The following is a 139206-nucleotide window of genomic DNA, read 5'->3' on the forward strand; positions in this document are numbered from 1 at the left end:
TGTAGATCACGTCGAGAGCTACAATTTTCATATAAAGATCGTCTCCATCTGACTCGGTATGAAAAAGTTACAGGCTCTGAAAAAAAAAAGACTCGGATAGTCTACCGATATATCCAATTATATTCCCAGATATCTGACAGATACTTGTCTCCCTATATCTGAATCCGATATCCGTTAGAACTATTCGACTCCGATATTAAAAAAATTCCCAGATATCTGATTTTCGCTTTGAAATACTATCTGAACCCCTTTGGATGGGTGGGTAGTCAGGAAATATCCGACCCGTTTTCACCCCTACCTATTAGAACATGCGTGTGATGTGGAGGCAGCACAACCGCCCACCCTGCCCTAGCCAGGGCGCGAGCACGCGTGTGTGGGCTCAGGTGGCAGCGCAACCTCCTCTTCCAATCTCTATTTTAGGGGCTCGGCTCCATTGCTCCTCAGACAGCTCAATCCCGAAGCCACATTCCTCCACTCCACCTATTTATCTCCAATCTCTAGTGAAAAATTCGGCATGCTCCGGCCTCCCCCATCCCCTTGTTGACTTCACGTGTGACTGTTGGTGCAATCCCCCTCGTCTTGTGCCCGAGCGCACGGTAGGGCCAAACCCTAGGAGATGGCGGCTCGATGTCTAGCTCCGATGGCGGCACACATCATCCCCTGTGGCCTCGTGCAATCATGTTTGTGCTAGTGGTGGTGAGGCTGTTGGTCTTGGTCGGTGTTGTCCTCTCGGTGCCGTCAACCCGCTCCTCCTCCTCTCTGTTGACCTCCGATCATTGACCGCCGTTCCCAGCGAAGTGTTATGTGGTCGTGCCCTTCCTGGTCCTCGGTAATGTGCAATGTACATCTACTTCTTGGGCTGCTGTTGAGGATGATCCCCTGCAACGACAGTAGCAGCTCTAGTATCTTCGTTGACCTCGGACATGAGCGATGGAGTAGGTTTTCTCGAACAGGTCAATCTTCGTTTGCTTAAGCCTTCTCCATGCAGACAAACTGCATACTATGAGTTACTTGTTGCTTTACTCGGTTTATTTAATCTTGCAATATGCTATTTTTATTGAATTGGGCGTGATTGCATGATGGTGAGCCAAATTTACTTGCTCAATGATGATAGCAGCTTGGTGAGGCTTTGAGTGACAGTCTCTAGCTCTACCCAGGGGATTTTAGTGTGCTCTTGCTACTAGCATTGATCAATTACCTGCTTAGAATTGTCATTTCATTGACTAGCTAATTACTTGTTGCACTACCTTTAATATTATTTATTAAATTGCAGTTGAGATTACCTGCTAATTCTCTTAAGTAATTCAGCTATTGTTCTAGCAATCATTTGTATTTCTAAAACCTTAATTAGGTAAAACTTGAGGTAGGCTACATTTAGTAGTAACCCACGTACCGAGAGAGATTTTGATAACATAATCACGTGGTTAATATTTTTTTCCTATGTTTTTTAATTGCCACGTTTAATGATGCTTTAAACACAAGTAGCTTAATTCTTTTAACTAAAGCCTATGAAATGCTCTTGTTCATACATATGACAATTATTGTGTTCAAATAACTGTTATATTTATATTTAATTATTTAAATAAAGATAGAAGCTTATCGCTTATTTCTCCCAAACTACGACAACTTTCATTTGGTATTGACCGTATCGTTGCAGCAAACACGGTTAGATCGAAGGACAAAACACCATGAACCCCCATCAATTCACGGGCGAACCCATCTTCTGGCCCGGCCAGTTTATGGGGGCCGGGTCCGCGAGCCCGCCGCGGTACAGCAGCTCGGCCATCACGCCGTACGCGTGCTGCGTCATGTGGACGCCGTCCCAGCTCACGTACCCGCCCGGGTCCGCGCACGCGCTCGTCCCCGGCGCGCCGCACATCCTGTCCACATCGAAGTTGTACGGGCCGCCGCCGGCCCCGCAGCACGCCGTCCGCGTCCTCGCCGCGTCGAACCCGAGCGCGCGCGCCTCGCGGAGGATCCTGACGTACGCCGCGTAGTAGTCCGCGTACGCGATCGTGGCGCGCGGGTACGACCGGCGCAGGTCCGCGACGGCGCCCTGCAGCCGCGCGTTGTGCAGCTCGGCGAAGACGTTGAGGGCGGCGAGGCAGCCGTCGTCGTCGTACGCGATCGGCTCCGTCACGTTCACAGTGGCGAGGTAGCTCGGCACGCACCCGACGGGGAAGTTGCCCGGGATGACCAGCCGGACCGCGCCCATCTCGAGCAGCTCCTGAGATGACATGGTAACACGATGAGTCGAAATGTTTGAAAACTGAAACCTCGCACAGACATTGAGTGCTTGGTTTGCTACAGATGATATATACCTTGGCTGCATTTGCTATGGATTGCACCACTTCCGGTACAAGCTCCACGGCCTGCGCAACGCTTTTGATCACGCGGGTGACGTTGTAGAGGCCATATCCGCCGTCCGCTGACCATGTCTGGAGGAAGGCGTAGTTGTAGTCGTTCCCACCGATCTCCCCCAACATCACCAGTGAAGTCTCTAGCTTTTTACGGATCTCTGTAAAATTGATGGGTCGGAAATACTTGCAATAACTTACTATTATGAGACAATAATTAATTAGACATGAGAATTTAAAAGCGAAATAATTACCTTGAGTAGAGTTTGTGGTGGAGCCCATGAAATCCTTGAACCATTTGAGCTGAACATCGAGGGAGCTGTTGGTGAGGGAGATGGTGATCCCCCTCTTGGCGAGGGTCGTCGTGTCGAGGGCGGTGGCTCCGGCGACCGCAAAGTTCACGCCGTGCGTGAAGTCCAAGCTCTTGTCAAGGTACGGGTTGAGGAGAGGGAGGCAAAGATCTTTGGCTGCACATTGCATTCGATTGATCACTCGTGCATGCAAAGACAAGGATAGCGCTAACGGTCACACGGAATTATCACACAACTTATATACATATACTCTTCTTTTTTCCTTCGAGGAATCGACAGCGCAGAGCCTACCGAGGAAATCGATCATGAGGTATCCATCGGAGCAACGGCCGGTAGGGTCTCCGTGCATGTCGATGCCGTAGGGGAGCTTCGCGATGTACTGCAGCAGCCCAGGAGCGCCTTCTCGGACGAGATTGCCCGTGTCCGATATGGAGTCCCCGAAGTTGTAGATGGTCGTGATGCCGTCCACCGTCGACGTCGCTGCCGCTCCGAGGCAAGTGGAGGAGGAGGCGCCCGCGAGGAGGAACGCCACGAGCACGCGTCCAAGGAGAAGATCCATAGCCAGGCAAACGACGTCGATCACAGAGGCAGAACCAGCGGCAAATACCCCCGCACGTCAATTATGTTTGGTTCTGGGATCTAGCGAATTTAATACGTACGATCCTAGCGTAACTCACGCCGAGTTATGGGAGGACGACGTATCCGAGCAAGCTGGAGTTCGGCCATTTTGGTAGTCTGCATTTTGGGATGCAGTGCACGCTTGACTCCAGGCTCGCCGCTCGCGTCGCGCGCCGGCGGCGTAGGGTCGATACGCTGGCCGAGGACTAGGCGAGCGACCGCGACTGCGCGCGCGACGCGGGCATCGGCGTACCAAGTGGATGGAGGTCACATGAGCGCAGGGCTCAATTTTCTGGTGATGCACCGACCGGCCCAACAGCAGTGGTGAAGTACGGGAACAGACGCACCCAGCCGGCCCGGCGCAATTTACCCGCGGTCAGGCTCTTTCCACAAATCTGAAGACGTCGTTGAGGCGAATTGAGAGTACTTCTCACCCGTGCTCACGGCCACGAAGTCAGTCCCAATATAAGTTTCTTAGTGTAATATCTACCTACTTCCACCTTATATAGGTATTAGTATAGAAATTATCTCTCTGATACAAAATTTCTTTCACATCTCAAAATAGGTGTCAACATATACTTTTTTTATTAGTATTCATTTATTACTTGTCTCATGCAACACGTAAAGATGGATATCAAATACCACATTGCATTTCTTAGCTTGTTTCTTGTGTTGGATATTATGCCTACTTCTTTTCTTCATGAAACAGCTAGCTCCATCTCTTTCTTTAATTCATTACCACCTCATAAAAAATCTATGTGGCATGATTATTTAATATATAAAAAATAAGCTAAGTGAAGCATTGAAACGTGAGTGTTTAAAGGTCTAAAAAAACTTGCCATTCCGGACTCCGAAGACATTGCATAATAGTAGTGTATTGTACGCGTCGAGGTACGGGTTGAGGAAACGAGGTCCGGTCATGTTATAACAAATAGCGCAAATTTGAGAAATTGCACAGATGGAGTTCAAATTGGAAGCACGCAAAAAGACCCCTATGGAAAACAAACAGTGTACTAAGATTCAGCTAGCTCAATGCATTATTTTGATTTATGATCTAAACACATATATTTATACATAGTTAAACGACCGTGCAGGACTGAAAAAAGTACAGTAGGAATTCGTAACCCCAACTAGCCATTAATCGCGGACTATTATCTTCAGCTCTTCACACGCGGGAACTCTACTGGCGCAGGGGACGCGAAGCCCCTATGGTAGAGCAGATCGCTCATGACGCTGTACGCGCGCTGCGTCAGGTGCACGCCGTCCCAGCTGATGCGCTCGTCGGGCCTCGCGCACACCAACGCGCCCGGCGCGCCGCACATCCGGTCCATGTCGAAGTTGTACGCGCCGGCGCCGGCGCCGCAACACGCCTTGGTCAGGCTCCCCTTGTCGAACCCCATCTTACCAGCGTCCCTGAGCATCTGCACGTACGCGTAGAAGTAGTCGGCGTAGGCGATCGTCGCGGACGGGTACGACGCGCGCAGCTCCCGGATGCCCTGCTGCAGCAGCACGTTGTGCATCTGCGCGAAGAAGTTCAGGCTGGCGAGGCAGCCGTTGCCGTCGTACGTGGCGGGGTCCGTCTCGTTCACCACGGCCATGTAGCTCGGCACGCACCCCAGCGGGAAGTTGCCCGGGATCACCAGCCGCGTCGCGCCCATGTCGAGCAGCTCCCTGGCCGCGCTCGTGACGGAACGCACGACGTCCGGGACGAGCGTCATCGCCTCGACCACGGCGGTCACCATGCGGCCAACGTTGTAGAGGTTGCGTTCGCCGCCGGTCGCAGGCTTGTTCGCCACGAAGGCGTAGTTGTAGTCGTTGCCGCCGATCTCTCTGTTGGCGCCCAGGAACGCTAGGATAGCTTGCTCTCTCTCTCACTCACGACGGCAGCGCGAGGAAGAAGATGAACAGTGATTTTCCGGCGACGAACGCCGCGGCGACGAACTCGCCTGTATCTTGGCTATCTTATTCACTGGACTTGACGACAAAGAACGGTGGAGTACAAGGGCTATTTAACAGCCAGGGGACGCACACCTCGGAGCCACGAACTCCCTGCCCGGCAAGCTCGCCATGATTCGCATGATTCGGTCTTCAACGTCCCGAGCACCACACGCTCGTTCACGGACGACTCGGCCTCCTCCCGTGCTAACCGGCACCATGCATGCCCTTCTCCTGCCTATTCTCACGCACAATCCTAGGACCTATCCTGGACTTCCAACTTGACAAGAACAAACTCACGCGCACACGCGCTAGACACACACGCCATGGCGTGGTTATTCCAACAAACTCCCCCTAAACATGACATGGCGTACACCGCCATCACAGCAGCGTCGGCTCGTCGTCGGCATCGGCGAGTAGCGCCCTCTCCCTCCTCGACTTGGGGCAATCCCTCGCGATGTGCCCGCGCTCGCCGCAGTTGAAGCACCTTCCTCGATGACGCCTGCTAGCGCCTGAGCTCGTGCTGCTCGTGTCCTCGTCATCCTTGTCATGGCCACCGCTACGGCCAGCGCCCATCTTGCCGCTATGGCCGTGCGCCCGCTCCTTGCCGCCGCGTTGACGCCGACGCGTCTCCCACTGCTCCTCAGTGAGCAACAGCCGCTCGACGCCGTCCGTAGCTTCTTCGACGTCAGCATCCTCCGCCACACGCAGCCGGCCGACGAGCTCCTCCACAGACGTGGTGTTGAGGTCCGTGAGCATCTCGATCGCCACCGCCACCTGCTTGAACTTCTTCGGGACCACGCGCAGGATCTTTTTCACCACGCGACCGTCCTCCAGCGTCTCCCCCATCTCGCGCAGGCTGCCGACGAGGCCACTGATGCGCATGGTGAAGTCTCCGACGGACTCACCGTCGCGGAACACGACGTTCTCGTACTCCTTCCAGAGGCGCTGCACGCTCGCGGCCTTCACACGATCGTCACCAACCCTCATGGACTTCACCGCATCCCACGCCTCCTTCGCCGTCTTCTTCACGGCGAGCCCGGCCTTCATCTCCGGCGGCACCGCGCGCAAGATGACGGCCAACGCCCGCCGATCCTTGGCGCGCTCCTTGGACACGGCCACCACCGCGTCCCACAGCTCCATGGCCTCCAGCGACACCTGCATGACCAAGGCCCACTCGTGGTAATTGGCCTTGGTCAGCAGCGGTAGCTCGACGGCGCCGGAGTTGCTGACGACGCGCTCCACGGCGACGACAGCCTTGCCGCTGTCTCCGATCTTCGGTGGGCTCGACGGCGACGACATGCTCTCCAAACCAAGCTCTGGTACCAATTGTTGGCGCCCAGGAACGCTAGGATAGCTTGCTCTCTCTCTCACTCACGACGGCAGCGCGAGGAAGAAGATGAACAGTGATTTTCCGGCGACGAACGCCGCGGCGACGAACTCGCCTGTATCTTGGCTATCTTATTCACTGGACTTGACGACAAAGAACGGTGGAGTACAAGGGCTATTTAACAGCCAGGGGACGCACACCTCGGAGCCACGAACTCCCTGCCCGGCAAGCTCGCCATGATTCGCATGATTCGGTCTTCAACGTCCCGAGCACCACACGCTCATTCACGGACGACTCGGCCTCCTCCCGTGCTAACCGGCACCATGCATGCCCTTCTCCTGCCTATTCTCACGCACAATCCTAGGACCTATCCTGGACTTCCAACTTGACAAGAACAAACTCACGCGCACACGCGCTAGACACACACGCCATGGCGTGGTTATTCCAACACTCTCCCACCATGACCAGCGAATGAGCCAGCTTCTCGCGGATCTCTTGAGGGGACTTTGCGTTGGCACTCATGAAGTCTTTGAACCATTGCAGCTGGACACCCAGGGAGCTGTTGGTGTGGGGGACAGAGATCCCTCTCCTTGCGAGCACCGCCGTGTCGAGGGCAGTGGCGCCCGCGACAGCGAAGTTGACGCCGTGCGTGAAGTCGGCGCCCTTGGCGAGGTACGGCTTGAGCAGTGGCAACCCGAGATCCTTAGCGAGGAAGTCTATCACGAGGTATCCGTCGGAACATCGTCCGGTGGCGCCGCCGATGGCAGAGCCGTAGGGGAGGCCCATGGTGTGCTGCAACATGCCGGCAACGTCACCTTCCCGGAGGAGATTCCCGGTGTCCGATAGGGAGTCGCCGAAGTTGTAGATGGCCGTGATGCCGTCCACCACCTTCCCTTGCGCCGCCAACGACGCCGTCTGTTGTGGCACCGGCCTTGCGTGGCACAGGCCGAAGACGAAGAGCAGCGCCGCTAACGCGACGAGCAGGACACGAGACATTGTCGCCATGTCACGTACTTCAAGTGTGCGGTGTTGGTTCGTGGCTTCGGTGAGCATTGTCAGAGTCGGAGACCGATCAACAAGAAGAGTCGACACGTGGACCGAGTATCTGTACGAATCTCTAAGCGTCAGGGAAAGGAGTCAACCTGGAGTTGCCGCATGTACTTGCACGGATCTCCAGGCAACAGAGGAGGAGGGGTAAAGGCCAAGGCAGAAGGGCTTGTTTGGCTTCCTCTCCTCTTCCTCGGCGGCGCCTGCGAAACTCATCCGCCCGCCGCCATGGCCAAGTTCAACGTGGTGCAGAAGAACAGGCGCGAATGGAAGCAGGACCGCAAGCGCCGCGCCCATGGGGAGCCCGGCACCGGCAAGCTCAAGCAGCGGACCGCGCCCGTCTCCGTGTCCGGCAAGCGGAAGCGCAAGCTCGAGCGCCGCCTCAACCGGGTACGTCCGATGGCTTTCTTTACTTGCGGGGACGCGGTTGGTGCTAAGGTCCGGCCTCTCTGACGCTTGCTTTGATGGGTTTTTGGCGGTACAGGAGCAGAAAGAGGCTGCGATGATTAAGGCGCTGGAGAACAACATGGGGGATGTCGTTATGGTATCTGCTGAAGGTGCGGTTCTTGGCTTGCATTCTTGTTTTTGATCTGAGTGGGGGAAACTGGGCCTCTATGGCTTCAGTTAGGTAGCTATTAGGAGAATTTGGTGTGCAAATGGTTTGGTATGATTGACCCAGATTAGTTGTTTGGAGGGTTAGGGGTAATTGCAACAGTGAAAGATTGGGTTTCATCTGTTTGTAGTATAATCGGTGGTGAAAATGTAATGCTGTATGCTATAAAGATGTGTAGTTGCCCCTTTTCTTTTGACAGCAGGTTGGATTGTTGAATGTGTTGGAAGTTCCACCACATCATGCTTGCTTCTCAGTTTGTAGACTTGAGAGTAGTCTTAGTAGGCAAACTGGATATTACTGGCTATTGCATCCTTATTTTTGACAACTGATTGTGTTGTTGCCGTCTTCCATTGCATAATGCTTGCTAGTATTTTATTTAGTTGGAGTTAGGAAATGAATTGTGATTTCCTGTTAGATCCACTGTAATGCTAGCAGTGATACCTGATTTAATGTTAATATGAATCATTAATCCCTGATTGGACTTATACAGTGGTGGTCAGATTGGAGGCACAACCTGTGTCCTTCTGGCAGATATAGAGATTGGAAAACATTTGTTTCTGTTTAATTTTGTGTTGCAGATCAGGAAAGTAAGAGTGTAGTGTGTTGTGCTCAGAGTACTTCAGATTTACCCCTTGCTTTTTTATAGTGAAAGGTTAATTTTGTTTGTGTTGTTGACTTTTTAGTCTCTTTACATGAAAACAGAGAACCTCTCTGAAACATACCAAGCAAAGCAATTCTGTTTCATGTGATGAAATACGTTTCCAACCAACAACTAACCTATCTATTCATAGCCAATTTCTGTAGCACGGTTTTCTGTAGACAGACATCTAAAGATCTTTACAGATAGAAGAGTTTTGCTGAAACGTTTTAATGCTTTGCACCATTACAATTCACAAGGTTATACTTATGGTTGAATTATTTGAGCATGTCCAAAAAAGAAGAAAGATGCACTGATAGTTTCTTGTTGATTTCACGAAATATACCCAATTTTTATGTTTGTCTATTTTAATTGTCAGAGCTATAAGCATAACACATCATGCTTTATGTGAACCACTCATTGGAGAGATGCCCATCTAGGTTCGTAGTCAAACTAGTCCCAGTAGTTTGCTCGCTGTGATAAACTGTAACCATCATTTTTTTACAAAGTTGGTTTTGTTTGCCTCTCTGTTTCTGACAGATCCATTGGCTTGTTTACCACATTCTAGACTTCCCAGTATTGTTTGATGTGGGATGTGATCCTTATTTTTCACAAAGATGCAGTTGTTCCATACTAGGGCATATGTGTGTCTAGACTTCTAGCATGAGTAGGGATTGTCCTAAATCGACCTGCCTACCTAGTGAATTGCATTGCCTTCTGTTGCCTGTTTGTCATATTGTCTCAGTGTGTTGTTTGATGTTATTTCCACATATGTTTGGTTCAGCACCATCTTCCATATTGTCGCATATATGTTGTCTGATGTCATTTCAGCATATATTTGTTTTGGTACTTTCTTCCTCTTTTTTAACCTGATGTTAACCTCAAATTATTTGTCTGATTATTACTGCAACACTATTTCTTACTTTTTTTGTATTTTTATGGGCAGAGTCTTCAGAAGCTGCAAAGGGTAAGTCTCAAGTGAAGTTCAGTGTGAAGAAAAACTCAAGTGTACAGATCAAAAGATTAAAAGGCAAAGGTAAGTTCATTGTTGTTCAAGTTTGTAATACATCAGACACCAGTTCCTGCTTTGGAAATAATCGAACAGTTTTCTATTCTGCTTTGGTGCCAGCAGAGGAGACGTCTAACCGTACTGATTCACTCTGCAGGTAGAAAGAAAGCCAAAAATGCAAAGCCACCTACCAAGGAGAAAGTTGACGCCATGGTAGAATGACTGGTACTGTGATATGAGACTTTGTACGTTTTCTGAGAGCACCAGTAGGGACTGCAGTGACTGACCTTTGTCGAATACCCGAGCATGAACTTACCTTGCTCCTCTACCGCCTGAATGTTCATTAGAAACTACATAGCTTTGGTATTAATGTATCGAACTTAAGACATGAATCAAGACTTGACTAGTAGAACTGAATGTATGGTTTCCTTGTTTCTGTAAACCTTGAATCCAGCTCTTGGTTTTGTGGATTTGGTTGTGGCTGGTGGGCCTTTGGTTTCTACGATCTGCATATTTCGTAACTGTGTTTTGTGTATCTAAATGAGTGGTTCAGTGAGAACTGCATTGCCTCCCTGCTACGTTCAAATGTGATTGTTGAGCTAAGCAGACCAGACCTGAAACGTCTTTTGAACTCCGTTCCTGTTCTGAACAGATGCGAGCATACATCGCAGCCCCCACATTATTCTGCTAGCGCTGCTGAAGTGCGTGCCAGTCGCCCAGTACCGAATCTCATCTTCCTCTCTATTTCTTCAGCATCAAGAGTAAACCCAGCTGCGAAAACGGGTCTGAATACAGGAGGTGTTGAGCTGTTTTCGCGACAGATGAACCGAGACTCGGGTTGGGTCGCATGATCGAAGCTTGGATGGTTGCTGTGTTTCTCTGTTTGACAAAAGGCTATTTGCTGCCAAACACTGCCAAGTAAATTCTGTGAGAATTCCCTTGATGTACTGCTGCATTGCCCATCTGCTGTTACTGTTGCATTCTCTTCTCACTTATCGGAACTGAGCTCGGATGTGAGAATCGGGTCAGTAATGCACGGCTCAAAAACTGACGCGCAGTATAGCTTTTATAGTGCTCTCGTTTGCTGAACAGTAATACAAATTCCACATGTGTTCAACAACTCGATCTGGCTGTATGAGAGCAGTCTACAACAAGATGAAATCATCGAAACTTGCACAAAAGCGAAAGAAACAAGAAACGCTAGTTGGCGTCAACTGAATGGAACTGAAACAAATAGCTCAACATGCCACATGACACAAATTCACGGCATCAGAAATGTCCATTGCACATTGAGAGCTCCTGTGGTAATGGCATGAAGCCTACAACTATCCTACTCTACTGCTCCTCGATTGCCGCTATGCGTCGGGCTTGAGGAAGAACCCCAGCTGCTGCAGCTTACTGGGACGACGACCGCGCGAAGAGTGAAGCCCTCCACCGTCCACCCGGGGCCGTGCCGTGCTCACGATGTACTCGAACGCCGCGATGACAAGATCCTCCAGATCCCGCGGGTGGATGCTCTCGTCGGGCAGCGCCGCCCTCTACACCTCGAGCAGCTTCCGGCGGAACTTCTCCCTTTCTCACCCCTTCCCCTTCTGCCGCCGAATCTCCAGAGCCTCCCGCGCCTTGGCGATAAGACTAGCCATGTCAAGCGCCTTCGGCGCCGGCGCGGCGCGCTGGTCCTGGAGCTTCTCCGGTTCGGTACTCTGAACCACCTCCGATGCCGGCTCCGGCGGTGGCTGCGCAGGGGTGCCGTTCACCTCGGGAAGAACCGCCATTGGAGCTGGGCTGCCGACACTCTCGTCATGGGGCATCTCTGGTTCGGTATTCTGCATAACCACCAATGCCGGCTCCGGTGGTTGAGCAGGGCTGTCCTTATTCTTGGGCGCAACCGAAGGTGGAACCGGGCTGCTGACACTCTCGTCGGAGTCGCTGTCGGACTCGCTGTCGGACTCGCTGTCTGAGCTGCAGCTGCTTGCGGAGTCTGAATCACTCGCAGATGAGCCGGAGTCGTTGCTGCTGGATTCGTCGGCCTTCTCAGGGGACCCGAGAGGGGAGGCACCACCACAGATGTCGACATACTCGTCCTCTTCCTCCGGGTCCAGAACGACCTCGTTCTTCCTCTCCTCGGCAAACGTGTCTACCTGCTTCTTTAACTCGAACTCTTCGGCAAACAACCTTGTTCTTCCTCTACTGGAGTCGTTGCTTGAGCTCGGGCTGTTGCCGGTTTCGCCGGCCTTCTCAAGGGAAACGAAAGGGGAGGCGTCCCGGATCGTGATGGGAGAAACGTCGCCGCAGATGTCGACGTACTCATCCTCTTCCACCTGGACGACCTCGCTCTTGCTCTTCTCAGCGAACTCGTCCAACTGCTTCTTCAACTCGAACAAAACAGAGTTTTCCATGGAGTTGAGGTTAATCTCGAACTCGCCATGGGGATCGGCATCGCCACCGCATTGCTTCTTCAAGAACTCCACGATGTGAACCGGCAGCGACGACGAGAGTGCCGCCAGGCGATCGGCAAGCTGCTCCCGCTCGTCCGACGACATCCTTGGCATCTCTATCTGCTCCACGAGTGTTGGAAACGAGCCCTCAGTTCTCTCTTTCTCTCACGCCGAACAGAGGTAGAAGATGAACAGTGGATATGCAAGAACTTGGCGACGAACGCCCCGGCCGCCACACGGCCTGTATGTTGGCTTGCTATTCAACTCAATGGACTCGAGAGTTCAGCTACACAAGGATAACATGGCCATATATAGACCCAGCGGCATCACAGCGCCCACACGATCCACCATGGCGAGCTTGACGCGCACGGACGCATCATCTCCGGCAGACCCGGTCTCCCCCTGCGTACGAGCCACGAACTCCTCCGCACCACCCGGTCTTCACCTCCACTCGTACACCTGATCGTGATCCTTCCGCTTTTGACGCCTCGGCCAACGACTCGATCATCCCTGCTGCTACAACTCTAACAGCCTGCGCGCGCACCACACACGCGACACGGACACAGACACGCACCACGGCCATGAACACCATGGCGTGGTTTATTCCAACAATCTCCCCCTAAACCACGACACGACCGCACATCCCGACCTACAGGAGCGTCGGCTCTTCATCGGCGTCGGCGAACAGCGCCTCCTCCTTCCTCGGCTTGGGGCACTCCCTCGAGAAGTGGCCGCGGACGCCACAGTTGAAGCACTTTCCCTTGCCGGAGCTGCGTCGACGTCCGCTTGCACCGGAACGGACGCTGCTCGCCCCGTCGTCGTCGTCGCTGCTGTCATCTTCACGGCCGCCGCTACGGCCTCCCTTATTCTCACGTCCGCTGCCGCGGCGCGCACGCTCCTTCTCGCGGCGTTCCCGTCGGCGCGCGTCCCACTGGTCCATGGTGAGGTAGAGTTTGCCGTCGGCTCTTGGAGGCGGCGGCCCGTCGTCCTCGGCCTCAGCTTCCTGCGCCGCACGCAGCCGCCCACTGGCATCCTCCAGCGATAGCGTGGCGAGGTCCGCCGTCACTTGGATCGCCACGGCCACCTGCCGGAGCGACTTGGGGACGACGCGCAGGAGCTTCTCCACCACCCTCCGCGGCGGGATCGTCTCCCCCACCGTCTCCAACGCCGCGACGATGTTCTGTAGCCGGAGCGTGAAGTCGTCCACGCCCTCGCCGTCGTTGAAGCGGATGTTCTCGAATTGCCGGAGAAGACGCTGCGCCTCCGTCTTCTGTACTTGGTCGCTGCCGACGCGCCGATCCTTCACCGCGTTCCACGCCTCCAACGCGGTCGCCTTCGCCGCCAGCGACGCCACCATCTCCGACGGCACGGCGCTCGTGATGGCGTCGAGCGCCATGCGGTCCTCCTGCAGTGACACGCCGCCGGGCTCGATCGCGTCCCACAGGTTGCGGGCCTGCATCTTCACCTTCATGACCAACGACCACTGCGTGTAGTTGGTCTTGGTCAGCATGGGCCAGTTCGCCGGCCCGCTGTACTCCCGAACGACGCGTAGCACCTCCCCCTTGTCGCTGCTCCCGGCGCCGTCGCCGCCCTTGCCGCCAAACGGCTTCTTCGGGGAGCCTGGAGGAGTCTTCTCGCCGTCGCCCGCCATGGACACAAAGCCCTGATACCAAATGTTGGAAACGAGCCCTCAGTTCTCTCTTTCTCTCACGCCGAACAGAGGTAGAAGATGAACAGTGGATATGCAAGAACTTGGCGACGAACGCCCCGGCCGCCACACGGCCTGTATGTTGGCTTGCTATTCAACTCAATGGACTCGAGAGTTCAGCTACACAAGGATAACATGGCCATATATAGACCCAGCGGCATCACAGCGCCCACACGATCCACCATGGCGAGCTTGACGCGCACGGACGCATCATCTCCGGCAGACCCGGTCTCCCCCTGCGTACGAGCCACGAACTCCTCCGCACCACCCGGTCTTCACCTCCACTCGTACACCTGATCGTGATCCTTCCGCTTTTGACGCCTCGGCCAACGACTCGATCATCCCTGCTGCTACAACTCTAACAGCCTGCGCGCGCACCACACACGCGACACGGACACAGACACGCACCACGGCCATGAACACCATGGCGTGGTTTATTCCAACAACGAGAGGATACACCTTCCTCCGCTTCGCCGACGGCATCTTGCCGCCAGCCTCCATCGGCGCCTCCGGTCGCGGTTCGGCGGCCAAGAACCGCTCGTTCTTGCCGCGGGACAAGAGCTCCGCCTTCTTCAGGAGACCGCGCAAGGCGTCGAGCTCGGACGCAATCCGCTTGTGTAGGATCACAACAGGAGGTTGGACGGGCATCTCAACGACGACGGGTATGACCTCCATCTCGACGACGACGCCGTTGCGAGTCACCTTGTTGCACTTCGGCACGGAGGACTCCTCGGCGCCGGCGCGACGTGCCGATAACTCCCGCGCCATCTCGCCGCAAGCCGCAGGTGCGACGCCGCGCCGCCGCTTCAAGAACGGGCTCTCGCCCGCGGTGGCGTTAGGGACGGGAGCGGCGCGACGAAGGGCGCACATGATTAGCCGCAAGCGAGCGAGCGATCAAGCAAGGGAGCTGTCGCCAGGGAACCGAGTCGCTCGCCGGCCGCAGCGAAGGGAGAGGGGGAGAGAGTGGTGGAGACGTATGGATCGAGTGCTATTTATCGCCCTCCGCGGCTGCTCGAAACCGAGTCGGTCGCCACAACGCGTTGCTGGATGCGAAAATCCTGATTCACGGACTCGCGCGAGGGAGCCGGCCCACACGATCTCCACAAGGTAAAAGATGAACTCGTGGACGTTGGCTCGATATCAAACGGCTCCAGTGTGTCGACTAAGAGAAATTTCAAGCGCCTGAAAACTAGCATCGCCCTTATATTAGCTGTAAATGAGTGGTTCTGTAAGAGTTGCATTGCCTTCGTGATACGATCGAGTGAAACTTGTTTAGTCAAGCAGAGCAGACCGGAAATTAGAACAACAATCCTTGTGTGGCCGGACGAGGGCATTCCTAATGGCTAATGGAACTGAAACAATCAAACGAATCGTCTGACATGTCCAGTACTAAAACACATTTGCTGTCAGGTGTAATTTGATTCATGCTACATGACATAAAAGGCATTACACATTGCGAGGCGAGCTTCAGTGTTATCTCCACTATTTAAAAAAGACGTAGTGGTCATTCTAAGATCAGACAGGACGTCCTATCTCTTCCTCCTTCTTCTATGCTGATAGGTGATCCCACCCTAAATCACGCAGAGCCAAATGTCCCACCCTCCTCGCATCACACGTATGCACTCCCCGTTCTGCTCCTGATGGTCCTGGCAAGAGGTGGCTAGGGTTCCTCATCCCGCCGCCACCGGTGGCCGCTGACCCCCCCATCTCACTCAACGTCCCCTACTCGCCGGCCTCCACGCTTGCGAACCACCTCCCCTGCTCTGGGCCGTGGCCTCGCTTCTGCACCTGCACCAGAGCGCCGCTCCTCCGTGCGGCCCCTGCTCCTCCATGCTCAACAGTGCCTGGCCAGATCTCCTTCACTACAGCCTACTCCGCCCAACTCTCCTCTGCCTCCCTTTGCCTTGATCCGCCCTGTCACCCTCATTCCAGCCCTCCAAGCCGCCGCTACACTTTGCGTGTTTGGTGGCGGATCTATCTCCCGTTGCGCTACCCTGGCCAGATCTCCACGCTAGCGCAGTGGCCATTGACCATCTCCAATTTCTCTTCAGCCAGGCTCACCACGTGGGATCCGAACTATAGTCAATTGGGGAACGCATCGTACCTTGTGGTTGTGGACGACGCGTCCGTTGCGCTGACGGATGAAGAGGTGCTGCGCGCGCTATGCGCAACGGTGAGTGCCAGCCGGTGGGACAATGGGAGCTTCTAGTGAACGACCCATGTTGCTCCACTGCCAATAACAACCGCTTCCTCGACGTCGTCGAATGATACTTTGCCCGATCCGCCAACACGAAGCGCCTCAAGGAACGCCCCCACCTCTACTACTAGGTACCTGCACCATTGGCCCCTCCCCTTCCTATTGTGTTTGTGAGGCAAATTCACCATGCGGTTTGATGGGATCGGAGGTTTGAGTTTAGGAATTTGGACGGCTCTAAAAGCTAAATCGGGATGTTGGGATGGACACCACTTTTGTTGGATCTAGACCACACCAATGTGATAGATTGCAATACTAATTCGTAGATAGTTAGATTATGTTCAATGAAGATTATGCTCAGATACATTCTCATATATTAAGATTATGCTCAATGTGTGGTAAAATCCTAAACTGATGATGGCTTTTGTTTATGCTTGTTCATGAGAAGGTTGGACCGTTGGAGTGACACCCAAAGGTGTTGAGGTTCCTCGCATCTTGGTGGACAGGACATGCATGGGAGGATCAGGAGTATGCTCGAAGAGTTTCAGCCAGCCACCCCTAAAGGACCGAACCGTAAATGGTTGTACATGTGGCAAGTGGGTCCTTGTCCCGCGAGTACCCGCTTCAAGGTTTGCGATTTCTATGTGGTTTTTTCTATGTGATGTTAAATTCTAGAAACTAACATATGCCATGTATCATGCATGGTAATTAGGTGTTCCTTATATTGAGCTATTAAATAACCTTGGTTAGGAGCTGAACTCAAAACTTATTATGGTTGAAGGATTATCTGAGTAGAATGAGACAATGGATTCCTGAGGTTCAAAAATGATCTGTGCAATTGAGTACATATACCACTCCTAGCACCTTTTTCTGAATAAATCCATGTTTTCTGCAAATATTGTAATTCTTTGTGCTATGTTGTAATTTATAAATCTACTTGAACTACAAGTTCTTGAAATAATCCCAAGTCCCATAATTTTGTTTACTTAGTAAATTGAAACTACCTTGATGGGTTCTGAAGTTCAGTTTAAACTGGTGCCCATAGCTGGATGAATACTTCGCTTTCTTAATGTTCCTATTGCTAGCATCCACAGTCTGAGATGATTGCTTGCATAACGCCAAAAGATGAACCAGAGCAGTAGGAATATTAAGGAATTGAAGTATCGGGCAGGCCAACTCATATGATTTTCTGATTTTTATATGCCATGGTACTGTATTGGTACCAAATTCCTGATGCGTTTGAATTTTTTCTTGCACATGATCTTTTGGTTGGCGAGAACCAAGGAGTCGATGGAGCCCGCCCATGGAGCCCGTCAACTATTTTATCTCACTAGATCTTAGGGAAAGCATGTTGGTCTTGGCCTCCCTATCCGATCCCTTCTAATAATTAATTTTCAATGATTTCAATGATGATAAAATAAGTCCTATATGATTTTTACCATTTTTGCATGAGAATGCTTACATTATTTTCATAACTCCTATAGGATTTCATAGGAGTTATACTATTTTTTTTCTATAACTGAACAATTTCTTGCGTCAGCCTTCCTATTCTCGTTACAATGAGAGGGCATTTAGTTCAGTATGTATCATATGGCATAAATTAATCAACCATCTATTTTATAGCAAGATTTTCTTTTGGATGAAGTCAATAACCTCACCTAGATGGATGAAGACAACAACACTGTTGAGGCACGTTAGACTTTTTAGAGTCAATGTATGTGAAGCGTATGAATTGATAGGCCTAATATTTATCATTGCACTCTGTAATGACATGTATAATCTTAGTTTTTATATCCACACTCTTAAAATAATTCCCAAAAGGCTCCATAATATTCATGGATATGTATACATGATATTCTACCATATTTCTATATGTGGTTAATTTAGGGCTATTGATGGAAGTGGAAGGGAGAAGGCCTTGGTGATACGATTTACTATGAAGATAACATGGAAGAGAAAGAGGTTAGCAGTGATACGTGGTCCTCTGAACTAAAGATATGAATAATCTAGGAAGGAACAGAGTTGTTGCTACAGGAGTCGGATCAGATGAGGTTTGGAATCGTGGCTGCATGGCTTTAATTTCCGTAAAAGATAATGCATTGTATTAGCGCTACTCAAACGCTAGGCCTGGGTGCTTAGGATGTTACCCTGATCTATCAATGCAAAATAGAAGAGGCATATATTTCTAGTGATGCAGCATTAAGGTTACATAAAATTTTCTCCTACTGCTCGTAATGTTTGTTATCTGATTCTGTATATACCTATTTTCTTAGTCCATTTGTATAATGATTTGAATCCTTGAATACCTTTTGATATGTATGACATTTCAGAAGTTGTATATTATGTTGTTTGTCAATTTCATATAAAGTGTTATTAGTAAGGGTTGATAGGGGATATTGGGATGTAATAACTATCAATATAGATCTCTATTGTGGCAATCCAAAATCAGGATTTGAAATTTCTAAAATAGCTTGAAGATTTGGTCTCCTGACCTATTGTTTTTTCATTCGCATAATGTAACCTCATTATCATGTGAATTACATCTGAATGCACTATTGTTGTCCAGTTGCAATGCATGAATAATTTACTATTTCTTATAAAGTGGCTTGAATATTTGGTCTCCTGACTTATTGGTTTTTATTCCCATGAAGGTAACCCCATTGTCATGTGAATCAACTTCGAATACATTTTTGTTATCCTGTTACAACACACGAGTAATTAACTAGTATTTTACATAATCAAGGATGCACGTATCAGTGCATGCATGTCACCTACAAACTATCCTACTTGTGCTCCTCGCCGCTATGCGTCGGCTTTGAGGAAGAAACCCAGCTGCTGCAGAGCGCTGGGACGGCCACGCGTGGCGCGAAGGCCGCCACCCATCACCCGGGGCCGCAGCGTGCTCACGATGTGCTCGAACTCCGCGATGCCGAGCTGCTCCAAGTCCTGCGGGTGGATGCTCTCGTCGGGCAATGCCGCCGTCTCCACCTCGAGCACCTCCTGGCGGATCTTCTCCCTCGCGCGCTCGCTGGAGCGCGCCCTCTGCTCTTGCCGCCGCCTCTCCAGAGCCTCCTTCGCCTTGTCGATCAGATTGGAGACGGGACGCGCCGTCGGCGCGATGCGCTGGTACTGGGGCTTCTCTACGCTCTGCACCACCTCTGACACAGCAAGCTCCGACGTCGCCAGCTTCGGTGGCTGCGCTGAGCTGTCGTTCTCCACGACATGAACCGCCGGAGGAGCTGGACTGCGGACACTCTCGTCGGAGTCGCTCTCGGTATCCGAGCTGCTCGTGTCGGAGTCTGAATCACTCGCGGATGAGCTCCCGGAGTCGCTGCTCGAGCTTGGAACGAGAGGGGAAGCGTCCCGGATCGTGATGGGGGAGACGCCGCCGCAGATGTCGACGTACTCGTCCTCTTCCTCTTGGACGGCCTCGCTCTTGCTCTCCTCGGCGAACTCGTCCAGCTGCTTCTTCAACTCGAACAAAACAGAGTTTTCCATGGAGTTGAGGTCAATCTCGAACTCGCCATGGGGATCGGCATCGCCACCGCATTGCTTCTTCAAGAACTCCAGGATGTGGTCCGGCTGCGACGATGAGAGCGTCGCCAGGCGATCGGCAAGCTGCTCCCGCTCGTCCGACGACATCCTTGGCGTCTCTATCTGCTCCACGAGAGGAGACACCTTCCTCCGCTTCGCCGACGGCGTCTTGCCGCCAGCCTTCATCGGCGTCTCCAGTCGTGATTCGGCGGCCAAGAACCGCCCGTTCTTGCCGAGGGACAAGAGCTCCGCCTTCTTCACGAGACCGCGCAAGGCGTCGAGCTCGGACGCCATCCGCTTGCGGAGAATCACAACCGCAGGTTCGACGGGCATCTCGACGACGACGGGTATGACCTCCATCTCGACGACGACGCCGTTGCGGATCACCTTGTTGTACTTCGGCGCCGAGGAATCCACGGACCCGACGTGGCGAGTCGAAGGCTTGAGCGCCATCTCGCCGGTCGCCGCAAGCGAACGAGGGGAGCTGTCGCCGGGGAACCGAGTCGCTCGCCGGACGCCGCGCAGGGAGATGGAGGGGGAGAGAGTGGTGGAGACAGATGGATCGAGTGTGGGGACGTATGGACCGAGTGCTATTTATCACCCCTCCGCGCTGCTCGAAACCGAGTCGGCCGCCACCACGCGCTGCTGGATGCTCCGTTCGGCGGTCGGATTCCGAGAAGACCTCGCTTCGGACTCGAAGTGCTCCATCGGCTTCCCTCTCCGTTCGCTTGGTCACCAAGTACCGCGAGCGCGAGGCGGGAATCTGTTTCCGCCTCAGTCTGTCCTCCTGAAGTTTCGGAAACAGCAGGAGGCCATCCCTATTCACTAGGCAACCGTCATGAGCTGGTCGAGGCTGGCCGGAGCACAAGACCGAACTCCTGCGGAACTGGTAGTATTCCAGAAGGGAGAAGACGGACGGGACGGGTTGAGGTTGAGGTTGAGGGCTCATGCACCCCGTGGTATGTTGCAGTTGATCTCATCGATGAATAACTGTCCATGACGGTTGTTGCCTTCCTAATAGGTCCATCATGTATATAAATATAAGTGTACATCAATGAATGAATCAATGGAACTCATTTTTATCTATTCGATATACTGTGTCAATCTTGAGTTCTAACACGTTATTAATGGAACTCATTTTTATCTATTCGATATACTGTGTCAATCTTGAGTTCTAACACGTTATTAGCACACTCGATCCACTGAGCATTCGGCCGATCGAGAGAAGGAAGAACAACGCCATCGTACACGAAGAACAGAGGATCATCCCACGATAAGCACATAGATGGAGCCCTCACTTTCGACAATTGGCGATGTTCTTCGCTCCCTGATGGTATTGGAGGTTGTAATCATCCGTCACATCTCATCGGTTTGCCGTGTTCATCATCACCAGAACACCCATCGCGTTCGTCATGGTTGTACAAGCCATGTGCATCTTCTCCAGTGTGACGGACACCTTGACATGCACGGCTCCGTCCGTATCTTCCGCACTGCACTCTGTGTGGTTCAACAGCCAATCCAGCGAGCTATGCCCCCACTGATGACGGCGCTCGTCTCCTCGGCTGTTCCTTCAGGCTCCAACATCGCCGGTGGATCTTCTGTGGCAGTGCTGCCCTCAGTGTTGTGCTGCCCGATTCATGGGTATGCGTGTTTCCCGGAGCATGGACCGATGGCACTTCACGCACTGGGAGGTGTTGCTGCTCCACTGTGTGCACCTCCGGCGCATGTGGCCGAGTCACCTTCGTCCATGCCAACGGTTGGATCCCTCTTGCCAGCTCATACACCCATGGTTGGGTCTCCATCGCAGGCATCCGCGGTCGGCTCCTCTTCGCCGGTGTTTCTCACCATCTCTGTACCAGCCCCCTCGATGGAGACGTCCCCTCCCTATTGCCAGCTTTGTCGCTACTACCAATCGCCGGCCCGGACTTTGCCACTTGTGGAATCCCACGGGCCTTGGTCTCACTGACGGCGTCTTCCCTAACTTTCGTCGGACCAAGGAGCAGGCGGATGTAGTGGCCGCCCACGTGAAACATGCTGGCAATCGGTTCTAGGCCGGCACCACCCTGGTGGTAGGGGGAAGGAGGTGGCGATGCACACCGACAGCCAATCACCGGCCAGCTAGCCGGGGCACTCCATCGTCGGGCAGCACGCTTTAACGCGATGTCCAGGCCAATAGCTGGCTGGTCGATGGCATCGGTGGCCCTACGATGCAAGTCAGCCATCAGGTGGCGACATCACTCGGTGGCGCCTAAACTCGGTGCTCGACACGATCCACAGAGGCATCCTGGTGTTGGCGGCAACACTCAGTGGCGACGACAACTGTATAGGGAGGGGTGCTGAAACCCTAACCAACCCTCTTCTTCCCCTTATATTGGTGCCTGCATGGACCAAGCCAGCCTTCCCACTAGAGCCTAAGCCGGCCTGCCTTCCAAGCTGGCCTACAAATAGGTATCTGAGCCTAGTTCGAGTCGAGACAGCGGCTCAAGCCGAGCCGGAGCTACATGAGCCACCCTAAATTTAACAACCCCCTCGAGTTTATATATATTCACGCGCTCTTTTATATAACCTCTGTTATATTATATTTTTCTTGCATCTAAGGCCCTCATGACTTCATATATTTCAAGAATGTGTGTATTTATGTATTGTAACTATATTACCTCTTTAATATGTTCAATATATTGATGTTTAATACACACTTGTTTATTCCATGCAATCTCTTATTGCTTCTATTTGGAATATTAAAAAATGTAATTTAATTGATGATTACCTTTATAATGTTGGCATAACACAAGATATTGGAGACTTTGATATTGACTGCGACTGTAGCATTGTTTGCCTTAATTGGACGGAGTCCATGTCAATAACAGCGAGTTATCTCACCCAATATTACGAGGTCTATACCATTTTGGTGATTACCTTCAATGTGTCTATCCCACATTTTGTACAGAGTCTATATGTTGGTAGTGACTATTGTCACCTATTCCATCGCGAATAGAGTCTAACATTATAGCAGCGATTTATCGGCTATACCATATCAAGGTCTACATCACTTGTCTTTTAGACATCTTGCATTTTTATACAAGCAATTATAACATTTGCTATTAATTTACTCTCTTAGTAAATTAATACATATAATTTCATGTAGGACATAGTTGATCTTCCTAAGAAGAGTTTCCCAGAGCTTGCTATGGATGGTAGATTGGCAGCAATTACTTGACCTGGGCACAAGATGTCAAATTCAATTCGACTACCCAGCGGATCCTTGCCACCATAACTCCACAGGCAAATGATGCACCTCCAATACCTGAGCATTCTAAATATGCTACTTTGGTCTTTCTGCGACATCACCTCCACCCTGACCTAAAAAATGAGCATGGCATGGAAGAAGATCCGCTTGCTTTATGGACCTCCCTCAAGGAGCGTTATGAGCAACAAAAATCTGTCATCTTACCAGAAGCTCAACGCGACTGGTCTCTACTTCGCTTTCAGAATTTCAAATTCATATCAAATTGCACCTCAAGTTCACAAAATATGCACCAAGCTGAAGTTCTGTGGTCAAATAGTATCGAATGATGACATGATTGAAAAGACTTTATGCACTTCTCATCATCCGTCATTTTGGGTATTGCAATTTGCAACAGCAATATCGCCAATAGAAATACACTAAGTATTCCAAGTTGATTTATGCATTGCTACATGCAGAAAAACATGACGAACTTCTTATGAAAAATCATCATAGCTGCCCAACGGGCTCTACTCCACTTCCTGAAGTACATGCTAATACTCAGAATACTAATAAATTTTGTGGCCGTAAACAGAACAACCGAAAGGGTAAAGGAAAGTGGAAGTCTTCCAATATGCAGAGAAGGCATGGCATTGCCAAAGACAAAGACCAATTCAAGAATAATGTCAAAGACAACTCTCAAGCTTGTCAGTGTTGTGGATGTAGGAATCACCATACAAACAAGTGCTGGATTCCTAGGCACTTGGTGGATTTATATCTCAACTCTATTGGGAAAGGCAAGCAAGTTTGTGGAGACAAATTTGAGGCACACTTCAATGAAAAATCTGCTGATGATATGGTCGCGGGATCTTCTCAAGATATTCCTCTAAACAATTAAGATCTGGTTCATCAGAAGGAGAAGGACCCTTTCAATGTGGATGATATAATCGTGGAATGTCATTCCCAAGACATATTCAGAGATCTCTCTTAGATCTTTGACATGTATATTAGCCTAATATTATCCTATTAAATGTTGTATATTGTATAGTTTGTATCTAAGCATGTAACTCTGACATGTATTAAATAATATCAGCACTCTATTCTATATATAAGTTAAAATCCTATTGAATTTTCTCTTTTATATATATATATATATATATATATATAGGACACCTATTCTATACTCCTAGGAGTATGTACTCCTACATACAATATACCACATAAACAAACACTTTATACTCTTTTACCATTTTTAGTATACTCTAATACTAATTCTAAGATACTCCAATATAAGTTGTATGAAAAAAATTCAATGTTAGCCTTTCATTTTTGCTATATACTCTTTTTTATACATAAAAGAAGTATATACGTAAATTATGATAAAAATCATGGAATTTCATAAAAATTTTCGTGGGATTTGTATTGTAGTATCTTATAATTACTAATGAAGTATATTTAAAGTGATAAAGAAGTATAACACACGTGTAAAAGTGGTATATGAGAGGTGGGAGTACATACACCCAGGAGTACATATTCCTATATATATATATATATATATATATATATATATATATAATCTTTTAAAGGACGCAAACAGATGGAGGAAGAAGAAACTTGTTTAGTGGATAGCTGTACCACTAATACAATCTTACGGGGGCAAAAATATTTCCATACATTACATAAGAAACATGGAAATGTTATGACCATCGCCGGTTGCTATGCGTGATTGTGGGTTCGAGTTGAGCCACAATAAAGCTCCCTATAGGTACAAAATTAGTAATCGAGGATGCACTCTTGTGTCCAGATTCAACTCGCACCTTACTTAGTTACAAAGATATTTGTCTTAATGACTTCCATATTGAAACTCAAACTGAGAATGGTGATGAATTCTTATTTCTCACCAAATTCAATGGATTTAACAAGGAGATACTTGAAAATTTTCCTTCGTTTTCACCTGGATTGTACTATACATACATCACACATGTAACACGTGTTGCGTTTAAAATAATTTTTCAAAATTTTGACAAGTTCAAGACTTGGCATAATCGCCTTGGTCATCTCGGTATAGTGATGATGCGAAAAAATATTCATAATTATGTTGGTCAGAACATAAATATTGCAAGATTCCCATAATCATCTAATTTTGTGTGCACCACCTATGCCATAGGGAAGTTAATTTTAAGGCTTTTTGCCTTAAAATTAAATATGAACATATTAATTTCCTTGAACATATTCAAGAAAATATATGTGGCCTAATTCAACCTATATGGACCCTTTAGGTACTTCATGGTGCTTATTGATACATCTACTCGCTGGTCCCATGTGTGCCTCTTGTCCACATGTAATCATGCGTTTGCAAAATTAATAGCTCAATTTATCAAATTACGAGCTAATTATCCTAAACAAAAGATAAAATCCATTAGAATGGACAATGCCGCGGAATTCTCTTCGTGGACATTTATGATTATTGCATAGCTCTAGGTATCAATCTAGATCATTCAATATCATATGATCATACTCAAAATGGTCTTACTGAAGCTATTATCAAGAGAATAAAATGGATTGCTCGACCTATTTTTATAGAATTGCAAATTGCCTACATCATGTTGGGGTCAAGTGATCTTGCACGCCGCAGATTTGATTCAAATCAGACCAACTGCAGATCATGCAACCTCCTGTTGCAATAGTACATGGAAATCAACCAAGTATTTCTCATCTGCGAATTTTGGTTGCGTTGTGTATGTACCGATTCCACCACCGCAACGTACTTCCATGGGCCTCCATAGAAGATTGAGTGCACATGTGGGGTATAATTCTCTGTCAATTATTAAATACCTCGAGCCCCTAACAAGAGATTTGTTAACAGCTCGGTACGCTGATTGCATCTTCGATGAAGATAATTTCACGGTATTAGGGGGGATTTTTACCATAATGAATGCTAAGAAATCAATTAGAATGCCACTGGTTTTCAATCTCTAGATCCATGTACTTTAAAATCTAAACAAGAAGTTCAGAGGATCATAAATTTGTAACACCTTGCAAATAACCTGTCAGATGCATTTACTGATCACAAATGTGTCACGAAGTATCATATTCATGCAGCGAATGCAGTAGAAAGAGTGGAGATACTTCATAAAACCATTCATCTCCCAAATCCTAGTAAGAGGAGGAGAAATCCGATTGCAAATAATGCTTCTGAAAAGCAATCGTGGAAGCAAAAGAATATATCTTCTAAGTCAGTAAATAAAAATCAACGTATTGTTGATAGGCACCAATTGGATGCTCTTCATCTAGAGCCCAACGATAGGCACCAATTGGATGCTCTTCATCTAGAGCCCAGCACAACTATGTGCACTAATATTGGTGCTAGGACATCGGAACAACCTAACTCCATGATGATGAGAAATCCTGAGGAGTTAGAGGAAGTACATAAAATTTCCACAAACTATATTCATTTAGGAAAACCTTATAACCATAAGACTACAGTTGTCGACATCTATTCTCCTCAAATATTGCCAAAAATCTCGAGGTAGATCCAGAACCTAAGACCATGGGGCAGAGTGCCTTAAGCGCTCAGACTGGATCAAATGGAAGGAGGCTATTGAGGCAGAATATAGCTCACTTGCTAAAAGGGGGTATTTACATCTGTAATACCTACTCCTTCAAATATTTTTCCCATTGGATCGAATGGGTTTTTCTTCAGAAAAGAAATCAAAACAATATGGTGGTGAGACACAAAGCGATGCTTATAGCACAAGGGTTCACGCAGAGACCTGTTATCAATTATGATGAAACCTACTATCATGTTATGAGTGAAATAACATTTCAATACTTAATCTCATTGGTAGTTCAAATGGATTTATCCATGCAATTAATGGATATGGTGACCGCTTATCTACATGAGTCACTTGATTCAAACATATATATATATATATATATATATATATATATATATATATATATATATATATATATATATATATATATATATATATATATATATATATATATATATATATATATATATATATATATATATAAGTCCCTGGAGGGCTTAAGATTCCGAATCAAAAGGCAAATCGTAAAATGTTTTGTGTAAAGTTGCAAAAGTCACTCTATGGCTTGAAACAGTCGGGTAGAATGTGGTACAATCGACTAAGTGAGTTCTTTCTTCTAAAGGGTTACTCTAACAATGATGATTGTCAATATGTGTTCATCAAGAAATCTCTTATTGGATTCTGCATCATCTCAGTTTATGTTGATGACCTCAATATTATTGGAGCCACACAAGATATAAAGGAAGCCAACAATCATCTAAAGACGAAGTTTGAGATGAAGGATTTAGGTAAGACCAAATTATGCTTAGGTTTACAACTTGAGCATCTCCCATGAGGGATATTAGTTCATCAATCTGTCTACATTAAAAGGTATTGTAGAAGTTTAATATGGATAAGTCATATCCATCAAAAAGCCCTATGATCATTTGATCTCTGGATATAAACAAAGATCCATTCTGACATAGGGAACAAGGTGAAGAATTATTGGGACCTGATGTCCCATATCTAAGTATTGTAGGAGCACTAATGTACCTCGAAAATTGCACAAGGTCTAATATTGCATTTGCGGTCAATCTTTTAGCTAGACATAGTGCTGCTCCAACTAAGAGGCATTTGGTTAGTGCAAAATAAATCCTTAGGTATCTAAACGGTACTAGAGATCTTAGTTTGTTTTATAAAAAAAACAAGATATGACCATGATAGGTTATACTGATGTTAGTTATATATCTGATCCTCGTAATACCAGATCACAAACTAGATTTGTTTTCCTATATAGTTGTACTGCTTTCTCGTGCAAATCATAAAAGCAAACTCTTGTTGCTACTTTCACCAATCATTCTATATAGCTCTATATGAAGCCTCTCATGAATATGTATGGCTTTGCAGAATGATAAACCATATTCAAAGATCATATGAGATTAATTTATCAGAATCTTCTAACATTATCTATGAAGATAATGCTGCTTGTATTATCCATATACAAACATGTTATATAAAGAGTAATATTACAAAGCATATTGCTCTTAAATTATTTTTTCCACATGAGCTACAAAATAGTGAAAAAATAAATATCTTGCAAACGAAATTATGTAAAAATCTAGCAGATTTATTCACTAGGTCATTGTCCACTTCTATATTCTAGAAATATATTTGTAAAATTGGCATAAGAATACTTCAAGAATTGCAAAGCTTAGGGGAGTTAATCCCTAATTTATAATCAGTTTATGATCATTAGGTTATACATATTGCACTCTTTTTTCTTTTATGAGTTTTACTTCTAATTTTCTCATATAAGATTTTTAACGAGGCAATGTCAATACAAGCATATATGTCATATCATTTTCTTCTAAATTTTTTTCCGCTAGGTTTTCAAGGAGTTTTTTCATAGTATATTACAATCATAATTCTCCTCATATTTTTTCTACAATATTTTGAGAGAAATTATTCATTGATCAATATACATATGACGAATCGATTAAAATGGAGTGCTGCAGATGATCTCATCGATGAATAACCGCCCATGGCGGTTGTTGCCTTGCAGCCTGTTAGAGAGATGTCTCCCTAACTAACACTCCTCCATCAAGTGTATATCATTGAATGAATCGATAAAACTCATTTCTATCTATTCGATCAATGTTGAATTCTAATATGGTACACAAAATGGTACGGTTGTGTGCTGCAGGGGTCACTGAATGAGAACTTCAATCTCCCCAACTGCACCTTGCACTTGGCCACCGAATTACCGTTTTGCACCAGCTGCATGGCTAACAATCTATTCAGAAAGACGTATATCTTAGGGATGTTTGTTTTAGTCGGAGATTAAAAAAACAGCTTATAGAGTATTGTAAAAAGTTATATAATAAGAAACTTTTAAATTGTAGATTCTCGAAAACTTTGATAGACCGTTTAGTAAAATAAACTTTCACGATGTATAAAAAGTAAAAAAACAGTTTATTAAATACCCACAATTCAATAAGCAGATTATAAAAAACTATAACAAACTATCTGATTATTTTAGCTTCAAACAGTGGCTTTCAGCTTCTACAATCAAGCAACAATTATAACATTAACCAACATCCAAAAAGTTATTGAACACGGTAGGAGAATCTGGCAACAATTTTAACATTAACCAACATCCAAAAAGTTCCGCACAAAAAGAATCTCATTGGCACTGCTCAGTATACAGCTCCAGGAAAATTTTTGGTTACAAGTATGATATCTGTGACTCCCTATTGAATTATATGTCTATCAAAATATATGTCGGTGTGCCACTCCCACAAGCCACAGCTGGCCACCCGCCTCATCCCAAAAAATGAAATAAAATGGAAAACATGTTGAAACTTCTTTCTTTGCCTTTACAGTGTACGTACAATAGTTTATTCCACTCGTAATGCTACATGAAATCTGCTGCTCACACGGCAAAAAAGAAAGTCTTCTATCCTACCTGCAGAACCAAAAGAACACGAGTTCATGTGCTTGAAACGTGAGATGTACTAATTCAGTACTAACTTTTAGGAAATTTATCTCGCCTTTGTAGATTACATGCAAGCTGCATGCTTATCATGTCAACTGAGCAACGCCATCATAGAAATTCTGGGTAAAAGAAGCTACATATACCTCAAAAATAAGTTTATGTTGGCAGCAGCGGCTGCCTCTCTTCAGCTCCAATCCGATGGCTCGCCTGAAATGACAGGCAACTTAGACGTAAGTCTTCTAAAATGATACATCTATTTTATTTAAAAATAAATAAACAAAACAAGTAACGTACATCATCAGCGGCACCAGCAGTCATATTTACAAAAGAAGATTCGGGTGACCTGTGAAAAAAATAAGCACCTTATGACTTTATGAGGCCACTCACTAAGAAATACTTAAAAAGCAGCTTGCTACTTTCTATAACTTCGTGAAAAGAAACCCTAGAAGCAAGTGTCAAAGAAAGAAGCCTAGAAGGGGATCAAGGACTCGGTGCAAAACAACACTTCTTCAAACAGCAATCTCTAGATACAACTAAAAGAAGGTGAACACTAAGTGAAACCTCAACCAAAAATCGTAGTAATACTCTTAACCATTTGAAACAAGAGAAAAACTTACCGTTGATTTTGTGTATCTTCCAACTCTATTAATTCAGTTGGTTTGTCATCTTTGACTTTAGCCATTGGAGAGAAGAACTGAGGACAGATGACAGTAAGATACGGAGTATAAGGAAGAGGAAGGTTTGGCTCAATGAAATTAAGTTAAAGAAAAGGCATCTTCACCTGGTGCATAGAAATAAACACCACTGATATGCCCAGGAGAAAATTAATGGTCAACTTATGTCCCAAAAATGCAGCAGAAGCTAGGCCAGTAAAAATTGTGGCGACAGTTGATGAATACTTCTTCAAAATTGTGTCTGTACATTAATCATTCAGAGATGTGAATTTATATAAGAAAATAGAAGAACCAAAGAGAGTGCCTAGTCAAAGGAAGCTCATGATTAATGAATTAGGAATGCACAGCACCCTTTACCTGCATACTTAAAGAAGAAAGATGAGAGGATGCCTTGTGCAGCATTGTTACATATGAGAAACATTGTAGCCCTTGAGTGTCCTCGAAGGATATTAAAACTCTCTGGCCCTGCAAACAGATAGGACATGATTACATCCTAAACACTGGGTGTCAAGACATAAGAGAGAACACACCTATCATGTTGCCCCAGAAATTGACACTGGTCATCACTAAGAATGAGTGGACATATCTAGCCCCAGGGTTACTAATCATTAGTTAATATTTCAAATTCTACATAAAACCAATCAGGTGGTCACCGCTTCACTTTATAAGCACGAAGGAATTAGTTATAGTCATGTCCGTTTGGTTGGCACAGCTTGGAAAGCATAAAGATAATATCATTTAAAAAATCATTTTCACCTCAATCTAGGGTCTAGAATGATAAATATAGTGAGTGGACTTGTCATGCAGCATTACGGCATTGACTATCATGGTAAAACTGAACTTTCATTGAAGGTGCACACCTTGGAATAAGGCAGTCCCAAGGATGCCAAGGAAGTTGAATATTGCGCCATATCCGTACAGAAACAAGTTCTGCAAATATATGGAAATAGCATTAGAGGAAATAAGGGGCAATAGAAGAAAAAAAATAACAAGAAAAATAACTTAATGCCTTTCAAAATTAATTTAGAAAACAGAAACAGAACTACCACAAGATAAATAGCTGGATATAAGAATGGACAATACTTGCAACGAAATTATAATTCAAGGTACAAGCTACTTAAATTACCTGGAGATAAATGCTAGTATCATATTGGCTTTTCAAGGCATATTCATTGTAGACAGAAGCCATTGATGGAACAGTTACCTAAAATTTACAGTTTTAAATAAATATAAATAACTTATAACGGTTATACTCTGCTTAGAGAGCTTATTAAAATAAGTCAGAACAGACACAAAATAAAAGAGAGCTGATAGTCTAGCAGCAACTTACAAAAATCAATGTATATATGTACGCAATAGCAGTGACAGGAAGACCAAACGTGGTATTGCCTGCAGGTACAGTCCGAAGTTGATTGATGCTGATTCCGATAAGCAATAAAGCAAGAGCTTCCCACTGCCAACATTTGAAAACAGTGGGGACATGTTAACATAGCTGAAAGTCAGAACTGTTGCACGAGAAATTCGCAAGAGGAACTACCTCATTTACCAATTATCTTTATGTTAATAAAAGGCAAAAACATCAGTTCTCATCATTTCTAATAAATTCATGGCTTCACCTATAACTACAATCATCTGCAGTGACCACCATGACTTATATGGCAATTTCAGCAAGGCAGGGACAGCAGCATGAACCCAGCTCTATGACACAAACTTACTTGCAACACACCCTGACTTCCAAAATAAGCTGACACTACGCCCATAGTGAGAAGATCAAGAGCTATCCGTTTCCAATCGTTAAGCAATATTTCAACTTTGTCATGAGCATTTGGGTTGCGAAACATTTTCTTGTACAATACTAATACTTGAGATTAGACTTCATTTTAAGAATTGCAGTGATGGTTATAATCCATTTCTAAGAAGTCCAGAGTCCATTGATAACACTGTTATGATTGGATAACAAAACACAGAAGAAATGGCACTGGTAAAACTTAATCCAGTAGTCCATATATTGCATCGTAGAAGACAAAGACATACTCCAAAAACTTTAAATGATGTAGTATATCGCCAATCACAACCTAAATATAGAAATAACAGTAAGAACAGATATAACCAGTACCTGAATTACAGAGAATCTCCTCCTCATTATAAATTTCAGAAGAACAGCTATAACCAGTACCTAGAGAAATTTGGAGTTTGGACCACGAGTATTGTGAGATATGTGCATACAAACTATAACTAAAGCAGCACATCTGCGTAGTACAAGAAAAGTGTACCTTTAGGTTGCTTAGCATTTTTACAGTTGAAGGATTGAAGTACAACTGCACAATTGGCTCAATATGTCAAGTTATAACAATATCGCTAGGCAATATCAAAAACTACTCAAGACAAATGCAAAGACTCTGCCTAAACTGAACGAAAATTACCTGCATGATAAATTTTAGGTAATTATTGATGGCATATAGAAGAGCAGGAACAGCTAGAAGTGCATTGTTACGGGCTGCCTACAAAACAAAATGGTGAATGGTCAAATAGTCATGCTGTGACAAAGAGTTGAAATGAAGCAATCATATCTATTTTAAGTAAAATATATCTCCGGAGTATAGGTACAATAGAAGCAAATCATTGGGAGAGAAACCAATGCGATATACAAAAACGTGGAACTACTTAGAAAGAAGAGGCCTAGCATGAGTCATTCAGAATTGAAAGTGGAAGCAACAAATACATTTGGAACAGAAGCAACAAAGGAAATGCAAACTACTGTTTTGCAACTAGATAAATCACCTGTATGAAGGTTGAGCGTGCCAGAAGTGGCTTTTCTCCAACCTTTTGCTTTCTAGACTGTCATTACAAAAAAGAAGATGTAAACATAATAAAAGGTAAAGAGAAAAACACTGCAACAGTAACTATCTTGCAGTCCATCCATCAAGCATTATGAAAATCCAAAAATTTTGAGGAATACAAAAAAATCTAATATAATCTGCATATACAGAAAAAAAAATTTAGATCAAACACGGAGTACCCATGATGCAAGGTCGCCACTCCACAGTTTAAAAGGTAGTAGTTGTGAACTAGGCTGGTCTATGGCCCTGCATTAGGTGAGTTTACCGATTCAAAATATGGCCTTATGTTCTGCAGGACTAACCCTTTTACCGTTTCCTTTTACGTGTAAATACTTCTTGTCCTATGATTCTACTCTAGGACCAACAAATTGTAACAGGATGCTTTCAGTAGGCTACTTTTTTGGAGGTGATATATGTGATCAGACTCAATTAATGAACAGAACTCACATATGACATATGAGTTTTCATTTCTAAGGTCGATAGGACTAAATGGAATGTAAGTGCAAAAAAGGAAAACATAAACAGCAATAACGGACCTGAATTATTAGCATGACGATAGCAAAAATAACTTTCATAACCTCCGTCAGAAAGTTAACACTGATGGGACTGAACTGAAACTTCCCATCAACCTTTGACATGAACACTAGGATGGGCTGCATAAACAAAGCCAAACATTAGCAAGACTCCCCAACTTCGCTTGTTGCCCTACACATGTACGTAACACTACAACAAATGACCAAGTAAAGCATGCGTAAATAGCATCAGTCTAACTCATCGCATAACTTCTGTGCCAATTTTGTCAGGCCATTCCACCGACACGTCGATCGCACAAGTGTTAGCACGCGAGGGACTAAACACGGAGCGCTTAGTCACACACCTGGAGGCCGACGAGGATGCAGTCGCCGACGACGAGAAGGACGTTTCGCGCGCGGAACTTGGACGATATCTTGCTGCGGTGCTTGTCGTAGGCCCTGGACACGCTCCGCGGGCTCGGCACCACCAGCCGGGAGTGGCACACGCTGCATTCGACCACCCCGTTCCGCTGCATCTCCGCAGACCACCAGCTACGCAGGTCACGCCGCCGCCGAGATGCAGCTCGGTCCCTGCGGCCCCCGAGAGATCACGAGAGCATGCACCTACAACGACCACACCATTCTCAGCAAACCAACCGCAATACATCGGAGACGACCGCATACGCTAGCAGATCTGAGGGGCTCCGCTCGGCCTCCGTACCTCGGAGAAGGCGCGTTGGTGTCGGTGCGGATCTCGCAGATCTGGCACGGCCTGGGCGCCGCGCGCGCGGCGAATCGGGCTTGGTCTGGCTGGGCTCCTGCCGAGGATCCCGGTGAGAGCACGGCGGCTTGATCCGGTGATGGGAGCGGGGACGCGCGTGGGAGGCTCGCTCCGGGATCTCGAATTCCGGCAGGAGTCGGGGGAGGGGGAGAAAGGCGTGACGGAGGGAGGGAGGGGAAGGTGGGGCGCTATGGGGACGCGGAAGGAAGGCGGGTCCGCGGGTGTTTCGGTCTATTTATATTTTGCTCGTATCACAATTTGTTTGTGTTTTGTTTTACACTCAACTTGTCCAGATTGCTAATCGTCGACGGTGGAATGCCGAGGGCGATGATAAATGATGATGATGATGAGAAAAGAGACGGAGGAGTAAGATTAGGTTGTGTTGTCGTATGTGACGATGACCGAAGCCACTGAAAAGATGTTTGTGTTGTCGGATAAGATGTATTCTAAAGCTTCTTAACTTAGATAACGAAAATATACTCATATTTGCAGACCGCAAAGAAATGACATATAAAGGAAAGGAAAGAGCACGAGGTCGAGCTAACTTCCAACATGCTGCATAGTGAGGGGGGATCGAAGTTGATGTGACCATACATGGTATGAGAGGTGATTGGTTGTTACCTAGAGGAGGGGATTAAGGAATCAATTATGTTTCGTATTATTGGGTCTAAGTACAAATATAAACTGTGTGATTAAGTCGTGTGGACGGTAGATAAAAAAATATATCAAAAACTCATACATAACTCTTACATTCTATATCTAATTATTATATAAGATATATATTAATTCTAGTTTTTGATATAGATGGAAAGAAATAATGTCATTAATAATTTTTAATGCTGATGGCGTCTAATAATTCTATGTTTTCAAATTGATTGGAGCTTTCCAAACAATTGAGAGAGGATGAGACATGGGACCAAATTTGATTGTGACATGTTTGATCATGTGAGATGTACGGTGAAAATTGTTTAAATTCACCATTACCCCTATATTTCAGGGAGTAGAGATGCAAAAGGTCAAAGGGCGAAGGCCATCCTCTAGAGAAGAAAAAAGTAATTTATGGCTCCATTTGGATGCGAGAAAACGGTTCCGTTTCTTACCAGAATTGCTTGAATCCGTGCTATACGCACCTACTAGCAATCGATCAGATGAAGAAATAGGTAGGAACATTTCGCAACTTTTGCCTACATGAGAGAATCGGCAAAAAAAAAATGAGTTTCACATGAGAATCAAATCCCCTCTCGCATACAATCTCCAAAAATCTGAATTTGCTGAACTAGTCAAACAATTATACAAATTGGTTCTAATTTATCAGAGAAAACTTTCTAGGAAAAAACCGAATCCGAAACTTCCCTATCTATACCCGTGAAAAAACATATATTTTTAATACTCAACTCCACTGTAACATTGTGATTCGTACGCGCATATACCTCCGTTTCTGACATTCATATCCTAACTACATCTATCCACCCTAAATTCAAACACAACGACAGAATAATGCATTGAACGCCTCATGGCATCCCCTCCCACCCCACCCTCCAAATAGATTCAATGCACCGTTATGGTTACCAAGTCGCGTGTTCCACATGAAAGACTGAGATTCCAAGTGAAAAATGTTCTTGTAATCCAGTTGCACAATCAAGGAGGGGGCAATTTTCATTTCATAGCCGGAGGTTCCTGGATGAAACTGTCCTCAAGTACCAGTTGAAATCTGAACTTTCGAATTAAAATTTGAAAATCCTGTTGAATTTTTTTCGTTTCAGATGGAAGTTTCCACAGCCAAGTTGGAGTTTGAAATTCTAATTGAAATGCAAAAGTTTTAACTAAAAGTTGTTAAAATCAAAAGTTAGCATGGGACGTACCCTTTGTTTGACATTGATATACCCTTGCTATTCTATTCCTTCGCTTTTCATATATTTCTTTTCCATATCTCTAGAAGTACCCGATAACCTTCTTAGCTTAATTACTATTTCATATATTCCATTTCGCACCTTCAAAAATACCCTCATCACTATAACAAGCTACCAGTATTAACAACTCTCTGAAAACAATAAAAAAATATTACCACATTCTGTGAAGAGTTTTATACTTTTGTTATTATAAACACGAATATACGATCGCAGAACAAAAACATTAGCAAATAGCAACCAATGAGAAAAAAACACATAGTGCATATTAAACTGGCGCATGTTTAGCAGGATGCAGTAAACTTGGGGACTATTAAGAGACAATGTGCAACCAAACTATGAACCCATCTTCACAGATTAGAAGGTAGTTGTCGCTAGCATTACATTGTTTCTCAATAACTCCGTGCTAAGGTGCTTATCTGATTATTACATTGGAAGGATGAGAGGAAGGAGCAGAGGAAACACTACGACAAGGACAAGTTCTCGAGTCACTTTGAAGGTTCAAGAACAACCCTGTCAACTACCTTTGCACCCCTTCCTTTGGCCATGTAAAGTCCGATATGATGCATAAGATCCTGCAACATAAAAGGGTAAGTTGACTCATTGTGAGGTTCTTCCTTCAGCATCTAATGGAGCATTCAGTTTCTATCTAGTAATGTTCCATTTAGTTCCAAAAGAGCTAAGGAATTAGATGCTATTTGGGCGAGATTACTCTCATCCTTTCTATGGATCAACCATTTTGGTGAAACTGAACCATACATACAGATGCTTATAATAACAAACAATGTTCTTCACATCTGACGACTATGAAAACATAACACAGATTTGGTGTTTCAGGAGGACAATATCTTTGACCCATTTAAGTTTCCAAGAGTCATGCAGATGGTATTGCCCATCCGTATAATGAAACAGTCCTCTTTCTTCTGTAGGTGGAAATTTTCCTTACTATCGGCATGAAATAAATGTTCACATGGTTATGTTCTAAAGGTGCTGTATGAGAAATAATGGTAGCTATCAACCAACCCATTCCGAAAAAAATGAGTGACCAGTTTCATCTTGAAAACTGTCAGATGCCAAATGCCCACATGGTTATCTGAAGATTACAAAGTGTATTGGTTGATCATTTAGTTAGTGCAAGTTCATATTCCTGGTCAATTTATGACTTAAGTAGTTCTTTTCCTTTATTTTCCTTTTTGCCCCCTGCTTGGGTGCCTCTTTGTACAGTGGTTCATTTCCTTCTTTATATTAATATATTTACCACAGTAGGGAATTCCCCTACTGTTTCCCCTTCAAAAAAATTATGACTTAAGGATTTGAAATGTATAGACATCAGTGATTCGATACCTGTGGATGGGCAAGAGCTCCTTTGATATTCATAGCAACCTCAACAGGAAGGTCATATGTAGCACACCCCTCTGAATAAATCACAACGTCCTGTAACGGAGGCACTCGGTCAATATTTCGAGCAGCAAGAGTTGAGCTTGCAAAATCCAAAACGCAGATGTCTGTGCATATTCCGAGCACCAAGACCTGCAGATCGAGTCAATGCTCAAGTCATACACAATAGGATCTATTACTAAAATCCTTCGGTCGTAAGCAAACTCACAGTTTTGATCTGATATTTTCCAACCCAATCAGCAAAAACACTGGACCCATCCTTCTCTATGCAGCTGATGTAGCCATCGATACAGTTTTTCCTTTTTATAGTCACATTTGGCTCCTTCTCCAACCACTCCAGATCTGCAAAATGCAGATTGAAATTTGTCAACACTGAAATTTAACCATAGGTTTGTTGTTAATCTTCTCCTGTATTGTCAGCATCAATCATTAATCTGAGCAAACACTTCCAAAATATAAAGGGTAGTTTTGGTTTGGCACCTACCTGGAACAAAATTTTCCTCACCAGTGCCAATGATACAATGAGGTGGATATGGTGGTTCGGGCTTATCTGGATAATGGGTATCAAGAAACGCAAAGATTGGCCAGTTTCTCTCACAGAATAGCTTGGAGAGCCTAGCGGCCTCTTCCACCATCTTCTCTACCTGTTTATTTGGTGCAACAGGAGCCTGCAAATGAGAAGGACAAACCTTTCTGTCAGTAGAGTCTAAGCAATTAGTCAGAACTGCTAGTACACCCAGTGTTGGGGGGGGGGGGTGGCAAGGTGATTTCCCTAAATAACAAAACGGCCTCAGAGAAAAGGGGGAGATTTTCGACCCTATATCTCATTGACTCATTGCATTAATTAGCACTAGCTGATTTGATCATCGCGCATAGATATCCAAGCAATTGCTGACATTGGTAACCAAAGAATTAAGGGTTCTTACGTTGATCAGCAGATTAAAAAACAAACTATAAAATAGATAGGAGAACAGAACAAGGAAAAATACAACAGTACAGCCGAGGAGGGCATATTTCACTTCTGTCCCTATCCCGGGAGGAGACCGCTCCACTGCGCACACTTCCTTCTCACGAACCGCACGATTTAGTTTTAGGATCAAGGAACCGAGGCACACCCAACGCGGAATCACGATCCACATACATCCTACCGGACCTACCGAAGCTTTCTGAAACCGAAGCAGGCGAGAGGTGCGAGGGAGAGGCGACCACACGAGAAAAATGGCGAGGCCGAGGCAGGTAGGTAGGCTAACGAGGAAGAGGAGAGGAGAGGAGGGCTCACAAGGTTCCCGGCGCCGACGGTGCAGAAGCCGTTGCAGAGGTCGACGAGGACGAGCCCCACGCCGTGCGGCGGGAGGACGAGCTCCCCGTCGGTCTGGAATGGGATCTGCGACCGGAGCAGGTCAACCGCGGCGGCGGCCTCCGACCCCATTCCCGTCGCCTCGCCTCGCGCGTGTTGTATGGGTTCGGCGCCGCGGGTTCTGGCGGTTGACCTCTCACAACGGCAAGGTCATTAGTGTCAAAGCGGAAAGCCTGTGAAAAGTCAGGGAGGGAGAGCGATGGGAGGTAGGGATGGCACCGGAGTCTATCTCTGTCGGGAATGCTTTCACATCTCTATCCTTATTTAATTATTATAAGAGAAAGATTTTTCTTATTTTTATTTTTGGAAATTTTGTAGGAATCAAATTAATGTAAAATTAAATTATATTTGATTATTTTTATATTAACAATATGTATATAGTATAAACAAAGAATTTATTGATATAAAATCAATATAAAATTCATTAAAAGTCATTTATTATTTTTATTAATAAATTATTTTTATTCTCTTTTATCTATCTACGATGTTTAATGAATTTTATATCAATAAATTATTTGTTTATTAGGAAATAATAAATTATTTTATTAGAAAACGAGGATGAGAAGATTTTATTGGAGGACGAAGATATTCCTAATAAAATAATTTTTCACGGGGAATCTGAGATCGTAATAGGAGGTGAGGCCTGACTCCTGAGGCGTGTCTACAAATATTTTTCGCGGTCACGCGTCCACACCTGATGCTCGGGCGGCCGCGCGAATCACAATCACGCACTCCACCTGTGCGCCCACTATTTGGTTGCAGAACTTTGGCCAGTGACGTAGCTAGTGCTAAGCTACAACATAAATGGATGTAACCGGCAAATTGTTTATCTACTTGTAAGCGTGCACATTACAATCATATAAATATATCTGAAAATCAAATTTTCCTAAAAAAATTAAGATTTTCACATGACTTTAAAACAGAACTCTATCCTTACTAAATATAATCTATACTAAGTTAGAGATAACAATATTATTTGTCACCACAGTAAATATACCCCTAAACAACACTCACTCTTAGATCTATCATACTCACCCTCAGATCTAGGCTCATCCAACCCACCTCCTACTCTACGTAAATCACCTCCTATACATCTAACGTATCATATTTCGTTTGTCAATCCATCATACACATTCAATAGGTGAGATTTATACTATCGTCATCCCATAAAAATCTTATGTCTACCTACCAACTCCCAACCCACCCGACGCTCCCCGCCCACTGTCGCCCATCATACCTCCCTGTTCGTCACCCACCCCATTCTTCTCAGCAGGTAGCGGCAGGGAGTGGTGGCGCGCTCGGCAGCAGAGGCTATGCTTCTCCTCTTCTCTGGGCAATAGCAGCACACGGCCGTGGCTTCGCAGCAGGGTCTCCCGCCTTCATCTCCTTTTGTACCTCCCCCTCTGGTAGATCAAGGATGATGGGCGATGGTTGTAGATGAAGAAACAAAATTGAGTTTGTTGCGATTTCGAGGATTCAGATCGGTTTAGGACTCGACGCTAATCCCGTCTGAGAGTCTAGATAGACTTTGACTTGTATGGAGGTTGGACTCGGATAATTTTTGGAAGCTATTTTGGTTTCAGTTCATGGAGATAGAGAAGGAGGCTGCTCTGTTGTGACTCGGCTGGAGGTAGGAGATAGGAGCCAAAGCGCTGTTGGCCTCCAAACCTCGTCGAGCACACGCAAGTGCTCGATCACTTCCGAGCACACGCAAGCTCTACTTGACCACTTTCGAGTAGTGCTTGACCACTTGGAAACACACACAAGTGCACATGACCACTCCCGAGTAGTGCACGACCACTGTGGATAAACTAACACTGTGCAAAAGCTAGCAAACGGATAACACTATAGAGAAGCTAGCAAAAACGCACATGGAAGATTTTTTCAGGCTCTGCACACCAGGGGGCTGATCACATATGCTTAAATAGGCACGCACACACTAAACAACTAAGCTATATTTGGCTGCACGACTCGACCAACCACTCACGTAGACCACTAACAAAACTAAATTCCTCGCATAACTCTTGTACGCATGCAAGGCGCCATTAATTCCTACGTGCAAGGCTCCACTCATTCCTACATGCAAGGCTCCACCACTAAACACAACGTGCACACATGCACCATGACTAACTCTAATTAGCACACACACTTGTTCTCATCTATTGACCCGTCGATACACCTAGCCATGCACACACACACACTTTGTGTGCCTCAATAATGTCTAATCAACTCTCTAACACATGCGCGTACAACTAACTTGGACTCAGTCCACTACTCAAACTAGATTCATATGCAGAACACCTAAACAATAAGATTAAGTCTAACAAGTGTGTGAGCCTAGGCCGCAGAGAGATGAAAGAGAAAAGGCAAATGTAGGCCAGCATCTGAGGAGAGATTTCTGGGTGTTCACTCCAAATAAAGTCCATGATTAGCTCTAATAATTGATTGCCTTTCCAAACATATTAGCCCGACCAACCATGCAGTCGTCAATACCTCATTGAAATTGTTGGTTCCCTATCTCCATGTCCGTCGCCCACCAAGCGCCATAGACGACAACCGTGCCGACGAGCCCTGCTTCAAGGAGACTATCCACAGTGCCGATCTTCCCGACATCTAGTAGGTCGTTCATCGCACCTAGCTGCCCCATCCAGGAGGCTGGACCTCCCTGCACAGTGAACGGGGCGTCGATCGACTCATCACCTGCGATCGTGCCTGCGTGTCAGCGAGGGAGGAGCTAGCGGGGACTGGGTTCCATCAACATGATCACTCATTGACCAATGGACACTTGTTCACTGATCATCCTCCTGACTATAGGTGGATCCACCAATAGGTCAAGGTGGGGCGACCACCCTACCTAGCATCGGCGGTGAGGTGCCCCCTGCTCCCAAACCCATTTTTCTCCAAAGTCCAACAAATTGGCCACCTGGGTCTACACCTTATATATATATTCGGGCTACATCCGCCACTGTGAGTCCTGACAAGCGATCTCGTAAGTGATCAGGGGTAAGTTGATCCTACGAGCTTATGTTAACATTCTTTTCATCCTGATAATGTACAATTGTATTCATTATTCCGATGAACTCGTGCAATCTAGGTTCGTCGATATACAAAACCGGTGTTTTTTTTTTGTCCATGGTTGATGGTCATCAGTTATGGACCAGAAACATTGAAACAATGGCAGACACTCAGGTAGTTAGGGTTGGCAATTCACGACATGTGTATGTAAACTGTGGTTATCGGATGTCTAGTTAATATATGCACTTTTACGTTTGCAAATGGAACTCCCACCAACGTGAACAGCTCCAAGCAAACTTTTGGCAAGGATGAAGAGGAGAAACATCGAAAGAAGCGTGAGTATCAACGTGAATGGTGATAGCGGAAGAAATCTGCTTCATTGAATAACAATGTTTTGGGATCAGTGCAATCCACACTCACAGCCGTGTAGCCGCACGGTGAAGGAACACTAGTGACGACAGGTGTGTTACGCTGTACAAACATGGTTACATGCATTAGTTGGGTTATATTATATTGTGGAAATAGGTTTTATAGTATAGATTTATTTTTAAGTATTCAGACCCGTCCATGATACCACTAGGCGAACATGTGCCATCTCCATTCAAAGACGTCACAAATTCTTTGAGCACATGCACTATCTTCATTTGTGCTCTACTAATTGAAATAGTCGCATGGACCATCCTAATGCACATGTTACGAATCGGCATAGCTGCTCGTGAGGACATCGATGTCGATGATAAGCTTGCAAGCAAATGTGAGTATCAGCGCGAGTATTGTAAACGGAAGAAGGGTGCGATTGTGAATACCAATATAGATCAATTACCGACTCCTTTGTCAGGTATTAATTTTTATGTATAATTCAATAGAATATGGATGGTCTAACGACCTTTAATGCATGCTACATGACATTTTGAATTGACGGGATTAGGGAGTATATGATCCACACTTTCAGTGCCCGAATCACCCGCTAATGTCACAAATGTGATAAAAGGTATACTTATTTGTGGTGCTCCAGGGTTCCAGGCGGTGGCGGTGGCGGGGGTAGGGAGGTGGCGCCAGGGAGGTGGCGTCTGGGAGTGGGCGTCAGGGTTCCGGGCGGCGACAGGGGCAATGTTGGGTGCCGCAGGGAGTTGAGCGCAGAAGAATACAAGAGTCAGTCGCAGGAGAATAGAAGAGGTAGGGGAAAAGAAAAATAACGTTTCGAGGGTACATAATGGTAGTTGTGGGTAATTACAAGGGGTTTGTGTGGGCTAGGAGTGAGGATAGAACGTGGGGAGGACATGACGTAGAGGCGGAACATAGGAAGGTGCAGAACTACTATGTATTTTATTATAATAGAGATTGGGTTTGTTTGAACGAGTTGTGCATAATTTGTCATAATCAATTAATACTAATTATGTATACAATGTTGTCAAGGTCAACTGGAACTCTATTTGTTTGGTTTTTATAATTTCTGGTGTTTTAACGCGTACTACAGCTCAATTTTCATTTTTTGGGTCGCAATGTTTATTCTTGATCGAATGGGCCTGTTTAACAAAAGGATGTTCACGTTGATGTTCTGTAATTGACTATTGTTCACATATAAGTTGTCAAGTGACTGCCTATATAGCACACATTTTATTTTCTCTATTGTCACGAAGATAACTGATTTAGTGAGACAGAAAAATGTAAAATTTATCATTAAAGGTTTCAATTATTTCTGTGTTGGGAACAGAAAGGAGAAACAAGATATGACAAAAAAAGAGAAGGAAATGGATGGCTTTCCATCTTTAATGCCTATTTTTTTTACCACCATTTTTTTACTCTCTTCAGACTATATCTCAAATTTCCATTGTTCGAAACATGTGCGACATGAAGCAAAATATCAAAATGTACTTCACCTTTTGTTCATGGTGTACCAATATTAAATCTAAGTATAAATCTTTATATTTTATTGGCTAAAACTTAATTATCTGGTATGCCATTAAGTCCCACACGTCAATAATTAAGGTGACACTATGCATCAAAGACACACGATGATATATCAGAGATTTAAGAGTTTTACAGATGACATATAAAAAATTACCCCTTAAATCTAATAGTTATTTAGGAAACTGGAATTTTGATGTATGTTCAAGTGAGGGTGTAATGTACATAAATTGACCGGGGCAATTGTTTGCAAGCAAAGAACATTGTAGCAATGTGAGCCTTTAGATTCAAGGGTTGTACAACGGAGATACTTTGGATCACCCTAACATGTACTTTGAGTGAGCCATTATGCTCATATTTTAGACTAAAAACAAATATTTAAATCATCTTAATTTAACATATAAACCCTATTTTCTGCAAGAACCATGGAGCTGGAGCTCTACAAATAGGCCCTATATAATGAGAATATCAGAAAAATTCGAAAAATATCTGAGTTATAACATCCACATCCACATCCACATCCATCATGGAAACAAGGGTCCTTCATCCCTTTGTAGATGAGTACGGACATTAGCCTGACACCATCACTTGCGCAGGACTAGGAAGGTGTTTCAGCAAAGCATAACGAACAGGAAGCGCTGTCGCTTCCGCTACAGTAAGTACTACGACAGGTACTGAAATTGTGAATCCTACATCATTCACATCCACCAGAACAGAGTTGGGAAGAACATCAGATCTACTAGCGCTCTAGTCTAAACATTATACTACATAGACTGCTCCTGACCAAGCAGAGTTGCCAAACACAGCAGAAGCATAGCTTTCAGTCTTAGTGGGCACAGATTTTTTCAATTCACTCCTAGCTCATCTCTCAGCTCGAACTCAACAGGCTTGTTGTCCAGAAATGGGTACTGGTCAGGCTCATCATCAGTAAGAGCGTCTTCATGCAACATTGCTTTATCGCCTGCACGGGAAAGTGCACGTCACATGCAAGTGAACTGATGTATTTCGAGGACAAGAAGATAAAAAGGATAGCAAGAGCAGCATATAAAACACAATAAACAATACATATGTCAGAGAGAGAGAGAGAGAGAGAGAGAGAGAGAGAGAGAGAGAGAGAGAGAGAGAGAGAGGGAGGGAGAGACCGACCTGAGCTAGAGAGACGCCTATTGATGTCTGGGAGAATCTCTGGTTCCAGCTCCAGCCCTTTCACTTCTTCAAAAAACTTGGCAACCTCCTAAATCATAAAGAGACAGATGACATACATTTCTTGTATAATAATACATGAGGGAAAAGAGAAAAAGGCAAGAAATGCTGTTGTGTGGAACATTATGTTTCTAGTAGTATGCTGCTTACCTGCGTTAAAGTTAGACTGAATGGATTACATAATGTATAAATGGAGCTATGTATAACAAGAACAGATAAGATGATTAATGGCATAAATTTAAGCAGTTGCTGACCATTTTGTTGGTATCAACAACCACTAAAATACAATTAAAGTTGGATATAGATTGTTTCCATCTCTTGTAAACTCTTCGACAAAACAGGGGGAGCATAACGGAACTATTGGGACAAGTATTATAATGCTCTTAAAGAAAGAAAAGAAGCCAGAAGTGTTGCGGACATGGTGGAACACACAACTGGTCTCTTGAAATATTCTGTTGCTCTAGAGTGCGGATGATTGACGAAGAGCAGGATATAACTCAAAGTGCATACAGATGATAACAGGAACACACAAGATGACCAAGAAATAACATGAATAAACTGTTATTGAACTTCTACAGACGCTACATGTCATCAACCACTAAGGTACCTGGAAGACAGGGTTTTCTTCCTTAGAGAGGAACATTTAGACAAAATAGGCCAGAAAAAAAAATACCAACTTTGGTTAATACTAGTGGCAGTGTCATACCAAATGACAATCAAGATGTATACGACTTCTTCTGATGTCACGAGATATTATTAGGCGAGAAACAAATAAAGAACCTACAATGGGACAAGATGTCCATTTCTTGTGAAGCAATACATATTCATAGAAAAGCAGTTTCTTTCAGTGCTTGTGGCAAAGGAAAATTTCCAATATCCAGAAACAGGTTGATTATTCAAAAACACTTAAGATTTCAGAATATGCTTCTTAACAAGTAAATGTTGCAATTAAAGAGCCCGATTCGGAATTGCCAGAAGTACGATCTCACAAGTATAGCTTGTCAAAATTATTACAACTGGAGCAACAGAACAAGATCAAGCTTGTCAGTCAATAACACTATATAATCTTCTGTGATAGAAGACGACATGGTATGGATCCAGCTGTCTAATCACCATTATATCAGTTGTCAAGGAGAACTAAGCAACCAAATGGCAAGAACATATACTTCTCCAATTTCCTATTTAAGAATAACAAGTTTTGTTTGCCTGATTGCGAGTTTGCATGGTCATAGTCTTATAGAAATGGAGACATGATTATTTGAAAAATAAACATCCATTTATCGTCTAAATTCCTGGTAAAGTAATTGAACCTGACAACCTGCATGAATTGTGAAATATTGTGCTCTCGGGCCACATACCGTAGCTGGAAACATCACAGGATCAAATACCACATCTGACCAGCCATGCAAGGTTGACATTACTTTCTCCACTTTCTTCTTGACACCTATATAATATGTGCAATCAGCCATATGTAACTATAAAAAAAATACCACACGCATATTGAAAAAAAGAAGAGTAATCATAAGACTTAAATCTTACGTTTGTCTTGCACATCCTTATCCAACTTCTGAGAATCATTTCCTGTGAAGTGAGCGCCCTCCACCCCATCCTTAGCCCATTCATGACACTTTTTGGTCTCTTCATCAGCGAATATTGTCACTGAGTTCTTAATCGCTTCATGGCTGCGTAGAGCAGACCTCTCTTTCCTCTCTTTCAGGACGGACCTGTCCTTTAAAGTGTTAGACACATTCTGAAGAGGCTTCCGCTCTTCCTTTAAAGCAGTGCCTTTAGAAATGTTGGACAAATCCTGAAGAGCCTTCCGCTCTTGAAGCCCAGGCTTTGCTGATGGCTTCAGTGGTTTGGCCCTTGGTGCATCAGCCCTCTTGCCTGAAAATGCAGATCAAACAAGTTGCTTATTTGTTTCAGGAAAATTCCTAGTCAAAACTAGTTTTTAGAAAAAGAAATCTCACCTCGATGTATGTGCAGGTTCTCATCAACAAAAACAGCTGCGGGAGTTGGGAAAGCCATGACCGAACAGAAAGCTTTCTTTTTCTAACTTGAAAGCCTGACTGAAGTTCAATTGTTTGATAAGGGGAAACTAATCAGAATACAGAAACAATAAAAAAACGAGTTCCCTACGCTATCGTGTTGTACAGAAACTGAACAAGATCCGGAAATGAGCTCTGTGGGTGCTAGTTTACGATAGACTTAAAGTATCACTAAATTGCAAACGAACTAAATCAGAACAAAAGTACATAGCCGGGGGCAGAGTTGTATTTCATCTTACAGATATAGATTTTGAAATTTGATATAGCAAAAGTACATAACTGGCAGCAGAGCAATTTACGCAGAGGAGAGGGTGCTTATATAGGATCCTGGTGATGTGACTATACCAGCTTTCTTTGAGCACCTACGTAATAGAGCTAACCATTGCTAGCACCAAGCTTGGACCAGTCACTAAATTAGTGCAAGCCCTAGCCCAAGAACATCAAAACGCACATATAGTCTTTCAAATCGACCAAATCTAACTGAGATTTTACATAAGCATCCGTTCCGGTAACAGATTAATAACGAAAGATTTTTTGCTTTGCACACCTAACTTCAGATTAGAACACACACGAGGATGCACCTATTGTCCTTATGTATCACAATCGGCACAGAGATCTTAGGGGCGCCCAAGAAACGAGCCGTATGGAACGAATACATCGAGTAACAGCGAAACGAGAACAGATCCCCGAACAGTGCGCCCCCGACGCGGGCGTTTACACGAATGGGACCCAATATCCCGGTAACCTTAGGGTTTGGATTTGTGCAAGCCAAGAACGCAAGGGCATCCTCGGACGAGAGAGAGAGAGAGAGAGCGCTAGGGTTTACCAGCACAGGAGAAATCAATCAGCCCGGACGATCTCCGCCCCGGTGTCCCGAAGCGAGGAGGACGCGGACGAGGAGAGGAGAAAAGAGCTCGCGGCGGCGGCGTGCTCCGGTGGAGTCGTCGGCGGACGGCGGCTGCGCGAGAGGAGGAAGGCGGCTTCTCGTGGTCTCTCTCTTGCCAAGTATCGGTGCAGGTGAGCGCTGTATTCCTGGGACTTGGAGGAATTGGGGAAGGAGAGAGCCTTTTTTGGGTGTGCCAGGACTAGGAGGGATGGGAAAGGGGAGCCGGGGCGGGGAGCGCAACGGTCGGATTTCGGGTCGGCGGCGTGGGACGGCGCGGTGAAGGAAAGAAAATTCCGTTCGGGGCCTTCAGTTTCTGCTTATCGCTCAGGCCCACCAAGTTGCGCCTCTATTCACACAATCCGGCGCGGGAGCCCATCGGTAGATTAGGTGCGATTGGTTGCGTGTGCGGGGTTTTGTACAGTAGATGAGGGAAATAGATTTAGCGTAGTCATATTTATTTAGAGAGTAAATTATATAAAATTATAAGTATTATACTATTCATAATATAAAACTATAAATATTATATTTAGTAACATAAAACTATAAATATTGTGCACTAATTTTATATAAGATCTGATTTTATTTGAATTTATCTAAAAAATGGTCTTATATTTCTTTAAAAATCCTAAAAAAATTTATACGTGTTATATTATTCATGTGTAATCCATTTTAATTGAATTAAAAAAACTATGTAGAATTTAAACTAAAATTATTCAAAAATGATACTTTTATAACTCCTAATAATTATTAGTGTCTCAAATAAAATTCTAAAAATATGAAAAAAATCGCTAATATTCTTCTTATATGATGGATTAATTTTTAAATTTATTTATAGCCCTAAGTTATATAGTAAAAAAATAAGTTCCTTTGTAATGCTGCATTTATATACTCCATTATAATGAGTTCTTTTTAATGCTCAATTTATATACTTATAAAGTAACTTACTTTTTCACCATATAACCTAGGTTAGAAATAAGTTTAGAAATTGGTCCATCATATATGAAAAATATTAGTGAATTTTTATATTTTTGAAATTTTATTTGAGACAATAACAACTGTTATGAGTTATAAAAGTAGCCATTTTAGAGAATTTTAGTTTAAATTTTATATAGGCTTTTTCGGTGAATTCAATTAAAATGAGTTGCACATAGATTATAGAACACGTAAAAAAGTTTCAGAATTTTTGAAAAATATAAATCATTTTTAGGTGAATCTAATTAAAATAGGATTTTGTATAAAATTAGTGTACACTACTGGTAGTTTTATATTACTAGGTATAATAGTTGTAGTTTTGTGTAATTTACTTTTAATTTAAAAAAAGTATTTGATTGATTTTTATTTTTATATGCAGGTTGAACAAAGTTTCTGTTTATTTGGCCAAATTTGAGAGTTGGAAGTGCTGGATTTATGGGTTCGTTACATTGCGCGGTAGTTGCATCTGTCAGGTTAGTCCTAAGAGTAAAAATGGATTTTTCTATTACTTTTAAACTAGGATAATAATATATATTTATATTTATTAAATCAGATCAGATCAAAATAGTAGATAGATATACAAACAAACAAATTAGGTTGACATTGAATATACGCTTCCACGGGCATCAGTGAAACCAATCACGCCCGAACGAGAGAAACCACGACCAACCCCGGAGAGTCCAGTCCGTTTTGCCCGTCGCTGGGCCCACTTTTCAGGATGGGAAGCATAGCCCAAGAGCTGGGATTGTGCCAGCTCAAGACTGCACAGAAACCCTAATCAGGAACCCTCGTGGCTGTGCGCATATATATGGACTTGACTAGCCGCCTCGAAGCGCCGCCTCGCCTCGCTTGCGCTGCCAGCCTCCGTTTTCTGCAGCTCACTTGTTTTCTCATCTGTTTCCATCTCGCTTCTGTGCCTCAAATCATATTGCTGGCGTTCGCTATGGTTTTGTGTTGATTTTCTTTGGAGCTTGCCAATCGTTCTGTTTTATGATATGCTTATTTGCTTGGTCTGGTTTCTTGTTTATTCGAATATTTTGGTGAGGACTTTTAAACTCGCAAGATCAGCTTCTTGTTTGGATCTCGAAACTACAAATCCGATCCAGGCAATCGGCAGCCATCCTGCCATCTTGCGAAATTGAACCCAAGCCAGCTTAAACTCACCTGGATCTGACACCCTCGGTGATTTTCTGGGCCCTTTCGGCTGGCACATGCCTCCTCTTCTCCTGCTTACAGATTGCTCATCCTTTTTACCTTTCTTGGCTACTGAAACGAGCTGTTATGTTGTTATTTAGCTTGGTGGAAGCAAAGCAAACGCACTCTGTCCCAAAACCTCGCCGTGTTTTGTGGCAATTTCTTCGTTTGCGAGAGGGATGATTCTGAATATCTCGTCCGCGAATGAGGCTTCCTGTGACCTCGTGGAGGTGTTTGGGGAACATTCGAACGTAACACCGTCACTGCGTTGTTCTAGTTGGTTCTTGTGTTCCAACTTGTTTTTCTGCCAGGAGCAGGGATTGCTGATTGTTTGGCAAAACTCAGGAGAAAGTTCTCGTCTGCGCATAAGAATGGACCAAAGAATCAATCAAACCAAATCCAACTGATTATACTTGAAACCGGGGCTCAGTGATGAAGAGCTTTGCTGAGAACTCTGTATGACTACTGTAACCAAGGAAAATCACAACTGGATCTGATTATACTTGAAACAGGGGCTCTGTATGACTACTGTAACCAAGGAAAATCAGAACTGGATCTGAACTCTTTGTAACCAAACGTTAGTCAACATTGATTCAGGACTTAATGTGAACATTAGTTCTATTTGGTCGGTCAATTTGCTCCAGCACTTAATACTGCACAACTAGTAGATGATCACTAGTTCTCTCGCCAATTGGTATCCTTAACTGGACTGGTCGATGTGCTTTCATCAAATTTGGGTGTGTCTGAATCCCTGTCGAACAGTTAGTTTGGTTCTCCGCTAGAATCACCCCTCTCTCTCGCTTTTAATTCACCATAGAACGTGTTTTTTGGAAGAAACTAAATCTAAAACGTTTCTAAAATAATCTGTAACTGTGCCGAACAGGACTGATCTTAATGCAAAGTGAATTGAATACTAGTACAAATTCGTCCAAACATACGACCCGAAACGAACTGTATAGAATAGTGAGATGTGTTTCCCGTTACCCAAGTTAGGGAAAACGAGTTACTAAAAAAATGGCAACTCCCTCGCAAGGCAACAACACCACCAATCGCTCGGCGCCACCCAATGGCCCGCCACCACCACCCTTATTCCCCTCTGTCCTTCCCGGCTTAGCAACCTCGCCGCCATCCTCTAACGCGCCGCCGTGGCCGCCTACCCTCGGTGGTGGTGGCACCCGGCCGTCTTCGCCAACCAGCGCGGGGCAAACAAGAACGCGGAAGCAGCCGCAATATAATGGCGTGCGACCGGGCGGAGCTGCGGCGGGTGTTCGACCTGTTCGACCGTGACGGCGACGGCCGCATCACGCGGGAGGAGCTGGCGGAGTCGCTGGAGCGGCTGGGGATGCCGGCGCCGGGGGACGAGGTGGCGGCCACCATCGCGCGCATTGACGCCGACGGCGACGGGTGCGTGGACATGAACGAGTTCGGGGACCTGTACGACGCCGTCATGCTCCGCGGCGCCGGCGACGGTGACGCGGGCGGCGAGGACGACGAGGCAGACATGCGCGAGGCGTTCAACGTGTTCGACCGGAACGGCGACGGGTTCATCACCGTGGACGAGCTGCGCGCCGTGCTGGCGTCGCTGGGGATCAAGCAGGGCCGGGAGCCGGACGACTGCCACCGAATGATCGGGCAGATGGACCGCGACGGCGACGGCCGCGTCGACTTCGGCGAGTTCAAGCAGATGATGCGCGGCGGCGGGTCCGCCGCGCTCGGTGGAGCCTAGGACGGCGAGCCGTGGCCAGCTCTGCATCCAGCGTTCGTATCTACGCGCGCACTTGTGTGTCAATACAAGGATTCGTCCAAGCTGGGCTGTTTGAGAAGCATATTTGTTCTTGTGAAGATAATTTTTCCCACACTCTCCAAAACCAACATAAATTCTTGCACAATGAGCAAAATTGAGTCTAAAAAGATCAAGTGAAAAGCAATCCTTTTCAATTTTTTCCCTTAGTGAACATGTGATTTGTTATCCAAATAACCATTGAATACATAGACGTAGGTATGGATGGGCATGGATCCATCCACCGATCCACTCTAACTTAACTTAATCAACTAATTAGAAAATATGAGTTGGAAATTTTTCCTAATTAGTTAATTAAATTAGAGTAGAGTAGATCACGGATACCATAAATCGACTCATGTCCATCCCTAGATGTAGACAATGCTACTTTGGGCCTATGACAATGCTCATGCTTGTTGACTCGCTTTGGGCCTGACAGGGCCGCATGGGAGCGTCAGATGTGAAAAAATTATTTAATTAACTAATTAAAATGAACTAGAATAAATTAAAGGATACTATAGATCGATTCATGTCCATTCCTTAGACGTAAACAATATTACTTTGGGCCTACAGCAACGCTCATGCTCGTTGACTCGCTTTGGGCCTGGCAGGGCACCACGGGAGCCTTAGACGGCCCATTAATCACACAAACAACGGTTCGCCTCTGTGAGACCCCGGCCGACAACGCGACAAGTTCTTCCACCACGCTCGCTCGCTCGCCGTCTTTCATCTTCAGTCCCCGCCGGCCAGAAACCTAGAAACCTCCTTCCCGGGGGGGGGGGGGGGGGGAGAAGCTGGACGAGAGCAAGGTTCGAGCAGCGGCTGGAGCTGTGGGCGCTCCGCATCCCCCGCGAGCACGCCGCCGCCGTCACCCATCTTCTGCGCAACGGGTAACGCTTCTCCCTCGGTCTAGGATCCCAATCTATGCAAGAAATGGATAGAACAACAGAACAATTAGTTAAGTCCGAGTGGAACAGCAATTGCGTTTAACAACTAGTAAAGAGCTGATTTTTTTCTCATCCGTGATTTTAGTTATCTATTGGACAAGCCACGGGTTAAGCCTGTAGTTGAGGACCCCGAGAGCGACAAGAACCGCCTCGTCGTGCTGTCCGAGAGGATTCAGAAGCCCTGTATGTTCCTCCGCTATCTTGGGAATTGAGGCTTCCAACCGACTGTTGAGGTGGAGCCTGTCAGTTGTATGTTTGGAGGTTTAAGCTATTTAGTGTGTGTACCTTGTCGGTTCTCTGCAAGAACTGTAAATTGGCGTCAAACATTGCACTTTGTCGAGTTACCCTTTATGTCGGAGTACCATGGCATGACATTGCTTGATTAGTATATTTAAGACCTTTTGAAATGGTTCCATTGCTCAGAAAATCTTGAGTTACATAATCTACTCTGCTTATTAGCTATTTAGCTTATTCATGCTCAAAGAATAATATCTTCCTTATGTCAATGTTGCTCTTTACTCTTGCTCCTATCGAAGGAATGCTTATGGTTACTGTATTTGGTATATAGATTTGTTTGACATGCCAGAGCAGGTGAACAGTTCTTTGAAGCAACTGTGCAATGTCGATGTTGTACCTTATACGCTGACCCTTGGTTACTCACACTGGAGTGCAGGTAATTTATCATCTTTTCATTATGGTCTGGTTTCTGTTCTGATTTAGTAGTGTATTACTTCATGGTAGCATATCACTTTCCTTATACCGTTCTTTGATAAAGTGTGCATAAAGTAAACAAGGTCTTTCTGACTGAAATGAAGCACTGCATTTCGGACATTCTTGCCTGCTCATTGTCACTGATGACATTAGCAAGAATTTACGTTGAAAAAACCATTTTTCAACTTTTTTTATGTTCTTAAAATCATGGGTTTGATCAATGTTCTTTGTTTCCTACAGATCATATTCTAAGGCAAATCCTGTCTGCTGGAGTGGAGGTGCTCTCTTCCTTTGAAACAGTTGTTAAGTATACTAAACTTTATGATGCTTTTTCTCCATTTTTGGCATGATGTAGTTATCAATATTTGTTTCTATGTTATATGCAGGTCATGTTGCTCATCTGAACATATCTGATGACTTGCTAGTGTACAAAGATGTCATACCAAAGGTTATCTATGATGTAAGCACACTTTCATGTCATCTTGTGCAGGACCATAGAATTTTTGCATGAAATTGGTCCAAAATGAAGTTCATACCCAAGCTTGCAAGCACTATAGATTACCTCTGTATTACCCTAGGGATCACCACAAGCCTAAAGTGCTACCAAAACCAACCTATAGGGCCGCCCAACCTAAAAAAAAATTCGGCAGCACCTCCCTTGTAACTAGAGGTATATCTGACCGAACACCACACAAAGAGATATATATATCATCATACTAGCAGTAAAGAGCATTCTATCAACAGAAACATGCCTCGATCATACAGCCACCACGGGCCAAAACAAACATAACAAGACTAAGAGTCGCCAATTAACAATAAGTTTAAACAAAAGATGAAGGTAAATGTACAAACGGCATGTTGCTATCCATCCTGCATGCCCGACATCATCTCAAAGGCGTACCTGGAAAGATAGCAAGAGTGAGATTCAGAAATCTCAGCAAGTGGATTGTTTTAACAAGTTCTTTAGCTACAGTTGATTAAGCAATCAACTTTAATAGACAAAATTAGAAACTGAACAGGTTATCAACATCTGGAAACATGATTAAGCCTGACAAAACAACACCACCACCAAAATATTGTCTACTAGATATTTTTTACAATATCATTATCATCCAAAGCAGTATTAAAGATTTCCGTGCAATATAAGAACGACATCAAAGCAATTAAAGTAAATACATTCATATGTATGCATAAGTTATGTTCTTCCTCACCTTTACCCCTCCACGAGCAACATACGACGCTGTACCGATACGGTCGCGGCCATAAGACAGCGACAAAACTTCAAATGCAAGATGTTATGCTTATGATATGCTTCATACATAACCAACAACATAACTTTCAAGATATGCATAATATTTCTAGCATCACATACTATAATGAATGAACAACTACAAAGTGACTCGCTTCCTGCACTTTATAACAAGAATCAAGTAAACTTTGGAAAAAGTAAATATTAAAACAACAAGCTTATGCATATACATCATGCTTCGCATATGAGGAATATAAACAATTGCAAGAGAGAAGATCTAACCCACTTTCTTCACCTTTTAATCTAGGGAAAATCTTTTGATCTTCAAAAGGCGGAAAGTAACTAACACATTCACATTTCATTTAATAAACTGTTAGTAAGTGCAGCAATTAAAAGATTGAGATAATTAAATAAGAAGTTAAAGCGTAGCCATCCGCTACATTCACTTGCCTTCACCGACGACGAAGGCGGGAACTAGCGGCGTCTCGAATCGGCACCACCTAAACAAGTGCATGAATTAGCACCAAAACGTTGCAACAACCAAAAGCAAAAGGAGACATGCTCCTATCCCCGAAAATCCCGCAAACACAGCAATCAAGATCTACGGAAAGACTGCTACGATTTAGCTTACATGACGCCAAGCGAGACTTCCTCTAACGAGGTTGAAGACCGAAGAACAAAAACACCACACGAACTAACTTTCGACGGACAACGACATCGTTTTATTAATTACTCCTAAACCACTCATCCGAAACGAACAAGATTAGCGCCATCAGAAGGATAGCTACTAGATCTACAACTTTCATTTTTAGCTTATGGTTGCATTCGACACTGAATAAATCTCAAATTCCAATTTAAGTCACTGCTCACAATATATCGACCAAACACTAACCCGACGATGGAAAACGATCAATCCCCACTAACCACAAGCATCTAAGGACTACGAAGAGGTCACCTTTGGGAACGGAATCACAAATAGGTGAAGAAAAACGGCGAACTCGCAGAAGACCTTCTCCTTCCTCCTCTTTTCTCTTCCTCCTCATTTCTTCTTTCCTCTTCCTTCCTTCTTATTTCTCTTTCCTTCTTGGCCAGCCGGCCCTCCATTCTACCACGCCCCCCTCCCACCCCTCTGTCCCCCCCCCCCCTCAGCACCCACAGGCCAGCGACCAGTGGACGGGCCCGAGTGGAAGGAGGCCGGCGATGTAGCATGAGGTTGGGGCAACGGCAGTGGCTGAGCACGTTAGCGACAACAATGGTGACAAGAGGTGGCGGCTAGGGTAGAGAGGAGCTGGCGGATGGGGAGATCGGGCAAAGTGGAGGTGGGATCGGGTGGGAGCCGATCCCACCAAGCCTTATCCATTTTTTTAACCAACGGTCTGGATCAATTGGGCTCGCCACAGACTCACCGAGTTCCCAAACGACACGTTGGATAGCAAAACGGAATCATCTCGACGAGATCTTCGCATCCGTGGTCTCCGATTGTCCATCCGAGCAACGGTTCAAAAGGTCAAGAATTTGCACCTCGTGGGTCCCGCAGTCAACTTTTTAATTTTTCAAGTTTCCGGGTATTACAACCTCACACATATTTGAAAATGTAGTCAATTCAACCTCTTCACTGCTGCTTTGGCAGGACCTTGCAATTCACATTAAAATAGGATTAAATGAAATTGATACTGTAAGCTGTTAGCACTGAATACTTTAGACAATCTCATAAACATATATGAAATTTTGGCCATCAATCTTCACTTTTTTATTTGTTAAAGGATCAGAATATTTCAGCACATTCTAAAACATTATGCTTGCCTCCATAATTTACCAAATATTTACTGTCATGTTTATATGCAGAAAAATTATCCAAGGATTCAGACGGTGGTGAATAAAGTTGGGACAATTACAAATGAATTTAGAGTTCCGAAGTTTGAGATTTTAGCAGGGAAAAATGATATGGTCAGTTGGTCACTGAAGTTAAACAATATGGTGCTACATTTAGACTTGATTATGGTTCCGTCTACTGGAATTCAAGACTTGAGCATGAGCACATTAGATTGGTTTCCCTTTTTAAGAAAGGAGATGTTATATGTGACATGTTTGCTGGTATTGGCCCATTTTCAATCCCGGCTGCTTAGAAAGGATGTGTTTTATATTCCAATGACTTAAATCCAGAGAGCATTCATTATCTAAGAACAATGCAAAGATAAACAAGGTGGAGGATTATATATTCACCTACAATATGGATGCTAGAGCGTTCATGCAAAAATTGATGAGTGTGCCTGGTTCAGGAAGTAGTTCAGACTATCAAGTTGCTGCTGATAATTCCTATCCTGGAGAAAGGATCCTGCTAATGAAAAATCATCTTCAAATGGAAAACACAATGGTACCTTTTTTTGCCTGAAATTTGTATCCTCTGTTGTGTACTGTTATTTGTCCTCTCTACACACTAACTCTACCGTTTCAACTCTCTCTAGATGTTCAAGAGAACTGTCAAAACAGTACAAACGACTCCTCTCTGGCAAGCACTACTGCCAAAAAACAACAACAAACTGCAAAAGAAGGTAAGTATACTGTGTATATTCTGCAATGTCTTTAGTAAGTAGTAACCTTGCATGAGGTCTATTATATGTTTCAACTTCAAAGTTTACATATATTAAAGAAGTTTATTTTCACAGAAACTGCTGTATGAGTGTGCCTGTTTTCTAGTTCAACTGATAACAAGCTGGATAAGGATGATAATTTTGGCCATTATATTTCTCCTTGACATCTATAGGTGAACCTGATTGCCAAGATGAAGATGTTAGCCAAACAAAAAAGAGGAACAATAAGAGAGTAAGAGGTTCAGGACCACCACCTGCCAAGCCATGGGAACACGCTGATCATGTACTGATGAATCTACCTGCTTCTGCTCTGCAGTTCCTCGGCGATGTTTTATCTTCTCCATTAATCTGTTCTTTCGTATTCTGAATTTCTTATTACAGTACATCATGGCCGTTGGCCAATTTTAGCATGCTATATCAACTCTCTTTGTTGGCAACATCCATTGATGGCATTTTTAGACAGCAGGCTTGGCCCTTTTTTCAATTTATGCTCACAAACTTCAATTGAATGGCCTTTCTTCTCCATATGTCATATATACATCTCCCCTGATTGTGAATCCAAAACTAACAGCTGATCCTGTGTAAATTTGCATTAGGTGACTGGTCTACAATGACTTAGATAACTTGAAAACAACTCCCTTTTTTTAGATTTGCATACCGCATTCCTGATTTGCATGGACATCTATCATGCATTTTGCCCATTGGCAACTAGAAGCTCGGTTAGAGCCCTGATAGGACGATTTTCTGTTCTACATAAAAATACCTTTGAATGCCTACAGGTAGCAAATATGTAGTTACCCTTCAGAAAATAATTTTGTGCATTCAATCTTCATATTATTGGGCAGTTACAGTTGCTCTGAGTTTTTAGTTTTTTTATTAATTATTATGTATGGACCTTTTTGCAGATTGTTTTGACGGTCTCTTCCAAAAGAAATACTGGACAGGGTCACTACCTTGGATCCACTGTTATTGTTTCATCCGTTCAAGTGAATCTGAAGAATCAATATTATCTGTAAGTTCACTCCTCTTTGATTATTACTCAAAAGTGATAAATTGTCTACTTCATTGCATCTAATTTGTGACAGTAATGATTGTCATTATGTGCCATCTGTATGTAACTATGTACTATGTGCTGTGAGACATTTCTATTTTTTTACTTCAGCTCTTTTCCCATATGCAGGAAGCACAGAATAAATTGGATGCTAAGATATCAGAACCGATATTCCATAGGGTTCGTGATGTTGCACCAAACAAGGTAAACTATACAATGTCCTTAGGACTGGAATATTCAGGCACTTGTCTCCAATATTTAAAACACTTTTTTTTTTACTTTAAGATATGACCTCCCTTTTCCCCTGAAATTTGAGGTTTTGACTAAATATAATGCTCAACACCAATACTAGAAAATGCCTTAGTGAATGGTATTCACAAACATTGATACTTATTTCCATGGCGAAGACAATAAAATAGAATTGAAAAATGAGATTTCTTTGGGACTTGAATCATCGATAATGTATTTAAAAAGTTTCTCTGTGCTGATGATCTCCATTGTGCCACTGACAACAGTAACTTTTCTGCAATTACTAATACAGAATAAACTGTGTACCTAAAAGGCTGATGCAAGCCAACCTTGCTGGTTTCCAGCGAAGTCTTGGTAAGTAGACAATTAGTGGGGATCCGGGGATTCTTTATTTTTGTTGGCGAGCCTATTGCAAGTTGAGCGCTTTCAAGTTTCAAGAGAATGGCATGGACAACATTTATTTATTTTTGTTTGACGTTGGTGCAGGCTATGTTTTGTCTAAGTTTCAAGCTAACTATGGAGTGTCTTAAGGAGGACCCAGAGAATCACATTCAATCAGTCTCCTAGTTGACCCTGCCATATTGTACTGCCGAAGTTATACATGTCCTTCCTGCAGTTTTGGAGCTTCACTAAAGAAACTGCAACTGTGCGAAATTACTGCAACTGTGCGAAATTCTGGGGTTCTTTGGTGGAGATTGATGTCGCCATTTCATGGTAAAGAGGGATTAACAGGATATTTCTGACACTATATTTGTCTGATCAGTTGTTATATAACCATGGAAGATGCCTTTGGTGGCTGAAATCGAGACGTTGGTAGCTCCATCTGATTCAGAAGTGTGCTGCTATTGGTTTACATGGAGTGCTTGATTAGACCATCTTCAGCAGATATTTTAAAATTTTATCTTTTATAATATTATTACAACATCTTCTAACATTATTATAATATCTTTTATTTTTTTCATCTTCAACAGCTATTCTATTTTTTACTTTTCATCATATCCTCGGATTTACAAACATACTCTGTGAATAGTGATAGAAACTACTTTTTTGCCTACAAAAATACCACCGCTCACTCCTCACCGGATTTCATTCATATCACTGTAGAGGCTGAAACCGATCATGCTGGAGCTAGATGCGAACGGAGAAGGAAGCAAACGCACGATACAGTGATGCAGCCACCCTTTTGCCTATCCTTCTGGAGACGCCCTTATATGGTTTTGCAAGTATTTGTATCTTCACTACTTCTCGAGTCCAAAGTTTACCCGGATTCAAAATTTGAGTTTTTAGCCATGTAAAAGATCTGTGCTGAACTTGGAAGGATATTGGTATCCAAAGATCGATGGTTTCATTTGTTCAGTGTATGCAATGTAAGATCATCTTTAATAGATATTTTAAAAATTTGTTCTTTAAAATATCATTGCAGTATCTCTTACTACTATTATAATACTTTTTATTTTTTAAATCTCTAGCAGTTATCTTATTTCCTATCTTTTATTACTCTCTCTTATTCACATTCATTCTTTATAAACAGTGTTGCAACTCTCTCTCACTGTTCGCAAATTTGCAGCTCACTCTTGGAGTGAGCTGGCCGCATCACTAGCGCAAGATAGCGACTCCGTTGGAGCACTTTGCGGCCACCCGGACACTGTATTTGCTCATATAGCGCTAGATAGCGACTCTGCTGAAGTCAGCCTAACATGATTTTATTCTTGATTTGAAGAACCTATTATCACAACTGTTTGCAGTATGTGTTATCCTTTTCACTAGTGAACTCAAACTATTTTAGAGGCAAATGTTACATAAAAAAAACATGCATTTCATCAAAATGTCAGTCTCTCAGACAGATGTAACACAGCTACAAGGTGGCTTAGAATTATTATGTTTGTAATTGAGCAATAATACTACGCCAAGGTGCACAACAGATGACACGTCAACATTAGCTTGTACACAGTAGAAACGCTGCCTCCTCTAAGTATACAGCAACGGCACAAGAGAAGAAACGAAACTCTCTTTTTCTTAACCAAGATCAGGGACAATGAGGTAGTCGTCCTCGTCGTCGGGGACCTCGATCCGGGGCTTCTTGGTCTGACGCATCCCGGTGGCGGCGACAGCGCCTTTGCTCGGCCTGTAGTACGCCGCGTCACTGGCCGCCTGGAAGGCGAAGAGCTCCGGGACCTCCGCCGCCGTCCTGCCGACCTTGGGCACCTGGTCCTGGAACAGCTCGATGTCGTCGAACCACTCCAGCTCCCTGAACCCGAGCGGCGACTCCTTCTGCAGCTGCAAACAAACAAGAAGACGCATGTACACCATGAGATTTGACCCGGAGTGCAGGTTCTTGGACATGGACCGGAGTTTGGACTAGCGTCTTGCCTTGTCCCCGGACTCGTAGTCGGAGAACTGCAGGAGCTCGTCGACGGCCCAGCCCTGCGGCAGGAACTCCGGCGGCGAGGGCACCTGCTGCACCGGGGCGGAGGCGGTGGTTTGGGAAGGCGTCTGCTCCACGGTGGCCTTGGGCGGGGCGGGGTGGTCGGCGTCGTGGGTGCCGCCGCTGTCGGCGCCGTTGCAGGTGGAGACGGAGCCGAGGCCGACGCGGATGCCGGTGGCGAGGTAGCGCTGGTGGTTCCCGGAGAGAGTGCCGGGGACGTGGATGGGCTCGTCGCAGTCCCGGCAGAAGAGCGCCCGGTCCTCCACGCAGAAGATGAACGCCGCCTTCTCCTGCGCGCGTGTAGATGACGACGTGTTAGCAGGTTAGTAGCACATGCAATAACCACCATTGCGTGCGTACGAGTTGCCGATCGAGTTGGTTACGTACCTGGCAGACGTCGCAGCGGGGGAGCCTGGCGGAGAGCGCCTCGAGCGGGAGGCGCTGGTGCTTGCTGGCGAGCTTGTTGGCGGCGTGGATCTCGACGTCGCAGCGCGCGCACAGCGCCGCCTCATCGGCGCAGCACACCACCGTGGCCACGGCGCCCTCGCAGGCGTCGCACTGGATCTTCATCGCCACTCAACTTTTTTAGCTAGCTAGCCTCTCTCCAACACTCGTCCAAGACGAAGAGTAAGATAAGGGTGCTGGAGCCAGAGGGAAGAAGAGAGAGGGCGAGTGGCGCATAAAAGCCGCGGGCGCGAGCACGCAACTCGAGCAATCAGTGGGCGCCGGGCGAGCTTGTGGTGGAGGCGAGGCCGGGGAGACTTGTGGCCACGGGCTCTCTCCTCTCCTCTCCTCTCGCGCAGTGCTGTCCTGTCCTGCCAGGAGCATGCATGGACACGCTGATTTTGATTTGATTTGATCGGATCTGCTGACTCGGCGAACTGGCGTTGTATTATAAAAATCCAGGAGGAACTCATGGTCGTAGCAGCTTCCTGGCACGGGCAACACCAAAATCTCCTAGCATTTTTTTTTCTTTTTTTGAGAACGAACGAGAACATACGTTAATAAAAGTGAGACTACTATTTCTGGGTGGACAAAAATACCTCTGCCACATCAAATTTGTTCTCATAAATCTGGCTGCCCTGAATTCGGTGAATGTATGTACAGAAATACCTCTGCCCCGTTGGCATATCTAGCAACGATGACTGAATTTCTGCTGGTATTTAAGCAGACTTTTACTTCGATGCATATTATATAGTAGGTTTTCAAATGAATTGGCACGTACATGAAACTCAACGACGACCCACTGTAGTGTGTACTAACGTATTGAAGCTATTTCTTCCTCTTGTTTTATATAAGTGTATTTGTGTGCACCCAACGTTTCTCTTGATGCGGATGTTGACTGGGTCAGGAAACGCACAGCCGTAGGCTTGCATTCGTTAAGAAGCAGTTAGGTAGATAAAGCACCCTTGTCAACAGAAAAAGGAAAAGGTCCTGAGCGCGTCATCATTCTGCAAAGACAAGTTGCTCGATCTGAGCTTGTGGATGGGGCATTCCCATTGAGATGTTAATTCGGTAATAGGAAGGGCTGCAACCGTGCCACACCATCACTGTGCTTATTTTAATGCGGCACTGCAATTCTTTTGTTCGCGGAGCAGAGAGCGACGTGGTATGGGCATGGCGAAATACAGCCCCGTTCGCCGGGCTTCAGCTCCAACTTCACGAGATCTTAAGTTTACAAGAAGTCTATATTTTTAAATTAAAATGACTCATCTAAATACCTACAACTTTAGCTCTATAAATTTTTAAAGTTAGAAATATCTGCTCTGACAATTTCAAAAGAAGTCATGCTTATAGCATTCGGTGGTTACGGGCGAAGCAGGTGCTCTTGGACGATTGCTAGTGCGACCAACCTGCCAATATCGATCGCCAATCTTCGCTGTCGTGCTTTCCTGATTTTATGCTGCACCGGCCTAATACCGACACCGACTCGGAGACTGTCTGGAACACTGGGAATTTTACAGAAAACAGATCGATTTTGCAGGAAGCTAGAAAAATAAATTACATTTCCAAACGGCCCTCGGGCTGAAAGACTTGCAACCGTCCGTATTTCTCCGTTCTACGGAACGGGCACCACCAAGCCAGACTGTTTATCAGTGGCATGTTGTGAAGATTGTACCTTAGCAGCGGTAGTGGATTGCCTCACTAATAATCGATCATGAGCTTCGAAAAAAAGAAGAGATGAAAACAAGGAGCCAACGAACGCCAGCCACAAACTGCCAGCCGTCTCAGGCGTGACGCTGACACTGCCGAGCTGGTCAAGTCGTAACGCCCGACGCGCCGACCGCCGAGCCGCGGCGCGCCATCCATGTTCTTCGCTTCATCACCAGCTGCGGTTGCGAGTGCTCCGCGCCTGCCCGGCTGCGGCGGCACGCGTGGGACGATGGATCCGAAGCCTCTGCCGTAGTCCCGCCGTTCGGTGAGCTCATTGGTGGTGGTGGTGGCGGCTTCCGTCCGAAATGACAGCTGGGGGCGCGTGTGGCGTAGGCCGCAGAGCGAGTCCGCCTCTCCCCGGTACAGCGCATTGATGGGCGGAGGTTGACGTGGAGATGGGTGGGTGTACGAGAGGGGCAGGTTTGCGCCGAGCTACTGCTCGTACTAGCGATAGCAAGCGCTCATCCGGGCACTATGTTGGGCTGTGGCTTGTCGTCTTGGATGGATAAGAGCCGTGCGAAAGTGTGCGCCTTTTGTCTCTGGATTCAGCCATTACCCCCTCTCTCTTTTAAGAAACATAATTGCAATTTGTAGACGAATATCATCTATCACCGAAAAAAGTCGCCTTGATGAGACGCAGGAGCTAGTGGATCACGTAGTGGCATGAATGGTGCTCTTTTTTGTCAAGCCTATCAAGCCGCGGCACAAGACGGAGCGGCCGGCCGAAGCAGATGGGCACAATGAGAGCGCACCAAACCAAGGCGTTCGAGGCGACAGACAAAGATGAGCACGCGTGTCTCCGACGAGAACTGGGTGAAGGCGTGATGTCTGGACAACCAAAGAGAGTCCATGAGCACGCGTGTGTGTGTCCGACGAGAACCCATGTGCGTGTTTGTTAAATACCAGAGAGAGTCGACGGAGAACGGCATCGTGTAACGGACAACCAAACGGCAATGCTGTGAACCCTGAACCCTCTCTTCCTCTCCTGCTCGTTCCCCTCCTCTGCTAACAATCCTAGTATCAGAGCCCCCCTTTCCTGGCCAATTTGGAGCCACCCCCACTACACCAAATTCCAGAAGTATCTCGGTGCCATGGACCCACAGACAAAGCTGATCATCGAACAGATGGGGACCCTGATCGACGAATTGAAGAACCTCGGCGATCGATTCAGCGCCATGGAGAAACGGATGGATGGGGTCGAATCCACCCTGGGTGACAAGCTGAAGGTGCCCGACGACTTCACCAGTGGGATCGAGGAGTGGAAACGGCAGATCGAAGCCTCCATGGACGATATGCGATTGGAGATCAGGGTGCTGCAAGCACATGGATCGTGTGATCCTTGATCAATCCAACACCACCCCAGGCATCCTTTCGAGTCCGGAGATGGTGGCCGCACGCCCACCTGCCGGCGATCCAGCTGAGTCCATCACGAGATCCTATTCCACAAACACGCACCACGGTCACATACTACCCAAAATGCATTTCCCGGAGTTGATGGTGATCATCCCAAACTCTGGCAGAGTAGGCGTGAAAAATATTTCAATCTGTATTCAGGTGGCGTTTGGATGGAGCATGGGAATGGAAAAAGGAAAAGGAAAATGAGATGGGATAAAATGAGGTGGGTATGAGATAGGGTTATAAATTTTATTCCTATTCTTTTGTTTGTTTTGCTATGAGATAAGGATATAAAAAAATAAGTTTACATAACCAAAATACCCTTTCAGAATAATGAAACAACCAATGAAGAGCCATATAAAAAAGAGCAAATATATAATTCCACATGTTTCCTACATCTATCCCACCTATTTCCTACACCTACCCTGGGTTTTAAATAGTGAGAAATGAAGTCTTCATATCCCATTCTCAATCCGCTTTCTACTTCCAAACCATGAGCCAAACATTGGAAATGTTTCATCCCACCTCCCATTTACCAAACTCACCTCACATTTCTAACAATCCAAACGCCACCTCAGTGCATCCAGTGATGTGGGTTTGGGTGGCGTCGATGCATCTCACGTGCATGGCTGCATGATGATTACAATCGGTCGATCATCGTGTTCGCAAAGCCAATTGGCCGGAATTTTGCGCCATGATCCACACTCGTTGTGGCCTGGATCAGCACGAACAACTGATTAGACTACTGTTCCATATCCAACAAACAAGCACAGTGAAAGAATATTTAGAGAAATTTGTAGAACTAGTTGATCAGTTAGCTTCCTATGATTCCAAACTAGATCCACTCTATTACACCACACGATTTATTGACGGCTTGGCGTGATGACATTAAGTTGATTGTTATGGTTCAACAACCCCAATTTGGATACTACTCGTGTCTTGGCTTCGTTGCAGGAGGAAGTCACCGACCCGGGACGACGTCGGGAATTTCGCAAATCTGACTGGGCACCAACGAATCGAGCAGCCCCGACTTCCTCCACCTCCACAAACCAAGCAAGCATCAACTGAATCAGCGGAAGACAGGCGCGGACTAGAAGTAGCGTGCAGTCAGTCGGGAGAGGACAAACTGGCAGCTCTTCGCGCATATCGGCGTGCTTGGGGCCTCTATCACCAATGCGCGGAGAAATGGGGCCGCGACCATCGCTGCAGCGCGACAGTACAACTACACGCCGTCCAATAACTACGGGAATTATTCAATTGCGAAAAAATGGAAGAAGATTAGGAGCAGCCCACTGACAGTCTATCTCTTTTGTGTACTGCTGTCAGACAAGGAAACACCTCGGACAATGAAGCAGTATGGTATGATCCAAGGCATTGAAATGTTGATGCTGATTGATTCGAACAGTTCACATACGTTTCTAAGTTCTTCTATTGCAAGTCGGATTCAAGGAGTCACAGCATTACATAGATCATTGCGAGTTCAGGTGGCTAATGGAGGTATTATGCATGGTACTGAAGGACTGCAGCAGCCTTCCTGGTACATTCAGGGCACTGAATTTCGCATCCCATTCAAAATTCTGCCTATGCACTATTATGGAGTTATTATTGGCATGAATTGGCTTAAGATTTTCAGCCCTATGAAGATTCATTGGGGTAGTAAAATAATGTCTATTCCTTAGAAAGGTAGCTGGGTGCAGCTGCAAGGAGTGTTGCTGGCACAAATGCACTGTTCAACAGTTCAGGTCCTGGCAATAGAGACAGAACCACCGCAAGCCATTCAGGCAGCATTGCCAGTCCAGATACAATCTCTCTTGGATCAGTTTACTAAATTTTTTGAAGAACAGCAAGGGTTACCACCTCGTCAGTCATGAGACAACAAAATTCCCTTTTTGCCAGGAGCCCGTCTGTCACACCTCAAAAACCCTAACATAGTCATCGAGCACGCATGTGTATCATGATATCATGCTTCATGCTTTTGATTTTGTTTAAGTATTTAAAAATATTTTGGAAATATTAGTCGTTAGTAAACGCTCGTCCCCACCATATAATATGTGTGAAAATTGTTTAAAAATAGTTAGGAAGCTCCAAAATCATTTATGAAGTAAATGGAAAAGATTTGGTAGAAACGGGAAAAAGAAAGAGAATTTTCAGCACGTGAGCCTAGCCTGCGGTGTGATCACCAGAACTTGGAGGCGCCACTTAAGACCCCCACGACTCTCTCACTCTCTCTCTCTCCCTGATTCACTTCCTCCTCCACCAAAACCAAAAGAGAGAGGGCGACCACCTCGACCACCAAGGCAGTCAAAGATTGATGGACAAGGCTTCCCCAAGCTTCTCCCCGCCATCTTCCTCGCCGTAGACGCTTCCCCACGTCTTCTTCTACCTTAAGGCCAACCCCTACCTCAGAGCCTGATCTTCGAATCAAAACTTTCCTGAGTCGACCAACCCCCTAGAAAGCTTTCCCACACCAATGTGAGACTTCTCCAACCATTTCTCCGTTATCCCCGAGCTCGAATCGACCCCTATTAGTGTAGATCCGAGCTCCACCCTTAGCCATGGACGTTATCCATGGGGTCCTCGATTTTGACCCCGTACATGTCACCCAAACCACCCTAAATGAACTCACCTAACTTTATAGAGTGTTTTGGTACTACTCTTGGTCGAAGGCATCACCAAAGCCATCGCCGACGATCTCACCAAGGTGCCGCCGGCCAAGCTCAGCAGTCTGATCGCCAGAATAGCCAGTTAGACTTGAGTCAAACTCCGTAGTCAAGAGTTAGACCGCCACTAGGGATGATCTGATCGCCATTGGTTCGGTCTGATCGTCAGGTTTACTCGGTATTGTTTTATTCTCTATTCCACCCCCATGGTTTGACAACCACCTATGTTGGTATGATCGTCAGTCACTCAGAACCCTATGACCTTAGATTATCTCATGTGAGGTTTAAACCTCTTCTAACCCTATCGCTTAGGTGTTCTTTTGCAAATATTTTCATGATATGTCATATTGAATCTTGTTCACAATCATGCATTATGAGCTTACATCTTCATTTGTCCAGTCTCACAAATAGATCACCTTCTATACATGGCACGTTTCCTCCTCTCATCTCATCTGTGCTGCGTCAGGTCGTTGGATTGGGAAGGAACGATATGAGAGAATGTCTTTTTCGGATCTTTCTGTGAAAGTTCTCACATAATTTCCTTTTCCTAATTTTCCGACAAAGTTCCTCCATAAGATGAACAAACTTTCGCGGCTGCTGCCACCGTGTAGGTTTCGATGCAACTGGTATCTCGTACCGGTATTCTTCTGAGCTTTCCTTTTGCATGAAGCTCTCAGAGAAGTTACGCCATTTTTGCATTGCACGCTTCAGTCGGGCAATCCTCTTACAAGTGACAAGATATCTGGTGTAGTCCATGGCAAGACGGTACAGCTCCTCCCCTCTGATTATATGGATGTACTGCACCATTAGACAAATACACAATGATTTAGATGAAGTCATCGATGGTTAATGATAAGCACAAATGAATAGATTTATTTTTTTAAAGATCCATAATACATTTAAATTTTATAAGACCTGTTTATGCATAAAATTGTAATCTCATTCATATCAAAAAAGGGGGCTATAATCATTTTGTACTAAAATTGCTCCACATGGACAAGCAAGAAAGCCTAAGAACATGAATCCGCGGATCCTATTCACAAGCAAGATCACTCCAACAGTCTATGATATACCCTCCATTCCCTGCTGCGAAGGTGGCCACGTTTGTTGGGTTGGTTTGCTCGTTTGCGTTCATGCCCTCCTTGCTGAAATATGGAACGCCCTATCGCAGGCTGTTGCAAGTTGCAATTGTGTATTAGTATAAGCCAAAGATGCACGTTCCAACTAAGCAGAGACGGATGATATCTCGCGTTACATACTTATTAGATGCGGTCATAAAAGTTGCTATTTCATTTTGATATATGACAAATGACATTTTAAGAGTTTTGCAACAACATTTTAGGACTTACATTATCAATGTCCATGAGTATTTTAATTGAACATGAACAAAAATGAAATAAGTAGATGTGTCTTAAAACGTAAAAAGTAAAATTGGTCATCAAAGTTATGTTTTAGAGAGCATGTAAATGTCAACAACGTCACTTATTGAAGGAAGGGAACACCAAGTTTTGTATGAAGGAAGGGAACACCAAGATTTGTATGCTGAACTTGGGAAAGAACAAAGAAAAGGCAAACCTATACAAAGGCAACCATGATTAGTATGTACCATGACTTGAGTTATGAGATCCTCATATTTTGTCAGGTTTGAGACTATAATGCAAGATGCCCAAAACTATAACGATAATTTCATTTTGTTAGCCCATGCGCAACAAGATAATTTCTATCAGAAAACCACTATAAATAAAAAATAGGAACGAGAAAAGTCAAGAAGCCTCTACAACATAAGGGAAAGAAAGACAGATGAGCCAACTTGAGATTTTTTGGCATTATCATCACAAAGAAGAAGTTTTGGATTTTTCTTATTTCAAATCTTCTCTTGCTATATGGCAAACTGTGCTACTATGTCTTTGATCACTATAAAGAAAAATATATGGCCTTTATAATGCTTATTGATAACATCCGTTATGCATCTTTTCATATATCAGCCATAGCTTCTAGCCCAAGAGGGAAATATCAATGTTAGCCTTTAGTACGATCATATTGATCAGTACAAATGTCTCGAAGATTAAGAAATGTAGCTATTTACAGATTGAAGTTCTTCACATAATTATTTTTGCAACCACCAACTACCAACATATTAGATCTTCCCTTCTTCATCTAGATACTCTACCTATACTTTTCACAAAAAAAAGTTGCAAGTTTTGGTGTTTTTGTTGTTTATACATTGTGAAATTGCGGATGGTAATCCTCATGGGCATTGCTCCTTTTTATTTCAGAATCTATTTTAAGACATTTTGTTATTACTAACAGAATTACAGGGAGTTGAAGTTCCAAGTATTTTTTTTTAGATAAAGAAAGTTTTTATTGAACTCAAATAATTACATCAAAGTGATACAACCATGCTGAAAATGCTCCTGACCTCTGTATAACTAAGATGCACACAACCCAAATAATGGCTTGATGTAAGATAGTTTATGGAAAATTTTCCCTCTATATAGCAACGTAAAGCTTTTCCTTGAGCTGAACTGGCTGAACATCGCAAATCATTGCTCAAGATACTCTTGGCAACTTTTTTTTTCAACTACAATGTAGGTGTAGATAGAAAGCACTACAATGTACTTAATACTAATTTTAATTTGTAGTTGTGTCTCCTCACACTTTTCTTGTTCACTTTCATGTATTGGGTTATTTCTTGTATCTATTAGAGTGCCTTTTCTCATTTAATTTTCTGTAAAAAGGACTTCACCTCAAATTGTGATAGCTATGTGGGTGTTTACTTTCCCTGTCCTTATTTGTTTTAAAACGGATCAAACAGCGCTAAACTTCCTAATTGTTATTCTGACATATTCATATTAGTTGACAGCAAGAGCTACCCTTAATTTAAAATTGTTGCTGGTTTTCGTATCCATGCATTTTTTACAATGTTGCAATTGCCTGTTTTGCTCCCTTTTTATTCTAAGTTATTTATGTGAGTGCTTTCACTGTGCATTTTGCCATACATACATCAGTATCTTGTGCATTAGCTGATACAAATTTAGAGCTCAGCAAACTGGTATAACGACCGGGAATTTTGGGTTTCGAGAGGAAAGAAACTGGTTCCTCTAATATAATATCAGGTGATGTCGTCATTAACACATGGGTTAATTTTTAGTGAGTTTTATATGTCAACAGCGACGTCACCGATGACGTTAGATTAGGATCTCTCCGCAGAGAAATCATGGTACAGAAGAAACCTGCCGCCGCTCTGACCGTTTCAATTCCACTGTGGCGTGCGACGGAAACGACGGCTGACGGCGTAGCAAAAACGGACCATGACGCTGACTGTCTGGGTGCTCATCAGAAGTCGCAGCTCTGCCGGTCGAGTCATAGACATCGATGGCCAGGCAACGCAGAGCAAGGATCGAACGGCTGGAGTTGATCGGGCCTCTTTTTGTCAACCATGATCGGTTTGACTTCGACTCCGTGAGCGGCAGATGGTGAGGTGGTCGCACTCGAACAACTTTGATTCTTCGCGCAGAAACTGCTGCCGATCTAGAATTACTGCAGTGGTTGGTTTTTTGTTCCCGAAAAGATGCAAGGCAACACTGCTTCCATCTATCATGTTGGTAATTCGTTAACGTCGTACTAGTGCTCTTCAGCAGCGTTTTCCAAAGCCATCGCTTGAAGAAACAATCGAAGACCGACTGAAGTTGGATCGAACGTTTCCTTCAGGGTGAGAAATCCCTTTCGTTTGTGCCTGTAAGAAACGGGGAAAGAAACTAGGATAGTACGTACAATCGTGATGCCCCTCCACGGCACAACATTAAAAAAAAGGTATTGGGCAAGGTTACCCATACGGTGCTAGGTCTTGGATAAGGCCAATATAAGTTCATTTTCCATAACCTTTTTCTTGCGAGGACGTTAGCTAGTTTGCACTACCTTAGCAGTATCACCATCACACGCGCTAAGACGATCTTTGTTGTAGATTGCAGGCGCCACTAAAATGTGCATCACAAACATCACGGAGATAAAAAGAGTCTCTACAGTTTACACACACGGGTCGACGCGGTTCACACAATCACACCAATTCACAACGTGCCGATGCCGACCTAGTTCGGTTGGCCTTGACGTTCCGTTACCCATAACATATCTGAAAAATCTGAAAAAGAATCAATCGATTTGACTCGGCTCTCGCTGGACGACCGCCGACGGTGACAGAGACAATCAGACAAGTCCACGCCGACGCCCACGCCGACGCCCACGCCGACGCCAACGCCGATACCTCATGCTGCTCTGGACTCTGCAGTCTGAACCAGTCCAATCCATGCACCGTGTCGCGTCAAGCCCAACTCTGTATAAACCGGCCCCAAACCACCGTGGAAATCACCACAGCACAAAGCAGCGAGTCACGAGCCGATTAACGCAACTCGCTCGGCAGCCATGGCGCCAAAGCTCGCGTTACCAGTAGTGGCCCTCCTCGCCCTGGTCCTCTCGGCCACGACGGCGGCCGCGCAGAACTGCGGGTGCGCGGAGGGGCTGTGCTGCAGCAGGTTCGGGTACTGCGGCACGGGGAAGGACTACTGCGGGAAGGGGTGCCAGGCGGGCCCCTGCGACGTGCCGGACACCAACAACGTGTCCGTGGCCAGCATCGTCACGCCGGCCTTCTTTGACGCGCTCACCGCACAGGCCGCCGACGGGTGCGAGGCCAAGGGGTTCTACACCCGCGACGCTTTCCTCGCGGCAGCCGGCTACTACCCGGCGTTCGGACGCACCGGCACCGTCGACGACTCCAAGCGCGAGATCGCCGCCTTCTTCGCACACGCCAACCACGAGACCATAAGTAAGGGCGCTTAACATCACTACGTACTAGAACATCATTTCAATTCAAGCTTCACGACTTTTTGAGCCAACTGGTTGGCACATGAAACTCGACTCGACGGGAACTAACAGAACACGTGTGAATCTGAAACCGCAGAGTTCTGCTACATCAACGAGATCAACGGTCCGAGCAAGAACTACTGCGACCCGACGAACACGCAGTGGCCGTGCCAGGCGGGGAAGGGGTACTACGGCCGCGGCCCGCTCCAGATCTCGTGGAACTACAACTACGGGCCTGCGGGGCAGAGCATCGGCTTCGACGGGCTGGGCGACCCCGACGCGGTGGCGCGCAGCGCCGTGACAGCGTTCCGGGCGGCGCTCTGGTACTGGATGGACTTCGTGCACGAGGCCATCGTCTCCGGCCAGGGGTTCGGCGCCACCATCCGAGCCATCAACGGCGCGCTCGAGTGCGGCGGCAAGAACCCCAGCTCCGTCAACAACCGCGTCGGGTACTACGTGCAGTTCTGCAAGCAGTTCGGCGTCGACCCGGGCAGCAACCTCACCTGCTGATTAAGCTGACTGATTGTTCGGGAGATTCTCGCGTGGATGTTTCGGTTTGGTGCTGTGATACGTGTATGCTATATGGACATAGACACGGCTTGGGCAACTACAATGTCTGTTATTCTGATGCAGATTAATCGGAAATAAAAATTGTTTTTCGTGAATTACTATACACTTTTCGTAAAAGAAAAAAATGATTTTCGCAAAAGAAAATTGACACGCTGATACGTGGAATACTTGCATCAGCGTGTCAATCGATTTAATAGGAGTAGAACGTACTCGCATGTTCGATCTGGTGCTAGTAAGCAATGCTCTCTTTCTACCACAGCATTGGAGCCGAGTTTTTTTTTTGTTAAACATGATTTATTAGATATATCAATCATAATTCAAACGTATGTAAGCAAAATTTAAATAAAATACAAGTAAATATAGTAAATTTATTCACGGATAGACTCGGTAAACAAAATATATCATGTATGTCCACGCAGCACAGGCGCACAGCGTACGCTGCCGCCTACTGCTTCTCGAGTGTCGAGCCGGTCGTCCGGCAATTGCGGGGGATGGCCGTGGAAGTCGTGGTCTCCCATGCGAGAGCGACACGTGAAAGAGGCCACGAACGAACGGTTTCTACGATCTGCGATCTCCGCACCAGAACGTGCGCCGTTTTTTTTGCTCACCGACGGGCCGCGCCGCCGAGCTCCCGGGGCCCACACGAAACTGTCCTCCCCCGCTGCGGGGGCGGGCCAATGGCAGGGGAAGCTCGCTAGCGAGTCACTCCACTCGGGCCCAACTGACTGGACCCACCGCACGTTCGGCTGCTCGGCCGCGCTCACGAGCCTGGCCCCGGCCTTGGCGTTGACTCGCGCGCGACCCCGCTCTCCAGCCCACCCGATGCCGCCCGCCCAGCGGCTTGCAAACTCGGCCGTGACGGGAATTTTTTAATAATATTATTTTATTAAAAAATCATAAAAATAATAGTCAAATTCAAAAAATTGTAAGAATTGTTATCTGTCGCCACGCGGAATACCGATAAGGGACTTATCGGTATTCCGTATGTCGACCGCCACGCAGTGGCGGACCTTCCAGTAAGGCAAGTTGCGGCCAACCCACCTACCCGTTGACAACTCAGTTGTGGGTGAGCACTGTTTAATGGCCAGCGCTGGTGTTGGCCTAGGCCGATGTGAAGTTCGCCCTACATATATTCGTGAGCACGGTTCGCCACTGCCGCCACGTGGCACTTAGCCCAACGGCCTGTCGGTACGTAGAATGTTCATGCAACGTACCAAGCTGTCGGCATTTTGCGTGCCGCAGGTGACGCGTTATGACCTGTCAGTACGTGGAATGCCGACACGTGCCATGTTATGCATGTCGGTATTTCGCGTGACGACGGACCTTTATAAAATCCACGGTCATCGATTCTTCTCCCACGCGTGATCGTACATATCGTAGGCGGCAACGAACAGGTGGCGGACGACGAGCGAGCGGCATGGAGCGACGTGCGGCGCGGAGCAGCATGCGGTCAGGGACTCAACTTTAACCATAAAATGATAACATATTTATCATAACTCAGGCTTTAGACACCAAGTAACCACATGATATAATTTTACTCATAAATTAAATAACAACATATTTGTCCTGACTCAGGCTTTAAAAACGAAGTGACCACACATCAGATCTTTATTCATAAATTAAATGACATTACATCTATTCTGACATAGTCTTTCACACATGTATACATGAAGTGACCACAGCATAGAGCTTTATGAATGAAATGACCACACATCTGTCGTGAATCAAGCTTTAGACATGAAGTGACTGAAAGTACTTGATTTCGACTAGATGAGGGGTGAATAGTCATTTTTGAAAAATAAAACTTTGCAGCGGATCAGACAGTGTCCGGAAACTCCGGCTCAATTTGGATACTCTGGGTTCTGAAGTATCCGAGTTCACCCGGATTATCCGAACTATACAGGAACTCGAAATCAAACAGAATCTAAGCAAGTCTAGTTTAGTCTACGAATTACCACAGGCTCTATAAGATGTATATGTTCCTTTTTAATAACAACCTGCACCCAAATACTCACAAGCAACGAGATTGGGGCAAATCCCCAAATATCAATTTAAATGAGTAAACCGCAAGAAAGTAATGGAGATAAGATTTGTTCCCGAAGTTCGGCCACCTCACAAAGAAGTGCCTACGTCTCCGTTGAGGAGCTCGCAAAGAACTGGGTCTGAAAGTGCATCTAGACCCTATAAGTGGGTTTTGGCTTATTGATGACAAAACGATTAAGGAACTAATATGTTTATCGAAGCTATGAACAGGTCTTAGTCTCAATTGTGAAGACTCATGACGATTGACTCCCCTCGAAAAGAAAAGAGAAGCAATATATAGTACTCAATAGGATTTAAATTGTTCTATCTTTGATATTGAGTCTAGGTTAGCCGTACTATTAAGAGGGTTGCATTTGTTAGCTTTTATGATGTCTCAATGCTCAAGATAACCTTTTAGAACCAATAGTTAAGAGACACATTCACCCACGGACACCGGAAAAATTGGCAGTGTATATGTCGGAGGATGGACTCCTGTCGCAGGGATCCCGAGAGATCCCTTTTTAGAGATTCGGCCGGGGGATTGATCTTGAACGAGCTTGTTTGGGAAATAAGCGGGAAACAGAAATAAATGCAGTGGCTGGTGGGAGATGATCGTCCTAGTGCGAGAAAGATGGGTGCACCGGGGTTTAGACAGGTTCGGGCCGCACGGGGGCGTAACACCCTACTCCTGTGTGAGTGCTATATCTATCCTTGAAGGGAATTCTTCAAGGATGTATCTGGTTACAAGAGAGAGACGCTTACAGAGAGCTTGAGGCTCTCGTGTTCTAGCTTAGCTTGAGCTGGTTCGAGCGTGTGCGTTGTCGGGCTTTTTTCTGTGAGCGTCTGTGTCCTCTTTTCTTTTCTTCTTCTTTACGTGTTCTCCATCCTTTCCTTTTATAGGCGCGCCGACCTCGACATATCCTGAATGGGAAGGAGGGGGTGCGAGTGCCAGGGTGCCACGGAGAAAGGCGTCATCATTCCGTCTTGGCGAAGTGACAGGGGCGGTGGAAAAATGCGGCGCGCATCCGACCACCCGCCACTGTGGATGCCCTCCGGCGCCATTAAGGGGGCCCACCGGGCAGCCTTAGAGGTGCCCGGTGCGCCCACCCTGTCTTGTTCTTCTGCCAGGGCAGGGTGGCAGGCGGAGCACTTCGATTCTGGCAACGTTATCCCGAGGCATCCGGATGAAACGGGACGGGACCCGTACATTTAATGGACCCACGCCCTCCTGCCAGTGCATGGTAGGGTCTGACACTGGGGCGTGGGCAGCTGAGAATATCAGGATGTCAGGCCGCGCGTGCCTATTAAATGCGGCATTAGGCCTTTGACTGGCTGACACCCCGACGATGGGACCCTTCGGGTCGTCGAATGATCTTGCGCGAACCTTCGGGGAACCGAGTCCTCGGGGGCCGCCACGCGCAACCCCGAGCACTCTCTCCCGAGCGCTTCGGTGAGACCTTCGGAGAACCGAGTCCTCGGGGGCTGCCACGTGCAGCCCTGAGCACTCTCTCCTGAGCACTTCGGTGGGACCTTCGGGGAACCGAGTCCTCGGGGGCTGCCACGTGCAGCCCCGAGTACTCTCTCCCGAGCACTTCGGTGGGACCTTCGGGGAACCGAGTCCTCGGGGGCTGCCACGTGCAGCCCCGAGCACTCTCTCCCGAGCACTTCGGTGGGACCTTCGGGGAACTGAGTCCTCGGGGGCTGTCACATGCAGCCCTGAGCACTCTCTCCTGAGCACTTCGGTGGGATCTTCGGGGAACCGAGTCCTCGGGGGCTGCCACGTGCAGCCCCGAGCACTCTCTCCCGAGCACTTCAGTGTTTGGATCATCGGGGGACTACAGTACTCGGGGGTAAGTGAGAAACCTTCCGAGCACTTTCTTCCCGGTACTTGGACTCTGCGGATCATCGGGGAACGGGGGTGCTCGGGAACCTAGAGGCTACGGCCCCGAGCACCTTCCCCCGGGACTTAGTTTCTTCTTATCCTGCAGGGTGGACCTCGCAGGATGGTGACATGTGGCGGATGGCCGGCCCGGTCTCGGGATTTAGGGACCCCTGGTTCCTAATACACCGACAGTAGCCCCCGGGTCCATTGGTAGGCGACGGGACGGAGACTGAGAATGGGCCTTTCGTCGCGGCCGAGGCCGAGGCTGGCGCAGACGCCATGTGGCAAGCTTTCAAGAGGTGGCCCTTGCGGACCCAGAACTCAAGTATGCCCCAACGGGAAAAATGGGTGGACGCGTGTCCACACAACTTCCGAAGGGTATGATGACCATACGGGCGGCACGGGCGGTCGCCGCGCAGATCGAGAAAAATACGCCTGGCAGCCGCTGACATCGCGCGATCGGCGGGAGATTCGCCTGGCAGTTGCGTCGATCGAGGCGACGCTTCGCCGAGCGAACCGTTTGGGCGGCACTTTTTGAACTTTGAGATATAAAAGGGGGAATGGATCGGTCCTTTCCCCTCTTTACGCTTTCTCGCACTTGTGCTCTTGCCTTCTTTGTGCTCCGAAGCCCTTAGGAAATTCTCAGGCGACCGGAGCATTCTTCCTTCTCTCTCTCTCCACCACCAAAACACCTTCCATCTTTGCCGAGATGACGAGGGTTGGAGGTGGACGCCGGGACAAGGCTTCGGACAGCATCTTGCCGGAGTCTCGTCTGAGGAACGAGGAGGCGGCGGACAAAATCAGGAAACTGCTGGTGCCGGAGGGGCAAGAAGGTGCTGTGGTGGTGAGGCCGGTGAGCCTGACGCCGGCGACGACCGTCCCTGGGTGGACCGTCCTCTTCACCTCCTTTGTGGCGGCGGGGTTGGTGCCGCCGTTCTCCGCCTTCTTTCTGCAAGTGCTGGAGACGTACGGCATTCAGCTGGTGCACCTAAGCCCCAACTCTGTGGTGGTGTTGGCGACTTTCGCGCATCTCTGCGAAATGTTCGTGGGGGTGATGCCGTCGGCGACGCTGCTTCGCCATTTCTTCGTCCTTCGGCCGGTGGGGAAGAAGAGGGGGCACTCCACGGCGGACGTCGCGGGGTGCTGCAACCTTCGGCTCCGGGACGGCCTGGGGATCATTACATTCCCCAGGTGCTGCGCAGCAAGTGGGAGGAGTGGCGACGGGACTGGTTCTTCGTCGACGTCGACCCCCACGAGCGCCTCGAGCTGCCGGAGGCGGCAGCTGAACCTCGGCGATCAACGTGGGAGGCACCGTCACCAGAAGACGCGAGGCTGAAGCCGGTGTTGGAGCGCATCCTGGAGCTGCGCGAGTCCGGGCTGACCTCCGTCATGGTGGTCGTGGACTTCCTGCGCCGTCGGCTGGCGCCTTTGCGAGAGCGGGCCCGGCCGAGCTGGTTCTATACCGGGTCGGAGGAGATCACCAGGACCCAGATCGGTGCGAGCTGGAATCTGGGGCAGGCGGAACTGCGGGGGATGACACGGGTGATCACTGGAACGGAGGATATGGGCCGGACGGAGCTCCCGTGGCCGGAGATGGCGCTTTGCGCCAACCCCAACCGGGTGGCTATTATGGCGGGGCTGCCGGAGTTCGACGCCCAGGGGCCTGTGGACCGGCCAAGAAGCCGAAGTCCCGAGGCCTCCGAACTCCCCGGGTTGGAGGAGCTACTTGGCGAGGAGGTCGCTGGCAGCTCGGCACGGGCCGGCGAAGGGGTCGCCGCAGGCAGCAGCCGCCATGCCAGGGAGGAGGGCGCGACTGAAGTTGTCGAAGAGGTGGCACCGGGAGATCGGGAAAAACGTCCCCGGGCCCTGATCCTAGTGCCAGACTCTCCGCCGTCGCCAACGACAACGGCGGCATTCCCGGTGCTGGAGCCGCGACTGGTGCGGATGGGGCCCGCGCCGGCGCCCGCGACCCGCACGGCGGAAATCGAAACCCGCGCGGCGGCACCCGAGGCCCGCGTAGCGGTTCAGCCGAGCCCCCAGCGGAAGAGGCGGCGGGAGGAGTCCGGACCGACGGCGCCGAACCCGGATATTAGGCTCCCAGCGGCCAAATGGCGGTATCGGTGAGTCTCTTTTCTTGTTTTTTTTTCTGGGTATTTTTGGCCCGTACTAAACTTTGGCGTTTTTCATCTGTCTCCCGTAGGCCGACCGCAGGCGCTACTGCGACGGAGAAGGCGCGGGCGCCGAGACCAGAGCCGAGCCCGCCTGCAGCTCCGACGGAGGCGGGCACCGGAACGGCGGAGGCGCCAATCGTCGTGGCGGCCAGCGGGAGAGAGGCGGAGGCGGCGGTCGAGAGGAGGACGGAGCAGCCGTCCGGACCCTTGGCGCTGGCGGAACCTACCCCAGGCGCGGAGAGCCAGGGGCGGATGACGGTGGAGGTGGATGCCTTGCCGGGGCCGGCGGACAGGGCGGCCGATGCGGGAATGCGGCCGCTGTCCGAGTCTTCGGCGCCGGTGGAGCCTACCCCGGGCAGGCAGAGCCCGGGGCGGATAAGCCTGGGCCCCCCTGGAGGCACATCGTGGAGAAGCCTGGGCCCCACCGGCGCCCGGCCAGCCCGCCAACCTTTTCCTGGCCGCCATCGAAGGCGTCCAAGTAGCGGTCGAGCGGCTGGGCGCAGCGGTGAAAGCCAAGGAGGGGGAGCTTGAAGCCGAGCACGCCCGCCTGGCGTTGGAGAAAACGCAGCTGGCGGGCGCCCAGGAGGAGGCCCGTGCGGCGGCCGCGCGGGAGCAGAAGCTCCTAGAAGATATTCGCGCGGAAGCCACGCGGGAACAAGAAGTTTTGAAGACCGCGCGGGCAGAAGCCGCGCGGGAGCGAGAAGACGCCGCCCGCTTGGCTGAGGCGTCGAGGCAGCAAGCTGCCGAGGCCCTTGCCAGGATGGGGCAGGCGCAGGAGAGGGAGGGAGCAGTCGCAGCCCGGGAGCAGGCAGCGGAGGAGCGGCAAGCCGAGCTGACCCGTCGGGAGGGCGCGGCCGAAAAGACGCACGCCGACCTCCAGCGCTGGGAAGACGACCTCCGGAAGATCAGGGAAGAGATCAACCGTTGGGAGGAAGACGTTTCCCTGCGGGAGGTGGACAATAAGATATCAGCGTCGGAGCTCGGTGTTCGGGAGGATTCAGTGACTCAGCAGGAGGACGTGCTGGCCCGGCGGGAGGGCGAGCTGAGTCGCCGAGAAGGCGAACTAAGTCGTCGAGAGGGCGAACTGATTCGTCGAGAGGGCGAGGCTGACGCGGCGGCGGCGGTCATGGCAACCAGGGCGGAGCAGAACGCAAAGCACGAGGCGGAACTGACCGCCCTTGAACGCGCTTTATCCGAGATGGTGACCAAGACGAAGCAGGCTGGCGCCCCCGCAGCAGTTGGCGGTTCTTCCGGTCCGGTCGGGGACCAGGGACTTGAGGCACAGCTGCGGGCCGCCAAGGAGAAGCTCGAGACCGCCTTTGTCTCGCGGGTCAACCTCGAGCATATGCTGGAAGACACACTCCGGCGGATGCGGTGGGCCGTAGAGAAGGGTGGTCTCGGACGGCTCGTTGAAGGCGAGAAGGGTGACGGCCCCGCACGACAAGTATTGGGGCTGCAGCAGGTCTGCGAGCGCCTCGAGGCCCTACCTTGGGCAGTCCAGGAACTCGCCGCCCGGGAGGGACGTGGCTTGGCCCATGCAGTGGCCGAGCACGTCCTGGCCTGCTACCGAAGCAGGGACCCAAACTTCCCGCTGGAGCCGGCGCGGGAGGGAGTGGTCGAGGCTGAGGGAGAGGCCGCCCGGATAGCGGTCCGGAGTACCGCCGCGGTGGTGGCGGCCGGCTTCAGGCGAGAGGTGCCGCCGCCGCCAGCCCCCGGAGACGACTCAGAGGATTCAGTCGACGCCTCTGCCGCCGACTAGATCTTTTGTAGCCTTTTTTTCTTTTGTTGTCTTGATGAATGTAGATGTAGGAGTGAACCATTAGAAAAAGCATTGTATATATCTTGTGAATATTAATGGTAGCTTTTCCTTGGGCTCACAACTCCAGTTTCTCTGAGTGTTTTGATGTTTCTTCTGGTGTTTCACCTTGAAGTCCCGGGGAGTACTCAGTCGGGCCGTTCCCGACCTTCCCGTCCCCGAGGATGAAGTTGTCCTGATCGCTGTTGATGGCGTAGTCGGCCTTCGAGCTCTCGCGAGTCCGCACTGCCTAAGTTAAGAAACAAAGACACATACTTCCTTGCCCGGGAGATAGATCTATTCCGCTCAGAACACGCCATGCCTAGTGAACATTTTTTTCACTTCGCGACCACTCAGTTAGTAGAAGGGAGACGCGTGCGGGCGAGAATGTGACTAAGAGTCCTCGTGGTCCGGTGGTGCCCGAGCTTAAAAACGGGCCGGACCGAGCACTGACAGCCCGCCGCCGAGGCCTGAGCTACGGACTACTCGAGCAGCTCGAGCGATAGGATTACCCAGGGCACTCGAGGACTCGGTAGTGCTCGGGGTCCTTAAAAGCGGACCGAACACCACGACCACCACGAAGGGCTTCGGTCAGACATTGCCGTACGCGCGGTTCTCCTTTCTACAAAAACCGCTCTGTCGTTCTAGGAAAAAGTAGACACACGATAGGGTTTTGCGTGCGAGGAGACCACCTCGCCGAACAGATTAAAGCGCGAGAGCCCCCGAGAATGACTCGGGAACATAAATTTACTGAAAGCAGATTTGCCTGAATGTAACCACTCACCGGATAGCTGTCGGCCTTCCGGCCCACCGATCCAGGAGGGATGTGCTTCCGAGCTCGGGTGCCCGGGAACTTGATTCTTTCAATGGAGCGCCCGAGCGCCCAGAGGCGTACGAGGCTCCTAGGGTTGGGTGATCTTGACCACCCATGCCTAAGTGGTAGGATCACCCGAGGACCCTTGGGGCCGACCAGAGACCGGGGCATTGAAACCCTCGCGGCCGAACTGCTCGCGATTGCCAGCCTGTGACTTAAGAGATAATATAGAATTTCTTTGTCTGGTGCGCTTTGTTAGTGCAGTACTTGCTATAGACTGCTCTCGTTTTCGATCCAAGACCTCTCGAACACCCAAACCGACGGACAAGAGCGGGCAGAGGCATAACCCAGAGGTCCTACGGTTCGGTGGCGCCCGGGTATGACAGACCAGACCGAGCACCGACAGCCCGCTCCGGGGGCCCGAGCTCCGGACTACTCGAGCAGCTCGAGTGATGGGATTACCCAGGGCACCCCGAAACTTGGTAGTGCCCGGGAGCCTGTCACGACACCGAACACCACAGCCTACCATGCCGGACGTAAGTCAGCGGCGACTGCTCGCATGCATACCGATTGGGATTCTTTTATCAGCGGGAAAAAGAGAGAGAGCGAACTTTTTCTCGCACAACCAAGCACCTCACCAGACAGATTAAACATACGGAATCCAGAAAAAATATTTTGACCTAGCGATTGCTTATTAAAATACTGAATGTACAATATTTACAAGGTTGGGCGACAGCGACTTACCCAAGGGGCGGAGCCCTTGGACTGCTTTGGGCGGGGAGAAGCCCCCGGCCTTGCTGACCGGAGCCGCGAGCACGACCATCTACGGGTAGAAGCGCCGGAGATGCTCGATGTTCCACGGATTCGGGAGTGGCTGTCCTTCTTCCGTCGCCAACCTGAAAGAACCTGCCCGCGGGACTGCGATCACGGTGAAGGGACCTTCCCACATAGGAGACAGCTTATTCATTCCTTCGCGTGACTGGACGCGTCGGAGAACTAGGTCCCCCACCTCGAGAGATCGGGCCCGAACATGGCGCAGATGATAACGCCGCAGACTCTGCTGGTACCGAGCCGCCCGGACAGCGGCACGCCGCCAGCGCTCTTCCAGGTAGTCCACGTCGTCGCGTCTTTGCTGTTCCTGCTCACCCTCAGAGTATGCATGCACTCGAGGGGAGCCCAGAGTGAGCTCGGAGGGGAGGACTGCTTCGGCGCCATAGACGAGGAAGAACGGAGTCTCCCCGGTGGCGCGGCTTGGCGTAGTCCGATTAGCCCACAGCACGGCTGGCAGCTCGTCCACCCATCCCTTCCCGTGCTTAGCGAGCACGTTATAGGTCCGGGTTTTGAGGCCCTTCAGTATCTCCGCGTTGGCGCGCTCGACCTGCCTGTTACTCCGAGGATGAGCGACGGAAGCGAAGCAGAGCTTGATGCCGAGGTCCTCGCAATAGTCCCCGAACAAGGCACTTGTGAACTGGGTGCCATTGTCGGTGATGATCCGGTTCGGGATGCCAAAGCGGCTGGTGATGCCGCGGATAAACTGGAGCACCGTGCTTTTGGTCGCCTTGATGACTGGGACCGCCTCCGGCCACTTGGTGAATTTGTCGATAGCGACATATAAGTATGCATAGCCCCCGATTGCTCGGGGGAATGGACCCAGAATGTCCAAACCCCAGACCGCGAAAGGCCATGACAGGGGGATGGTACGAAGAACCTGAGCTGGCTGGTGAATCTGCTTTGCATGGAACTAGCACGCCCTGCAGCACCGAACCAGCTCGGAGGCATCCTGGAGAGCTGTAGGCCAGTAGAAACCTTGTCGGAAGGCCTTCCCGACCAGCGTGCGGAACGATGAATGGCCACCGCACTCGCCCTCGTGGACCTCAGCGAGAAGATCGCCTCCTTCTGCCCGGGAGATGCATTTCAGGAGTACACCTCCTGCGCTACGCCGGTAGAGATCCCCATCTACTATGGCATAGCGTCTGGACTGCCGAGCAACTCTTTCGGCAGACGCCTCATCCTCGGGTAGGAACTTTTCTTTCAAGTACCCTCGGATGTCAGACATCTACGAGGCATCTTGAGAACATTCGGCGAGCGCAACACACTCACCGGGCGGCGGCGCCCTGACGGGGCTTCCCACTGAGGGCACTGCCGGGGTCCCCTGAATTGAGTTCGAGGGTTCCCCTTCATCCTGTTCGGCAGGCAGGACGGAAGGCCGTTCGAGTCTTTCTTCAAAGACTCCGGCAGGGACGTGCGCACGTGAGGAGGCCAGACGGGAGAGCTCGTCGGCCAAAGCGTTGTCGCGGCGAGGGATATGCCGCAATTCGAGGCCGTCGAAGCATCTCTCGAGCTTCCTGACTGCAGCCACGTACGCCGCCATTTGAGGATCCGTGCACTGGTACTCCTTAGACACCTGGTTGACGACCAGTTGGGAGTCCCCTTTGATCAGGAGGTGACGAATCCCGAGTCCCACCGCAGCCCGGAGGCCGGCGATGAGACCTTCATATTTCGCCATGTTATTGGATGCGCGGAACTGCAACTGCACGACGTATCGGAGCTCTTCACCTGTTGGGGAGGTGAGAACCACTCCGGCCCCTGCGCCTTTCAGCGAGAGGGAGCCGTCGAAGTGCATGACCCAGTACCCGGGCGCGTCGTGCTCGGGATAGGCAGAGATCTCTTCTGGGACGACGCAGGGGACGGACGTCCACTCTGCCAAGAAGTCGGAGAGCGCCTGGCTTTTGATTGCCTGGCGACTGACGAAGTGTAGGTCGAACTCCGCCAGCTCTTCTGCCCATTTGACATCGCGCCCGGTGCCTTCCCGGTTCCGGAGAATGGGTCCCAGTGGATAAGTGGTAACCACCGAGACCTTGTGCGCCTGGAAGTAATGGCGCAGCTTTCGGGAGGCGACGAGCACGGCATAGAGTAGCTTCTGCGCCTGGGGATACCTTATCTTGGCTTCTCGGAGGACTTCGCTGACGAAGTACACCGGTCGCTGTACCCGGCGAGCCCGGACGGCGGCTCCACCCGGGGGGCTGCCGCAGCCCCCAGGGTTGGCGGCGCGCCAGCTGTCGGAGCTGGCCGGGCACTCGGGCTCGACTCCTTGGCTGGGAAGAGCAGTGTGCTCGGGCTCGACCCCTTGCCCAGGGGGAGCCGCGAGGACAAGTGAGTGGTCGGGGGCCTCTGGGAGCTGGGACCTAGCTCCCGGCCCCGAACACTCGTCGCGCTCCACCACCAGCACTATGCTCACGACCTGAGGAGTGGCCGAAACGTAGAGTAGTAGGGGCTCAGCTTGAGAGGGAGCCACCAACACGGGTGACGAAGTAAGGTACTTCTTTAAGTCGCGGAAGGCCTGCTCGGCCTCCGGCGTCCAGTCAAAACGATCGGATTTCTTCAGAAGCTTGAAGAGGGGGAGCCCTCGCTCCCCGAGCTTGGAGATGAAGCGCCCGAGGGCTGCCATGCAGCCGGCGAGACGCTGGACCTCCTTGAGTCGAACCGGGGGTCGCATCTGCTCGATTGCCCGGATCTTCTCTGGGTTGACCTCGATCCCTCGGCCAGAGACCAAGAAACCAAGGAGCTTGCCCGCCGGCACCCCGAAGACACACTTCTCCGGGTTGAGCTTGAGGCGGGTAGAGCAGAGACTGTTGAAAGTCTCGGCAAGGTCCTCGAGCAGGGTGGCGCGGTCTTGGGTTTTGACCACGAGATCGTCGATGTAAGCCTCGACGTTGCGGCCAACCTGTGAGTCAAGAGTAATACGAATAGCGCCCTGGAAGGAGGATCCAGCGTTGCGCAGGCCGAAAGGCATTGACATGTAGCAATAAGTCCCCACCGGGGTGGTAAAAGCAGTTTTTTCCTCGTCCCCTACGGCCATGCGAATCTGGTGATACCCAGAGTTTGCATCTAGAAAGCATAAAAGATCGCATCCCGCAGTTGAATCTATAATTTGATCAATGCGAGGTAAGGGGAAGGGATCTTTAGGGCAAGCCTTATTTAGGTTGGTGTAGTCCACGCACATGCGGAGCTTGCCGTTGGCCTTCGGGACGATGACTGGGTTTGCTAGCCAGTCGGGGTGGAGGACTTCTCGGATAAATCCGGCGTCGAGGAGCTTGCTGACCTGCTCGCGGATAAACTCCTGGCGCTCTGGCACCTGCCGCCGGACCTTCTGCTTCACCGGGCGGGCGTCCGGACGCACCGCCAAGTGATGCTCGATCACCTCCCTAGGGATCCCGGGCATGTCGGACGGTTGCCAGGCAAACACGTCTACGTTAGCCCGGAGGAAGGCGACTAGCGCGCTTTCCTATTTGCTGCCCAGGTCGCCGCCGATACGGACGACCTGGGTAGCGTCTTCGCCCACCACGACCTCCTTTGTTGGAACAGAGGTGTCGGCGGCGAGTCGGGGTTTGGATGAAGAGGGTCCTGGGCCCCCTGTAGAGCCATCGACCTCGGCCTGCGCTGAGACCAGAACCATGTATGACTGTTCAGCGCAGGAGACGGCACCGCCGGAGTCGGCGATCACAGAGATGGAGCCTGCGGGGCCAGGCATCTTAACCGTAAGGTATGCATAATGCACGGCCATCATAAACTTGGCGAGCGCCGGACGCCTGAGGATGGCGTTGTAGGGGAGAGGGAGCTCCGCGACATAGAAGAGGACACACTTCGTGCGGAAGTTGTCCCGGCTTCTGAATGTTACAGGCAACTCAACCTGCCCGAGGGGCAGGGAGTGCCCAGGGGTCACTCCACAAAAGGGGAGCGACGGCTTTAGGCGTCGGGAGGACACCTGCAGCTTCTCAAAAGCCTCCTTGGAAAGGAGGTTGAGGCCGGCACCACCGTCGATCAGCACCCTGCCGACCTTGACATTGCAGACAGTGGGGGACACTACCAGAGGTAGTCGCCCCACGGCTGCAGTACTGGCGGGGTGATCAGCCATGCTGAACGTGATCGAAGCATCCGACCATCTTAGGTGCCTTGCGGCCTCCTCGCTCGGGGTTATCGAGCACACCTCGCGTCGCATGACCTTGATGCCACGGCGCGAGGAAGGCATGTACGCGCCCCCGTCGATGAAGGCGACGGTGTGTTCGGGCTCCTGGAAGCCGAGCTCGGCGTTGTCGGGGGTGACCTTAGTATCGCCTCCTCCGCGGGACTCGTCGCGCTCCCTCTGGCGCTGATCCACGAGTCCTTTGACCGTACGACACTCCGTGAGGTCGTGCCATCTGGTCTGGTGTATGGGACACCATTTACCTGGCTCGGGCCCCGCGGGAGCGGGGGCCCTCGCTGGAGCGGGAGCTCGGCCGGTGGCCGGGGCTCTTGCTGGAGCCGGGGCCCTCGTGGGCATGGAGGCCCGAGGAGGAGCCCGAGCAGTGGCCCTGACGGGGCGTCGATCGACACCCGGCCGGCGCTCTTGCCGGTGATCGGGCTCTTGCGGCACCCTATGGGCGGGGACCTGGGTTGGCTCAACGGGAGCGGCCTCGCGCTTCCTTCTCTTCTTCTTTTCCCGCTTGTGGGAGCGGGAAGAACTTGGCTGGTCGGAGGCGGGGCGAGGAGCATGCCACGCCCTGGCCTCCGCAGCCTTGGCGCACTTATCAGCCAGTGCGAAGAGTTCCGCAGTGGTCTCGATCTCGTGCGTACCTAGCTTTTCGAGCATCCGCTCATCGCGGACGCCCTGCCGGAAAGCAACAATAACAGCATGGGGGGCCACTCGTGGAATGGTGTTGCGAACCTGGCTGAAGCGCTGTATAAAGAGCCGTAGCGTCTCCCCTTCCTGCTGTTGGACGGCGTGAAGGTCGCATTCCAAACCGGGACGTGTAAACGTGCCCTGAAAGTTGGCCACGAACTGGTGGCACAGGTCATCCCAAGAGCCGATAGACCCTGGGGGTAAGTTCATAAGCCAAGAGCGGGCGGAGCCCCTCAGGGCAACATGAAAGTAGTTTGTCATCACCTTTTCGCTGCCTCCGGCCGCTTGCACGGCCGTCGTGTAGATCTGGAGGAACTCGACGGGGTCGATGGACCCGTCGTACTTCTCCGGCAGCTTGGGGCGGAACTTGGAAGGCCACCTGACCCGGTGGAGCTCGGCGGTGAAGGCACGGCAGCCGGTGCCGTACCCCGCAGCGCGAGCGGGGGTCCTCGGTGGCGAGTGGCGGCGAGCCGGGGATCCCCGGTGGCCTTGGGCCGGGAGAGAGGAAGCCTGGTCCTCTGCCCCGACCCCCTGCCGGGTCTCCCGCTAACGCTCGAGAGTAACTCGGGCATACTCATAGCCCCTCCGCTCGTCAAGGCGCAAACGAAGGTCCTGAGCTTCAGACACGGCCAGGGGGACGACACTCCGCCTGGAGACCCCTCGGCCCGTGCGGGTGTTGCCCGTTGAGGAGCCGGCTCTGGCGGCACCATGCTGGGAAGTGGTGTGAGGACTCCCGGCCTGCACCTGGTGACGAGCAGTGCCGACCAAAGCGACGACATCTTGGATCCATCGACCTTCCGGAGTGTCCGGTGTGGCCTGAACGGGCGGGTGCCTAAGGAGAGCATGTGCTGCAAGCAGCGCGCTCCCTGGGCTGGCCTCGCTGAAAACGAGCCTGCATCGAGGTGGCACCCGACGCGATCCAGAGGCGGACCTAGCGGCCGGGGTCCCGACCACCTGCTGGGGGTCGGAAAGTGCGTCGGCAACGACGGCGGCGGCCCTGATGGGCCCAGCGCCTTGATCCCCTTGAGCAGGAAAAACCGCGCACGTGGATGGCGGCTGCTACTGGTACGCAGCAGCGACTGGGCCCCCTCTGGCGTCGGGCAGCGCCCCGTCACTGGAAGTGGAGCCAGAACGCTAGAGGCGGTGCCCACCGGCCATCTTTTCCTGTGGAAAAAAGCGAAACAAACAAATCCAGGGATATTCCCCCCTACCTGGCGCGCCAGCTGTCGGAGGATGGACTCCTGTCGCAGGGATCCCGAGAGACCCCTTTTTAGAGATTCAGCCGTGGAGATGATCCTAAACGAGCTTGTTTGGGAAATAAGCGGGAAACGGAAATAAATGCAATGGCTGGTGGGAGATGATCGTCCTAGTGCGAGAAAGATGGGTGCACCGGGGTTTAGACAGGTTCGGGCCGCACGGGGGCGTAACACCCTACTCCTGTGTGAGTGCTATATCTATCCTTGAAGGGAATTCTTCAAGGATGTATCTGGTTACAAGAGAGAGACGCTTACAGAGAGCTTGAGGCTCTCGTGTTCTAGCTTGGCTTGAGCTGGTTCGAGCGTGTGCGTTGTCGGGCTTTTTTCTGTGAGCGTCTGTGTCCTCTTTTCTTTTCTTCTTCTTTACGTGTTCTCCATCCTTTCCTTTTGTAGGCGCGCCGACCTCGACATATCCTGAATGGGAAGGAGGGGGTGCGAGTGCCAGGGTGCCACGGAGAAAGGCGTCATCATTCCGTCTTGGCGAAGTGACAGGGGCGGTGGAAAAATGCGGCGCGCATCCGACCATCCGCCACTGTGGATGCCCTCCGGCGCCATTAAGGGGGCCCACCGGGCAGCCTTAGAGGTGCCCGGTGCGCCCACCCTGTCTTGTTCTTCTGCCAGGGCAGGGTGGCAGGCGGAGCGCTTCGATTCTGGCAACGTTATCCCGAGGCATCCGGATGAAACGGGACAGGACCCGTGCATTTAATGGACCCACGCCCCCCTGCCAGTGCATGGCAGGGTCTGACACTGGGGCGTGGGCAGCTGAGAATGTCAGGATGTCAGGATGTCAGGCCGCGCGTGCCTATTAAATGCGGCATTGGGCCTTTGACTGGCTGACACCCCGACGATGGGACCCTTCGGGTCGTCGAATGATCTTGCGCGAACCTTCGGGGAACCAAGTCCTCGGGGGCCACCACGCGCAGCCCCGAGCACTCTCTCCCGAGCGCTTCGGTGAGACCTTCGGGGAACCGAGTCCTCGGGGGCTGCCACGTGCAGCCCTGAGCACTCTCTCCTGAGCACTTCGGTGGGACCTTCGGGGAACCGAGTCCTCGGGGGCTGCCACGTGCAGCCCCGAGTACTCTCTCCCGAGCACTTCGGTGGGACCTTCGGGGAACCGAGTCCTCGGGGGCTGCCACGTGCAGCCCCGAGCACTCTCTCCCGAGCACTTCGGTGAGACCTTCGGGGAACCGAGTCCTCGGGGGCTGCCACGTGCAGCCCTGAGCACTCTCTCCTGAGCACTTCGGTGGGACCTTCGGGGAACCGAGTCCTCGGGGGCTGCCACGTGCAGCCCCGAGCACTCTCTCCCGAGCACTTCGGTGTTTGGATCATCGGGGGACTACAGTACTCGGGGGTAAGTGAGAAACCTTCCGAGCACTTCCTTCCCGGTACTTGGACTCTGCGGATCATCGGGGAACGGGGGTGCTCGGGAACCTAGAGGCTACGGCCCCGAGCACCTTCCCCCGGGACTTAGTTTCTTCTTATCCTGCAGGGTGGACCTCGCAGGATGGTGACATGTGGCGGATGGCCGGCCCGGTCTCGGGATTCAGGGACCCCTGGTTCCTAATACACCGACAGTATACTGAGTCCAGAGTCTCCGGTGTTCACCGGATGCTTCGGTGATCAGTGTTTAGACCGGAGTCTCCAAGATAGACTCCGCCAGAAGAGCCTCGGTTCCGAATATTTTTATTTGTCCGGAGTCTCCGGTGGTCACCGGACACTCCGGTAGTTGGTGAATTTTTGGCCGGAGTCTCCGAGGGAGACTCGGCCAGGGATCGCTCGGTTAAGCATTTATTTTTGATAGAAAAAGGCCGGAGTCTCCGGTGTTCACCGGATACTCCGGTAGGAAAATGTTTTTGGCCAGAGTCTCTGAGAGAGACTCCGCCAAGGTTCGCTCGGTTAGTATTTATTTTAAAAAGACCAGAGTTTCCGGTGTTCACCAAATACTCCGGTACCTAGAGAGGCAGGAGAGTCCGGCAAGTCTTCGGGCTTTCTCTCCGTGGTGCCTAAGTCTAGGCTGGAGACTCCAGTAGTTCAATAGAACCGTAATGGCTAGTTCTGACGCCGTTTTAGATTTCAGGCCGGAGACTCCGGTGTTTACTAGATACTCCGGGGTAGGTATGTCAGAACAGTAACGGCTAGTTTTTGAGGGTGAGCTATATATACCCCCACACCCCTTAGCATTTATTGCTTGCTGTTGCTGCTAAGCTCCACTTTCACAAAGCTTCCCAAGAGCATTTAAAAGCCCTCCAAACATCTCTAATGCCTAGTTTGCGCCAAATTTGAGAGATTGTGTTTGGAGTGAAGTTGAGTCAATTGAGCATTGAGTTCATCATCGGGCATACATTGTGATCATTTCTCTTGGAGCCTTGTGCTCCTAGACGACAACGCCTGTAGAGCATCCAATCATTGTGGAGTGCCACGGGAAGTTTGTAATCGACATCAACTTGAGTAAGAAAATTCTAGCTTGATCTTTGTGGTCACTAGAAGAGGATTGGGTTGGAAAAGACCCGGCTCTTTGTGAGCTCCTCAACGGAGACGTAGGAACTTCTTTGTGAGGTGGCCGAACTCCGGGATAATCTCTTGTCTCATCAATTGTGCAATTTTTACTAGTTGTGTAGTTTAGGGATTTTTCTCATATAATTAGTTTTTGTGATCATCTTGCTAGTATCTCTTGTTGTTTAAGCATTGTGCTGATATTAGAACTAGTGTCACCTTTTAGACCTTAGTTGTACCTGCTTAACTTCAGTTGTTCTCGAGTTCCTGTATTGACCGGATAATCCGGACTAGACCGGATACTCCGGATAGACCAGAGTATCCGATCTTCACCGGAGTATCCGACTCTGTTTAATCTGCTGTTTAGTTTTAATTTTCAGAAAAGCCTATTCACCCCCCTCTAGGCAACTTTAAGTACATTTAGGGTCTCTTTCAACCCTATCCTCACCCAAACGATCACAAAGATCGAGCTAGATTTCTTACTCAAATCACAGGTGATACAAACTTTCCATGGCACTCCACAAAGATTGGGTGCTCTATGGGTGATTCCTTGCCGTCTAGAAGCATAAAGCTTCAAGAGTAAAGAATGCAAATCACAGTTTGGCAAAGATCTCAAATGCTCAAAGATTGGATTTTTGCTCTCTTGCTCTAGATTTCACTTCCCAAACCCTAACTCTCAAATCTTGCAAAGATCAAAGAACTAAAGGGGTTTGGGGGGGGGGCTATTGAATGCTTTTAAGGTGTTTGTTCGCAGGTAGCTCAGCAGCATTGAATTGAGGGGGTAAAAAGGTATTTATAGCCTTCCAGAAAACTAGGCGTTACACTGCTTTTCGAATAGACCTGGAGTATCCGGGTTCACCCGGAGACTTCGAGTAGCACAGAAACACACGCACCAACCCTGTCAGAAACTAGACGTTACAGGACTTTACATTGACATAGAGTATCCGGGTTCACTCGGAGACTCCGGGTAACACTTGTGAAATCAGCCGAGATCTCAGTCTGGAGGATGTCCGGAGGGTCCGGAAGCATCAGGATCCGAAAACTCCAGACCAACCCAGAGACTCCAGCTTTAGCACCTTCAACAGACAGAGACTCTTTCTCGGAGCCTCACTCGGAGACTCCGGGATACTGACAGCATCCGGAGTATCCGGGCTAACCCGGAGATTCCGGTCTCAGACTTTTATGCCAAACAGAGACTCTCTCTCGGAGTCTCACTCGGAGACTCTGGGACACGAACAGAATCCGAAGTATCCGGGCTAACCCGAAGACTCCCGGCTCAAACAACTTTGCCCTTTTCCCGGTGTCCGTGAGTGATTATGTCTCTCACTTTTTTGGTTCAAAAAAGATACTTTGAGTACTAAGACACCAGTAAGACTATCAAAATGCATCCCTCTTGATAGTACGGCATTCCTAAACTCAAGTTCAAAAGTAAAATTAATTAAACCCTACTGAGTTTCTTCATGCCGCTTCTTTTTTCTTTTTGAGGGACGCCAACTTCTTTTAACCTTTTCAATGGGATTAAAACATGTTCATAATCTCGATAAACTCATTAGTCCCTTAATCATTTGTCATCAATTAACCAAAACCCACAAAGGGGCCTAGATGCACTTTCAGTGACCACACGACTCGACTTTAACCATTAAATAACAGCACCTCTATCCTAACTCAGGCTTTAGACACGAAGTGACCATACGACAAAGCTTTACTTATAAATTAACTGATAACACTTATGTCCTGACTCAGGCTTTAGAAATGAAGTGACCGCACGCCAGACCTTTAGTCATAAATTAAATGATATTACATCTATCCTGACTTAGGCTTTCACATACGAAATGACCACACGACACAACTTTAAGCATCATATCCTATAGCTAGGACACATCCTCACTACATGTAGTAAAATGATGAGGAAACACTCATCGGTGACCGTATCTCTTCTTCTATAGTACCACGCCTCTTTCTCTATCTGTCGGCGGATGCTTTCGACATACGTGCGAAAGGAATCCATGAGACCTACACTGTCATCGTAATAACTCTCCCTCCAATACACTCAACAGTTCCTTATAGTATTCCCCCTTGTGTATATAAGGGTAACCTATCCATGGCTACTTCATTTTCAACACAGTCCAACGTAATCCCTTTCATGGCTTCCGGGTTCGGGTTCGGATCTGATAAGGGTAAGGACAAGATGAGCCTTTATGAGTTATGCTGCGACATCCATGATAGATGTAAGTGTGAGGACAAAGAGCAAAGGAGAAATGAAGACCCAGAGAAGAAGAAGCAGAAGCTAGAGTTGGAGATAGAAGCGCACAGTGCATGCATGTTATGGTGCGACTGTGGTATAATAGCAAGCCTGAATGGTGCGACTGTGGTATAATAGCAAGCCTGAAACCATTCCCGCTTATCACAGTTACTTGGTTCTGTTGTGGGGTAAGTGTGCATAACATCCTACGAATTTCATCTAATTCACCTGCTTCCCTCCAACAGTATAACAAGTCGAGGTGCAAGTACGAACGGTACATGGATGAAGAAGAGCACGTGGACATCAACTACGGCTACGATGAGGCTGAAGCAATGAGGCACGCAGATGTTGAACAACTGAAGATAAGACTACAAGACTCAATGAAAAGTGGTCGGATAAGTGCCTCACTAAATGCGGTAACATGCAGGTTTCTGCACAATGCATGTGCGGCCTATCGGCTATGCCAGGGCCTGTGGCACTCAGAATGGCATAAGGGTACATGTGCAGCAAGCCCTACCCCCTGGATGAAACTTCCAATAGATCCGCTGGGAATATCTGAATAAGAAGCATTCATCTTTTCCACCAACCCAGTAGATATTTTCTTGCATTTGGTAATCTGTCTTTCTGTAAGGCATGCTTCATTTAGCGATGGAGTACTACATGACATTGTAACTTGTCGTAGAATGTGTACGACCAGGGTAAGAGTCGGTGCATATTTCCTTAAGTACTATAGCCACAGAAAATGAATGATAACAACGACCCTTATATGTGATATACTTTACTTTCATCAATGAAATGATCAGGATTTATCATTCTACCAATATATTTTTTCTAAGCCCAATGCTTTTATAGAATTTCCTGCCTTCCATTCATAGACAACAATAACTCATTCTTAAACTATTGCATAATGTAATGACTACACCAAGCAACATCTTTCACAGGAAATATCTACCAAGCATCAATTCCATTCCAGTTTTCACAGGAAATCCTATGCTCCAGCCCTATCCAAGCCTGTGCACTCAGTCCATGCACCTATCTCTAACTACTATAAATAACCCCACCCTCATCTATAGATAGAACACTCTTTCCTTAGGTCTCTTAAACCGCAATATCTTCCTCAGCTCCATCAAGCCCATTCAAGAAACATTGGGTGGTTTTTTATCCCACAGGGTGTCGAACCGCCGATGTGCTTATGTGGTAACCCTTGTAGGCTTCGCGAGTCCCAGGATATCTCCTATACTTATGGTCTATGCTTCTTTATATATGCCAACTACCAGTACAACAATCCTCGATAGGAACCATACGAGTACCCACCGGTATAGCGACATAGATCACTCATGTGGATCTTTCTATATGATTTTATGCACTCTCTTACTAATCTTCTCTCTTGTTTCTTCTGTCCAGTCTCCTCCACCTATCCCGTCCATGCAATGGCTCTATAAGGAGCAAAATAAGCACCAAAAGCGGTGGGTGGACATTGAGATGCGGTAGAGGAAGGAAGCTTACGAACATCGCGAGTACGAGTGACATCAGGAGAAACTATGGATGAACCGACATGAGAAGAAGCGCATCAAAAACGCTGCGAATGAGCGTGTCACGGCTCAAGCACGCGAAGCAGAGAGGGAAAGAAAGCGGCAGAGAGTCTACGCTAAGGCGGGGTGTCAGTAGAGAGCATCTATTGTAACTCGATCTATTTTTATTCACTAAGACATGCTAGGTTTACCAGCATTACGCTATTAGATTAGTCTTTAGACGTACCATACATACCAACATTTGTTGTCGTTATTTCTTTATGGTTATAGTCTATTCACGCAGCGATGATAAACTCTATGTCTCATGTAATATTTACTAGTGTATATATCTTTTGTACCAGGCACTATGATGATTGTGCTTCACAACTACTATTGTTCAAAATTTAGATTTTGCATCCTCCCAATGCTACTTTATTAAAAAATTACTCACATAATTTTACATTAACTAAATAAAGAAATATCGACAAAATTACATCGAATCAATATTAGCAAAAAAATGTGCCACTCCGTGATACTGTTTGGACAGCTCTTTTAACTTTTTTATAGGATCTACATTAAATTCTAACTGTAGCTCATTAAATACATTATATTCTCCTAATTATTAATAAAAATCTTTCAATAAATATATTATATTATCTTAATTATTAATAAAAATCAATTAAAAAGATAGCTATCGGGCTATCGGCAAATGGAGTGCCGACAGACCCTGTCAGGTATCCGCTACCGTGACACCCTTGTCGGTGTGTACCCGGATGCGTGTCGGTATTCGCATTTCACGTGTCGACAGGCCTTTGGTTCGTATTTCGCATACCGACAGACCCTAAATCTAGTGCCACATAGCCTGTCAACATGCGGAATAACAACCGGTCCCTCGTCAGTATTTCACATTCTAATATGTAACTATTCTAACAATTTTTTAAATTTAATTATTATTTTTACAATTTTTTGAATTTAGCGACCGCTCAGCTCTCGTGAGTCCACCGCAGACGGGCCCGTCCGCTCCAGCCCCAAAACCCCACACGGCCGCCTCCTCCGCCTCCGCTCCTCTTCCGCACCGTCGGCCCTGACGCCGGCCGCCTGGCTCCACCTCCCCCAACCGCGCCCTCCCGCCGCGAGCACCCACTCCACTAGCATCAACTAATCCCCTCCCTGGCTCCCTCCCTGCGCTATCTCCATAGCCCAGCCCCGGTGGTGTTGAATGGTGATGGAGTTCACTTTCGAGGACGAGAAGAAGCTGTGCTCGCTCGTTTCGATGCAGCACGCCCTGGTCTACAAGAAGCGCAGGTCGGTGTGATTTCTCCGGCGCACCGCCGATTAGTTGCGGCCGAATGCATTTTGCCATTTTCGTTCTTCCGCTCTTTATGAAATTTTCGGGGCCTCTTAATTTGCAAGAACTATAGGTTATAGTTTCATTTCTGTTCTTGCTAACATCAATTCATCGCTTATGTACTATGTATACTAATGGTTCCTCCCCTTGAGTATGTCAGACGAGATGCCCACTTATTCAATTCCCTCTACTCGTATTTTTAGGGCTTTAAGATAATAAGATGTTAGCAAATATTTAATATGTCAATTAATCATGATCTGTGCATAAATGTTACTCAACAAGTCAGGTGAATACTCAAAGGAGTTCATTTTGATAAACATATAGTGCTTAACACTTATGCAAGAGTATCTTCTATTGACTATTTAGGAACTTATGCACATGGTATGTCTTATGCTCTGTACTGTATCCTGATATTATGAACATTGTACCATTTCATTGTATTACTTCAAAATTTATTTTCTCGTCACCATGGAAGATTTGTTTTTAGGGTTGTTATATAAATTTTCTTTACTTTGCAATAAACCTACAATTGTGTTGAGGAACCATTTCTCACTTTCCTGACTTACCGGTTACATAACAGCAATTTCTGTTGCATTATTTCACTTCATGCTTTCATAGCATTAATGTGAACTTATTGGGGACCATTTTGTCCCCAGATATCTTGCGAGAAAGTGCGAGCTAGTATCGACAAAAGTGAAAATGGCTATACCCATCACTTAGTTCTGGATGGTCTCCAGCTTTTTGACAGAAAAGGGAAAACGAACCACTTGATCCAGAATACCTGGATATCATGCAGTGCACTATCAGCAAAATTAAGCTATGAAAGACTTCAATCTGTGGCTTGTGTTGTCAGCCATAGCAAGTTTAATTTTGATAGGACTAGGCCGGTAATGGAGAAGATTGTATATCTCACCTTCCGGGTTACTTGACCAACTTGTATAAGAAAGATATCAATTGCCGGTTGTTCAATATTTTAGAAATCCATGCAGCTGTCGATCTGGTTCTGTGAGCCTTGCCACGCCTATTTCACCCCAACTTTTGTCAGCTATCAATCATAACTTGGATGGACTTGATTGAGTGCCCATGCAAGCTCTTGTTGCAAATTAGAGGAAAATCATTAGAGGAAAATTCGGGCTACTGGCTCGCTCTTCCAAAAGAGGGCACATTGTTGAAATTGTGAGGAAAAGATGCACCAATATTTTAGCAGAGCTTGAAGAAGGTAATTACCTGCCAAAGAAATTAGCAAAGGCAATGTCAGTAGCGAACCTACATCAGAAGCAGAAGTTGAGAAGTGTGGATATTTCACAATCAGAATTCTTCCCCTTTACAAAAGAACTATATCTTTGCAGGATAATATCCTGAATGCTCTTTGGTCACTTCGAAAACTCAAGCATGACAAGCTGAAATTGTTGCGTCCCATACTGGATTAAGATTCTAAAGTTCGAAGGATGCATTTAAAAGCAGCTTTGAGGAACTACTTGACAGAATATTTGTTTGGACGTGATGAAGCTGGTTTACCAGATGAGGCCCTCTGAACCATAGCCTTTATAAATCGGATTTCTCTACATAGTATGTATGATATTTATCTAAGGATGCAGGTTTGACTAGGCCGACCCAACGGCCCACTACCTAGAACATAGAACCTGGTATAATTACCCTATAGTCATGAGTGGAATTACATTATGATATCTTATCTCATTGGCAGTCCAAAATCATCCATCTATACAGTTGATGGATGTAGTGACAACATATCTATATAAGTCACTTGATTCGGACATATACATGAAGGTTCCCGATGGAATCCAAATTCCGAATTCAAACGAAAATCGCAACATATATTGTGTAAAGCTTAATAAGTCACTATATGACTTAAAGCAGTCGGGATGAATGTGGTATAACCGATTTAGTAAGTTCCTTCTGTAGAAAGGCTACTCTAACAATAATGATTGTTCATGCGTGTTCATCAAGAAATTCTCAACGGGATTTTGTATTATCTCTGTATATGTTGATGACTTAAACATTATTGGCGACACACAAGATATCAATGAAGCACGTGATCATCTAAAGACGGAATTCGAGATGAAGAATTTGGGTAAAACCAAATTTTGCTTAGGTCTATAACTCGAGCACCTTCCCTCGGAAATTATGGTACACCAAGCTGCTTATATCCAGAAAATATTAGCGAAATTCAATATGGACAAATCATATCCATCTAAAACTCATATGGTTGTTTGATCTCTAGAGATGTAGAAAGATCCATTTAGACTATGGAAAGATGGAGTAGAGATATTAGGACATGAGGTTCCATATCTCAGTGCCATTGGAGTGTTTATGTATCTTGCAAATTGCACCATGCCTGATATCTTATTTGCGGTGAATTTACTAGCTACGTATAGCGCTGCTTCAACTAAACGTCATTGGACGGGAGTCAAGAATATCTTTTGATATCTCCAAGGCACCAAAGATCTTGATCTATTCTTTCAATTTCAAAGAAACTAAGATTTAATGTGATTGGATACACTGATACTGGCTACATATCAGATCCCCACAACATTAGATCACAGACAGGCTTCGTGTTCCTACATGGTGGGATAATTATTTTATGGAAGTCTTCTAAACAGACTTTAGTGGCTATATCCACCAATCATTCTGAAATAATTGCACTATACGAGACATGACATGAATGGGTGTGACTTCGTAGAATGATAAACCATATACAACAGTCATGTGGTATTGGTTCTATTGAATCACCTATCATTATCTACGAAGATAATACTGCTTGTGTTGCTCAGATGTAAATAGGTTACATAAAGAGCAATATCACTAAGTATATTGCTCCTAAATTATTTTATCCTCACGAGTTACAACAAAGTGGAGAGATAAACATCCTGCAAATTAAATTTTATGATAACCTCGTAGATTTATTCACAAAGTCCTTACTAACTTTAATATTTCAAAAATATATTCGTGGTATTGGTATACGACGAATTCGAGATTTCTAAGAATCAAGGGAGTCTCCTCCTGAATTTAACCTGTTCATATATCATATTATATTTTTTCTATTTATGAGTTTTACTTACAAAGTTTCCCATAAAAGGTTTGTAATGAAGTAATATCTACACAAGATCATATTTCATACCTCTTATTTTCCTTACCGGAGTTTTTAAAGGAGGTATACAAGACATATCTATTATTCTCTAAACTCGCTTATGAGTTTTTCCTTTTACAAGATTTTCTCATATGAGTTTGCAAAGAGATAATAATCAATATATATTGTATCATTTTCTCCTTATTTTTCTACTAGGTTTTAAAGAAGTTTTAATAGCATATCACTATTAGTCTCCTCATATTTTTCTCAGATAGTTTTTGGACAAGTTCTTAAGATGATATATATATGGACCGGTATTGACCAAGGAGAGTGTTAGAATCTAATGTGATCAACGCCAATTGCTTGCAATTACTTGTGCCTGTTGATGAACAAACGCCATTCGGAAGTGTTGTCTCTCAAATGTACATCTTCTATATATATCAATTATCGATGAAAGAAATAATTTGAATCTATATTTGTCTATTATTACTCTTTGCGATCCAATCATTCTCAACAATTTGTTTGTGTCAGCTTAGGTCATGGGTCAAGCCAACACATTACCCAAACTTATCTTGATGGGTAGCATGGATAGTGCATTGGGTCGACCCACAGCAACCCACCTGCATCCTGATATTTACCCCACTACCAACAACTTCACAGAAAGAGAAAGGAGGCGCAGGTAGATGCAGTCTTGAACTTAAGCTGTCATCTCAAAGCTTTAGTGCATTGTTGTATAGAATAATGTTCATACGGTGAATATTTGATTAGTTTAGGGAATGATAGCTGCAACGTGGATAATGATTTCGTACTCTCTGAGACCAACTACTTCAAACTAAGCTCCGAGCAGCAGCAGATGCACGAGCCTTGTTGTTCCGATAATATACCTGACACTGCAGTTATGAGAGAATGTGGTTGGGGTGAAACTGTTGGAGCCACACATAGAGCCCGTTTGGATAGACTATGATTTTGAAACTTTTAGTTAGTTGAGAAAGTGATGGTAGCTGTTGAATTTTGATTGTTAGTTTTTATAAAAAAAATTAGCTTCTCAGTATGCACAAAATCAGAAAAGCCAAACAAAATCTGCTTCTTAACTTTGTTCATTTCAATCACAGACGTTTCCTCGGTCATCCAAAAGCCACGGAAACGAACCGTTCAGATAACTTCCACTTGGTTTGTAGCCCGTGTTATTATTAGGACGAGTTCCTCCGTAGTTCCGCCTGCAACGGTTATTTATCCGCTCGGAGGAAATATGCACGCCGGGCTAAGTTTTAGCAATTGCAGTTCATGGTATCCATGCGCTCCAATGCAACCACGTACCTCTGTCTCAATCATCATCACAATTCAACAGTTGTCTCGGAGATAGACACGTGGTCGCAGTGATCTGCGTCTAACATATTCAACACTCTCCGAACAACCTTGACCAGGATGAATTATAGGCATTGCAACTTCTAATATGGTGCTTATCACAGCTCACGACCCACAACATTGAGTTCTTACGGGTGGAAACTTCTTACCAGAAATCACCAACAGTTAGCAAAGATTTGGCAAGGGCAGATTAACATAAATTTGAATGTGCACCGAAACATTACAAAACGCTACCAGATTCTGTTTACACACGAGAAACACCAGCTAACATTATAACAAGACAACGCAGAGATCTCCATAAAGATGCAGATGCCTTTCTCCAGCCACAAGGTAGTCACCTAATTAAGTCCCCACCTTGAGAATTCCCGTACAGGAGCACCAAGGATGATACAGTGCATGGTAAAATTCTCAAACCTCAAGGAACAAGCCTTGCATCTAGTATCGATCTCGACAGCCATGACGCCTGCAGGGAGATACAAAACAAAGTCAAATGCATTTTACCAAAACCAAGAGTAAGATAAATTTGTCCCCATGTAAAATTGCAGCGCATGACCATGCAATGAGATTTAGTTATCTTGCAAACATCATAGTAGTGAGATTAACCATTGAACTTATAATATTGATTCCATAATCTACTTGTTTAAACATGACAATAAAAACATAATTTTTCTTCATCTGAGAAGTTAAATTTCATCTTGAACCTGCCTTTGATTTTCTTATTATTATTCTTACAATAGTAGAAGATATCAATTCACTTATTTGTGTTCTTATAATAGCAGGAGATAATAAAAGAAAAATCAGCTATTTGAAAGTCCACTTTTATATGATAACTAGAGTAGAAGTAAACATACTCATATCGATCATAATCCCTAGAACTGTCCCTCGGGGATCGTGACCTGCGGTGGTTCCTCGAATCATAACTACGAGATCTCCCTGATTCTCTCTCTCTTTCCCTATCATGGTAGCGATCATGGCTTCTTCTACGGTCATAATCTCTGTCCCTGTCACGGCTGCTGCCCCAGTCTCCTCTATGGCGGTCCCTGCTTGAAGCCCTCTTGCGTTCCAGACTCCTTTCCCTGGACCTGATATTATTACAGCATATAAGGTTGACTTTTGAAGACTATTAGAACCATGAATCCATGATAGATAGAAATATATTAAATTGGCACAACTGAGGCTTCAAAAGGTCGGGAACTTTTTTGTTTACCTTCTGTCATACTCAGCTCGGTCTATCTTCCTCTTTTTGTTCTTTTCTTCCTGTACATATAAAAGGAACAGAAACAAAATCCCATCATACGTTCAAATAAAAGCAACCAAATACTAACAAAACTGTTTAAATTCAGGAATGTTAGCGAAACCCTTCTAGTAACATACTAACATGTAAACCCACATGACTAAACTTCACTAAAAAGATCACAATCTACAAAAATTAACCTGCAGTTCGGACAACCTCTCACGTATGAGCATGTAACCCATATGAAGCTTCCCTCCAAAATGATCTGCCAAACGACGGTCACTGTTTGGCAGAAGAGAAGTTAGCTATGCTAGTAACTGAAAACTAATATGTTATCTAACAGAAGTTTGCAATAATTTACTAAAACCCTTAAAAACTATAGTCCACATGATAAAAATATGTATAAAACAAACACGCACATTCTTTAGCTGCAAAAGTAATCCTCGTAAAAGTGGGCCCAAAAGCCTGCTGGTGAAAAAGGAGGTACATGTGTCTGTCAAAAAGCTGAGGAACTGAAAAACCTGAAATCTGCTATATCCCTGGCCGCAACAGTAAAAATCAGTGGAGAGGCTAAAGAAGAGTTTACCTGTCATATATGCTCAAGAATGCCCCACATATGTCACACAGGCGCAACTTTTGATCAGTCTAAACATAAAAAAGAAGAAGAGAGAGATACCATTACTACTAAAACAAAACAGCAAAATATTAACAGTTTTATAACTCTGGATCTATAATAAGATTCCCAACAAGAATACATAAAAAGTGATCAAACATGTAGAGATCTTCATCAGGTAAACGATGGTACACTACAAATAAAAACTCTCACAATATACATGGAAAAAAAAGAGGACATAAGGATTTTGAACAAAACTAATAAGGAAACAATATGACTTCTTTTTTCAGGTAGAGTGGGAAAGGAAAGTTAAAACCAAACTTACAATCTGGACGTGAGCAGACATTTTTGCAGAGTCTGGAACAGGCAGTGGCCGAGCGCTCAGCTGATTAGAAATGACAAGAAAATTGTCAGTTGAGCTAATAGAATTCTAGTCAGTTTCTCCGACAAAGTTAAATAATAAAAGCAAACACCAACCTTCTTCAGAGCTTCTGCCTCATCTAACAGTTTTTGAGCTTCATCAATCATCCCATTCTCTCCTGTTCAATATAAAATTGAGAAATCATTATCTACCTTGTCATACACGTAAGGAGATGAGCAGAGGACAGCCATTTTTCAATGGCTATTGATTTGCATTTTAGCAGTTAAGGGAGAAGACTATTGGAAGTAAAAGAAGAACAAAAAAGTACCCAGTTCTTCTGCCTTTTTCAGTTTCTCATTTATCATTTCTTGTGTTCGTGCATCTGGAGCAGCAGGAGGAGCAGGTGTAGTTGATTGAGCAGCATTTTGAAGAGAATTTATTAAAGAAACACGGTCTTTGTTGAAAGCTTCAAGTAACATTTTTGCCTGAAACAATATAACAAGCAATAAAAACCCTGATACTAATGTAACCTTGAGGTGATAAACAATTGTTACCAAAACAAGAAGATGGTAAGAGATTCAGCTATCTAAAAATACCTGCTCTTCAGCCCTCTGTTCTTTGAGCTTGTCGATTTCTTCAGTGGCCTGAATTTTTCCCTCAGTGTTACCCTCAAGATCTAGAGTACACAGTTTATGTAGTGAATATTAACAAAGTATGAATACGTGTAAAGGTAAATCATACACCTAGCATGAAGAATTTAATGCAACATTATTTATAATTCGAGAATTATCTGAAGGTATGACAAAGAGAGTTCAAAAAATTTGCTTCAAAACAAAGGAACGTCGAGAGTAACCATAACAAAAAATACCAGAATAAGAAAGATTTTAAAAAACAAGGACATATTCGTTCAATTCAGCCAGTTTAATCCACTGTTACCTCTGTAGGCACAATCACAAGAAAAATACTAAAGAGCCAATGGAGAAGGTCAAAACATTTATGGAAGTTTGATTGTTCAGGTCAAATTTCCATACTTCCACGTGATTTTGGATATTCAAGGAGACAGCACATGTGCTTAGGATCGTTTTTATCACACTTTCTATTATTTTATTTATTAGAGATATTTCATTGTTAAATGAGATAAGCAATAAACAAATTTTCAGCTACGCAAACAAACATGTGTGAAAATAATTATTAGGCTATTAAAGTACATAATTTATGATCAAATGTGCAAAACACTAAAAGAAGGAAGCATACATGTCAAGAGCATAATAATCACTTCTTATTACTGAACAATTTTCATATGAAAAATATATTAAAAAAAAGATAAGGCTACATAAACATGTCAATCACCAAACAACAAGGAGCATATAGTAGAGCCATTGGAAATCATATGCAAGGATTAAAAAAAAAATACTGTTGATTGTAGTTGTAGCCATGATGAAACTTAAAAAGAAGCACAAGGGTATGATCAAACTAACCAAAAGCATCGATCTCCTTCATCTTCTGCCTAATTTGTTTGGACAACTCCATTACTTCTTTAGTCTGCATTTGCAAGCACACATTATATTACACAACTGAACAATCAAAATACTTGATGTGAACAAAAGAGCAATAACAGAATACCTGTGTAACCTCAGTGACAGAAATTGCAATGGCTGCCTTAGCGTCTTCCTCCTCCAAACGTTTAAGGGCTCTTTGAATCTTCCTTTCGCACTCAACAATTAGTCTTTCTATAGTTTCTTCCAATTCACAGTCATAATTGTCTGTACCTTTGGCTTTGGCTTCCTCATATCTATTACCATACTCAGGAAGACATAGAACAGAGTAACTGCACCCCCCAGTTACAAACATACAATGGAGACATGCATGGGAAGTCTTCTAGTCATTTTAGTTTTACCGACGAGAACAATGATGCACTACTGAACCACTATAACTGGTTCATCAGAAATTCTCTGTTTCACTCAAGACCACAATGATCCACCAACAAAGCTGCACCTACTTGTCCCGCGGACTCTTGGATTATGAACCCAAAACATTTTAACTTAATGTGTGCGTAATGACATAACTAAGAGAGCTTGGAAATTGATTATGAAACATTGACAAATATCATAGTTGCTTCAGAGTTCACTGCTGACCCTAGCATCTGGGCATGCATAAAAAAATCCTGTTAAGTCAAGTAACTAATATTTACTCGTATTGTTGACCAACAGGACACTTGATTCCAAATCATCCATAAAGTAATCCCTAAGCCCAAATCATTGCAAAAGCTTGAAGCTACAATATAATGCTCTTAGCAATCCATACACATACCAATCATGGAAGTCAGAAAGATCCTAACAATCTGGGCATGCATCATGAAAGTCACAAGGTCTTAACAATCTGTCAGTAGCATACTAGCTTTGCAAGCTCAGGCACTCAAGCAACAAATCGCAAACTAACATCTAACGCATTAAACATGTCGAACCATTTCCTCCTCACCTCCGACCTGCCAAACAAGCGCTCTAACTTCCGATTCGAACCATTAGCCAGGAAAAACATGAACCAACATGTACCGTCACGACTCAAGCATCAGTTCGCGCATCAAACGTCACTCAGAAACTAACCTCCACAAAATAATAAAAAACGAACCAACATGTACTCTGGACTTGAAGGATACTCCTTGCGCAGTTGCAGCGAGTGCAGCTTCGGGCATGGCCCCATGTCCATCTTCTGCAAAACACAACCACCAAAAAGTTAAGATCGTCTCCAACACTGTGGAACCGCGCGAGAACCGGATCGAGTCGAGCTTTCTAGATCAGCGCGAGAATTGAATGGAGCCGGGGAGTGGGGAACCAGGCACTCACGGTGAGCTGGAAGAGGTCGTGGGGGCAGAGGCCGGCGAGGTAGAGGCGGCAGACGTCGCGGTCGTAGTACTTGCGGCTGACCTCCCGCACGTCGCCGTTGCGGTTGGCGCCCATGAGCTGGTCGAGCTGCTTCCGGATGGAGTCCATGGCGCCGCGCGGGGCGGGGTTCCCGTCCTCTAACCTAGGGTTTCGCCTGCGAGGGAGGCAAAGGCGAGGCGGCGGCGGCGAGTCCTGTCTTGGGGCTCGGAAAGGAGGGAATACAGGATGGTTTGGGATGGAACGTACTGGAGGCCGCTGGAATGAGACGGTGGTTCGACACGAGCTCGGCTCGACACAGGTGGCTAAGGAGTGTAGAGATGTGATCTAGTGATGTAGAGATGTGAACGCCGAAGCATTTCTGAGTTGAAGCTCAAAGATGGTACACGCCGGAAGGTCCGGCGATCAGTAGTGTGCACACCGAAATATATGTCGGAGCATTTGTTGCAGAGAAGATGTCAAAATCTGGTTTGGTATAGTTTAACATATTGGATGGTTCGACGATGAAGCAAAAGCAATACCGTGGTATTTTCCACTGAGGAAGACGCGAAATGGCTCAATTGAACACGTCGGAAGGTCCGGTGATGGAGCTAGTAAACATGTCAAAATATCCGGTGTTTATATTGGTTTTAAGTAGAATTTCAACGACTAGTTTTTGGAAGGTATACACGCTGGAAGTTCCGGTGAGTACAATCTGTCTACACCGGAATATCCGACGTATATAGAGAATTTAAGCCGTTATGGCAACGGATAGTCCGTAGGGTTAGGGCTATAAATACCTCTTTACTCAGTCATTTAAAGGTGCTGAAGTCCATAAAAGTCCATATACACTTGAGAAGACATCCAAGTCATCAAAGTGCTTAAAATGATCATCCAAGGTGATTAAGTACAAGATTAGAGAGTGATTAGTGCTTATAGATCTAGATAGAAGTGTTGCTAGCAGCACCTAGAGAGTGGATCAATGAGTGATTCAACCGTGTAACGAGAGATACGCCAGCGTCTTGGAGTCTTAGTGGCTCAAGCTTGTTGATCCTCCAACTTGGTGTGGAGCGATGACAAGAAGCATGTATGGGGATGCGAAAACCCTTGTCTTGGTAGTTAAAACTCCAAAGTGAAGACGACGTACAATTGACCAAAAGAGAGGTTAGTGGTGAGACCTCGGCTTGTTGATTTAGTTGCTTATCGTGCTTGAGGCCTTGCCTTGATGACATGATAGCTTAAGAGCCGTGACCGAAAGAGTCTTAGTGACTTAGAGCATATCCTTTGTGGAGCTCCAATGTGCATTAAGGGTGTCTTGTGTGCCACCGATACCACAAAATAAAAATCACTTGTGTTGAGTTTGCTCTCTCTGTCTTATTTACGTTTCCGCATTTACATGCTTGTAATTTATCTTCCTAAAGTATGTTGCCAACATTTTTAAACGATAGAGTAGACACACTAGATAAACCTAAAGCACATTTAGATAGAAATTGATAGATATTTATCTTATAAAAATTTTAGAACAATTGATTTTTAAGTGTCATAATTCACATCTCTCTCAGGACGTCACCGTTCCTCACACTAGGGTTCAAGCCGGCAATGGCAGCCTGTTGGTTTGGGTCTCCATCATGCTTGTGGTTCACGATGGTGGCGCCAATGAAGTTTTCCTCAACCAATCTGGTGGCGTGTCTGCCGATGTCCGTTCAGTGGGTCAAAAAGCATCTCGGCTATGGTCTGAAATGACAGCTTCTATGGCATTTTCAATGTTTGGGGTTCGTCATTAAGGTTGGTTGGAGGGCTACGCTTCAACGTCGATGGTCTGCGTCGTGGCCTCGTCTGCGGCGGTGGCCAATGTCTATGGCGGACAAAGAAGATGACGAGGAGGCCCTTGGTTTACTTTGTTGTATTTATTGTTCTGGCCAGGGACCTCATTTTAAAATGAGATGTATTGTGCTTCAATTTTAAAATAAATCCCACCCTTTAAAAAAAAGATCTACAGCTTGTAGTGGTGGACGATAGGTGGGATCGTCATAGTCATTGACAACGCCGACAGTGGATTGGGACACCATAATGAGGAAAATGAGTGGGATTAAGATGAAAACAAGGTAGACTAGGACTTAGCGCTAGCATAATAATATTAGTGATAGTACGCTAAGGGGTTCCTTGAAGTAATCCTACTACTTCTTAAATTGAGGGGTCCCGCTCCGACTATGTCTAAGCTCTAGTTTCATTAATTCCATAACCTCAATGTGATATAACAACCAAGTCTTGCAAAAAAACATCTTAAAAGATTGGAAACTACATTCAACTTACATAAATAACAATCACATATATTATAGGAAATAAACTTCAACGTATTTGTGAAACTGATGAGGAGCAGCAATGTCATCGATGTCCACATCCGTTTTACTATAGAACCAGTGGGTATGTTTGATGCTTCCCACTAAGCTTCTTTATTGCTCGTGCAAGTTGCCAAGTTCTATAGAAGAAATTGGTGAGAATTCGTCATACATTTGTATTCCTTTCCCACCATTTACCTGTAACTAAATAGGCCAATATGTCTAACCTAACTTTCCCGTTAACTTGACTTAGCTGGCCTCATTAGTATTTTCTGATAATCCATCCAACCATTTTCCCCGTTTGACCTAAATCCATAGAGCCTTGCCCACTTCCTAACTACACATTAGCCGGGGTTTTGATCCTACTTGGGCGAAATTTTTTTCGTAATAAGCTTTTCTGATAAGTATACAGGTTTTTGTTCTCTAATCGCTAAGTAATTTTTAGGCATACTAGTATGTGAGGCATGTGTGGGCACGTTTGTGGTGCGTGTGGGTTAGTGTGCGCGTGTGAATCTGATGTCTACTTTAGAAAAAATGATTTTGATTTAAAAAGTCAAATGCAATAGCCACCCATTTAGGTCGTCATTTTCTTAGGAAAACCCCCTGAAGCAGATACCCATAAAAGACCTTGCAAGACCTATCGAAGGCCAAAAGTAACGCTGCATAACCCAATCATGACAGCGGAAGACGGACACAGAGTTCCAATCTGAGATGTTCCTGCTTCTCGCTGCGACAAACAGTTGATTTCACGATTGAGAGATCGAGATGCACAAGTAGGACATCGGCGCACGAAAAAGATAGAAGGTGTAAACAAACACCACCAGGAGCTGAGATCGAACATGTAGCCCACGAGGGAAGATGGATCTGATGACGATAGAGGTTAGGTTTGGGAGGCTACATATATGACCTGGCCATGGACCAACCAACACCAACACTTGTTCATAGCTATCGCGCCATGTGTGTCCAGATCATGGGGCGAGCAAGGCGAGGTGGAGCAAGATGAAGAAGTGATGAACCATAATGAGGCCACCATGGTGATCAACTTTGCCCTTGAAAAGGCATCATAATCGGGGACGAAGGAATGGGAGAAGATGAAGAAGAAGAGGGTGACAGTGCATACATCACAAGAGAAGATCGCCCGCTTACTATCGTACCCTACCAGCACTAGGCCCTTCCCCGTGGTGAGCGAGGAGGAGCTCACCAAGATCCATGACCATATAAAACGGGAGGAGTTCATGGAGCTGATTGCCAAGTTGGCAAAGCATTTTTTCTGGTCGCGGGAGCATGACTTCATGCGCGAGGAGCTCACCACCCAAGGGTAAGTCAAGGGAGTAATGAAGTTTTAGCCGAAAGACATACCAAACATCTAAGAGTATCACCGTTTTTTTTAAAAAAAAGTGAAAGAACTATATTAAAAATTAGGAGTAAAGCATAGACAGGCAAACTACAAGTGAGCAACATGGCCCATGAGAAAACAAAAAGAAAAAAATATTTTTTCGGTATGAGGCAAACAAATCTCTAGTCTTATGCACAACTCCTTATTCTGGCCTCCTCTTTTAGCTTGGCCCTCGTCAATTGTGCGGACATCTCGTTATGTTGACACCATCTTGCATTGCATTCTTTCCATATTCCACTTCTAGCAAGAGCCTCAGGTCAACTGGGCCGCCTATGGAGCAACCTCCTAGTGTCAATGATTGATAAAGTCAATTATATAAATACATATTTAAAGTAGGGATACATGGTCATCAATTATGCATATCGAAGAAGTGAGCATGAGATTTTATACAGGTTCAGGTCATCCTGAGGATAATGTACCTACATCTTTTTTGCATTGATTAATCTCATGAAAATACAATTACAATGGGGATATGTCTAGATCGAATTCTAAGGAATTCAACGAGTTCTCTCATATTCTAAGTCCTGAAGCTCTTGTCGGATGAATCTCATCGTAGTATGACTTTTGTTGTGAATCTCAATGGGTTATTTATGCTCCTATCCAACTAGGCTTGCTCTGTATGGCTTGTCTGGATTCTTGTTATAATTATATTCGATGTGCACGGTTAATGACCTGGTATCCCCAATTTAAATAAGCATTTGAATTGACTTTAGCAATCATCAACAACTAGTATTGTCTATAGGGATTTACAACAAGGTGTGTCTTCATCAACTAAGCGTATTAACCCTCTAGCAATGGGCTATTCCGATGACAAATTCTATGATGACTTCGGACCCAACATCTACGTGAAACCCAACATCTACATGAAAATCGACGAGTTAAAGAAGCTTCCTCGATTTCTGATGGTGAATTTTGATCAACAAACTATAGAATTTGCTGGTCAAGATGATCACTCACATGATTGTATTGCTTGTGGGTCGAAAAACCCGACCACAATTGTGGCCTCAACTTCTAGTAGTTCTTGCTACTGAGTAGTCACCAATATAGAAAGATTCTGGAGGGCAAACCTCGCTTCTCAGAATTTGACGCATCTACAAATGGAGAAAACATGGAAGATTACAATGTCACTACACTTTCCACCGATCGCCCAGAAGATCGGGCAGACGATAGTCCTGGGCATGAGAGTCCCATCACAAAAAGGATGACGATACTCCACAAAGATTTTCGATTCCATCATAACCCCCCTCTTTGGCTCACAATCGCAACAAAAATCAACGTCGCTAGGATCAGCAGATGTCGCTTCACCATTTAATATTCGGTTCGTTAGGCTGACAAGAAGACAATGGTGAACAGTTTGCTTCTGGTATGGCCCAATACATACGATGTGCAAAGACTCTACTCTCCAATCTGCCTCAAGGGGGATTAGATAGTCCATAAGGGGCGCGGTGGTTGGAAGACATTACTGGGATTGTTACCGATGCACAACATGGGTAGAACCCTCAACCTCGGCAAGATCTACTACTAGAACAAGTAGCACACATTGGAACCGTTTCAATTTAGCATCCCCTAGTTAGAGGCAAGAAGCTAGATCAGTCTACGAGAGGACATAATCTTGCAGTAAGCGGATATGTCATGCGACACCTCTTAGAACTGCATATATGGATCTACGTCTTGAGATTAATAAATGCAGTAACAGAGCAAAAGATCAAGATAGGTCTCTAGAAGAACCAAGCTAAGTTCTAGGAATCATGATAATTCAATTTCTGAGGGCAAGGGTTATGATTCCAATTATTAGAGAGGCACTACACCTGGTTATCAGGTGTCGAGTTTTTACACCTGACCTCTAAGCAATACATTCACCAGATAGATTCTGACATGGCACATTAGAGAAATACAATGGGAGTTCTAATCTGTTGGAGTTCCTTTAGTTTTATGCAACAGCTATCCAGCCAGTCAAGAGAGATAATAAGGTTATGTCTGTTGGTGGAAGACAGGTGAAAGAAGACTAACTAAAGATATAGCCATGCGACTGCCTTGAAGTGTCAAAGAACTATTTAAGATGGTTGACTGTTGTGCTGCAATGACAGTGGCAGATGAATAGAGCCGTTCCCTCGATAAAGGGAAAAGATGCTTCAGTATAGCATAGATGGTGAGACCTCCAAATTGGCTAACAAGCGTAAGTTTAAGAAGAAAACTAATATGACCAAAAAGAAAAAGAAAATTGAGACACCAAACTTTATGGGCGTAACACACGATAATGACTTCAAGTCCCATCGATTTCCCGATAATGGCAGGAAAACCTCATCGGAGGAGGATGTGGATGCAAGAAGTTTTCCTAATCTTAAGCCCTCTTTGGATATGTTTTTTTTTCTAAAACAAGCCAAAAGCTATCTAAGGACCGACTTTTAGTCTCGACTTCTAATAGCTTTTAGCTAAATAAGGAAGCGGTTGTGGTTAAAATAAACTAGAAACTGAGAAGCAAACTAAGAGGAGCTTTTTTAATTTTTAGTATACTGAGAAGCTAAAAATTTATTATACAAAACAACAGCTAAAATTTAACAAGCAAAACTGTCTCCTCAACGAGGCCAAACACACCCAAGTTTCCCTAGATTTGTTAGCGCATCTCCGGCAGCAGAGCTGGTTGATATTTAAAATGGGTGTACATGTCATGCGCGGATCCGGATCCCCTGACATTGACGTCACGATGACTTCGTCGTTGACATGTGAGCCCGACCCCACACATCAACGCGTGACGTCAAGGGATCCTCGTCCATCGTGCGTACATATATTTCACATCTCCAATAGCAGCTCTTAGCACCTTCTTCAATACGCAGTGAGGCCCACATGCCAAGACTACATTATTAACCAAACAGCCCACTCTCTCCCACTACCCACCTACCCGAGCTCACTCCCCGTCGCCTACCCATCATGCTCCCTCCCTCACCCGCATGCCCCCAGCTCCTAGTCTCCACAAGCGGCGCAACATGACCGCGAGGTAAGAGTTTCCTTCGCACGCCGGCACTCGGGTGACACGAACTAAGGGCATCTCCACCAATTATGACTCAACTAGCTATAGCAGGTCAATATTGGATTTTTGGCTAGGTGGCGAAGAGAGAGAGTGAGGAGAGAGAGGGTGCTAATTCTTATGAAGCATTAGCAGATACGCATAGTTCCCATTGTTGTGTGGGTCCCGCCACATATGAGACAGGCGACGCAGAGCAGAGAGCCCTCCATAACGATGGTTGTGGTCAGCGTCGTCGATCTAATCGAAGCCGCTACCACTGCCCAATGAGTTGTCATCGGATCCAATGTGTGGTGGCTCAAATATTGCCGGATCAGATCAGCGACAGCGTTGAGGGTGGCAGCCAAAGCTAGAGGTGAGTTGGAAGCTTGCGGTGGCGAGGAAGGGGTGGGTGGTGATCGAGAGGAGAGGGAGAAGTTGACAATGACTCTGATCTGGTCTGTGGCGACGAGGAAGGGGAGGCTGGCATTAGGGGTGGGAGGATATGGAGCAGCCAGCGATGGCTCGGATCTGGCCTACGACAGTGTGGGAGGAGAGGGAGAAGCCGCCGACGGCTCGGTCCTGGCTTGCCGTGGTGAGCGGCATATGCAAGTGTGCAGCCGGCGGTGAGGGGGAGGGAGAATGATGGGTCATGGTTATGGAGGGGGAGAGAGCTCGGGTTGGTGGGCAGGGGGAGAGAGTGGGCTGTTTGGTTAATAATGTATTCCTGGCATGTGGGCCCCACTGCATATTGAAGAAGGTGCTAAGAGCTGCCATTGAAGATGTGAAATATCTGTGCGCATGACATGTACACCCGTTTTAGATATCAACCAGCTCTACTGCTGCAGATGCGCTAACAAGTTAGGGAAACTTGGGCGTGTCTGGGTGCTCGTACAAGAGGCAATTTATTTTTATCCATATTTAATTTATAGAGAAGATTATTTGTTTGTTTGTATGTATTATTTCTCTCTGTATTCGTGAATGTAATTATATAGTTAGAATCTAATTTGATGGATACATTCGAATCGAACTTCTTTACAAAGCATGCTTCGATGGATACAATGTATTTGCTACAATGCTATAACAGACTCACTCATTAGTATTAGATATCAGATAATTATATCTACAGATATAAATAATCAAATATTTTTCTTTTCACAGTTACTATATTCACATAATCTACTTCTATTCATCTAATATATACACTGCATCTTAAAAAAACTCATACAAAACACCAATCACATGCTTTTTCCTTCGCCCGATCCAATCCAACGGCAGCCCACGGTTCAGTACTGCGGGGCCCTCAGGGCCCAAACCGGAGAATCCCGGTTCGAACAGCCTCAGCGGCATCGGCGTCGCGTCCCACGCCACGCTACGCCGACCTCGACCCACCGCTCCCGGGCCTACCTTCCTTCCGGACCGGTTCTCCTCTCCGCTTACCACACGGACTCGCCGCCTCGCCGGTCTCCTCACCGTGCCTCCGGCGGATCGCATCGCATCGCCGCAACCAAGCTCCCGACGACGACCTAAACGTTCTCCCCTCCGGTGGTAAGCGCGGTACCCAACCTCCGCCCTAAGCCTCTGAACCGCCCGAGCGCTCGGGTTCCTCGAATTGCGTTCTTCATTTGTGCTAAGGCTTAAGAGAGCGGTGCTCCAATTCGATCGCCGGGGCGCCGCACCGGGCACCGGTTCGGGAAATGACTCGTGTCTAGTTTCCTTCCTCCCATTTCTCGCGCCGCTGCGTGTTCTTGCGTTCAGCTAAGGCTGACCCGCTGAGCAGCGTAGTGCTAGGACGGAATCTTACTTCAGTTGTTGATTGCAAAGCAGCGCAGGACTCGGGGATGGTTCTGGCCATCGATTCCTTGTTCCTGCTTCTGACTGAATGGTGCAGAACCTGATGCCGCTACCTTGATTCTGCTGGTGTCTTGAGGGGAGTATAAAACCGAGGAGCACTACTGTTCCAACTGCGCGCTATATAATTGAACAGTTCTTCACTCTGGCCTATCTGAAGATTGTTTCGATCTATTTTATTAATGGATTGCTCATTGCTCGAACACTCTCCAATGAAGTACAAGGATAGATGTTGACCTGCTTATAATCCGTACTCATTTCCCTTTTTTCAGGAGACTTCTATACTGATCGAAATAAACTGCTTGGAGTTGCAATGGACAAACTTATGAGCACGGCGGACAAAGACGACTATAATTTTCGGTGTAACCTGTGCGACACAGAGGTTGTACATAGCATGACAGAACTCTTACTCCGTGGATTGGCCACAGCTTCGGTGGACAACACCATTGGCGACATCTTCAAGAGCCCATCTTCTGTAGCTGTTGGTGTGAAGACCGAGCTTGAAGGTTATCTGTTTCTAAGAACTGAAACGCTTGTTCGTGAATCTGTGAATGGAGGTGAGGATCATTTGGATCAGTTGATGAAAGCATCCACCAGGCCAACCGAGTTCCTGTCAGACTTGATTGATGACTTTGTGGCTTCGAAAAGGAACTTGCTGAGCCATGTGTCTGGGTTTTTGTTGAGTGAAAGCCGCTTGAACAAAATTAAAGACTTCATGCAAAAGATGGAGACGGAGAATATCTGGGCACTGGATGGAAGGAAGGCTACTGCAGAGACTATTCTTGAGACCATAGACATGAAATGCATTTTCCATTGCCCTGAGAAATTTGCTGAACAAGATAAGCTGGTTGACCACAGAAGTCAGTGTAAATTCAGGGTAGTGAACTGCAAAAATGATGGATGTTTAGCTTCATTTTCTGCTATTCATATTGATGAGCATGACTCCATATGCCCATTTAAGGCCCTACCATGTGAGCAGCTGTGCCAGCAACATGTTATGCGCTGCGAGATGGACAAACATTGTGCAACAGTTTGCCCTATGAAACTTACGAACTGCCCTTTTTACCATGTTGGCTGTGAAACAGCCTTTCCACAGGGTACTCTTGATAAGCATTGTTCGAAGTTACTTCAAACCCATCTGCTTTATGTTCTTCAAGCAACTACAAGACGTGATGCTTCCGTTAATGACATGAATCAACGGTTACAACACCTTGAGAAGGTTAGTTTAATCTGTTTTGGCCCTGTGTGGGTATTTGAACTTGCTAACACATAGAAGTTTCAAGATATGTCACACAACCACATTTTTTTAATTTAGCTTGTTTGCATATGCCTGATGTAAGATTCAACATGCAAAAAATAAGCTGGTGATTATTCAACTCAACAGCTACAAGCAGTAAGTAATTGTAGAACTGATGAAAGAAGAAACGGCATCTATCCGAAGGCAATTGTATGCCTCTGCTCTAGTAGTGTGTGCTGGAATAGCGTAGACAAAGTTAGCGATCTGCATAATTTTAAACAATTTATTAGTTTATCAGAAGCTTGGGTTCATATTCGTAGTGGCAACCAACAGCTGCTAATCAGGAGCATCTAAATATGGGATACCTGTGTCCACTCTTTTTTCGAATGGGAAACAAGAGAATTGTATGTCTGCATCCTACTCCATTAAGAGTTCAAGAGACAAAGGAAGAGTACAACTGAGCAGGCTGCAGAGCCCTTACATCCAATGTTCTTTTGTCTTAGAAACGAGCGACCTGTTTATACTTGTATCTTATAGAACATGTTCGCTTTTCCAAATTAATTTTCTCAGAGCTTGGGTTTCACAATGATAGACATTGCTAAGAGTAGGTGATAAGCCATATCTTCTACACCAAGCTGTAATAATTGAATCCTACTGGGGCTCGCCACCCTTAAGAAAAGGTGGTGACTAGTTTCAAGGGAAAAAAATATGTACCTACTGTTTAACAGTTTTCCAAACAAGAAATCTGGCTTAATTCTTCTCTATCTTATTACAGGCTCAGTCACTTAACGAACTCTCTGGGGCTTTAGAGGTCAAGTCCCTCACTCTGACAATAAAGGAGCAAGAAGCAAAGATCAAGAAACTCGAACGCGATATCAAAATGCAAGAGGCAAAGATGAAGAAGCTTGAGAACGAGTTTAGGTCAGGGAAAGCATGATAACCGTAGTAATCATAGACTTACTAGACAAACCAGGGTGGCATACTTTAGGACCTGTAAATAATCACTGGCACTACCATACAGTTTGCAATCATGTTTTCCTATGCTCATGTACGAACCACGAAGGACTCTAGGGTTTAGAAAAGTCAGCTTATCTTGGATTATCTTCTTAATTTGATGTGATTGACGTTTGATACTTTCAATTTCACATAGTAAATACTTGGGTTTTTGTTGGTTTGAGGTGTATCGGGATCATCTGTGATCTCCTTGTTGGTTTTGTCCCAGGGTGGGCTGTCATGTAAATGATATTGGGGTGTTTGATGTGTAATTTAACAGAGCTGAACAGTGGCATAGTTATTATTGATGAACTATCTTCTGCAGAGCAATGCCTATTTTATTGTTAAGAGTGTAATTCATAAAAAATGAGAGCTTTAAAACTTGTAACATATTGAAGCCAAGTATTTCTGTGTCATACTAATATGATGGGAAGCATATACCACACGATGTGCAGTATATTGTGCTAACTACAAACAACGTGAATCACAAGTGACAGATCTTTTTCCTAGGTCACAAGTATATGTCAATGCAGGGTAGATCTTCCACTTGAAGATATTATGATGATACTGGTCTAAAAAATCTGCCTTCTTTGCATTCTGTGCTGGTATGTGTGATTCCTATTCACTTTACTACATCTTGCTGGAAACGTTATACTTCCAGCATTTAAATCTGCTCCTCTAATGGAGTTCTCTGACTTGTCTTGCCAATCAGTTTGGATTAGCTGAGCTGTTTAGTTGTCTATATATCATTGCATGATGCATCTGCCAGCTGATTTATGCAGTGTTGCGGTATATTGAAGGATTAGTGGCTATTACAAAATGCATGCACATTGCATTCCAACAATCTAATAAACAGTAGGACTATTTCCACAATTGTTTAGAATTATCCTTGACAAGTGCAAAATTGTTACTGCTAGTTAGTACAACATTTCATTCCAGAACATTCCATAAACAGTTGACTGCAAAACATAGCTCACTAATTCCACTCGATATTTGTTATACAAGGGAGTTTTCCTGGTTGAATATAGTTTGATGTGTTAAACAAAAAAAAAAACTGGCAATTACCAGGAGCTGATTGTTATCAATTAATGAGAGGTTTCTGTTCCATGTATTTTTGTTTGAATCTTTTTTTTTTTGTCGAACATGTAGGAGAGTTGTGTATCATTATATTAAAGAAGAAGGAAAAGGGTAGGAACCCTTACAACACACACCCACACACGCCAAGGTAATTCATTAGCTTGCACTAGCTTCCATAGGAAGTCAAATTGCACCAATCCTTATGGAAGTTTGGGTTTCTTTTTTCTCTTGAAGCTTGAAATATGGAACTTCAACTTTGACATGTTTTGTTATCGAGTGGAAAGGTTAAAGTGGGTCACTTCTATGATTGCTTGGTTGATGTACTGAATGGCACAATGATACCGGTTTGCTACTTTGCAGGAGTGTCTCCATGGTCTGAAGCTTCTTATTTGTGTGGCTGCAATTCCATTGGTGCCTTCCATCGCAACTTTTCATGGATGTCTCCACAATGTCATAGCTGGCTTGATTGTTCTCAGCTTTCGTGATGTGATCACAATCACCCTGCAAAATCTTGCAAACTTGTTTGCACTGTGCTTGTATGTGTTCATGGAACTGTGTGGGTGATTTTCATCTGCGGATTTTCACAGTGAAGATGCCACCACAATATCATCACTGCATTGGCTGTTCGACTCAAACTTGAGGATATAATCACAGGTAGCCTCCAAAATCTTGCAAACCTCTCTCCTGTACTGCACCAGAATACCAGATCATATCAAGAACGAGCTATCAAATGCTGTTTCTGAAAAGATCAGTATTTAGTTCCTCTATTTAATCTTACATGATTTCTACGGTTGGTATAACTAGAGGATTATGTGGTCAGAGAAAATTGGTGTCACATAATCTTTTTGTCACGTTCCTAATTTTCCAGTAGTGTTTTGGTCAGAAAAAAGAAAAAACTGCAGTGATGACTGATAGCCAAAGAGCGCCTGAAGCCCAGAACATTCTGTTATTGCTATTGCATTGATTGAGATTAAACTGGTCCTTTGTTCCTTGGGATTAAGATGGAAGAAGTTTTTAGAGGGTAGAAGTTTTGATATGGCAAATTGGTGCAAGAAGTTAGAATTCTAAAGTTTAAACTATTGTCCTTCCATTTTCTTGCGTTATGGAGTTGTGAAATATCAGTGAATTCACCATTTTCTTCGGATTAAGACGCAAGAAGTTTTGAGAGGGTAGAAATTTTGATATGGGAAATATCAATAAATATCAGTGAATTCACCATTTTTTTCCATTTGGCTAGGAGACCATAACATGGCAAAGGTGATGTTGCATACCTCATCAGTTGCTCCAGATTTTATTTTGGATTGTAGAATGCACCATTTCTTCATGTTTACCCCTATTATGTGCACAGTGATAATGTAAATTTATCAGAAATATGTACTGCTGAATAGATTTTATTGGAAATACAGTTCAACTAACCAATCTTTATATCTATTTGACATGTCGAACTGGAGGTTGTTCTTAGCGACCACCTGGAGTGGATCTGTAACCAAGGTATCAGCTACAATTCCACCTATCGAAAAAAAACATTTACATCTCTACTAGCAAAACAAAATATTTTGCAGTCTTATATGGAGAAGAAATGATTAAAAATGGACAACATTGTCTGCTGTTCACTAAAAGTACGACTTGCTACGCTAAATATGAGCATGTGACTACTTTAATTCAATAAATATTAAACTTCTTACAAATATTACTCGTGTCCAGAAGCACACAAATTATTGAATCTCACAGAACTACTAGTTTCCTAATGAAATATCTTTCAAATGCTGAAGACTTTCAGTTTCTACTTTTCTCCACAAAGGTACGTTAGCAGATGCCAAATACCTCAAAGTAGGAACCAAATGGAACATCATGTGCCTGCTGCTTTGTCTCATAGATCTGAAATCAGATAAAAACTCATGTTTTTTTTTGGGAGGGGGGGGGGGGGTGGATTTCCAAAGAACATATCTGTTGTAAGTATTGTTACCAAGTTTCTTTTATCATTTGAGAAAGAAGCATGCTGCCATTCTGTTACTGCGGTGTCTGGAGGACACAAAGGACTGTGGCATAGCGACCTGAAAGTCAATTTACGAACTTTGCCACCGTACTCTTTTGAGGCACACCACTTGCTCAGCTGGAGTAAGCAAAAAACTAATGTTAATCTGTCATTCTGTTGGTCAATGCTGCCATCAGTCAAATGAGTAGAACAGAATATGGAAAAAATGCAACCGACAAAATAGGCACCTTTAAATCTGTATCTTTTCTTGCATCTCGATATTGCTGGAAAAACATTGAATTGTCACCTAATATGGCACTGAAAAACTTCTCGGTTGTACCAGGGAAAGTATTCTGAAAGATAAGCCATATCCAAAATTAGTAAATGGATTATGCATCAGAAGAATTAGGAAAACAAAGTGGGATGCTCACACTGGTTACGTCTACAAGAACATGTTTGTTGATGAAAGGCTGGAATGTTATATCCTTTTCGATGCTTTTTTTTGCTGACTTTATGTTGTTTGCCTTACTATTGATTAGATCGTCACTTCCTCTTTGTAGAAGTAAATGTGCTCTCATCTGCTTGTAGGAAAACAAATATAGATGTTCAAGTAATTTCCACAAGACACAAATGGAAAGATCAAACATTCAAACTAGCATACTTTCTGAATACCTGCTTTTCAGCTTCAAAGGTTGCTCGATAACTCTGTAGTGCAGTCTCTAGAGCTCTAAATGTATGGTTTCTATTCCAGAATGATGTGAACATGTACCTAACCCTTCCTGAAAAATTAAGCCAGGGTGCTCAACAGAAAATCTCTTGAAAGTTTTTTCCCTAACATGGAAGATGAAAGAATCATGGCCCATATGTTATTTGTAGGAGTGATTGTGCTGGTGCTGCCTCTGGTATAGGTTTATCTGTACAACAGGAGTACTTCAACTTGAATATGGTACAGTCAGCTTTCTCTAATTTTGGAATTTGCAGTAATCAGTGGCGGATCCAGCCCATGCTTGGAGGGGGGGGGGGTGCTGGGCCTCTTTCTCCTGAGCTTCGTGGGTTGGGCCCGTGCTATGTGATAGTATCAAATGGATATATGATGCATTATTTCTAGATTTTTCCCTTTATTCCTCCTGGGCTTTTTGGGCTGGACCCATGCTGCAGCCCCGCAGCACGGGCCCTGGATCCGCCTCTGGCAGAAATCTTGCAAATTGAATCCATAAGACCTAGCTTTCCAATTAGGTATGTGCTTGCGTTTAACTTGTTCAAATTGTGCCAGTGAAAAATAATTTACCATTTTGGTTGCACGAACGAGGTACTCCATGACCACTTGTACCAGCATTAAGAAAAATGGTAATAGCTGGGTTGATAAGAGAATGCTGACTTCTTTTTATCTGCGGGATAAATTCATATGTATGTCAACTATCTCAACCAAAAGAAAGCAGATACTAAGGCCAGAAAAAGAGCTTCATGGGTTGCATACCTCGTCTATGTCCTGTAATGGAATAATCACCTAAAAAAATGCAGGTCTTAGAGAAGGAACTCAATGATATCATATAAAGGATATGAATATGAAAGGTCTTAGTCTGAAAGTTTTTGTCACTATTCCCATACTGTTATCAATTTGCTGTAGCAACAGTGTTACCTGGACACGGATACGGGCGTCGGAATCCGACTCGGACTCGGGTGTCCGATTCGGCAAAGGAAATTTGAAACATGTGAAATACAATTCGGAATCCGACACGGGTGTCGGAATCCGACTCGGATTCGGGGTGTCCGATTCGGCAAATAAATTTGGACACGGGTGTCCAGATAACACTGTGCAGCAGTCACCTCACTTGTGTCAGTTAGCTACTAGCATTTATATAGGTTGGAATAACAACTAAACTAAGCTTTCACAGATTTTGATGGTTTAAAAAAAACTTTCGCTGATTTTCCGAGGCAGTTGATATTATACTATGATTTACATCACTCATCATTAACAACTGTCCAAGGATCAGTTTGGGTTTTGAAGAGAGCTAGAGAGAAGACTAATGCTCATTTCATCTTCAATCAATGTATATACCCTCCAAGTATAGATCAATTAGCAATATTAAGTTCACAGGGACCATTTTCAGAAGATCTACTTACATTCAATTGTTTGGAGAATACGCTAGAGTGGAAACACATGTGCCATTGGGAGATGTACATACGGCCATGGTGTAAGAAAGACCTCTCCAGAGCACAGGAGTAACTATGTTGAACAATCTGTAAGCACAAGGGATAGATAGGTGTCAGCAAATTATCAGTTCTGATAAGAATGAGATACTTCCTGTCTTCATATGACATTATCTGTTGTCGAGAATCAGTACATCATCATGTTGAAGTTTATATATGGTTTGCAGAGGCCCAATGCCTTCAATCATCGCCTGGCGTTGCTTACTCAGTATCATCTTTCTCGGGGACTCAATTCCAGTACATTCATCAAAGAAGCTGGAAAATATGATTGAATGAGGATAATATTTACCATCAGAAATACTGTTCTTGTTTTTTTTCCAACTCAAAGTTACCTATCAGAAGCCGGAAATACTTTAGTTGAACATAGACGCAAGCAGATCTGCAACCATATGTTTTTGGCATTGTAAATACATGCTGAGATTCATTGAAGTATCGAGATGGCAGTAAGTGCGATGAAGCACTCAAATACAAGCATGCTTAAATTCATATCCTACCTGACCAAATTTGCTGTCCAGTTCATACCAACTGGCTCCCGTTTCGTCTTCACTCAGGACAGCTATAGTTACGGATCCAATAACTTTGCATTTGCATTGAATGTACCAGTCATATATTGTTATGGTTACCTATGCAGAAAGGAACAAACATATCACACGTTCAAGCAAAGCAATTCTATCACCAATTATTGAGAACAACTAATGTTTTCGATGTTTTAAACTTGTCATTCAAAGTTTTGGGTCCAGCTTTGGGGGTAAGAAACATTCTTAACACACGAATCTAATTGTAGTTTACCTATTTATTATTTCCATTAAACTTGCACAACTTTTATTCCACGTAAATCTTACTTTGAAATTTGAATCAATTGCAGGTGCAGTGCAAGAAATGTTGTTCCAGAGAAGCTATGATGCTGCATCCGGACAGCAATGCAATCACATGCACGCCCTGTACTCCCAGATTTATTATGATGCGTGCTACTTTGGATAACTTTCTGCAGGTTGGTGATCACTACTTAAATCTTGAATTTGAGGTCTAATTTACGCTGTCAGATGGACCACTACTTGTGGGTGGGGGGTGGTTCTGGGGGAAAATCTGTCACATGATTGAGTTTATGACACAGCAAAGTACCTTTCAATTATTTTTTCATGCCACTTTGAATCAAAATTCTCAAAGTTCAGCAGCAAAAGGAAGCAATGTATGTTGTTCGTCGAAGGTTCTAAGCAGGTCTGCGAGGATGAAAAAGGCTGACAATATAGTAGTACTGCTAGTACTATGGTGCCAAAGCAATAGTTTTGTATCAGAACAAGGCTGGGGCACACCCTGTGCCATCTTTAACGGAGCATTCGTCTAATTTCTCCCACCACACATTGTTGCTGTTCTCGCACGCTTAAGACGGACAGGCACTGTGGATGAAATGCTGGGTTAACTCGTTGAGACATCCATCATTTTGTTTTAAACCTGACATCGATGATTAAACTAAAAGTCTCTTGGTGCCTGTAGACTCTCACAAGGTCTACTTGAATATGGCAGGGTTGGCTGGTGAATGAAAGTACAGTGATGGATACAGTGGCTATCACTTGTCCAGTTGTCCGAGTACTTGAAATTCAAATGCAGCGAGGAAGCTGTTGTTAGTTGCTACTTACCTCTACCGGGAGTTGTTCGACCAGGAAGTTGAATTCCTCTCCCCACAAAGGGTTTCTCTGGCTGGGCACCATGGAGCTGCAGAAACAGCGTGGGCACCATCACTTTGTTCAGAATCATTTGCCAGCTCAGTTGCGAGCACTATACGAGGAAGCAGAGATGGAGGGAGAGGCGACGATGACGACGACAACAAGGAAGAAGAAACGAGCAGGAGGGAAGCAGATAACCATGCACCTGAAGCGCTTCTGGTCGCCGCAGGAGATGACGGCGTAAGGATCGGAGGCCCCGTTCAGGTTGGCGCCGATCAGGTACTTGGCAGACAGCAGCTCCAGCTGACGCACAAAACGCAGAGACAAACACATTGTGAGGTCAAGGCGCAGGCATGCGATCGAGACATCTGAGTTGGCTCGGGCTGTGCTTGTTTTTAGTTGTCACTGTGCTGCAGATAAATTAACATGCAGCAATACTACCTTGATTGCGTAGCCGCCGGCACCCCGAGCGCAAGAGATATCGGCGACCGCCTTCCCCCTCGCGCAACTCCGGCCGCGGCCCGCGTCTCCGTGGCAGCTTGCGATCGTAGAAGAATGCGGGGAGGAGGCGGACGAGTCGCTGCTGGCGGCGGCGGCGGGCTTGGAGTGCTGGTCCGACAAGAGGAAGAGGACGAGCACGGCGACGAGCAGCGCCGCGGCGGAGACGGCCACCTCGGCCTCCCACAGCGACGGCAGGAGGAGGCCCAGTACCCACGACAGGCACTCCCCCATCGTCTCCGCCGGATGGATCAGCTCCTCGCGCCCGGGACGAACCGATCAGGCCGACTCGATCACTGACACAGCGACGAGGGGTGCAAGGTTTGGGGAATGGAGAGCAGAGGGGAAGCCTGCGACGGCCAGTTCACCGGGGCATTTAAAGTGAGCCAAGCTCGGGGTCGTCGGTGAGAGTGCACACAAGGCCGGCTGGGGCCGGGAGCCGGAAGGGGCAATGATTAGCCGAGCAAAACGGTGCTTCGGGCCGGGCATGCACCGGTAAGGCCATCTCTAGCAGTCCATATGATACAGCTGCAATGGCGTCCGAGTCAGACTTTTGCCTATGTAAAGGAAAGAAGAGATCGAAAAGTTAGCTACTCCGACACATGTCATGCCAACCTCTTTCCTTTCTCTCTCCTATTAAAAAATATTTTGAAGAGTGTGTTAGAGATAGACTGTTAGATGAGTATTTTGTACTAACTTTTAGATGGGTGGGAGCGAAATGACAAAATAATAGATAGCAACTAGCTCTGTTATATCGTTAGAGACGCTCTAAGATGAAACTAACGCTCTAATATGGAAGTTGATAGAGAACACGGGCTGTGAGTTAATTTGGAACAGCAAAGCACATTTTAAAGCTACACCACTAGGCTAATTATAAGCTCTTGCTGCAAAATTTTAATGCATGCTAGCTATGGTGACATTAAACTAGGAACTTCGATCAACTTAGCTGCATATATAATAGTCTACAGGCAGCAGCACTATTGCAGAAACTATTTAGTTAAAGCTAACAAAGAACGTACTCAATGAGACCTCACAGATCCAATATAATGATTAGCCAGACTTACAATAACTAGGCATTAGAGTAGGTCGCTTATCAAAGCTTGCAACTTTCGCATTGATAGTTCACGTACTTCTGACTAGTGAAGCTCAAGAGTCAGGAGGGTGGTGTTGGAACCATCTTGCTTTGCTCTCAGATTTGGCAGAGTTGTAAAGCGCGGAGAAGGTTGGTGAGCAGGTGAAGAAAGAACGAGAAAAAAAAAAAAGCTCAGTACGTTTTCGCAGCGTCCAATTGTTCATGGCTTCCGGCAATCATTAGATTCAGCACCACACCAACCATGCCTATCTTTCTTTCTTTCATGAATCATTCTTCATAGGAGTGCCAAGGCCCGGCCCGGCCCATTCGTCAGCACCCATCCACTCACCCAGTCACCGTGAGCAACCGTTCCGAACCCAGACAACACCCGGCCCGGCCCGGATCGCTATCGGCGACGTCTCATGGCCCGGCCTGGCTTGGCTTGGATGCGGACCAAAGCCATGCACGCTGCTGATCTGCCGCTCCAGCGGCCGCCGCCGCTCCAGGGGTTTCCCCCCGAACCCCCACTTCCCATACCTGGCTGCCGTGACGAGCCGAACGCAACGCAACACGGCCGAAGCGAGCAAAAAGCAAGCAACACCTGTCCTCCGCCCGGGCCCCGCGCCCGCCTGCGGGCTGCGGCCGACGGGGCCGATCGCGCGCGCGGCCGGCCGAAAATTGCCGTGACGACCGGCGACGTGAGATCGAAACACGCGCGCCTCCAGATGTTTGCGCCCACGAGCTGCTCGGCGTTCTCTGATAGGCCGAGCTGCGCAGCATCTTGGAGCTGTGGACCAGCACCCTCATGGTTTCGAGTTTCGACGCCGTTCGGACACGGAGCTCCGATGATCCGATCCTCTCCTAGCAAGATGCGGTGCCATTGTTGTACTAATTAGTTAAAACTATACAGAATAAAACACAACACTGTGAAATCATGTGTGCTCTGTCCGCGAAGGTTCGAATCCTGCCAACCACGCCTTTTTTTTTAATTCTTTTTGAGCTTTTCCAGTTTCATAAAAATCTCTTGCATTCAAACATCCACTCCTTCTTCTTCTTTTTTCCTAGTTTCAGTTTCATAAACATCTCTAGCATTCAATCCTCCACACTTTTTAGTACACACTTCGAATTTCCTGTAACGGGCCAGTAAGTACATCTTCGAATTTCCTGCACCATATACACACTCCCTGGCCGAATGCCAAATCTAGCACATATCAATGAATGAATCTCCATCCTCGAGTGGCATGAATGCACTCCATCATTTTGCTCCGCCTGCAAGGATTTCGCGCACAGACATGCACTTCCAAAACAAAATTGATAATACTCGATCAATGGACGCAGTCCAAATTTAATGTTTCCTTGCTTTGGCTCCGACCAAGTTAGAAGCACTAGTAGTACTAAAACAACAACTGCGAAGCCAGTCCCACAGTACTCGCTCGTTCCCAGGTAAGAACTGCACGGTAATCGGCTCAGCTGTTGATTCAGCAAGAGATCGAGTTCGATCTCGATGAGGCAGCAGGGGGGCTCGCAGATCCAGTCAAGGTGTACATCATGCGTCCACGTATCGAATGATCACGGTTCTTTTTAGTTTTTCTTTCTGAAGGCAGAAAGATCACAATTCTAGCTAGTTGCCTTTAAGCAATGACCAGGTCGCGTGCACAGGTCGTGAAATCGTGAGTTGATTTGGTGCAGGAATGGCAACGCCGCCGCGCGCGCGAGGAGCACATCCAGGGCGCGGCGCCCCTCGTGGTACCGGCGTGCGCTGGGCGGGCTCCTCATGTGGAATCGGCCCACGGGCATGGGCGCTCCGCCTGCGCGCGCGCGGGCGGCACGGGGGAGGCCGCTCTGGCGCTCGTCCCTGAAGGCGGCGGCGTCCGCGCTCGCACACGTGGCGTGCCTCTGCGAACCGGTGTGCGCCAGAGACGGGCCCCTGGGCGTCCAGGTCGACGCCGTGGCGCCGAGGAGGACCAGCCGTTCTGATGGTCGTTCTCCACAGGCACCTGTGCCGCCGGCGATGCTGGCGGGGGAGTGGGCGGGGGAGTGGTCGTTCTCCACCTTCAGGGGGAGGTCGCTGAACGAGGACCTGCTGATGCGGCGGTTCGTGCTAGCGGAGGAGGCCACGCGGCGGCGCGTGCAGATGGAGGTGGCGGCCAAGAGGTACGGCCGGTGGTGGCTGCCGCCGGGGCCCAGCCGTCTCAGTGAGATGTCGCTGGCAGACGACGACGTCGCTGAAGACGAAGCGGCAGAGAGCGGTTCGTCGTCGCCCTAGTGAAGCTCAGTCTCTCTTACTGTATTTGGTTATGCATGCTTGCTTGCCTTTGGCGCCCTGTTTTGTTTGATGCCAATGATTGCGGGACGCCTTGGCGCGCAATTTGGTTTGATGCAAATTATTGCGGAGTGCGCAACGAACTATCCTTAACCGTTGCTCAAACGGAGCTATTTTGGTTTGGTTTAATTGTCGCGGAGTGCGTAACGAACTGTAGATCTTTTATTTGTGTGGAGTAGTTTGGTTTGTTGTCAATTATTATGAAACCTATAACTATCCGTCAACCGTTATATAGGTGTAGCTATTTTGATTTGGTCTAGTTGTCGTGGTGTGTATTATAAGAATTATCCGTTACATAGGTGAAACTATAGATTCTTTATCCGTCAACCATTACATAGGTGGAGCTATTTTGGTTTGGTTTAGTTGTCGTGGTGTGCGTTATGAGTTATCCTTTATTTGTGCTGAGCCGTTTGGTTTGATGCCAATTATCATCGAAGGAGATTCAATTTCGAGTAATGGTCCAAGGTACCCGTTAGTAGGATCTATAGCAAAGCTATTTTGGTGTGATGCAATTACTGCAAAAATTGGTTATAAGTAACATAAAAAACGTTATTACTCACTAGGTGTTAAAAGAATATAATATGCCAATAATATGTAGGTCATTTTTTACACTTGGTTTTTAGAGATAACTTTTAGGGCACCAAGCCACAGCTAATCTCTCCAACTTGATAAGTATTTTTTGTTAGTTTGCTTCAAATATACCAATAGTATTAACGCGATTACAATGTCTTCTATCATAAAAGGTATTGAAACAACATTATGCAGTTGTTGCTCTCATTTATACTATTGTAACTAGCGGCGAATCCTGCAGCATATATATGCAAAACCATCTTGCACAGCATAATATTGGCAGTAAAACTAAGTTTGGGAAAACTGACTTCCAGGGATGTAGGCTGGTGAGCCATGAATATATGTCCACTCCGGTCGACATGACATTGTAGTTGATAGATTATCAAAACAACGTACATGTTCCAAATGAAACATAATGAGTTTCAAATCTATGGCATGAACATTTCAAAGAATCTAGGGCGAGTTTGTGAGCAAGTGAGGAACGGATGAGATATCGTGCAGTCAGACAACCAGTGTCCACTGCTTCTTCATGCACGAATTATGTTATTCGTAGCTAGGATTCAAGTAGTAAATTGGAAACATGACGACATCAAAGCCACCACCATGATCATGTGTTGATGCCGCGGTTTGTGCTTGAGGAGGAGGTCGTGCACGCGATGGTGCGTGGAGATGGAGGAGGTGGAAAAGAGGCAGGGCTAGTGATGGCGGCCGCCATTCGGTGGGGTTGTTTGGTTTGTTATAATTATTTGCATAATGCAAAAACTATCTGTTATGATAGTGCAACTATTTGGTTCGATGCCACTTATTGCATAAGGGTATTTGAGTAGCGGGGCTACCAATTACAAGGATTCAAGACCGAGCTATTTTGGTTCAATACAATTTTAGTGAAAGGCAGTTGTCAGTAACAGAGCAAACATTATAAATCATTAGGAGTTAAAATAATGGAATGTGCAAATAATATGTGAGACCTCTTGCTACATACACTTGTTTTCTAGACATCCTCTTATTAATGAACTAAACAATGGCCTATCATTATGCACTAGGAGTGAGTGTTTTTCTTTCAGCATTGCTATTTATAATCCCTTGGATTTTGTCAAGGGTAAGCCTATGTCCTTCATGTTTGATCTGATTACTCATATTATGATATCTGTTATTATGGTGAAGTTGTTTAATTTTATGCCAATTATTGTTGAAGGAGATTGTGGATTCGGATCTACCTATTATAGGGTCAAGCTATTTTGGTGTGATGCAACTACTCTAGAAGACGATTATGAGTAACGGGCCAAGCGTTATAAACCATTTGGCGTTAAAATATCAAATTGTGCCTATAATATGTGGGTACATTCGCTCTACTAGCTTGTTCTTTTAGGTGTAACTTTAGCGAACCAAACTTCCGCTAACCTCAATCAATGTTTTTTTAGTTTTCTTCAAAATATACTATGAGTGTTAACGCGATATGCAAACCTCATATATACATTCCGCAGCTTAATTTAATCATTATCATGTATTACATATCATTTATACGTGTTTACCACTGGTTTGAAAAGAAAAGGTTCAAATCATTGGACAACTCTTTTCTACTTCAAGAGTAAAACGACGAATGCTTCGGGATGCAATCATGGATAATTCGTGGGTTCAAGACCCAATATTCCCTCACAACATGACAACCCAATACATTGTTGAATCCGTCCAATTATGGGCAGTCTTTCACCAGGTACAACCCGAAACGGAAGTCAAATTCTCCACACATGGGGTCAGTGGATACCAACTTACTCTCACTATTCTGGAAATCATGGTCTCCACTAAAATGCAAATTCTTTGCATGGCAAATCAAAATAGGCCATGGACCTCCAACAAACTCACCATCAAGGGATGGCCATATAATGCTAGTTGTGTCCTTGGTAGATGGGTACTAGAGTCTTACCATCATCTATTTATTGAATGTAGATTCACCAGATGTGTTTAGCGACACCTCACTCAATGGGTGAGACAACTGGCACTCCACATGGATTCCTAGCCACACTCTACAACAACTGATCAATGGTGGACAAAACTGGTCGACAACCTGAACACCCTTTGAGAAAGGCTAAAATCGCTTATCATTTTAGTCCATTTGGTGGTGTGGAAAGAGCAAAATAGAAGGATTTTCGATCACAAAGAGCAGTCCCCGAGTCTGATCATTCAGAAAATCAACCACACCCTGATTTGTCATACAGTCCTTGCCAAAAAGAGGAAAAGAGCCACACATTTTTAGGATTGAAATATACTAATACAAACAACCATCAATGATTAGTAAATCGTTGTTCTTACGAATACGTGATTAGAGTAGGAGATACTTCTTCTTGCCAAATCGAGCACCAGAAGATAGAGATTATAGGTTTAGGTCTCCTAAAGTATAATAGCCCTACGTATTGTGTGCTTGTATTGATGTTTCAGATAGATTAGGGGGGGGGGGGGGTCCTTCATCAGGTTCGTTGTTTTGGTTTGATCTGATTACTCATAATAGGCTATCCGTTATTATGGTGAAGCTGTTTGATTTTATGCCAATTATTGTTGAAGGAGATTGTGGTACCGGAGCTACCTACTATAGGGTCATGTTATTTTGGTATGATATAATTACTGCAGAAGACAGTTATGAGTAACGTGCCAAGCGTTATAAACTATTTGGCGTCAAAATATCAGAATGTGCCTATAATATGTGGGTACTTTTGCTCCACTATCTTGTTCTTTTAGACGTAACTTTTAGCAAACAAACTTCTGCTAATCTCAATAAACATTTTTTTCCTAGTTTGCTTCAAATTATACGGTAAGTGTTAACGCGATATGCAAACCACATACATTGCGCCGCTTAATCTAGTTATTGTCGTGTATTACATATCATGTATATGCGTTTACCCCTGGTTTGAAAAGATAAATTAATGCACCGGTGTAACACTATATCACAATGTCTTTTGTCCAAAAAGATAGATGGGTCATGTTGTTTAGTTGTTGCTCACTACAAATAGCAGCAACTCGACCCGATCTAAAAAAAATAGCAGCAAATCCTGGGCAGCGTAAATTAGCAAAAACATCTTATACAGCATAACATTGACAGCTGAAAATTGAGCCACAAATATGTGTTCCACTCATGACATAACATTGTAGCGCCCTGCCGTGAGCAAGAATGGCTGGGATGCCGTGCAATCAGCCAAACTGTGTCCACTGCTTCTCCATGCACGAATTCTGCTGCTCCTAGCTAGGATCCGCGTAGAACACTGGAAAGGTGACGACGTCGAAGCTACGATCACGCTTACGCATCAGGGAGCACATGGATTCAACGCCATACTTCAAGTCCTTGGGCCTGTACCCCGTCAGCTCCTTGAGGTCCCTGTTCCACCTCCTCACCTGCCCGTACGACGGCTTCAGTGTCAGCCTCGCCAGGAAGATCGCCGCCGCGGCCACGACCGACGGCCTGAGCTTCAGGCAGCCGTAGTCGAGCAGTGATATGTCCGCGAGGTAATGCGCCGTGTGCTGGACCTCCAGGTCCTCCTCCCCCTGGCTGTAGCTCCGCGTGAAGTGGCCCACGAACGTGCACGCCGTGGGGCGGCCGAGCCGGTAGTCTAGCGCCGCGAGAAGCTCGCGCTCCATGTCGAGCACATCCTGGCCCGTGGTGTGCTTCCCGCAGCGTAGGGCGATCTCCTTGGAGTTCAGCTTCTGCGTGGTGCCCTGGTCCTCGTACTTGGCTGCGGCATAGACGGCCGCGGCGCCCAGGAGGCGGAGCTGCTGGCGGCTGACCGTGATGAGGGGTCGCGAAGAGAGGAAGCGGTCGACGTAGGAGACGGTGCTGTGGAGCGTGCCGGGGGCGAGGTCGTAGCGCCGGGAGAACCTGCCCATCCAGCGGACGAGGGAGGCGCGCCTCCTCGGATTTATCCGCCCCTCCTGCGTCGTCTCCAGGTAGTCCGACGAGGGCCGCTCCTTGGCGTCCTTCTCCATGGCCCGGAGGGTGGCGTCGATGTCATCGTCGTAGGGCTCTGCAGGGCGCGTCTTGGAGTTCTTGATGTTGGCGCGGTCGGAGGCCGGAGCGGTGGGCGCTGGGAGTGGTACAGGCACCTCGACGAACGGCTGGACGTGGCCATGGTACAGGTCCCACGCCGCCGGACGATCCATAGTGAGGCTGGTGCCGTCGGCGAAGGGGTTGCCGTAGACCCTTGGGAAACCGGCGGGCGGAGGCGAAGGGAGTGCGCCGATGGCCCGGAGGTAATCGTCAACCTCCATTGGTCCCGTGTGCTCGGCGGCCCCGGGTGAGAACGGACCGAAGCAGCCCATGGGCAGAGGAAGATCATCATCAAGAACCTCGATTGTGAAGGGATTCTTTTGCTCCGTGCGCATGCCGGCGCCGCCGGAGAACGGTCCGAAGCCGGTGAGCGGAGGAGGAGCAAGATCAAGGCCGAAGCTGAAGGGATTAGTGTGCTCAATTTTCCCGGCGCCGCCACCGGAAAACGGACCGAACCCGGTGGTCAGAGGTCGATCAAGAAGCTCCAAGGTGAAGGCATCCATCTGCTCCGCGTGCACGGCATCACCGCCGGAGAACGGACCGAAACCGTGGGGCGGAAGACAAGCAAGATCAAGCCCAAAGCTGAAGGGGTTGGTGTGCTCCGTCACCGTGTCCATGGTGCCGCCGCAGAAACGACAGAGGCCGGGGGGCAGAGGATGGCGCACAGGAAGCTCGAAGCCGGGGGCCAGAAGTTGGCGCACAGGAAGCTCGGAGCCATCCATGTGCATGGCAGAGCCGCCACCGCCGGGGAAGGATCCGAGGCCGGGGGCCAGAGGACGGCGACCAAGAAGATGGCCGAAGTCGAGGGCATCCATTGCCTCGGAGCACGAGAGTCTGGTGGTAGTGGAAAGAACGCAGGGCAGGACGTTGCGCGCGGCCGCCTATTTATGCACCAACTGGAATCGCCGAGTCAGTCTCTGGCGCCCGACTTGGAGCCTGAAATGAAATCCACGTAGGATTCGTACTGTGGCCGTCTGATCCGCCGCTGATAGCAGAAGCGCCGTCATTTTTTGGGTGTCCACACTCCACACAACGCAAAGGCCGTGCCGAAAAATGCAGGGCTCCCCGGCGCCGTGATCGACATGGTCCGTTCGAGTCAAGAGGACGTTGCCTGCCGTCGGTTACCGGCTATAGGGAGCGTGGCCGTCGCCCAAGCCCAGCATAAGTTCGGATTTTTTTTTTGCATGGATCAAGTTCAGATCATTGATCAAAAAAGGAAAAGAAAAGAAAATGTTTAGATCATTGGACAACTCTTTTCTGCCTCCAGAGGAAAACGGTGAACGTTTCGGGATGCAATCATGGATAATTCGTAGGTTCAAGATCTAATATTCCCTCACAAAGTGACAACCCAACACATTGTTGAATTCGTTCAATTATGGGACAGCCTCTCACCAGGTACAACTTCAAACGGAAGTCCAAGCCGACACCAAGGTTTACAGTATCATTTGGACCTTAAAAACTGGTGCCCGACGGTAATTGAAAATATACGGTTTTATCGTGAAAATCACTCAAAAATCGGTAAAAATTTGTTCAAAATTTACTCAATCAAATTTAAAAATTGGAGAAAAAATCGACCGAATCGACATTCGGTAACTAGTCGAATTGCACGATAACCGAGCAAATTCACCGATTTATGAACCATTTTTTTTCTTCGCATTTTTCATATTGACGCATTTCTCGGTAATGGTTCATTTCCAATATATCAAGCGGTCTTCTCAAATTTCAATAAAGTTTAATAAAAAAATCAAAAAATAGTTTAACCTTGTAAAATCAATAACTAATTCATCTGAGCTTCAAATCAAATAAAACAATTTTTTTGCTTTCATTGTAACATTATATACATGATAAAAATATTTATACTCATAAAAATATTGAATATTTTCTATGAGAAAATGTATTTGCTAAACCAAGTTAAATGCATAGTTAACTCTTCGCTAATCCATAAATTATAAAACCAATTTTCTTAGTCTTCTTACATTGTCCTGTGTCTTTTAAAAATACATGAACTTATCAAATAGTTATTGCAATATGCAACATTGTGTAAATGTGTTGCAACTAGATTAATTCATAACTAACCCATCACACCTCCAAAATTAATGAAACCACTTTTATTAGTTTACTTATACTATGATTTATGTAGGAAAAAATAATGGTAGATATGATACAGTTAATTACAGTGATATTTCTTAATCTATTCACTTTATATTTGTGAACTTTGTAAAAATTATGGAGAAATAAATAGGGGCATTTGCAAATACCTCCCTGGTTTTTTTATTTTTTAAGGATACCACTCGAATGACAGTTTTAATGGTATTTTTGTAATTTTCTAGTTGCAAGCTTGTAATAACATCAGGAGTAGTGGTTGTTTTGCAATTATCCTAAATTAATAAAGTTCTAAATAAAGTGAAACTAATTTTAAAGATCCTATTAAGATACGTCTTACACAAGAAAATATATATGTTTACATGTTAAGCTTTTACGCTCTACCCTTAAGCTTTTTCTTAACATGAGCTAAATGAGTTGCACACTTCAATTTTTTTTTTCAAACTTCCTCCCTATAGAATATGATGTAACCACATTATTTTTGAAAAAAAATTCACAGAAGGTCTTAGAATTGTCTCTAGTTTTTTAGAATTTTTGTTGAATTTTTGAATTTTTTGAATTCGAATTTGAAAATCATTTCTATTATGAAATTGATGTGGACCGGTAAACTCAGTAACCGTGATAATAGCTCGATAACCGTTGCATTTTCGAAGCCTGTACAACATCTCCTAGAAATTCTCCTTGCATGGGGTCAATGAATACCAACTTCGACTCCCTATTCTAGAAAGCCTGTTCCCACCAAAATACAATTTTTTTGCATGGCTTGCAAATCAAAATAGGTTGTGGACCTCCGACAGACTCACCATCAGCGGATGGCCATGTAATGCTAGCTGTGTCATTTGGATGGCCATGTAATGCTAGCTGTGTCATTTGTAGACGGGGACTAGTCTTTACATCATCTATTTGCTGAATGCAGATTCATTAGGCGCGTTTGGCGGCACCTCGCTCAATGGGTGAGCTAACTGGCACTCCACCTGGATTCCTGGCCGCACTCTGCAACAGCTCACCAATGGTGGATAAAACTGGCCGACAGCCCGAACACCCCTAGAGAAGGACTAAAATCGTTTATCATTTTAGTCTGTTGGGAGATGTGGAAAGAGCGAAATAGAAGGACTTTCAATCACAAAGCGCAGCCCCGAGTCTGATCATTCAGAAAATTAGAGATGAAACTAATATATGGGCTTTTGCCGGAGCGCGGCGCCTCAAGTGCCTAATCACGCGAGAACATGCTCTTTTTTTTCGCGGTCCTGTTTTTTTGTTTTGCCTTTAGGCTAACTTTATATTCTTGCCCGTCGGCATCTCATCTTTTTAATATAACAGACATCTCTTCTACAGATTCGTTTAAAGAAGATAACCCTTTTCTGCCACCACCTCCATCCTTTTGTGATCTGCATGTTGAATTGTTCACGCCAAGACCCTGCTATGGCTCAGACCAGATCAACAGTGCCACCGATTACTTTCAGATGGCTTCGCCACAAAATGCACTTCAGGATTCAGAGATCAGAGCAAACTACATAGCTAGCACAAATAACTTCTGAACGCAGAGCAATTTATAAAGTGCACCACTAACTCGATTAAGCATATTCAGGGTTCAGAGATGAAAATAATAGAAGTGCGTGAAAACTTCGAGTGGTTCTGAAGCAAAATCTCCTCTGGAACGTACCCAGGAAGGCAGGCAGTACTAGAGTACGAGGAACTACAAAAACGGTATCATCCTAAGCACGCAGTGGGATCACATCAACCCTAAGCACGCAGTGGGATCACATCAACTCTGTCCTCGACGAACAGGAAAAAGGAAACCAGCATTGTAGCAGAACTTGCAAAACCCAGGAGCTTTCTTCTCTTGACCCAAAACTAAAAAAAGTTCTGTGCAGCTACCGTTCTTCCGTTATCCCATGATTCGACTCAGGAGGCCCTCCTCTACGCAGTCCTCTCCCTCGTTGTCGGACTCGGTCAGTGGAGTAAGCCTGTCGGAGGCCTTGAACTGAACCAGTATGGCCGTCGCGTTGTCATTCGATGGCAGGCCACGATCAACAAGTCTCTCGCAGATGAAGCGCAGATCAGTCACCCCCTGCGTTGATCACAGACAGCATATGTTAAAGGCAACGGGTGAAAACAATTCTGGCAACAATTTCCTTCAAGAAAACAAATCTAACAACAAACCAATAGAAGAGAAAACAATTCAAACATGCTATGCTCTCAAATGTAGACCTTGAATGTTAATCTATCACATCCCGAAGAAAAGATATATATTCAGTAGTTAATTGTTGCACCCTATAAAATTTTCTGCATTCGGTAGGATATTTATTTCTAATGTATCACTTACAGACAAGATAAGGGGGAAACTCACAGCTCTTAAGTAACGGCGTACAATATCAACCACACCCTGACTTGTCATACAATCCCTGCCGAAAAGAAAACAAGAGGTGTGCAATTTTAGCATGGAGATATAAACGAAATCATAAAAGCAACAAATGCGGAGGGGAAAAAAATCATATATACGAATGGGTACCGGTGGATAAGTCTTCATGATCTGTATAAGAGATTGCGGTAAAGCTGAGTTTAGTACTTTATTATTAGCATTCTCCCATCTGAGCAGAAAACTAAAGCCCAAGTATAGTCTATCCTTCAACTTAGCACAATTCCTATTGCTGTACCAGACCAGCTATGTTCAAACCCAAAATGCTGGAGTCTCAAGGTTTCTTGAAGCAAGTTCTTACAGAATAAATCAAATATATTTGACCGGCCATCTTCAACTAGCTAAGCCAAGCGTATAACAAGTCATGAAGCAAAATGATATTTAGAAGCACTAGTTAACACGGATTGGCAGGCATTTCTCTTTGTGGTAACTACGAACTCTCGTGGCCATTACATGTAACCAACTTAAAATGCCCCTCTGCATGAGAAATCGTACAAAAATGGTCTACGAATGGTGGTGAAGTAGCTCAGCCTCAGAAGAAACCAGTCCAAGCTACACACTGTCGAACTGAAAGAAAATGTAGACCCCTCTGGATAAATACTACTGTCTTAGAAGAAACAAGGATGCAAGCTACTAATTGTCATATAGAGTTGATATATTCAGCACTAACTATTAACCTAGGAGCAACAAATAATAAAATAACCACTTCTGTTATTTTTCACTGAGGACTTACCAGATACCATCACTTCCAATGACAAAGAACTCAGTATCATTGGTTATCTCCACCTAACAAAGAAAAGGTATATTCCATCAGACCACACCCAGCAAAACTTGTACAAGTACTCCCTAAAACAAATTAGTTACACTTACAACGGTTAATTCTGGATCACATATCACCATTTGTTCTGCACGTGGCAAATCCTCCTTCTGCTTGAATGCAAAATCGCCTGAAAAGTAAGCAAAAAAACAATAATAGTGAAATATATTACAATTTCCTACTGCTTCCCCTAAAATAACAGATTATATGAAGTGTACCGATCACTCTGGAGACGGCTAAGCTTCCATTAATCCGATGGGTGCCCAACCGATGCCCTTGGATTCGTCCTCCTTCTACTACAAGAACCTTATCCCTGGTTACTCGTCCTCCTGCTCTTTGAATTCTCTGTCTTTCAGCCTGAAGGCTTGGTTTGTGATCGGTGGATAATTCAACTGCCTTTTGATACAATGGAAACAAGCATTACTTTTAGGCACCACTTGAATGCGTTTGTTATGAAAAAAGAGCATGCCAATTAGGTTCAGCCAGACATTTGACAAGAAATAAATCACGCACCTGACCATTCATTGAGAGTATGCAACGAGAATCGCCAACATTTCCAACAATGATCTGGTTGCCTCTAATGGCAGCTACGCATGCTGTGCTTCCTGTCTCTTGTGGCGCCATGTAAGGGGTTTCCTGTGGGGTGGGGGGGGGGGGGGGATTCCAAACTGATGTATATGACAGACAATATTAAAAACTTATGAAAGAAAGGGATCGCAAGAAATAGTTTCGCAGCACTTCCAGGGAAAAAAGATCTTTCTGTTAAGAAACCTAGCAGGTTACGTATTGAAGTGGGTCCATCTCAAATCTTAGTAGGATTGGAGTCCAACACCTAGGGGTTTTTGGTTCTTTATATACGGGGGGAGACCCCTCATTGTAACAGACAGAAAACAGATGAATAAAGAATAGACAACTTTTCCCCTACGCTTGTGTTCTCTTGGGGGATCGCTAGACTACACCTGGTAGCAGCGGTTTCTCAATACGTTATCAGCACGAAGCTCTACCGGAGATCAAGCTAGCAGAACGAATCTGCCTACGACTGATCTGCACTGCATCGAGATCGTCGTCAAGCGGGCAGATCTTTGGCCTAAGCCTATATGCCCTACGCGGCACGAATCGTTTGCAAGAATTGAAAGGTACGATCGATTCGGTATGTATCCTTGCAGCTACTGTCTTTTGCATCAAAATAGATCTGAAATCTTGCATAAACAGTAGCGTGCATCGTATGTATGATCAGTACCGAGTATGTATGAATAGTAGCACATACATGCAATGCACAATAGCATCACCTCATATGCGTGAACAGTATCTAGCACAATGAACAGTAGCCCGTAGCGAGATGAACAGTAGCTAGCGAATTCGATCTATACAGTAGGGCATCATGGCAAGAACCAAGCATCGCATGAACTCCGAGTATTCGATCTGGTGGGCCCCGCAGCTACCACCGCGCCGCCGGTCGAATCCGACCGCCACACTCAAGCACAGTATGAGGTGGCTCGAAGGCCACCGCTACAGATCGAAAAAGAAAAAAATATGCCGGCTCATGCCCCTCTTGGGTCCTTGGAGAAAGTCTGGGTCCTGGGGGGGGCAGCAGTTCTCAGACCCGAGTACCGCCTCCCGGATCTTGGCTTTTCGGGTCCTCGGGGAAAGTCTGGGTGCTCGGGGGGGGAGGGGGGGGGGGCAGCAGTTCTCGGCCCTGAGCACCGCCTCCCGGCTCTTACCCTTCTCGGGTCCTCGGGGTGCTCGGAGGGCCAGCAATTCCCGGCCCCGAGCACCGCCTCCCGGCTCTTGCCCTTCTCGGGTCCTCGAGGGAACTCGGGGTGCTGGGGGGGCAGCAGTTCCCGGCCCCGAGCACCGCCTCCCGGCTCTTGCCCTTCTCGGGTGCTCGAGGGTGCCAGCAGTTCCCGGCCCTGAGCAGCGTCTCCCGGCTCTTTCCCTTCTCGGGTCCTTGGGGTGCTCGGAGGGCCAGCAGTTCCCGGCCCCGAGCACCGCCTCCCGGAACCAGAGGCTCTGTTTTTGCCTTTTAGACCTTGTGGTTTCTGAAAATTACGCAAATTTTGGAATTTTGCGGGCTTTATGGAGAATCCTTAAAATAT

At 46.1% G+C, this 139206-nt stretch overlaps 16 protein-coding genes and 1 pseudogene across 25 annotated transcripts; 6 read left to right on the forward strand and 11 right to left on the reverse strand.

Annotated features, from left to right (window-relative positions):
- Positions 1 to 1699: 1699 nt before the first annotated feature.
- LOC133917980 (acetylajmalan esterase-like) lies at positions 1700 to 3227 on the reverse strand. Its single transcript, XM_062361777.1, has 4 exons — positions 2960 to 3227; positions 2612 to 2824; positions 2322 to 2518; positions 1700 to 2227 (listed from the first exon to the last, which is right to left on the reverse strand). Exons 1-4 carry the CDS (start codon positions 3225 to 3227, stop codon positions 1700 to 1702), a joined length of 1206 nt encoding a protein of 401 aa, XP_062217761.1.
- A 1153-nt stretch (positions 3228 to 4380) lies between these two features.
- Positions 4381 to 7556, reverse strand: LOC133919241 (acetylajmalan esterase-like). Its single transcript, XM_062363579.1, has 2 exons — positions 7003 to 7556; positions 4381 to 5116 (listed from the first exon to the last, which is right to left on the reverse strand). Exons 1-2 carry the CDS (start codon positions 7554 to 7556, stop codon positions 4444 to 4446), a joined length of 1227 nt encoding a protein of 408 aa, XP_062219563.1. The 3' UTR covers positions 4381 to 4443.
- A 182-nt stretch (positions 7557 to 7738) lies between these two features.
- LOC133919242 (uncharacterized) lies at positions 7739 to 10299 on the forward strand. The gene is made up of 4 exons (XM_062363580.1): positions 7739 to 7988; positions 8083 to 8155; positions 9795 to 9884; positions 10015 to 10299. The coding sequence occupies exons 1-4, from the start codon at positions 7827 to 7829 to the stop codon at positions 10077 to 10079; spliced, it is 390 nt and encodes a 129-aa protein (XP_062219564.1). The 5' UTR covers positions 7739 to 7826; the 3' UTR covers positions 10080 to 10299.
- A 1135-nt stretch (positions 10300 to 11434) lies between these two features.
- LOC133917981 (uncharacterized) lies at positions 11435 to 12400 on the reverse strand. Its single transcript, XM_062361778.1, has one exon. It carries the CDS (start codon positions 12398 to 12400, stop codon positions 11435 to 11437), a length of 966 nt encoding a protein of 321 aa, XP_062217762.1.
- Positions 12401 to 18999: 6599 nt separating this feature from the next.
- On the reverse strand, positions 19000 to 20184 carry LOC133917982 (transcription factor GTE9-like). The gene has a single exon (XM_062361779.1). The coding sequence runs from the start codon at positions 20182 to 20184 to the stop codon at positions 19000 to 19002; it is 1185 nt and encodes a 394-aa protein (XP_062217763.1).
- An 8930-nt stretch (positions 20185 to 29114) lies between these two features.
- Positions 29115 to 34503, reverse strand: LOC133919243 (CMP-sialic acid transporter 5). The gene is made up of 16 exons (XM_062363581.1): positions 34233 to 34503; positions 33877 to 34135; positions 33536 to 33652; positions 32941 to 32997; positions 32583 to 32660; positions 32433 to 32477; positions 32276 to 32335; positions 31490 to 31612; positions 31286 to 31363; positions 31020 to 31089; positions 30517 to 30624; positions 30267 to 30400; positions 30103 to 30179; positions 29780 to 29828; positions 29629 to 29692; positions 29115 to 29455 (listed from the first exon to the last, which is right to left on the reverse strand). Exons 2-15 carry the CDS (start codon positions 34045 to 34047, stop codon positions 29642 to 29644), a joined length of 1218 nt encoding a protein of 405 aa, XP_062219565.1. The 5' UTR covers positions 34048 to 34135; positions 34233 to 34503; the 3' UTR covers positions 29115 to 29455; positions 29629 to 29641.
- A 1989-nt stretch (positions 34504 to 36492) lies between these two features.
- LOC133919244 (nicotinamidase 1) lies at positions 36493 to 39129 on the reverse strand. Of its 2 annotated transcripts, none has more exons than XM_062363584.1 (5): positions 38877 to 39129; positions 38082 to 38265; positions 37806 to 37939; positions 37544 to 37633; positions 36493 to 36774 (listed from the first exon to the last, which is right to left on the reverse strand). In XM_062363584.1, the coding sequence occupies exons 1-5, from the start codon at positions 39024 to 39026 to the stop codon at positions 36688 to 36690; spliced, it is 645 nt and encodes a 214-aa protein (XP_062219568.1). In that variant the 5' UTR covers positions 39027 to 39129; the 3' UTR covers positions 36493 to 36687. The 2 variants fall into 2 exon arrangements, with proteins under 2 accessions (XP_062219568.1, XP_062219567.1); XM_062363583.1 differs by having other exon boundaries at positions 37544 to 37729; positions 38877 to 39125.
- Positions 39130 to 44315: 5186 nt separating this feature from the next.
- Positions 44316 to 48344, reverse strand: LOC133919246 (uncharacterized). 2 transcript variants are annotated; one of them, XM_062363586.1, is made up of 6 exons: positions 47955 to 48344; positions 47051 to 47145; positions 46620 to 46967; positions 46439 to 46524; positions 45024 to 45111; positions 44316 to 44838 (listed from the first exon to the last, which is right to left on the reverse strand). In XM_062363586.1, the coding sequence occupies exons 2-6, from the start codon at positions 47106 to 47108 to the stop codon at positions 44723 to 44725; spliced, it is 696 nt and encodes a 231-aa protein (XP_062219570.1). In that variant the 5' UTR covers positions 47109 to 47145; positions 47955 to 48344; the 3' UTR covers positions 44316 to 44722. The 2 variants fall into 2 exon arrangements, with proteins under 2 accessions (XP_062219570.1, XP_062219569.1); XM_062363585.1 differs by having other exon boundaries at positions 47051 to 47149; positions 47955 to 48342.
- A 3070-nt stretch (positions 48345 to 51414) lies between these two features.
- Positions 51415 to 51931, forward strand: LOC133917586 (probable calcium-binding protein CML17). The gene has a single exon (XM_062361468.1). The coding sequence runs from the start codon at positions 51415 to 51417 to the stop codon at positions 51904 to 51906; it is 492 nt and encodes a 163-aa protein (XP_062217452.1). The 3' UTR covers positions 51907 to 51931.
- Positions 51932 to 52405: 474 nt separating this feature from the next.
- LOC133917983 (tRNA (guanine(37)-N1)-methyltransferase-like) lies at positions 52406 to 59649 on the forward strand (annotated as a pseudogene).
- A 956-nt stretch (positions 59650 to 60605) lies between these two features.
- On the reverse strand, positions 60606 to 61929 carry LOC133919247 (B-box zinc finger protein 24-like). The gene is made up of 3 exons (XM_062363587.1): positions 61571 to 61929; positions 61129 to 61473; positions 60606 to 61035 (listed from the first exon to the last, which is right to left on the reverse strand). Exons 1-3 carry the CDS (start codon positions 61751 to 61753, stop codon positions 60775 to 60777), a joined length of 789 nt encoding a protein of 262 aa, XP_062219571.1. The 5' UTR covers positions 61754 to 61929; the 3' UTR covers positions 60606 to 60774.
- Positions 61930 to 71739: 9810 nt separating this feature from the next.
- On the forward strand, positions 71740 to 72914 carry LOC133919248 (chitinase 6-like). The gene is made up of 2 exons (XM_062363588.1): positions 71740 to 72211; positions 72347 to 72914. The coding sequence occupies exons 1-2, from the start codon at positions 71812 to 71814 to the stop codon at positions 72757 to 72759; spliced, it is 813 nt and encodes a 270-aa protein (XP_062219572.1). The 5' UTR covers positions 71740 to 71811; the 3' UTR covers positions 72760 to 72914.
- A 27726-nt stretch (positions 72915 to 100640) lies between these two features.
- On the reverse strand, positions 100641 to 105852 carry LOC133919249 (uncharacterized). Of its 7 annotated transcripts, XM_062363589.1 has the most exons (13): positions 105517 to 105846; positions 105330 to 105382; positions 104297 to 104465; positions 104152 to 104215; positions 103270 to 103349; positions 103002 to 103158; positions 102790 to 102851; positions 102638 to 102697; positions 102286 to 102344; positions 101900 to 101981; positions 101673 to 101722; positions 101317 to 101547; positions 100641 to 100928 (listed from the first exon to the last, which is right to left on the reverse strand). In XM_062363589.1, exons 1-13 carry the CDS (start codon positions 105661 to 105663, stop codon positions 100901 to 100903), a joined length of 1242 nt encoding a protein of 413 aa, XP_062219573.1. In that variant the 5' UTR covers positions 105664 to 105846; the 3' UTR covers positions 100641 to 100900. The 7 variants fall into 7 exon arrangements, 5 of the variants coding, with proteins under 5 accessions (XP_062219573.1, XP_062219574.1, XP_062219577.1 ...); XM_062363590.1 differs by lacking the exon at positions 100641 to 100928 and having other exon boundaries at positions 101405 to 101547; positions 101916 to 101981; positions 105517 to 105852; XR_009909906.1 differs by lacking the exons at positions 100641 to 100928; positions 101317 to 101547 and adding an exon at positions 102119 to 102164 and having other exon boundaries at positions 101916 to 101981; positions 105517 to 105852.
- Positions 105853 to 113606: 7754 nt separating this feature from the next.
- On the forward strand, positions 113607 to 116663 carry LOC133919251 (uncharacterized). 2 transcript variants are annotated; one of them, XM_062363596.1, is made up of 3 exons: positions 113607 to 113824; positions 114391 to 115337; positions 116131 to 116663. In XM_062363596.1, exons 2-3 carry the CDS (start codon positions 114432 to 114434, stop codon positions 116290 to 116292), a joined length of 1068 nt encoding a protein of 355 aa, XP_062219580.1. In that variant the 5' UTR covers positions 113607 to 113824; positions 114391 to 114431; the 3' UTR covers positions 116293 to 116663. The 2 variants fall into 2 exon arrangements, with proteins under 2 accessions (XP_062219580.1, XP_062219578.1); XM_062363594.1 differs by having other exon boundaries at positions 113693 to 113815.
- Positions 116664 to 117462: 799 nt separating this feature from the next.
- Positions 117463 to 124342, reverse strand: LOC133919252 (BAG-associated GRAM protein 1-like). Its single transcript, XM_062363597.1, has 17 exons — positions 123717 to 124342; positions 123481 to 123578; positions 123249 to 123324; positions 122106 to 122234; positions 121944 to 121990; positions 121746 to 121866; positions 121525 to 121641; positions 120878 to 120907; positions 120689 to 120788; positions 120073 to 120179; positions 119832 to 119978; positions 119649 to 119753; positions 119392 to 119538; positions 119250 to 119303; positions 118842 to 118905; positions 118697 to 118758; positions 117463 to 118114 (listed from the first exon to the last, which is right to left on the reverse strand). The coding sequence occupies exons 1-17, from the start codon at positions 124005 to 124007 to the stop codon at positions 118007 to 118009; spliced, it is 1803 nt and encodes a 600-aa protein (XP_062219581.1). The 5' UTR covers positions 124008 to 124342; the 3' UTR covers positions 117463 to 118006.
- Positions 124343 to 126640: 2298 nt separating this feature from the next.
- Positions 126641 to 127111, forward strand: LOC133917984 (uncharacterized). The gene has a single exon (XM_062361781.1). It carries the CDS (start codon positions 126641 to 126643, stop codon positions 127109 to 127111), a length of 471 nt encoding a protein of 156 aa, XP_062217765.1.
- A 3858-nt stretch (positions 127112 to 130969) lies between these two features.
- On the reverse strand, positions 130970 to 132586 carry LOC133917985 (putative cyclin-F2-1). Its single transcript, XM_062361782.1, has one exon. The coding sequence runs from the start codon at positions 132584 to 132586 to the stop codon at positions 130970 to 130972; it is 1617 nt and encodes a 538-aa protein (XP_062217766.1).
- Positions 132587 to 139206: the final 6620 nt, after the last annotated feature.

Source organism: Phragmites australis, chromosome 5 (genome assembly GCF_958298935.1).
Source record: "Phragmites australis chromosome 5, lpPhrAust1.1, whole genome shotgun sequence".
NCBI classification, from domain to species: domain Eukaryota; kingdom Viridiplantae; phylum Streptophyta; class Magnoliopsida; order Poales; family Poaceae; genus Phragmites; species Phragmites australis.

Bases quoted from the DNA above. Each gene is read 5' to 3' on its own strand.
- LOC133917980 (XM_062361777.1), bottom strand. From the start codon at position 3,227: ATGGATCTTCTCCTTGGACGCGTGCTCGTGGCGTTCCTCCTCGCGGGC. The intron at 2,825-2,959 runs GTAGGCTCTGCG...TGCAATGTGCAG, and splicing joins CCTCATGATCGATTTCCTCG to CCAAAGATCTTTGCCTCCCT. The intron at 2,228-2,321 runs GTATATATCATC...ATGTCATCTCAG, and splicing joins CCATAGCAAATGCAGCCAAG to GAGCTGCTCGAGATGGGCGC.
- LOC133919248 (XM_062363588.1), top strand. From the start codon at position 71,812: ATGGCGCCAAAGCTCGCGTTACCAGTAGTGGCCCTCCTCGCCCTGGTC. The intron at 72,212-72,346 runs GTAAGGGCGCTT...CTGAAACCGCAG, and splicing joins CGCCAACCACGAGACCATAA to AGTTCTGCTACATCAACGAG.
- LOC133919246 (XM_062363586.1), bottom strand. From the start codon at position 47,108: ATGGCTTTCCCAACTCCCGCAGCTGTTTTTGTTGATGAGAACCTGCAC. The intron at 46,525-46,619 runs GTAAGATTTAAG...CATATTATATAG, and splicing joins TAAGGATGTGCAAGACAAAC to GTGTCAAGAAGAAAGTGGAG. The intron at 44,839-45,023 runs GTCGGTCTCTCC...TTTCCCGTGCAG, and splicing joins TAGGCGTCTCTCTAGCTCAG to GCGATAAAGCAATGTTGCAT.
- LOC133919247 (XM_062363587.1), bottom strand. From the start codon at position 61,753: ATGAAGATCCAGTGCGACGCCTGCGAGGGCGCCGTGGCCACGGTGGTG. The intron at 61,474-61,570 runs GTACGTAACCAA...ACACGCGCGCAG, and splicing joins CCCGCTGCGACGTCTGCCAG to GAGAAGGCGGCGTTCATCTT. The intron at 61,036-61,128 runs GCAAGACGCTAG...GTTTGTTTGCAG, and splicing joins ACTACGAGTCCGGGGACAAG to CTGCAGAAGGAGTCGCCGCT.
- LOC133917984 (XM_062361781.1), top strand. From the start codon at position 126,641: ATGGGCGCTCCGCCTGCGCGCGCGCGGGCGGCACGGGGGAGGCCGCTC.
- LOC133919249 (XM_062363589.1), bottom strand. From the start codon at position 105,663: ATGGACTCCATCCGGAAGCAGCTCGACCAGCTCATGGGCGCCAACCGC. The intron at 104,216-104,296 runs GTATTCTGTTAT...TTGCAAATGCAG, and splicing joins CTGTCACTGAGGTTACACAG to ACTAAAGAAGTAATGGAGTT. The intron at 102,698-102,789 runs GTTGGTGTTTGC...ATTTCTAATCAG, and splicing joins AGGCAGAAGCTCTGAAGAAG to CTGAGCGCTCGGCCACTGCC.
- LOC133919252 (XM_062363597.1), bottom strand. From the start codon at position 124,007: ATGGGGGAGTGCCTGTCGTGGGTACTGGGCCTCCTCCTGCCGTCGCTG. The intron at 120,180-120,688 runs GTAAATTATTTT...TTAATTTTTCAG, and splicing joins TCGTTCGTGCAACCAAAATG to GAAGGGTTAGGTACATGTTC. The intron at 119,304-119,391 runs GTAACAATACTT...ATCTGATTTCAG, and splicing joins CAAATGATAAAAGAAACTTG to ATCTATGAGACAAAGCAGCA.
- LOC133919242 (XM_062363580.1), top strand. From the start codon at position 7,827: ATGGCCAAGTTCAACGTGGTGCAGAAGAACAGGCGCGAATGGAAGCAG. The intron at 7,989-8,082 runs GTACGTCCGATG...TTGGCGGTACAG, and splicing joins TCGAGCGCCGCCTCAACCGG to GAGCAGAAAGAGGCTGCGAT. The intron at 8,156-9,794 runs GTGCGGTTCTTG...TTTTATGGGCAG, and splicing joins CGTTATGGTATCTGCTGAAG to AGTCTTCAGAAGCTGCAAAG.
- LOC133919241 (XM_062363579.1), bottom strand. From the start codon at position 7,556: ATGGCGACAATGTCTCGTGTCCTGCTCGTCGCGTTAGCGGCGCTGCTC. The intron at 5,117-7,002 runs GTGTTGGAATAA...GGGCGCCAACAG, and splicing joins TCGCTGGTCATGGTGGGAGA to AGAGATCGGCGGCAACGACT.
- LOC133917586 (XM_062361468.1), top strand. From the start codon at position 51,415: ATGGCGTGCGACCGGGCGGAGCTGCGGCGGGTGTTCGACCTGTTCGAC.
- LOC133919244 (XM_062363583.1), bottom strand. From the start codon at position 39,026: ATGGGGTCGGAGGCCGCCGCCGCGGTTGACCTGCTCCGGTCGCAGATC. The intron at 37,730-37,805 runs GTGAGTTTGCTT...CTCGATCTGCAG, and splicing joins GAAAATATCAGATCAAAACT to GTCTTGGTGCTCGGAATATG. The intron at 36,775-37,543 runs GTATCGAATCAC...TTTATGTTGCAG, and splicing joins GAGCTCTTGCCCATCCACAG to GATCTTATGCATCATATCGG.
- LOC133919251 (XM_062363596.1), top strand. From the start codon at position 114,432: ATGGACAAACTTATGAGCACGGCGGACAAAGACGACTATAATTTTCGG. The intron at 115,338-116,130 runs GTTAGTTTAATC...ATCTTATTACAG, and splicing joins GGTTACAACACCTTGAGAAG to GCTCAGTCACTTAACGAACT.
- LOC133917981 (XM_062361778.1), bottom strand. From the start codon at position 12,400: ATGTCGTCGGACGAGCGGGAGCAGCTTGCCGATCGCCTGGCGGCACTC.
- LOC133919243 (XM_062363581.1), bottom strand. From the start codon at position 34,047: ATGCAGCGGAACGGGGTGGTCGAATGCAGCGTGTGCCACTCCCGGCTG. The intron at 33,653-33,876 runs GTGTGTGACTAA...TTGTTTATGCAG, and splicing joins GCATCCTCGTCGGCCTCCAG to CCCATCCTAGTGTTCATGTC. The intron at 32,336-32,432 runs GTACACTTTTCT...AAATTTCTCTAG, and splicing joins AAATGCTAAGCAACCTAAAG to GTACTGGTTATAGCTGTTCT.
- LOC133917982 (XM_062361779.1), bottom strand. From the start codon at position 20,184: ATGGCGCTCAAGCCTTCGACTCGCCACGTCGGGTCCGTGGATTCCTCG.
- LOC133917985 (XM_062361782.1), bottom strand. From the start codon at position 132,586: ATGGATGCCCTCGACTTCGGCCATCTTCTTGGTCGCCGTCCTCTGGCC.